Source organism: Uloborus diversus, chromosome 5, assembly GCF_026930045.1.
Source record: "Uloborus diversus isolate 005 chromosome 5, Udiv.v.3.1, whole genome shotgun sequence".
Taxonomy (NCBI): domain Eukaryota; kingdom Metazoa; phylum Arthropoda; class Arachnida; order Araneae; family Uloboridae; genus Uloborus; species Uloborus diversus.
This window is the reverse complement of record NC_072735.1, coordinates 147,168,537-147,312,715: the sequence shown is the minus strand read 5'-3', so window position 1 is coordinate 147,312,715 and position 144,179 is coordinate 147,168,537. Positions and strand designations below refer to the sequence as shown.

Sequence of the window (144,179 nt, the reverse complement as noted above, 5' to 3'; positions counted from 1 at the left end):
GTAAAGGTTTCGAAAGTTTCGCCTTATTCTTAATTTCCTTAACTTTTAATTTGTTTGATAAATCTATTGATTTTTTCTTCAGACGGTAAGTTACTTGATGCATGTTTTTAATTTTTCCGCAACCATACTTCTTTGTAAATTTGCTATATTTCTTTTGTTTTTCAGAGCTCTCTGTGTCAACAAATATTTACGTTTCTTTTTACAAAAATTACAACTTAATTTTTCACTCAATACAAAACCTTGACATTTACAGTGTCTTAAAGATGAACCATCAGCAAAATATTCAGTTCGTTTCATTACAGGCAACACAAATTTGAATTCCTCTGATGTACCCATCCCATTGCACACGATTCTAGCATCAACGTCAATAAAAAGTTTTCTGGCATCCGACACTGATTTAAGAACAGGATAATCTACTTTTACATCTTTGACTAAAATAGTAGCATTGATTTGTAAATTTTCTTCTACTTCAATAATGATCTTTTTATCGTCAATATTATTTTCCACATAATTTTCATTATATACAAAAACTACAATATTTGGAGATTTTTTAAATTTCATACAAACCCAATATTCGTTAGGCAAATTAATATGAACAATTTCATCTATAATAGATTTATACGTGGTTATTTCAGTTTCATCTGCGGAAAGATCAAGTTTTATTTTTTTCAAACAGGGAACATTTTTCTTAACTGCATAATTCCTGATGGACCTTTGCTTTGTTATTTTTTTTGTAAAGTATGTTGGCAGATTTGGGAAAATTGTCGGAATTGCCTCATCTTTCAAAAAAGGTCTTCCTCGAGGAATTAAAACTTCCTCACCATTTATAATATGCTTATAATGCGTTTCAAAAAAATGTTTTTCGAAATGCAGAGCACAAATTGAGCAATATTTATCAAAAACCTAATCTAACCTGGGAATTAACGAGTTCCACTTCTTTAGTTTTTCTTCATCTGCTGGAGCTTTAAAAAGCGAAACTTTTTCTTTGCATGTTTTGTATCCACTTTTGCACCCTGGTACGAAACAAGATGAAGCTTTACTTCTTCTAATATTAAACTTTGATGCCTCCATTAAAAGCCTTAAACGCTGTTTCATGAAATATTCACGAAATAAAGGTAAAAAAGAGAAACGCGGAACTAAATTGTAACAAAATCCCGCGTCTACTAATGTAAACACCGCGAAATTGAACGTACACCTCGACCGCACTGCCCTCTAGCGGTTTTCATACATTTTGTCTTCAAGAATCGAAGGGGAAAAAGCGCCGATCGGCACACTATTCTTTCTAGGCACTATACTTGTATATCATATGCTTGTATGTAAGTGTCTACTCGAGTACGTACGTGTATATACGTGTCTACCTGAGTATATAAGTGTTCGTATACATACGAGTAAAAGTAAGTATATACGTGTATAGTCGAATGTATATCTGCATATATAAAAAATACCCATATCGCAGATACCCATATAAGTATTCATTGATGCATTTATGTGAATACGTTTATGTACGCGCCTACACGAGTATATGCGTATACATACGTATATACTCGTATATTTAACCCTACTTACTGTAAAAACAATACATATTAAGTGAAATTAATATTTAATTTATATCTGCCTTATACTTAACTATTAAGTGACATTAGAAGAACAATATTCGTTAAGCCTAATATTATGACCACTTTACCCCATCTTACTGAAATTGTTCTAAAAAATTATCTAAAACATATTCAGCTAACTGCTAATGAGTAAGCGATGTAGGAAGCTTCCTGTGCCGTCAATCTGTTCATAATCCTAACAAACAAAATTTCCCAAAGAAGTTAAAAGAGGTGTTTAGATTTTTAAAATTTTCATATTTACACAAAATATTTTTTTACCAAATAAAATTTTGCCAGTTTTGAAATTTTGTATTCAAAAAGTAGTTTCTAACTCACCGAACCTAAAATAAAATTTTCACATTCATTCGAACATTTATTTCCAAGCTATAGTCATTTATTTGACTTATGACCGCTTTACCCCATTGACCACTTTCCCCCACCAGACCCTATATAATGTAACTCCGCCACCCTGTTCGATTTGAACAAGATTTCTGGCAAAATTCAACCACCCTCTCGACGAAAATATTAGCAACGTTTCATTTAAAAACTTGAGCTAGTTCTTTATTTATTTACGTTTATAACATTCTCTTGATAATACGAAATTGAATGAAATTTCTAATTTTATCCGTTTTCTAATTATCATTTTCTAACCATCATTTAAAAGCTTGAACAAACTATTAACTCTTTGAGGGACGGAGATTTCCTTTACTGCAATCATTAAAAAAAAAAGCGGCGTATTGCCGGTTTTTTTTATCGTTACTATTTTTTTGCAACGAATTGGTAAAATAAGCAATCTTAGGATCCGTTATGGATTTTTTTTTTTCTTTCCAATGGGGCTTCGTTAGAGGCTTTCGCCTTTTCGGTCCTAGTGCGAACCACCCATATGGCATCTAGTCTTTTAAATGCTATCATTAAGTCACGGATGTGACTGGCACAGGAAATTTTGATGCCGAGTTTCCACCAGATGGAGACACTTGAGCTCTCTTCGATGCGAAACTGCACTAGGGGTTTAATTTTGTCAAGCCTGAGAGATCTTTTACCTGTCGAGTAATGGAATGTATAATGAATGAAATTAAGCATCTATGTATTTTTATTTTAACAACATTTTGGGGAAAATGCAAATGATTGTTTTTCATAAATGTTTTTTTATAAGATCATGAATGATATAAACATTATTGGCGATTTTCCTCTGATGTTTTCAATTTGATGCTTTATTTAAAAGATCAAGAGGAGGCATCTCACCCACCTATCTCACCACCAAACACGAGTTCTGTTTATTCTGCTAATACAAAACAACTTCTGTACGAATCATTCTTTTTCAAATTAAAAAAATAATTGTAAACAACTACAGGGAAAATGGCAATATGCTCTGTTACAAATTATCGTGAAAATATTTGATTTTAACCTGGTTACTTTACTGTCTTTATTAGCAGTAAGCAAGTGTTAGACTCGAAAATTTCATAATTTGGAGTCAAACGTCAAATTTTGATCATTAAGGTAGTCTTCGTCCCGTTTGCGAAAATACAGCAGCATCAAATTAGATACTTTTCCAACAATATGTATGCATAAAGCTAGCCAATCTTTGGAAACAAAACTTATAGGTTTCTCATAGCCTCAGTTTGCAAATTTTTTGCTCCTCAGTCATCTGATGTTCCAAAGTCTAAAGACAATCTTTTGTAAAAACTCTAAGAATAATTGTGGTTAAAAATCCAGTAATGATTTAAATCTTCTAAAATTAATATAAAAATAACAATACTTCTGACTCTTTCATTTTCAAATTGGTATAACTTCCATTCTAGGAGCAATTTTGTAAGCATCCTGTATTCTCGAAAGCATATCATATTTTATAACGTAGGTATTGACTTCTTTTTTTTTCGTTCTTTTATGTGATGATAGAAAAAATATATTTTAGTGCATGAAATAGCAAGTAATTTTAACTTAAAGAAATTAAAATTTAAAAAAAGACTAATATAGAAGTGAAAAACACAAGAAAATTTACCTGGCATTCACCTTTTTTTAATTATTTGCTTGTAACGCAGTAAATAGCAGAAATGTTCACCTGATAATTTATAGTTAAATGCACATGTCCCTTTTTATTACGTTTAATGCTACCTTCGCAATTTACTAATGATGGATGCTTAGATGCTTACTAAATAATTCCTCAGTACAAAGGCGGTAAATAACAATCAGAAAATTTATTCCAATGAAGCAAATATAAATATGCTTTACTTGAAAAACGGAACAACATCGAAGAAAGATTTTATTCTTCAGTTAAAAATGACTAACGGCTCTTTTCTTGGGACCATAGACTCACAATTCAGTGTTAATATGGTCGAAATTGCAATTTCATTAACAGATCACAGTAAAATATTCGAGTAATTTTCAATTTCATTCTTCGCTTTATAAAATTTTCATACAGCGAAAAGTAATTTCGTTGCATCAACTTCAAATTTTATTGATTCACTTATTTTACCTTCAAACACAAATTCTTTTTGGGAATTTAATATGTTTCATGGTCATGTTTAAATATTGGGTGGAAAAACATCCGTAAAAAATCTAGTTTGTTTCTCAGAAAGGAGAAAGAAGTTTCTCAATGTTATCTTGAGCTAAAAATAAGACACAAATGCTCAAAAAAAAAAACGAACTTTTTTCAGGAATACAGTTCAAAAGTTGTAAGCTTCTGGGTGCATAAGTAATCTATTATTGTTAAAAATAAACTAAAAGTTTAAATTAGATTATTAATCAAAATATAAAATGAATCTGAAATGAATCATCCCAAAAATATAAAGAGCAAAAATAAATTAAATAATTAATGTTCATTTTTTCTCATCCTCAAACACACGAAATGTGCAGAATTTCTTCTTCGTTGCTGTCTGAACTTAATTTTTAAATGGGAAATCACATTAACACATAAAATTGCTCGTATTGTTAAGAAACAAAGGGGAACTACAACTTACCTAGTTTGTGTAAACTTAATTTTCTTCTGATTACAAATTTGTTCTAGAGATGTTTCCTATGAGTGTGTAGTAGAAAAATACTGTGTGTTAAAACAGAAAATAATTGGAATTTCAATTACTAATGCACTAGGAATGCAGAATGCACCCCACTCTGGCTGTCCTTCGAGCAGCATGTGTCTAGGAAATCAAGTCCAAACGGGAAAAGAGTAAAAACAAAAAAGAAAGAAAACCACGTCAATGAGACTGGGGGTACGGCGAAAGTGACAATAAATGTTTGTTTTCAATTACTTTGCCGATGGCAATCTGGTGGATCAAGGGAAAGGGGCCGAATTTCAAGGTCACAACCCAGCTGAGTTGAAAGCAGAAACGGAAATTCGTCATTTTCGGATGATAAGCACGCAACACAGCAAAAGAAAAGCGGCAAGAGAGAATTGCAGTTTCACGAGGTTCCCGTGTTCTGAATTGACTCGGATGCGGGAAAATTGCCGATTAATGGGAATATTTAAGGGGAAAATACCGGGTTTCATAAAAAAAATTTTATTTGAAAATTTTTTGTTGACGTGAGGTGCAACAACTAACAAAAAGCGGACAGTGCTCTTTCGGGAGGGGGGGCGGACCCCATGGACCCCCCTCCCCCTTGGCTATGTCCTTGCTGTTTCGAGTATCTTTGAATTACAGTTTGACAAGACAACTGTTGATGTGAAAATGTTCGTTCGGACTTAACTTGCTCTTCGGACTTTGACAACTGTAGGCAAGAAGGACTTTTATGAGTAGGAACTTCTAGCGATGAGCTTTGAGCTGCAGCCGCTGACGGATGCTGTATAATGTTGGATATTAGATCCATATTTGTTTATTGATGAATTGTTAAAGTTTTTGTAAAAGATTAAGCCTGGTCCTTTGTGGATTTCTTTGCGGGTTTTTTTTTTTTTTTTTTTTTTGAATATGATAAAATTGTATAAAATTTAAAGTTTAATATCATTACTGAATGAGAAGGGGGGATTTGATAGACATCGGTAAACGATATTCGACCGCGTTCTCATTCCCAATGTAATGTAATGTAAAATCGACTTGATTTGAATTAGGTTAACTTCTCAACTCTTTCGGCACGTGTAAAGTTTGTTTTAGGTTGGCATCCTTTAATGCCCAAACATACGTTCGGATAAATCTGCAACGGTCTACCTCTGACGTCACAAGAATGGGTGGAGCTACGTAACCTTCTGACGTCACATCGTTTCTTTTGCTAGTTTGATTTTCGCGTTGAATTTCTTTCTTTTTGCTTCTCGATCTTTATTTATTTTTTTTTCGCTTTTTATCTTTATTTTCTTTTTGTATTGTTATAAAACGAAAAGGGAGTTCATTTTTTTAAAAGCAAATACGGTTTTATTTCATATTTAATTAAAATAAATTAAGAATATTATTATTATTTTTTTAAGATTTTTATGCCGTTCTGGAAGATGTGATTATTTTATTCATTAAAATGAGAGGGGGAGAGGGATTATCAAAATTAGTTTATCAAGTTATTTTCCAAAATATGTTTTATTTTAGCTATTAAGTGAAGCATTTTGTGGAGAAATATAAGTTTTAAGTTTTTGTGAAATGAAACGGTAAACGAAAAAACAATGAAAAAAAAAGTACGACTATTATTATCAAGAAATAATTAAATACTTTTGCGCCAAGAAATAATTGGAAATATCTAACTTTTATCAGCACAAATAGATTGTTGAATACACGTGTTTCGGGATTTCCAGAAACCTCTTTTTCAATGTAAAGTTGTGAGCTTTTGCATGTAAAGACATCCAATAAAAATCTGTTTATTTAGACTAAAAATTGGATATTTCTTGTTAATATTATTATTAACTAGTGGTACCCGCACGGCTTTGCCCGTAGCAAAAAGTTAAAAGGTCATTTAGTTCGCCTGTGTATTTACAAATAATTGATGATGAATTTCTCGCAAGTTTGCTATTTTAATTTGCCTGTTACGGTTCCTCGTTATGATAATTTGGTAATTTAATCCTCCGTGTTGTGATAATTTGTTCGGAAAATTTTTCTTAAAATTAGAATAGAAAAAGAACAAACTCGGATTTTTGAAAAATCGCTTCGAGGTGCACACCCTCTTGCTACGTACTCATTTTGTGTCAAATTTCATAAAAATCGGCCGAACTGTTAAGGCGCTGTGCGCGTCACAGAGATCCAGACAGAGATCCCGATATCCAGACAGAGAGACTTTAAGCTTTATTATTAGTAAAGATTTTTAAAGATGTTATAAAAGATATAAATTTGGCGTTCCAAGATATAGGGTTAAGATGTAATGACTTTTCTTTCTAAAAATAGGGGGTGGCGATTGTCAAAATTAGTTTTATCAAGTTACTCAACCATTATATTTTTATTTTAGCAATTAAGTAAAAGTAATAGCTAAATGGGGTTAATTTAATAGCTAAGTTAATCTCGAACAATAGGTTTTAAAAGTCCGTAAAATAAAACGGCTGACGAAAAAACAATGAAAACGGAAGGGCAGGAGGGGGTGCATTATTATCATACAAAATCCAAATTATTTCTAATGAGGAATAAAAGGAAACAGAGGTATGGATTAAAACGGAAAATATACATTGATGAAGTTTAATGCATTTGTGCTCAGGTATCCTACCTCCTTTAAATGATTTCTTTTGACCAAGTTTCAGTTTTTTGTATTACTTTAAGGAATAAACTAGGATAATTTGAATAAGAGGCCCATGCTCTTTTCGCTACGCCGTAGACGCGGGTTCGATGCCAAGGATGGGCACGGTCAACTGGGCCTTTCATTTCTTCTATGGGTCGATAAAATGAATACCAAGCGTGCTTGGAATCTAAACACTAGGGGCTCCTTGTTTGGCTGACCGGCACGTCTGATTTTTGCACCCTAGTGCCAAATATTAGTTCATACTAAGTTTTGTAGATTTTTATTTCGAGGATATAAAGCTAGGAATATGTTTTTTAAATGAATAAAATTGTAAATGAAAATCAGCGTTACCTCCGTAGTCAAAAGATTAAATAACACTAGCCTACACTCCAGGGTGCCCCGTACCTACCGCTTACGCCTACAATCCAGGGTCCCCCTACCTACCGCTTACACATGATTTAATTGTTCGGATGGGACCCTGAAGACAGTTTAGTTTCTTGATCCAGACCATGAACCGGGCAATCCCTGATCCAGCACCCTCGGAGATATTGATATGGAATGGAAACTTGGAGGTCTTCGTAATCACGATTGATTAAACGTGAACCTGTCACCATTAGCGTACACGGAGGATCTCCTACCGACTGCATCGAACCCGCGACCCTGCAGTTGCGAGTCCAACGCTCTACCGATCAGGCCATCATGGCCACATGTTAAGAACATGCAAAGTTCCATGTATTGTTTACCTGGGATCGTGGTGACCTGATCGCCAAAGTGTTGTCGGATTCGCAACCGAAGGGTCTCGGGTTCAATGCCAGCCGGTCGTAGATATTTCGTGTTTGTTAAATAGTTGATATAATATTTAATTTATGTTGAAAGATAAATTGTCTTTGAAAAATTTCAAAAGAACGCATGCATGGACACCGGCAGAATTAATTGCAAAGGGGTGTAACCATATAGAATTCTGTAGCAAAAATAATAGGGCTTCCATACAGTCATAGAATGTGGCCAATTGGAAAATCATTCGATTCTAATAGCTATAAATCCATTATATGACCAATGTGTCCCTTTTCCCCTCCCCGAAAAAAAAAATGGTTTGAATTTTGAGATCTTTTATTCTCAAATTAGGTTTTCACAATCAGGAATTGCGGTAGGACCCTACTCGAAGGGTTTCTTGTTCCTACTAATGGAATTCACCGCAAAGTAATTTGAATTCAAGAAGTCAAAATTCAAATGAATGCCAGGGGCTGGATACTGGATGTTATGTGCTGGATTCTGTTTTTGCGTAAAAAGAATTGTTTAAAGTCGAAAAGGTCCAGGTCATTATTAAATAATTCGATTTCGATGTGCATAGACGCTACCATCCAAGGGAAGGGACATACTAGCGGAGGCCCGTGGACCAGAGTACATGGACGCCACCAACGAGGAGAATGGACACGCACATGGAGGCTCATGCACCAAAGAAGTTTGCATAATAAGCATAGAAAAATAAAATGAAAGGAAATCAACTATTGTCAAGTAAAAACAAAAAACAACCGTGATTGCTCAAAAAAAAAAGCATAAACTTTTTTTATTCGACATTTTTTCTAATTCAGCAATTGCGAATTTGCTTATTGTTCTCTTTTGACCGTTTTCGGCGTCCGTCCGTCCTTTGATTTCATTTCTGTCACCACCATTGGATTTTTGGAGGGACTCCACCTTGGCCACCCCCCCCCCATGCTGCTCCTCCAGCGAGCACCGTCCTTCGTACACATACGCCTGCACACACACACATGCCTGCAGATAGACTCACACATACACACACACACGGCTACCCCCCCATACACGCCTACATACACACACGCGTGATTGCGAAAAAAATAATTTCAATTCGGGTTGCCAAAATTCAAGTTAATTTTTATTTATTTAATTATTTATTGATTTTTCAATTTTTAAAAATTATGTGATTAATTATTTATTAATTTAACTTAAATCTTAAGTCTAAGACTTCTAACTAAGACTTCTAAGACGTATTTCTATTTAATTATTCAGTTTATAAGTTACATTTTTCTGATCACAGTATTTTTGTACTTTTATATTTGCCCTTCGCTGAAAATGCAGTAATTTTTACTAACTTCCTTATTTATAGTATTAATAACCATTGAAACATCTTTAAAAATATTTAAAAAATATTAAATCATTTTTGTTTTTATAATTGATGTAATTTTATTTTTTAAAATCGGGTGGGGGGGGCGGCACTTTCTTGCCGGATTCGAGTTGACATATGAGAAGGAATAATACTTATCGTGATGTATTTTGCAGTTAGTTCTTTAAGGTATTTTGCTATTTTTCAATATGTTTCCTAATCCAATTTAATTTTTATAAGTCAAGGGTTGTAAGAATGCCCCTAAAATTTATTTTTAAAAAATTTCTTATAAATAACTAGTAAAAAAATAGATACAAAAAATGTCATTTGAAAATTGTTTTTTGATTTTTTTCCAAAAGACGTGAGGTATAAGAACACCTCCTTGCACCCGTGCACATGCTCTTATTTCCTGCGGAAGTAATAGGTGTCATATCATTGTCGTATGATTTACAAAAGTAAAAGAAAAGGAAGGAAAAGAATAAGTTAAAAAAAAAAATAGCTGTATTCGTGCATGAAACGCAACGAAAATCCGCTTATTTCAGAGACCGCAGAAGAAAACGTAGCTCCACCCATTCTGATGACATCATAAGTCAACGTAGCTGTGACGTCAATGGTAGACCGTTGCAGATTTATCCGAACGTCCTAAAACGTATGCAAATGCGGCAAGTATAAATCGTGAACGATTCCATTGTACTCGACGTTAAATCCCGGTTATCACAAATTTGCCATTTCAACTGCGCTTGCGCACGGACTTAGCTTTTTGGGCTTTCTGTTTTAAGATTTCGTGTTGCTTGTTTATATTTAGACTGTGCTCGAGTCCCAACAAATTAATGAATGCGATTCGAGTATTTTCACAGCAACTTAGGGATACATTATATGAAACTATGGATATGAATAACTGAAAATCTTTATAAAGAAAAGAGAAAAATTACACCCCAATATTTATTGGTTAGGAAATATTTATTTAACGTAAACGTAAAACACGTTACGTACTTCAAAAATGATCGGAATATTACAAATATCCGTCTTTTTCGGATATTTTACGTTAGGCGTAAAAAGCTTAGTATTATACATTTGTATTTAGGTTGAGGGTTCGGCTTTATATTGGAAGTGATGCTGCAGATCGAGTACGCTCTTCTGAGGTTAAAAATTTGGCCCTGAAAAGGGCCTTTGATAGAAAAATCAGACTCCGAATCCATTAATAATTAAGACGCAAAACTCAATCTTTACCGAGGCGTAAAAACTAAATCAAAGAAAGCTTTGTAATTTCTAATTTTTATCTGTTCTTCTCATATTAACAAATTTAAATGTTTTTCATTAGTTTGAGCAAGAGTTTCGAAATCAGCTAAGTCCGCGCGCAAGCGCAGTTGAAATGGCAAATTTGTGATAACCGGGATTTAACGTCGAGTTTCCATTGTCAGCCTCGTGAGAGTTAGGTTCGGTAGGTGTTGGGGAGTTGCGAACTCCACCTCCGCTTATGACCAGGGTTTATTTTTATTAACCCTTTTTGTTAGTTTATTTATTTATTTTAGTTTCAATGGGCCAATAAATTTTTGGTAAGATTTTAAACAAGTTTCCAATGTTCATTTCTTCACATTGACATTAATTCTGCAACTTCCACTGTGTGGCATTATCTCTGCTTGTATAAGCAAGTAATATTGTTGACTGACTTACGGAACTTAGCCTTTTGGCTTTACGTTTAAACATCGTAAGTTATTAGATTTCATGTAAGTTTAACTTTTGCGCGAACTAAAAAATATAAAGAAATGTACATATTTTCTAAGGTATATTGAAAGACTATTAAAAGGGAACATTTAAACGGGATTAGAACAAAAATTTTGGACATTTGAAATTTTTTAAAATTGTTTGAAAATTGACTAATTTTTACCTTTTTTTCAAACTTTGTGGCCAATGCGCGATCTGAAGAAATAAATATTAATTTTTTAAATTATTTTTCCCATGTTTAGGACGGCAGTACACAACTTTTTTTTGCTATTAGAAGTCGCTTCTTGAAAACATCCTTTTTTCGACCAACCCTAGTGCTCACCCCTATGCGACCAACTAAATCGGTGCCAAATTTCAGGAAAATCGGTCGAACAATCTAGGCACTATATGTGTAACAGACATCCAGAACTACAAAGATCCAGACATACAGACTTTCACCTTTACTAGCTGCGTCGCCCAGCTTTGCACCGTCCAGCTCGAAAATAAAAGTTTTGTCAAGTGATGCGTGTTCAACAATTAGGCTTGAACAAAAAGAAAAAAAAAATCGGTAAAATTTTGCTGCAGATTGAGGAAAAATAACAAAGTAAACATTTTAAATCCCCCGATAATAGAAGAAGCCTTTAAAACAAAAGCCAGAATTTTATTTGTTCATATGAGGAAAAAAATGGCAACAGATCTTTTGTCTCAATGATTTTCTTCACGCTGCAAATTTCAATAAAAGTATTGTTACAGAAAGTTGAGATGAAGCACCGAATAGTAATTTAAATGGAGGAAAGCCTTAAACAAATAGGGATTTTATGATGAAGTTTTTAATTGATATTTCCGCTTATTATTATTGGAGGACTATGTTTAATAGCCAAACATAAAGACAGGAAAATTACGAATCTATCGATACCTGTTCAGAGTTCGTACTCAATTTCAGATATAAAATGAAGGAGTTTTGAAGGAGTTAAATGAGATTTTGAAGGAGTACTAATGGAGTGTATTAAATGACGTCACACTTTTTTCCAATATATTTGACCATAAGCACCCTTTATCACAAAGTGTCACACTTCACCCCAAACTTCTCTTGTCACGTCATATTTTTTACAAACATATTGTTACAATAACTGTGAGATGTCACTATTTGTCACCCTTTCTCTTCTCCTTGTCACAATTTCATGAGCCCGTCTCCTCCTCAAAGCATGACATCACTTGTGGATGACCCTTTTTACAATATCATAACTGCAACTAACTAAACAATTGTTTTTTTTTAACTTAATGTAGTACATTTACTTATGTAGTTTTAAATATTTAAATAATAATTAGACAACTTGACTTTTACTGCTGAGAGTGCGGTGGAGGAAAAAATAATCATAAAACTTGAAAAAATAGCCAAGCACCATTTAAGCATGTTTTACTTCACTTATGAAATGTCTTAGTCATCTAATAAAATTTTCACCTTCAACTTTTATGAATTAACTATGATCAATTCTTAAATCGAAAAAAATAAATGCACGAAATTATTACATTAAAATTGCCTTTGTGATGAAGTTAGTTGTCAATCGAAGTATTTTAAGTTTCTGTTATAGATGAAGATTATGTAGTCTTGAACTCTAAAAAAGGAGTTTTGAAGGAGTTAAAACCAAAATGAAGGAGTTTGAAGGACCCTTCAAAAAAATTTTTTAAATGAAGGAGTATTGGAGGAGTTTTGGTTCGTACGCACCTAAACGAACCCTGCTGGTTTGATGGTCAGTTTACTCGCGTTTGGAAGAAGTAACTCAGACATAGATACATAGATACACTCGGTTTTTAATTATACAAGATGTAGTGTAAGTAAAGATAAAGAAGATTATTATTTATTTTTTGAATTTTTAGCCAGTTGAAATTTTTCTTCGAGAGATAATACTTTTCCAATATTAAAATAATCTTCAACGATTTCCTGTTGATCAGTATAGGTTTGTGTTTGCTTTTTATTAGATCGTTGGTTTGAAATTTAGTTTGAACATAACTACATTTTATCTTGTTTCTTTCACTCGCTTTTTTTCCCAAAATTCTTTAGAGTTTTAGTTATGTAATTTCTCAATATATTATCTTGCCTAGTATAAAACTAAATAGTAAGACAGGAACAACAAACCACTACCAGAGACAACAACTTATTTGTTGTACAAGCAAGAAAAAGTTTTTGTCAAAATTCAGTACAGCTGAGATAATAAAAAAAAAAATTTAATATTGCGGAAAAGGATGGTTGGAATAAATAATTCATAGGACTAATACAATCGAAATTAACTTTCACAAAAGGGAAAGTGAGTGATCAAGGAAATGGAAAAAATAAAAACATGCTGTATATAAGCGCACAAAAGTGCGATTCATCTCACCATCTAGTAATGAAATTTTCATTTTGCTATCTTTCTGCTTTTATTTAATGATATTGTATTAGTTGGTGCTCTTGAATCCAAATTTTAAATCATTAGATTGATTTTGGTATTGTATCATGGAAAAAGAAATGTACATTTAAAATTAATATAGATATCTAATAAGCTAAATTGAAAACTCTTTAAAACTATTTATTATCTTCAGCTAATACCGAAAATACCGGTATTTTACCTCAGCAAATACCAATATAATGAAATTGCCAAAGAGCTAAAAATGAAATTGCCAAAGAGCTAAAAATACCAATACTTAGTATATTAGTATTGCACTAGTGACCACCCATGTACAACAGTTTCTAACTCTTCCATTTCTGGTGGAAATGACTTCAAAAAATTACAAAATGTACTTCAAAAGATTAATAATATATCCTCCAAGTTCACATATTCTGATTATTCCTTCCCTGTTGAAATAATTCATGAAAAACACTAAATATTCGGCCTCCTAAACCGGTTTCCCTCTTTAAATATAGAGCAAAATTTTGAAATCTTGAACGCTTTTAAAAAATGTCTGCCATGTTGAAATTTGACAGCGATCTATAATTTGGCTGCTTACTTTTAATTATGAAATGAAAAAAGCGATAGGTCACTGAAAAATTACTGTTTTTTTCTTCTGATGAGAAGTAGGGATACATCGGCATTTAAATATTTTTTAAGGCATTTTATGGACATTTTTTGTCAAGTTGATGTAGGTCACCAATGCTGATAGTTCATTTTTTGAACAATCGGTACCGATGCATGAGTGCAGCTCCACATTTTACTTAATTATAAATATTGTAATGATTGTTTTCTCCATTTACTTGCTTTTTTTCTACTAACTTAATCAGTCCCCAACAACAAAATTTTCCTAAGTATCACTCATACTGAACTAATGCTCTCAGATCGCCCAACATTCTTTTTTATTAAGCAGTGGGATGAAAAAAGGGTAATAAAATAATAACGTATGAAATTGAAAATAAAATTTTATTATACTTGGTAAAAAATAAAGTTTTATAATTCAGTGCAACTGGTTTCATTTGAAAAGATAAGGATATACAGAAATGTTTTTTTGCGAAACAAAATTGTTTTATTCAAGTTATTGACGTCCAGTTATTTTAAAACAAATGTATAATTTAAATGAACTTGAAATAAATATATTTTAATAAAATAAAATTCAATGTAACTGAAGAGGCAGTATTGTTTTCAAGTGAAGTTCAGTCAATTTTCCTCATGGTAATTTATTGGTGGTTTGGAATAATCAGTTAAATTCTTTAGAATCATAATGGATTTTCAATGTCCTTCATAATTCTTTTGCGTAGATGTTCTTTATAGCTCTGAATTGTTCCACTCCATTTGGTTACAGTCTGATTCTCACACACCCAAATCTCCTTTGCCACCTAATATTTTTAAAAAAAAAAAAATCTTATTTACACAAGCAATTCAGTCATTACATGAATAAAGTTAAAGAAGCGATAAAACAGAGTCCAGAAAAATTTAGGTTCAATCATAAATTTGACTACAAACAATTATGTTTTTAAATTTTTGGCAATTAAACTTTTAAGCCTTACTACAGAATATATTTGTGCACAGGAAAAAAGATAGTCGGCCCTACTTAATCAAATATTGCCGGTTCCAAGAAATATTCTTCAATTAATTAAGCAGGGAAATTTTCTTTACCTTTCTAAATTGAAAATATTTGTCTCAAAATGTAATAATAATAAATCAATAGCTACATAAAGAAAATAGTTAATGCAGTGTTCATACACTTAATGGTTAAAAAAAAGTCCCTGACTTTTCCAAGTTTTCCAGGTTACTTGCTTCATTCAAAATAAGTAACAAGTTTAAGTAACAATATTTTTGAAATAATTTAAAATTGTTTACAGTAGCAATGTGTAAGAACTGAGACTTTTCCACTCTTAGATTTAAATTTCAAAAAAATATCTTTTTTTTTTTTTTTTTTTTTTTTTTGACACTTTGTTCAAAATTTTTTTTATTTGTTTACTATTTATTGAAAACAAAGTACATTCAACTTATTTTAGCGTTTCTTTGATGCCACATGTCATGCATATTAGCATTTTGCTGTAATCGTACAGCAATCTTTTCTGCTTTTGGGCTTTACAATTCTTCATTTTATCTTCTTACTAGTAGGTAACACAAAACATATTGAGCAAAATACAAAGCTATTTTTCAGTATGAATATGATTAACTTGTTGCATCGAGGGGCATATATTATTAATTAAAAAACATCCATTAATCATAGGTCAATGCCAATAATCATCAGTTTTTTTCTTTTGCACATAAAGGATGCTTACATTAATACTGAAAATTTTCTTCTATGGAAAATAATTCATTTTTAAAAATTCATAATTAATTGCACATTTACTTTCAATAGTTCACAGGGATAAACATCCAATTATGTTTTTGTAAATTTATGTTTACTTCCATCTCAAACGACCAGATATGGCAACCAAGTAAAAAATTTAAGATAATAAGTAGATTTTTGAATTTGTAGCATAAATGTAGTTATAAATAATTAATAGTCCTTAAAAAACTACAATTAAGACAAAATAGTCAGTTTTTAGCACATAAGCTAAACCAATTAGAAAAAAAATGTTCTGGAGATAAAATTTTGCATTTTTCCAGGAAATAATTACAAATTATCCGGAAAAAAGGGGCACATTTTACGTTATCAATAGTTTGCATTGCAATAAACATCCAATGCCATTTTCGGAAACTTGGGCACTAAAAAAGTCTTGTGCACTGCCATCTTGGGAATGACCAAATATGGCGGCTAAGACAAAAATTAAGAAATAATTTCTCAAATTTGTAGAATGAAAACAGTTTAAAAATAAAAAATCTTCATGAAACTAGAATTCAATTGAAAAGTTTTCAGCACATTTGTGTCCAAGGCAATGAGGATTAGTATGAGTTTTAAGAACAAAATTTTCCATTTTTCAAGAAAATTAAATGTTTAAAATAAAATTTAAAAAAAAAAGAAAAAATCTACAGTACATTTTGCGTTATTTTCATTTGTTTGCAGTTAAAGAAAGCTTCTAATTCTGCTTTGTTTATGGAAACTTAGGCTTTTAAGCATCGTGTCTACTTCCATCTTATGAATGACCAAAAATGGTGACTACGTTTCACACGTAGCTGAAAAGACTTTTCGATAAAAACAATTTTCCCGATCCACCCAACCATCTGCATGCTTTTCTTCAGAAGCAGTAAATTGTCTTCTCCCCTGTTGAGTTTGGGCATAATTCCTGTTCACCCTAGGAGTTTTTTTCTTGGGAATTGTTCAGGGGCAAAAATGGCGTCCACGGAAGTTTCTTTTTTTGGGGTCGCCTTTTTTTTATTGCCAGAGTTATTTTGCCTCAAAACTTTTACAATATATTTCAGGAAGCATCGATAAAAACGAAGATTAGATCTCATTGTACAAAATTCCCTGAGAAAAAAATTGGGGCAAAACTAGAAATTTCCCTGACATTTTTAACTGTGTCATTTTCCCTGACAATTCCAGGTTTTCCCGGAGCATACGAACCCTATAATGGTAAAAAGTTCTTGAAACAAGTTAAAACAGCAGCAAAATAGTTTACTATTTAGGATATATATTACAAGCAGAGGAGTGTCCAAGGGGAGGGTTTTATGGGTTAACCCTCCCCTTGGACACTCCTCCTACTGAAAAAAAAAAAAAACGAATCATTAAATGATTTTCCAAAATGTACTTTAAGTTCTAATTTTACAGTTAATACACTGACACAGTAACAGGAAATATCCAACGTTGTTTAGCACAAATAAACAGATTACAGAATACACGTGTTTCGGGGTTTCAAGGAACCCCTTTTTCAATTTAAAGGTGTGAGTTTCTAGATGTAAAGACATTCAGTAAAAGCTAACCCAGCCGGCCAACAGCCCCGCGGCTGTTGGCCGGTTGTTTTGGTGCTAAGATTTTGCACCTGGGAGCGATAACTCCTATCTAAATTTTCCATGCTGAGGACGTGGTAGTAGTTTGAAATATGTAAGAAAAGATTCGTTTAGTCCGGCCAAAAGTGCGGTCTTCTTCTAAAATCAGCCTTGAGTGCTTTTGAAAATTGTTTTAAAATTGAAGTTGATTTTTGCCCATGATAGGCTGAATAGGGCCGTTTGAAGGCTGGTATTAGCCGAATCGGATGTCAGTCCAAAATGGAGGATATTACCTGAGGACAAGATGGCATCCAGGAGTCTGGCCGGGCTGGATGTTCCTTCGGGTGGGTTCTTCAACAGATGGAACGGATCCTAGTGTCTAAAATTGACAGGCCTACTGAGAAAAAGGTATGACTGCTGTCCCCTAGGAAAGGCTCTTCTTCTGCGCATCCTATATGCGGATTGGCGCCTTCATGTTTTGTGTGTGCCACCTTTTTAGAATGAATTATCCTGTGGTGTGACTTTCTTTTAAAGTTATTTTACCAGGACTTTTTTGTACAGTGAAGCATCATTTATGCATTTTTGAAGGGACTGTATGAAAAAAGCATACAAATGAAACTAGTATGTTGTAGTCATCACGAAACTTTCTTCTATATCTTTCTTATAATTCTGATCCTTCCCCATGCTTGACAAGGAAGCAATACTCCCCCCAAAAAAAAATCACATGCAAAAACTTGATGACCATACCAATGTCTGAATTATCACGAAATCGAAGCAAAGAGCGAAAGCCATTTGCGCCAAAATTGAACCAACGCCTGTTTACATATGGATTCACATTTATTCCAAATTTCATCCAGAACATAGCATTACTTCTTGCGATATGGCACTCACAAAATGGGAAGAAAAAGATTGTTCGATTGCGTCACCCCCCATTTAGCTGTTGACACCAAAATAAAATCATTTCTTATACCCTCTAAGTGCTACTTGTCGATAAATTTTTGTCTGATTCCGTCCATTATTTCTTGAGATACAGCAGTCACAATTGACGACAAAAAATGTTCTCTAGCTCCACACCTGTTTGAGCTATTGACACCAAAATTGAATCAGCAATTGTACCTGTTAAGGGTAACGTATGGACCAATTTTGTTTCATTCCACCAGTTACTTCCAGGGGAATAGCAGGCATGCATAACTAAAAAAACGTCCCATTGCTGCACCCCCCTTGGAGGAATACGCGCGAAAAATCAACGGGCACAAGTTCACATAGGAGCACATACGTGTACCAAATTTCGTTCGATTTCATGCGGTAGTTTTTGCTGTAGAGTGGCCACAAAAAACTGGTGACACACACATTTTCCAAAAATGGTCGAAATGGACTCAGCACACCTCAAAATGTTCGAATCAGTCAAAATTCAAAAATTTGCACGAATCCAATACTTTCTTCTATACATTGGATTTTGAAGAAAGTAAAAACATACAATTGGTATAGGTCAATGTGTATTAGCCTTTGCAGGGATCAATTTAAAAAACGGATAGTCGATAAAACGTATAAAAGGGGAACTTATGCATGGTGCTTCACTGAATTTTGGCATGAACTCAAGGTGGGACTAGATAGTCATTTTGATAATATTTAGAACTTTAGCGAGAAACTTGTTTTGAATTTTTCCTATGAATATTTTGGGGATTTTTTCTAATAAAGATTATTATGGGTATATGTATTGTGATATATACAATTCTTGTTTTCCCTCTGTTAAATGTTTAAATAAAACTGTTATGACTTTTAAAATGTATCTGTAATTCTTTTTCCCTGGACAGATCATTCCACAAATTTTCAGTGGGGCTTGCTTTCAACCTGCTTCAGTTCTTTGAACTTCAGGTTTTCAGTTAAGCCATAAGAATAGGTCCAACAGATGACATTAAGGAAGAAATGGAATCTGGAACACTCCGCCAAAATTTTTCAAAATGGTAGTTCCAGAAACTCCACTTCAAAATACACTTTTAATGTTAAATGGAGGGGAAGATTTGCATTTGTTAAGAGTCTTAAGATTTGTTTAGTTGGAAAAGTGAGAAAATTGGATATGTTTTGAATGACTGTTATAGATGAAGGTTTTAAACTTAAAACTAAAAATGAAAACTTCGAAGTAGTTAGCATAAAACGCAGGAATTCGAAGGGTCCTCAAAAACGTTTCCTAAATAAAGTTTATACTAAAAATATCTTTTTAAATTTTTTGGTTTAAAAAATGGCAATCATTCAAGTTTTAAGTACATATCTTGATTGTTTGCTTTTCCACAATTTAATTAGCAAAAAGTTTTTGGACAGGACATTTATGTTAATAGCGTTATATAGTGCTGTAGTGGAGATAAACAATTTGCGGGTGACTCGCCTCTTAGGGTTTGGGAAAAAACGCCAAAGAAAAACAAATAGTTCAAAACCAATTTACATTACATTTGCATTATTTTTACAATAAAAACTAAATTAATTTGAGGGACAGCACTCCTTAGTGTCCCCTTCATTTCTTAACTTTAAACAAAGTCATACACAATCATTTCATATAAAAAGTTGTCAGTTCACAAATGAAACTTAATGCTAGCCATGATCAACAATATCACTTGCTTTCTGCATTAAATTTAAAAACTAAGAATTAAATATATTTACCTGACTTATAAGTCTGAAGTCGTGGCTAACTAATACCATGCCACCTTGAAAATCATTGATAGCTTCCGCTAAAGCATCTATTGTCTCCATATCCAAGTGATTGGTAGGTTCATCAAGTAGCAATAAATGTGGAGCTTGCCATGCTAACCATGCAAATACAACCCGACATCGTTGACCATCAGATAGCTGCCTTATAGGACAAATCTGTTGAAAAACAGTTAGCAATGAATAATGAATATTTATCATGCAGTTTAGCTAATGCAGCTCATTAGTAAGTAAAAAAATGCAAAAAAAAATAATAAACCAATTAATTAATAATAATAATATAATTAAACAAACCGAATTACATTAGAAACATTTTTGATCACACTTGGCAAGAAAAAATTCAAAAGTATCAGCCAAACTAGTGTTTGCTTATTTTTTAGCCAAAATATAGATGAAATTTTTCAATTACTTTTTGAATAGCTTTATATAATTAAAAAAATATGCGTCTATATTTTGCGTAGTATTCATCATATGAGGCAGTGAGAAGCAAAGGGATGTAAGTGGACATTTTCAAGTTTTGAGTAAAACGCGTTTAAAGATAACATCCTAGGTAGGCTTTCACCGATTTTTTTTTTTCTAAATCATGCTGTATAGCAGCAACTACCAGGGCTACTAGTACCATCTCTTGCCCCAAGACAGAGGAGAGGTTCACCTACCATGTGTACTGGTTACCTCCAAATTTTTAATTTTGCCACTTACATCCCTTTGCTTCTCACTGCCTCATATATAAAAAAAATTATCAGTTAAATTCAAATTTTCAATTTCCTATTTTAAAGTCTGCTTCACGAAGCTGGATAAAGCAAGTTACCATTTAGGACAGGGATTTAAGTGTTTGTTAAACTTTAAAGTGAGATTCTGAATCTAGCGAAATTGATTTACAATTGAATTTGAACAAGTTTTAACATTTGCATTAGTACAAGGTTCTATAGTTTCAAAATAAAAAGTTAATAATACTTCAATTCTATTTTTAACAGGTGTTTATCTTGGAACTACTAAAGCCCAGAAAATGTGAAACATTCTCACCAAAGAACAATTTTTCAATATCTCTTTTACAAGACTTAGGAAGAATTAATCCAAGTATTTTTGATTTGTATGGTCTATAAAATAAATTGATAGCTTTTTATAGAAAAACTGTTTCATTGAAAATCTGCCAACAAAGCTCAAGATTAACTTAGATAAGCATTTTAAGGAAGTTTTTCAACTAGCAACATAATATCAACTATAACTGCAACAACAGCATCAGTGGAACATAGTTTCTCAGCCCTCAAAAGAATCCAGATGTATAAAAGCTCAACTTAGTAAATCGACTAAATAACCTTTCGGTACTATTTATTGAAAAAGAATTACTGGCATACTGTTTCACAAAACGAGCTGATGTGTCACATGACTTCCTTTTACACTAACTTAATGTTATTTCCCCATTATTGGCAATTTTAATGTGATTCAATAGTTAAATTTGTAAATATCACCAACAGTGGCCAAATTGAAACCAGATTTTTTTTTTTAAATCGCCAAGTTGGCGACAAAACTTATCAACCAAAAGCCTGGCGATATATTGCCAAGTGTCCGCCAAATTATAACCACTTGAGTTTGTATCAAAATTAACTATAATTTTCCCCCAAAAAGGTGTAAAAGACCCTTTTGAAACATCCGGATGGAATCAAAAGGGGATGTGCAAAACTAGACCCCACTAGGAGTCTACGTACCAAACTTCAACTTTCTGGGACATACCGTTCTTGAATTATGCGATGCACATACCTATATTCAGACGTCGGGAGAAAACTCGTTGTAATTTACTCTGGAATAAGCAAAATGGATATTTCATGGGTCTATACATTCTTAGGTGTATATGCACGTCTGGTCGGGTAGAGAAAAAAACCAACATTCATTCGGGGACGAGCAAAATGGAAACTACGGTCGATTTTTGAGTGAAAATTTTTTTGGGAATACAATACTTCCTTTTTCGTAAAAGGAAGTAAAAAAAAAGAAAGATTGCTAAAATGTAAAATTTGAATGTATTCATTTAATATTGTATGTGGGGTTTTTTTTCCTTTAAATTTTTGATTATAATTTTCAAAATATTAAAGTGAAAGTAGATTTATTTTTCAAAAACAATATTAAATGCTTAGTAAGTTTTCTCAAATTTGTTTTGAACCTTTTTATGTATCAGTAAAGCAAATGGTCAGGTTATTCTAGTCTATGGACCTGTAAATGAGCCATAACTGATAGAAGATGTCATGCCAGATGTCTTATAATAAATAACATATGAAATATTTATCCAGCAACATTACAATTTATTATTTTTTCAAGGTTAAATTTGCTATTTTTGTATAGGTAGCACAAGATACGGATTACTGAAATAACCTTTCGGACTCATACCGTTATGCTCCGCTATTTGCTCGTTGAGGGGCTGACATGGAGAAGACAGCAACAAAACTTAAATTTAACAGGGGAAGCAAAGAATACCAGGACAAGTATCATGGATTACATGCAAGTGCCATCTTTCCTCGCTGATAGAAACTAAATCGTTTTGCCAATTGGCTTACTGTTTACTTTGTGCCACTGGCTTAAGGGTTTACTGTTTTTCCGTGAAAAAACTAAAAACTTAATTTATGTTGACCTACTGTCTTCTCTATATCAGCCTCTCAAGTACTATGTCACCGATAAAAAAAAAGCTACTATACAAACTTCATTAGAAACTAGTAATTTTAGAAGCGTAGCTTTTTACACTTATGCATATACTTTTTCTTTTTTTGTAGTTCTTAAGTTTATATAATGGCATGCAATTTGATTACAAATTGATGAACAAAATTACTTAGAGCTTTTACTTTTATCATTGAATTATAAAATTTTATTTAGAAAATGTTCTACTGAATATGCATGGTAGAGGAATTTTCAATATTTTAGATATATATGCTAGAAATTATAAGTTCAGTTACCTGTTGCCTTCCAGTTAAACCAAATCTACCAATTATTTTTCTCATTTCTTCTTTTTCTTTGATATCAGGAAAACTATTCATCATGTATTCCAATGCAGATATATCAAGATTAAGTAATTCTTGTAAGTGCTAAACAAAAAAAATCAGAGTTATTTGTTTTTTTTACTTGCCACAAAACTCAATTTTGTAGATTTTACACACACACACATCATAATTTTATCTACATAACATACATTGATACATATCATACATAAGAATCAAAGTACGTGCAAGCAATCAAATGTAAGGGAAAAAAATTTTGATATGCACAGGGAGGTACAAACAAGATTTGAGAGGCTCTTTTAACACCGAGTGAAGGATTAATATACAACGAGCAATTATATCCATTATTTGCATGCATGCTTGCTAAAATGCTGTGAAATCTTGCTTTAGACTGCCTGTATTAGACAAATGTTAGCACCAGCTAGGTTAATGCAATTTAACACATTGACTGGTCAAGGGAATTTGATTTTCTTGTTTTGTCAACTGCATCACCTTGTTTTGTCAACAAGCATCACCTGTTGGCATTGTGCAAAGCACATTGATAACTCTCATGCGTCCGCTACCTTTCTTCTAAACTTCTTATCAGTTACTGAGGTCCACAGCCCTTTAATTTGTGATTTTCTTGTTTTGTCAACTGACCATTCAGAAGCATCACCTGTTAGCATTGTGCAACGAACATTAATAACTCTCATGCCCTCTGCTACCTTTTCCTAAACTTATCAGTTTCTAAGGTCCATAGCCCTTTAATCAAATTAAATATTTTAAGGTGAAATCAAAAAGTTCACATCAGATTCAGTGTGCTAATTGCACATATTTTGAAAGTAACAAAAATTGCACTTGCTACTGAATATACAGGAAAAAAAATAAACATGCAATAAATAAGTTTCCTAACAAATGCAATATGACCTGATTCAAAGATTGACAAATTTATAATTACAGAAAGGAAATATTAACTAGAAATGTTATGTATATGTTAAAGAACTGAAAATGATTGAAACAAAAACAAAGTTCAGCCAATGTTTCAGTATTTATGTTTTAGACATTTGATACTCCCAAAGAACACAGAATTTGGGATGAAATTTTCCAGTTTACTGATTTTAATTTAAAAAACAAAAAGAAATTTTATTTGTCGGCCTCATAACAAACCGCAGTAAATATAAAAAATGAGACAGATCCAATTCCCATAGTAGATGCAAAGATATCACATTTTTCAGACCAAAGGCATCAAAACTTTTAAAACAACAAATAAAAGAATTTAATCAAGCAAAATCATTCTAGAACTGCATTTTAATCTGTCTACATGATGAATATTATCAATAATTTATCAACATATTCACAGAAAATTTGGAGTAACGGAAAAATATGGAGATGGAGTGATAAAAGCATAATACAAAATTTCCGGTATTTAAGCATGAAAAATACTGAAATTCTGGTGTTTACCCAGAACACAACCAACCCTGAAAATGCTTAGCTAATTACAGCACTATGGATAGCCTTGTTCAAATCCAAGGGTGCCAATAAACATTACAACGACACATCAATGAACTTCTGGTTTTTAAAGTCGCCAAGAGCCAAGGCGTCCCCCATATCAGTTTTATCAACGGCCTCCCTCCCACAACCTTACCCACTAGTCTACACAAGTCCAATCAAGAGCGAAATTGCCTTTAAGATCAGGCCCCGAGTTTCCAACTAGACTGACATACCCCTCTCAGCGACCCTGCTGTCCTTGGAGAAACAATGCGAGAAATCACACTCTGACAAGCTATCTTTTCAAAGATTAAAGCAAAGTAGCACCATTGTTAGGATTGAGTTCATATAGAAACTCTTTGTAACACATCACAAAGAAATTTTAATGCTTTAAGAAAAAATATTCTTTAATTTTAACTATAAAAATAAACTGTCACTTACCTGATGATACCTAGCAATTCGTAAATGGGAATGTGTTCTAATAAGGCCATCAGTAGGTGCAACCTAAAAGTAACATAAACCTTTAAATAATGACTTTCTTTTAAAATAGCATACAAGTTACCGCTTGTTCAGAAGCAGCTAACAACACAGCTAAACAATATCCACAAACCAATCAAAAATTGAATACTAAATATTATTACATGGTAACAGGGATGTAAATAAATTTCACAGCTAGTAAAATGGTGAAGAATAACTTGTTAATCGTAATTCAAAGTGGCCCCATAGTACACATAAAAATGTATCTGTGATTGTGAGAGTTACTAGTGTTTTTTTTTTTAACCTTAACTCAAAAACTTGACATCTTGAATTTTTTTCTAGTCCCCGAGAGATTTGAGATGTCAAGATTTTGAAAACAAAATACACTAGTAACTCTAGTTTTATCTAAAGATTTTCCCCCCTTTTTTTTACCAAACATCAGAATGAATGAATACCGAAATATATTTACCTCAGTACAAAGAAGTTTTAATAATGTAGATTTTCCAGCACCATTTGGGCCCACAAGAGCAATTCTTGAATCCAGATCAATGCCAAATTCAAGGTTTTTATAAATTAAGGGCTGAAACAGAAAAGCATATGCAATGAGCCAATCAAAAAGGAAATAAAAGTACAATTTAAAGTGAAATGATATGAAGGTTTATTTCTTGTTAACTTTCTAAAAAAAACCTATTACTCCTTTTGATGTTTGCAACATAAAAGTCTATGTTTTTGTTAAAACAATAAATGGTAAAAGCAAGGATGTTTTCAGAAAAACGCTGATGTACATTGATAACTAAAAGGCTTGAAACATTCGAATTGATGTTATTTGAATAGTTCAGGGGAAAATAGTGCTAACTGCAACACTATTCAAGAAATTTTGTTTGCTTGCTTTCAAAATTGCTTTCAGGAGAAGTAACAAACCCATACAGAAAATTAAATGGATGCGAGAAGTATCGTCATTAGCTGGAAGTGTTTTTGCCGAGATAAATCAAAAATACAATTATAAAATAAACATTTAGTTTAAGAGCTTCTGGTTTTTAGTTCCCAAAAACCTTATCCCTGGCTTATAGGTTATAGCAAACCCAGTGAGAAAATACAATGGGAGATAAAAGCTTTGTCAAGGCAGAAGTTTTAAAGTTGTCAAATACTGAAGTTTAATTGAGAAGAAAATCCTGTAAACAAGAGCTGCCAACCTGGTAAGTTAAGCATAAGTATAATTTACTGCTAAAAAAAACTTCAACTGAAAATCAGTATAAACAGGGTTCATACTCTATTTAGATAAAAAAATTCCATGACTTTTCCAAGACTTTTCCATGACTTCAATGAAAATTTTCATGACCTTGTTATACGAAGAGAATAGCACTATTTAATCTCAAACTTGCTAATTTTTGGAAATGAGTATTAGCAAAATGTCTACATGAATGCCACAGCCTTATTGAAGCACTTACTCGTAATGAAAAAATATAAGTGTATAATTCAAAAACTAAACTATTCTTTTATTTGCCTTCATCATATAAATTTTAGTAAAGTAAAAATGCAGTGAAACGAATAGTGTGATGCTTAAGTGTCTAACACTTTTTTTTTTATATAAACAGGCAGAATGATATTGAATGGGACAAAGGTTGAAAGAGTCATCACTAAGTTTCAAAAAATTTGCTTCAAAAGTTGCCTTTTAGTGTCAACAGAGCATTTAATCATCCACATAACTTAACAGCATTTTTTTTCCTTAAAATAAAGCCACATAATTTAGTTCTTTATGTTTCTAAACCAGATCTTTTTTTGGAAAAAAAAAAGAAAAAAAAACATTTAATAATGAATCAATCTTCCCATTCAATAGTATACTTGTTTTGTTTACTTATTTGCACATTTCCGAATGCATATAAATTAATGGGTTCAGAAATTCCAGAACATGTTTGATTCCTGACATTGAGCGTAGTAGTGGGTTGCATGGATTAGTTTTGCGGGCTGTTTGTTGGGCAGTACTGTTTTAGAGTACTAAAATTCCTTTTTCTGTATTCTATCGCTTGACTAAAGATCTTTATTTTCTAAAACCTTCAACAATTCAGGTTGACTCTGATAAATTTAATAAATAAGTTCTTGCGAGTGATGGAATCGAACTCGAATGCAATTGAATTGCTTTTTTTGAGTGTGCAAGTTCGCAACTACAGAATATGAAACATAAGTATTGAAAATAAGTTTATTAAAAATAAGTGATGTCCAAGCAGTAAAATCACATCACAAAAAAAAAAAAAAAAAAAGGCAAGCGGCTGCAACAGAAGTGGATGCAATGATATTTCAAACTTGATTTCATTTTGGGATCTTTCAATTTTCCACTTTTAATAGCTTTTATGTACTTATACTGATAAATAACTCAAGATTTCTAATTACTGTTACTTTTTCTTGGTCCAGGACATTTTTCCATGACTTAAAATAAATTTCCATGACTTTCGATGAAAATTTCAATTTTCCATGACTTTTCCAGGTCTGAAATTCGCTTATTTTTTTCCATGACTTTCCAGGATTTCCATGACCCGTACGAACCCTGTATAAAGCTTTCTATGGAGAACTAAAACATTCTACACCACTTTTATTTAGTTAAGGAATACATCAGAACCTAAAAATTAACATTTTTCTCTTATATTACTAAACTGAAATTTAAATAATTTTTAATCAGCACTAGCGAGTTTACTTTTACATTTAAAGCATTTTCAGCTATTTTATGGTAGCAGGTTATCCCTTCATGAACAATATCCATTTCAACAACAGTTTGTGACATTGTCCTTACCGGGACATTAACTGAAAGTGCTTTAAATAAGACTTAATAAAGCCCAGGAATAATGTTTTGACATCAATATTGTAATATTGCACAGAAAAAGTAAATAAATCCAGATTATTTTGTTGACATAATATGAATCTTAGACTACAAATTTTACAGTTACAATAAAATGTTTCAGAGTGAATCAGTCACAGTATTTTTTACAAAATTATCTCGACTGAAAATCAGTCATCAGTAGCCAATAATTAAATACAGTTGAGATACAGAGAAAGCAAAATGTTGCATTAAATTATTTTAAAAATCATTACCCCATCCTCTTTGTACTTGAAAGACACGTTCTGGACCATAATCACAGGTGGTGGTATCGTACCACAATCTGGGAAATAGAACTGCACAATCTAAAGAAGAAAAAAAAAACTAACTGCCTAGGACTTTTTCTTACTTTAAAGCCAGCATTCATTTTCCAAAAGCATATGAATATGATATTGGGGGAAAGATGAAAAATCCTAGACAATTGGGATTAACATTTAAAATCATTTCACATTTCATTTCTTAAGTAAGAGAGACTAAACTTAATTTAAAGCCAACAAAATAACATACAAGTATAATTTTTAAAAAACTATAAAACAGAATATTCCAAGCAATTTAACATAATGAAAATTTGTTCCCCAGCATTGAATATCAAAATTTTATTGAATTGAAAGGCAAAGTATGAGCCAAAAATACCAAATTTGAAACACTACTCATAGATTGATAAAAATTCAAATTTCATACACACAAGTAATTAAGTTCAGGGGTTCACGTTTCATTCACAGATGAGTGGGTAGTTATTAATGAAGGTAGCACACACAAATGAATAAAAGTACTGAAATAATAATATTAACTATTTTTAAAAAATCAAGAATAAATCGACAAATATTGGATTTAAATCTTTTTCCTGCTACAATAAATGAAAATGCACAAGAACCTATATTTCTATGAGTTAGACAAACATGCACTATCAGAACATCAAATTTTTTTAAGTATCTATAATTTTTCTTTCATCTCTAAATTATTCAAGAAGTATCATTTTAATTCCTAAGTATTAAGAAGAAAAAAAGCTTGGAAATAAAACTCAAATTTGCAGTTTTTAAAGTCTAAAAAAAACATTCTATGAGACAAAATCCCTGGAGGCAGTGGTGTGCTTGAGTCACTTGGTTATTTTAATACAATCATCCAACCACTTTAAATTTTAACCTAGGATCTTTCCACTTTTTGTTTTCAGTAAGTTAAGCTTGTAACTAAACTTATCCTCCCTCCTCCTCCTTACCAGGGCCGCGGAGTCGGAAGGAAAATGACATACTGACTCTAGAACTTTAGAGTCTTGGACTCCGCCTACCTTAACCAAAAAACCAGTCCGACTCGAAACTTTGTGGCTATGTCAGATTGAGGACTGAGGGAAAATGACAGACTCCAAATTAAAGTCGTCCACTTCAAACTCTGGCTCCTTTACCCCAAAATCAGTTCAACTCCCTGCTTCTATACCACTCTCTAGAGTTTTTTCTTTTCTAAGTTAAATGAAAGGAAATGCTTTGTAAAAAGAATCGCAATACTGAAAAAGAATCTTATATTTCGTTAATCAGACCTAAAAGAGCTTCTAACAGCTTTCTAGTGACCAAGTTAAGTACTGAAAGGGAGGTTTTCGGAGCCTTGAAATGCAACAAATGTCTGGTTGCATTTTAAGAAACTTTTCTTAGGTATTAAACACATTTTTTTTTTGTGCTTGATTTTTGCAAAAAAAAAAAATGCTACCTTTACTTAGAAAGTAAAAAAGCTAATAATTTCATCTATGGTCAACAATCTGAACAAAGCATACAACATTTGAATTCATAATTGGAATTTATTCAAGTTTAACACGTTAGATTCAAAAGTACAGAGTGATCAGAAAATGAGTATGTACAGTGAATTCACGATAACTCGAATCTAAAGGGACCAACGAAAAACTTCGACTTATCCCTAGTTTTGGTTTTCGACATTTTAATATGAGAAACCATTGAATATTTTATTAAATATGTACAAATAACAGACATAATTACAGAACTTAAAGGGTTTTAAGCACAATATGCATAACTTAATCAAAAATATTCAGAGCAAAAAATCAAAAACAAGGCTTTGATTTCGACACTTTATTGGAACCACTTAATAGCGCTGATTCTGCTTCAGGAAAGGTGGACATCTTCATTTGTTTCAAATTCAGATTCGAGATTCTACCGCTTTAGAAGTTTTACTTTTTCTTTTAATATCATTGACAGAGTACTCTCTGGAACTTATCAGCAAATGATCAAACTAAAGAATGAAGGGGAACGCATTTTAACGTAGGTCAGCCTTTGAATAAAGGTGCAATCACTTGACCTGACAACTAGACAGCTTAAAAGCAAAGTCTTAGTCCAGCAACATGGCAAAGTGTAAACAGTACAGTGCAACAAAAGAAAACAAGCTAACTCATTTCCCCACGTGTAACTCCTTTATCGCACACTGGATCAACAGGCTTCTTGCTTTAGAGGTCTATTGTGCAGGAATTTGAAGTGAAGGTGAATTAATTTTCCTCTTATAGTCGCTTGTTTCTTTCTCTTTTTTTTTTCGTTCTTTTGAAATAAATTTCGAGTCATCTTTGAAAAAACTTAGAGTTAAAGGAGGTTAACTTTGAGATATTGAGAATAATTAGTATGGAATTAAAGACAAAGGGGTCGGGACTTGATAAAATCTTTGAGTTATAGGAATATTCATCAGCGTTTAAGTCAAGTTTAAAAATCCTTTAGCGAAAAAACTAAAATTGGGGGGAAAGTCTTTAGCAAAATGCTAAAATTCAGGCTTGACATCTTTGAAGAAATAAATGCACATTATGTGATATCTTTTAAAAATTTGAAATGAAAAATTCAGAATTGTTCTTGATATTGAGAAAGCAAACTTTTTTTTTTGAAAACCACCAATAATGTATTTATTGGGGGGATAAAATGCCCATTAAGACGAAATATTGTTCAACTTAATAACAGTTTATGCATGTTAGATATGATTTATAAATACGATTAAGTTCAATTTCGCTTCCTCTCTCTGATTGTACACTTCCCCCCCCCCCCCCCCATCTTTTCTTGTTATATTGGAGAAAAAAAGCGAAAATGCTTTGTTCCACTTTCGCAATTTAAATAGTATTTTCGCATTTTGCGAGAAATGCGACCGTAGCGGAAACCCTGGTATTCATGTTATAGCGAATTGACTGTATTTGAAAAATGAATAGTATTCTGAGCATGTGTGTCAATTTCTACCTATTTTCATACATTTATTCTGTGTATTATTTTTTTTTTTAAATGTAGACTCATTTTCTTATCACTCGGCACTTGTTTTATCTAGAAAAATATATCAGCGTCATATATATATACATTTAACAGCATAAAAGCAGGAAAAATATAGATAGAAACTAATCATTACCTTTTCAGATACAACTTTTTCTGTTAACCCTCCAGCAACCATTTTTGCCATAGTCTTTTCTTTACTTTGAGCCTGTCTGGCTAGTTTAGCACTACCATGGCCGAAACGAGCTATGTAATCCTAAAAAGTTTCTGAAGTTAAAATACTTTTGTTTGCTTTTTCTTTTACAAACTAACTCACAAATGACATAATTTTTATCTGTAAAAATCTTTTAAAAAATCATTGTTCATTATAGAACCTTATTAATTTTCACACAAGTTAAGAATTTCTTTTCCAAAAAGTGAGACATCAAAGTAAGTTAAAATACAATATGATAACTAATAAATTAAATTCTTAATGCATGAATTCATATGAAAAACAAAGTTTCTAAAAGGCAAACTAGACATGCTATAGCAGAGGATTGTTAACCTGGGTTTTGCAGAAGCCTAGGGTAATTTCTTTTTCACAAAGTGAGACAACAAAGTACGTTAAAATACAATATCATAACAAAAATTAAATTCTTAATGAATGGAATAAATTCGTATGAAAAACAAAGTTTTTAAAAGGCAAACTGGATATGCTATAGCAGAGGTTTGTTAACCTGGGCTCTGCAGAGCCCTAAGGAAACCTAGAACTTTGGCAGCAGAAAGTGCAGTTAAGACAGTCTGCAAGCGGAAACCATAGGTCAGCGCCACTTTAACAGATACACCAGTAAAAAATGTTTTGCAAGCCCAAGCTGGGAATCAAAAATTTGTGAAAAGGAAATTGTCTCTTAACAGAGAAGAAATCAACAGACACAAAGACAAAAAGAGCGCAAAAAAGTGCGTCCAAACAGTACGTCCTTCGGATGAAGATAATGAAGACTGGTTCTGCATAGAGTGCTCTAAACCGTACTTAGAATCCAAAAAACCAACTAAATGGCTTCAATGTTGTAATTGTGACCAATGGGGACATGACCGATGTGCTAAGTTTGATAAATTATATGCTTGTAAAAATTTTAATTTGTGTGGGCAATAATTATGATGGGGAGATAATATTTCCGGGCTTATTGGCCATGATCTAATTGGAGTAGAAATTCCAGACGTTTTGGCTTGCTTTGCTGCAGCCATCATCAGTGGTTTGAGTTTGGTGAGACAAGTCTCACCACTGATGATGGCTGCAGCAAAGCAAGCCGAAACGTCTGGAATTTCTACTCCAATTAGATCACGGCCAATAAGCCCGGAAATGTTATCTCCCCATATTGACGCCGGCCGTGAAAGCCTTAAACAGTAATAATTATAATGACTATAGTTTATCAGAATAAGTCATTAATGAAGTAAATCTGTAAAATCAAAAGGTTTTTGCTGTTAACGTGGTTAAGAATTTTTTAAATCTTAACAGAATAAACCACAAAATGTGTAAGATTCATTTTATTGCTTATATATATATCATGTAACAACTTACTCCATATAGTGTAACAACATGCCCAGTGGTGGGGTAAGTTGTTACAATGTACATACATTCAAAAGACTTGAAATATTTTGGCGTATTGGCTTCTAATCATTTTTTTAAAAATATGTTATGAATTTTAAACAATCCAGATGCATTTTAAAGTTTCACACATGTAAATACTTGAAATAGTTTAACGTAAAATAAATATTGAAAAAAATTTGTAACAAATAACTTCAGTCTCCCCTACTTACTATGAAGCCAGCCGCTGGTAACTTAAATATAAAATTTGAACAGTCACTTTTTACTGCCTGATAGATTCAAAAAATTTTAATAGCTACTTAAGAAAAGCAAAAAAAGACTTTTAATAAAATGAATATCTCAATTCTAAGAAAAATGAAATAAATATGAGCTCTCTTTTGTGTTTTCTATTAAATATACTACTAAATCATTATTTTTCACACATTATATTCTTATTTCTCCTCTATCATCAAATGAAAAATTTTGAAGATAGATGGCGGCATATTCGTCCATGTAGCAAGTTCGTCTTAATAACAGACATGAGAGTTTGCTACCTCTGCTATATACCAAACTTATGAACAAAGTTATTTCTGTATGAAAGTTGCAAAAAAAATCACCTTCTTAAATAATTATTATGCATTTTGAATATTGCATTACTTGCTATTACTATAAGTCACTAACTGCTTTTGCTTTTTGAAACAAAAATCGTATGTTCCGGTAAGGGGGCATAAAAAAATCATTAAGGCATGTGCAACAATTTTCGTCCCTGTTTTCTGTTTTTTTCAATAATTCTGAGAGTCAGAAAAATCAAAGTGCTTCTCGAATTTAATCAATGTAAACTCATACACATAGATCCTACTATAAACAAATGTTCACAGGGGGACCACATGGTAGAATTCACTCAAATTCGGCCTAATTTCATCATACTCTCAAAGTTTTTCCTTTTAAAAATTTTAAAATCAACTAGTCAGAAAATTCAATGTGCTTCTCGAATTCGATCAGTGTAAACTCACACACATAGATTCAACAGCAAACAAAATGTTTACTGAAGTACCACATAGTGGAATTCACTCAAATTCGGCCTTAGTTCATCATACTGTTGATATTATTTTAAACTGTTTATAATATAAACACGTCAAGTACCTTGAGAGAAATCAACTTTCAGTGTATTTAAAATCACGTAGCTACAGTAAACTCCCGATTACCCGAGAGCAGATTATCCGCGGCCTTTCACACCTTCAAAAAATGTAAGTGCAAAATTTATTTTTACACTCCTGTTGCTTTCTTCCCTCCCTTCCAATGACATTCAACTTTTTAAGGTCATTGAAACCCGACTAGTTCAAACCTGATTTTTTTAAATCTATTTACTGCTCTACATCCTTACTATTAACTCATTTTTAGACCAACTCTACTTACCGATTTTTAGATCTATTCTACTAGCCGATTTTTAGATCTACACTACTTACGTGGTTAAATGAGTGACTAAAACAGTCTTGAAAAAATTCCTTTCTCCTCCCCTTGGTGCGTTTGGTGTAACATAGCATACATTGGACGAGCACAACCGGTAGCGACCAGTTGGTTAATTACTTGACAGCAATGACGTCAGTGTTTGCTAACTGGTTGTTCACAAACCAATGCTTCACCGAATGCAAACAGTTGATCACCGGTTACTTGCGCAGACATGCCGCAGACAAATAACATGCAGGTGAAAAATACATGTAAAATAATTGGTCAAAAATGTCACGTGGTTCCATCAACCAATCAACCAGCTAGAGTTGCGGTCGACCGGTAGCTCTCAAGAACGCTGCGGTTAGCAATCGGTTACTCACCAGTCAACCGGTGACGTTAGTCGAACGCAAGCATAGATTGATCTGTTGCAGTAAATCTACTTGCACAATTTGTTCGCGTAAATGCATGATTCATTTGTAATAATGAGAGATCCTTTTTTTTAGCTTTTACCCACACTGTTATGTTAGCTATAGTTTAATGTGGGAGCGTTATTGATCTTTTTAAGCACTATTTGTATACACTAGCATGTTTTTTATCTAAATTGCAGGTTATACGCGAATTTGTTTGCCCGTGGTTACGGTGCCACCTTATTCTGCAGATAATTGGAAGTTTACTGTACTCATTTCTCCTACCACTAGGTTAAAATGTTTATAAACTAAAATAATTTATGCTGTTTAAATGTTTCCTTATTTACCAGCATGCTTTTGGTATTTTTGTATTATTGTTCATGTAACTCGGATGAACTCAATATTTTAACATGAATAATTATACAGTTTAAAAATGCATTTATTTTTGAATAAATTAAATACAAGTTTGACTTCACACATGGCAAACAAAATTGAGTTTATCAATGACTTAAATGCAGATTAATTTGTTCATTACTCAACCAATTGATTAAGAAAAAAAAATTTAGTCAAACATAAACATATTTAAGAGTGGTTAGTTGAGCTACAGCAAAGTTATATCTGCCACCAGCTCGGTTATTCACTATTCCAGGCTGATGAGTCTACAACAAGGACGAAATCGCAGTCTCTGGGATTTGATAACCGGGCTGTTGGTAAATTGCATGTATTTCTGCCTTAACCCCGGCTTAAGGGTGGTAATTTACTGCTAAATATTGTCTATATGTCAAGTTAAATTGTTAATGAATAATAAAGAAACCTGTGTGTTAGCATAATGCTAATGATCTTCAAAAAATTATTTTAAAGTGAAATTATAAGTCTCACAACAGGTTTTCAATTTGTCCTTTGCAGATATTTTGAAATGAATGAAAACTGCACTTGTTTTTGAATGAAATGGAAAAGAATTTAAGTAGCTGAATGCATGAATCTCTTAATCAATAGAATATATGAACTGATTATAGGATTCCCAATATTTCTTCATTTAAAGAAGGGAAATATAAACTAGAGATGTTATGTATACATAAAAAAGCTTAAATTGTAGGAATAAAAATAAGATTTTACCAGCGATTAAGTATTTAACTTTTTAGTATGTGACACTCTTAAAGAACATGGAATTTTACTTTAAATATCTCAATTTGATGATTTAAATAAAAAGAAACTTGATTAATTTCCCTCTTCTTAGCAATGAACAGAAAAACCGTCAAAAATGCGAAACATTTGATTCCCATAGTGGATGCAAAGAGATTGCAACTTTCAAATTGAAGGCATACAAAATATAAAAACGGCTAAAAAAAGAACTTAAGTAAAATTATTTTCATATTGCATTTTAAAGGTCTAAAATCGATAGAATGTTTATATTATCGACATAATTGAAGGCAAATTAAACCAGCTATTCAGCATTCAACTTTTGGACACTCAACGAAAACGGAATTTTGCTTGCAAATTTTAAATTATGGTCTTAATGAAATTAAAAAGATATTTCAGGTATTTACCTTCAAATGAAGCATAATTATGCATCTAGTTTCATTCTCATATCAGATGCAAAGAGATTGCATTTTTCTAAATAAAAGCATCAAAAGTATAAAATCCCCCCCCCCCAAAAAAAAAAAAGTTAGCATAATACAAGGAATGATTCTTATGAGTTTTAATATCTTCTCCCATGAGACAATACCTTGAGAATTTCTACAACAGCTAATTTTTCATCAACTTAGGAAAAACAGATAAAATCTCGACGTTGTGTCATCATTTAGGAAGAATCTACTCTTTACATGTTAATTATCTCAAATAAATAAGCAAATGAAGACAATTTTAAAATACTCAGTCTTATCTTGTATTGCTTCCAAAATATCAATGACTAGAAAATATAGAATGACTTGATGCACATCTTATAGGAATATTGTTAAAATAGAAACATCTACAGGTATCCTGTATGAAACAGTAATAATATTTTCCAAAGGGTATTGAAAATTTCAGTGTATACCTAATACATATATTTAATACAAATTTAAGTTATATTTTCTGATTTTTTCCAAAAAACACACAAAGACTTTTAGAGAATATTATAGCAGTTATTTACACTACCGAGAAAGAAATAATCAATTTGATTCAAAGAGAGAATAATTCTCAATTCATTAAAGGAAATTAATAAAAATCTGTCCTAGATAGCCAAATGCAATTCTTTATCAGTAGAAAAATTAGGCTAACATATGATTCTTTTTAAATGCTTAAATTTCTGACATTATTTTAACCCCAATCATCCGCTTACTTCAAACTTGTGAAACATAAATACAGTAGTTCAGTAAAGATTTTTTTCAATTGCAACAAAATATGCTTTTGCAGGGGCGGCAATTCAGCATTTCATTTGGGGGGTCGAGTTTCTTAAATATGAATTACCACAGTATGGAACCAAAACACATATTGGCTAACAGCAAGTATCATGATATGGGTTTAGAATTAATAAAGATAAGCATTCAAAAAAATTTAAACTTTTATGACAAAATTCGTAGTTTGATTTAGAATATGTTATCATACCAAGTGTTTTGGTACTACAGTTTTCACCTTGTAATAAAGTTTTGATGCTTGATTTTTAAAATACGGAAGAACAGGAAATCTTGTTACTAATCCAGCAATGCCCTTGCCCAGTGTCATGCCCTTTTTTCAGCTAAGTTTTTTTTTCCCCCATTGTGCTTTGAAAATAATTCTCTAAACTCCTGAAACACGAAAATTATTATTTCTCTACAAGCTGAACTGATTGGAATATTTGAAAAATAATTATAGTAACAAAGTTACGTATATGAAAACACACCTTTCACATCTTGCTCTTCAAAATCACTCAGGTAACTTTAAAAATTGTGATGATCTTTATTTTTCATCATTGACTAGTCTATTCTAGGCTAGGTCTCTAAACAATTCTTCTCGTCTCATGCTATAAATTTTACTCATAATTGAAACTATTTTTTGTTTTCAATCCAGCTAATATAGAGGAAAATATTTATCATCAAATCTTGTGTTAATTTCATTAGAAACTGAATCTATTATTTTATACAATATGTTAAATCAAGGTTTGATTTTACATCATCATGTGCATTTTAGTCACTTCTTCTAAATTCATTTGAATATTCTTTGCACCTTTTTAAAATTTTCTGGAGTAAGATTTTTTTTTTTTTTTGAAAAGGTCCACGCTTTGTTGAAACATACATCCACCTGAAATTTATTAATAGCCTCAATTGTAGCTTAAACTGAAACTTAAACAGTCCAAAAATTAAGGTTATGATCGGAAATGTTTCGATAGAGTAAAGCATTGTTCCAAAACTCTCCGCAATACAAACAAAACTTATAAAAATTCATATGAAAACATGTTAAAGGACATTATCTTCTTCATTATTGAAAGAATTTTTTTCCCAAAATCACTACTTTGAAATTATCGAGAACGGTTTTTATGGTTTAAAAGACCATCTCGTGTTGCCTCTTGAAGGCCCTATTGTGTTACCCTGAGATTGCATTGTTAAAGAACCCACAGAAAAGATATTTGTTGATGGTGAGATTTTTTTTCAAAAATAGTATGTATTTTTTAAGGCGTATCTATGGAAGTATACTATGCATTGAGCAGTTGAAATGTGTTTCTAGAAGAAGAAAGTGATGAACACTCATTTAATAGACACACTTAAAATGTAAGCGTAACAATGAATGTAAAATACCAAGGCATTTAGTGAAAATCATGCGGCCACACCACTGCACGGACCTCTCATCCGTCGCTACACAGAGCACACAAGAGTGAAATATTTAGCCGATATGAGGTTTACGTCTTTAGTTAAAATTAACCATGATTCTTCATCAGTTTTTTCTGTTCTGAAAAGGCCGGTAAAAGCTTGATGAATTTCTTATTATTTAAAAAAATGGAAAACACTTGCTCATGTCTGAAAATATGTCGAGTTTCTTTAACCATTACGGAGAAACAGCAAGATTCTTTTTTCCTGAATGTTGGTTTGCGATTTATGTAATTTGAATTTGCTCGTTTTTTATCATTCCTCTCAAAAAATTTGGGGGTGCGACCGCCCCCTCTCGACCCCCCTATTTGCCGCCCCTGTGCTTTTGTACACATTTTCTGCCATTTTTAGAAACTATAAATTCACAAGCATGATTATTGAACAGGGATTTTATTAGCATCGAATGTACGACAAATTTTTTTTAAATGTGTAATAATTAAGGCATAAAAGTATGCATTTTTACAGTCATACCACATTAAAATTAACTCACAGTGCCCTTTAAAATCATTTTGTCTCAGTCATAGCTCATATTTGAGAAACAAAAAACAAATAATAGAGCAGGGATAGCAAATGTAGTTCATCTTAGCAGTAATTTGTTTTAAACACGTTCGTATTAACAAGGTCTGACTGAATAATAATTCTCAAATATGCTCAAAAATAGAGTAAGGAGATTTTACATTGCCAACATTTTTTTTAATTTTTTTATTTTATTTTAAACCAATGATACCTTCGTACCTGCCATTTCTAGCTTAACCGGTGAAGGGTACCATGGTGGTTGAGGGGGAGGGAAAGAAACTGAAGGGAAAACTTGAAATACATATCGCATATACGCACATACCTATACTACATATATATACATATATATATATATATATATAAATACACATACATATACATACACACATACATACATATATATATACACATATACATAAAAAAACATATATATAAGGGGGAAAAGGCTTGAAAAAGTTAATAGGTTCAAAGTGCTATATTGGGGCCAAGTAATTAGGAATTAATGACAAAAAATATGAAAACTGTTTCGCGACATATATACTAAAACTTCTTTAAATAAAATTAGAACATACCTTCATGTGAGCAATTTGACTTTGTTCCCAATTGTATCGTTTCATTTGATTTTCTAAAAGCTCTAATCTTGTTCTCACAAATGTATCATAGTTACCCTAAAACATAAATTTACTTAAAAACATCATAATGTAAAATAATGAAGAAACTTGAACACTGAGAACATCAATTGCATTAACATAGAACAAAGTTGAACTACTTACACCAAAATAATTTAGCTTCTTTTTATTGATATGTATAATATTTGTACACACACCATTAAGGAAATCCTGAGAATGAGATATCACAACTAATATTCTTTTGTATCTGTAAGGGGAAAAAGGGGGTTAAAAAATTAGATAATGCTAAATTTTATCAGTTTTGCAATAAAATAGCAATTCTGGCCGGAAGAAAAATATCAAAAGTAAATTTCCAATTGAGCAAGACTAAGAATGTCATTGCAAGCAACAACTCAGCATTGTGTAATTTGTCTTTAAAACTGAAACAAATATTTTTTCTTTCTAAAGATATTACTTTAAAAAAGATCATTTGTTCACTGATTACCTGCTTTTTTTTCAATGTATCATAAAATAAGTCATGTGAGATAACTTTGAACCATGTGAGTTAAACTTTGCACTACATCATATCATTCAGTAGAGTCAGTGCTGTATAGAACAACCTCCAATTACTGCAACTGTTTGGTTGTAGCGACCAACACATGACCTCTCATTTTCAATTCCATGGATGCAATGTTATTTTAATGTCCCTGTTCAATATAATTTCATGTCCAAAACTAAGTTTTCACCTTTTTTAAATTTTGAAGACTATTTATTTGAAAAGTAACAATTCCATCCAAAGCAATTATTTGATGGTGAAATGGTCAAAGAAATGATAAGCATCACTCAAAACCAACAAACATTGATTTTTTTTTTTTTTTTTTTTTTGAAAAAATTGAAATCATCTACAGTGTCTTTAAAAAATGAGTAACTATACATTTTTTTTAATCTTAAACAAAGTAGAAGAAAACCATGACCTCAAATTTGAAAAATAACTTTTTTTTGTCAGTTATTTACAATATACATTAACAATAACTATCATTTTAAAGTTATGTGCAATTGATGGATAGTAGTGGAACAAAAAATAAATAACAACGGGGTGGGATACAACGGATATTGTGATGTTGCTGTGTTGATGCAGTCTGGAGCAAGTTGAATACTACTAGGAAGCTGAAGTCTGATTTTACGTTGTAATGTTCTACGCAATGTAATAAAAATAGAGACACATTTCCAGGTTTTCCAGGTGGGTAGACACCCTGATTTTATTGCATTGAAGAACAATTCAGATATCAAAATAATCTAAAAGATGTGATCAAGAAGAATAATAACTCCAAATAATTCTGTCCGGGTTTAGTTACCTTTTATAACGATATAACAAAATTACATGACTAATATTTGATAGTTTATTTGCAATACAAGCAATGAATGAATTTAATAACAAATTACTCTCTCACCTATAATACATATTTAACTTCAATTACAGGAGTAACCACCAAAAATGCTGAATATAATAAGAAACTTGAATGCAATAAATAACACATAGCTTAATTTTTAAACGAAAATATCACATCAGATTTTGCAATTTAAAAACTTCTATATACATACGTTTTTAGTTCATCTTCTAACCATACACAAGCTTCTAAATCTAAATGGTTCGTAGGTTCATCCAACAGAAGTAAATGTGGTCTAACGTACAATGCTCTTGCTAAAGCTATTCGCATTCTCCAACCACCTAATTTTAAATGAAAAAGTGAGTTTTATTTCCAAATTTCTATTCATTGAAGTATGTTAGAATAAAATACAGTAAACTCCCGATCATCCGGGAATCAATAAACAATTAGGAACATGTATTTTCACAGTAAAAGACAAATACCAATGCTTTTTTTTTTTTTTGAGCAATCACAATTGCTAATTGTTTTCATTTGACCGTCTGTGATGTTGTGGTTCCATTTTCAATCCCACCGTCCTCTGCAGGCGCGACTCCTCCCGGTAGTCGCTGCTCCTGGTCAGTGGCATCCATGTCCTAGACGCACGCTCATGCACACTCACATACACACGATTTTACCCTCACAGGCCAACATGCATACACACAGGTCTACGCACACACACAAGCCTACACATACACAACTATGCACACGTAACTGCCCAGGAGGAGGGTAAGGCTTGGGAGGACAGGAGCTGTTTCTAGACAACATCTCCAATGAGTAGGGTCCTGTTGCAGCTCGTGATTGTAAAAAACATAATTTGAATTCAAAATTTTAGAATTCAAATTTTTTTTTTCTTTTTGTGCTTTCTTCATTGTACATACACTTGATCTTTATTGATGTTAAGCTCTGTTGTGCAAAAATACAAACATTTTCACTGTACCATATCTTCACTGTTTGAAGCAAGTATTACATCAATATAGCAAAGTTTTTGAGGGAGGGCAATTTTTACCTTAATTGGCTCACATTTTAGCCTTTTTGCCGTTTAACCGAGATGGTTATTATCCCCAGCACTTGTGCCACCCAATTCTGTGAAGAATCGGGAGTTTATTGAAGCGAAATTCGAACAAACTATGCATTCCTTCAAAAAAAAGTAACTTGGAACAAAGAAAATAATAAATACAGTAAAAACAAATACAGTGAAACTTCTCTAGAGCGACCACCCTCCGTTCCCTGAAAAAACGGTCATTGACAGAGGTGGTCGCTCAAAGAATTTAATTGTGTCAGTTTAAACCCATAAGAATTTTGCCAACAATAGTACTGTAAATTTGCTTTTTTTTTCCATGTTTTCTGACACTATAAAAAATGTTTAAAATGGGTCATTCAAAAAGTGTCACTTTTCTGTCACATGCCTTTTACAGTAAAAACTTTGAAGGAACAATTCATTTAACAATAATTCTTAATTTCATCAAAAATATATCTATTTAAACCTGCCAACAAATTTTTTATAATATTTTTTATTTTAGTATATTTTTGGTTCACAACATGTGAATTCTCACCTCCGTGGCATGTCACACATCTTGTGTGACTGTTTATATTGCTTAATAACTTGTTTAATCAAAAGTATGTACTTATTTATTAATTATTCCTTTCACAAGTGTCTCAAACACTAATTGTTTAAGCATATTTAATTTTTTAACATTGTGTTTTAGTTTTAGAGGGCAAGGAGTCAAGTCACACAATTAATTCGCACCTCCGTTACCTAAACACAAAATGCCATTCCTCATTAACACGTGGCAGTAATGACATTTCATTTTCCATGACACCAGAGAGACCCCTTGTTTATTTTCAGCCACAGTTGAAGTTGTGAGATTTCTGTCGAAAAACAAGACAGATTTTTGCTTTAAAAACTTAGTGTGGTTTTTCTGACTTCATACCTCCATGAACTTGAATTTCAAGGATCATAAATTTATGTAAAAAAATAAGTGAACATGTTTTCATATGCTTAACATGTGCAGATTGTAGCAACGAAGAAAAAAACAATTCCCTGAAAAATGTATCTATTTAGGCTTATATTAATGGGAAATTCCTCACTTCCGTGAATCTCACTTCGGTGACAAACCTTATTAATGTCATTATTTCTGAGGTGAAAATAAATGATGGTGGGGAAATACCCCAATAATAGGCATTCCACCAAAATTATAAATTGCCAGTATATCCTCAAATTTACTTAATACTATTTTTTAACATACATTTGAAACCACAATATTATATTCCCACTAATCATTAAAACAGTTGATTGTTTGCACAATTAACAAAATTGCAACTTTGATATTAAATTGGCCTCAATCTTTAAATTTTAAAAGTTTTTTTTTTATTATTTTTTTATTTTTATGAACAAGGCATTTAAATTTTTTCATTTATGAGTAAAATAATTGGAACTTAGCTGGGCCAATGTTTATGGTTACTTCTAGTAGGTAACACTTTCATGTAAGAATTAAAAATAAAAAATAAAACAAAAGGTTTCGAAATTGAAAATATTTGCATTCAAAATTGATATTTTCTGGAGATTGACCCATATATTAAAATACTTGCATACTTTTTATACTTTTAACCCGCAAGATGCATTTTAATATAAGGTGTGGCACTTGGTTAAAGAAGTTTGGGCACTAGTAACATTTGTTAAGTCAAAAAAAAAAGAGTGAAACCAAAACACGTAAGGAATGATTGATCGCAAAACTTGCTGATCTTTAAAATATAAGAGTTTTCAAATATTGAAGAATAATTTCTGAAAAACCAAATAGAAAAAATTTGATTTTAAAGTCTGTTTTAATTAAAATAAAATTCAAATCATGACATATTTTTTTAAACAATTGACTCTTACCAGAAAAGTCTTTACACATCTTCTGTTGCATTGCTTTGGTGAAACCTAAACCATGTAATATATATGCTGCTTTGGCTTGTGCTTTATCTGCTCCAATTTCATCCAACCTTTCATATATATCCATTAACTGCTCTTGAGATTCTAAATTTTTAAAGTATGGGAAAGTTTTAGACCAGACAAGTTTTAAACAAATACAATCTCAGACAATTTTGTAACATACATACCTTCATCATCATAGTGGGCAAGTTCTTCGGAGAGTTTTTCTAACCTTGATCTTTCTTCATCAACATCCATAACAGCTTGAAGAGCCGATTTTTCACTAGCCTCCATCTCTCGAGTCAGATGATATATATCAATATGACTTTGAATTGGAACTTCTCGTCGTCCCAAAGCGGCAAGCAACGTAGACTTGCCTGTTTTTTGAAATGAATAAATTTTTATTCATCAATTACATTCTATGAACTTACAATAATAATAAAAGTAATAATGAAACTTACAAGTTGAGTTTTTCTTAATTGTCAATTACATATCACTTTATGAGTAGAACACAGTAAATTTTTGCATACACTATAAACTTATACTTGAGCACTGATTTTTTATCAATTTTATATCTTTGCAATCATTTATACTCAGAGCTGCCAACTGCTAAAAAAAATCTTAGTTTGTACGAATTACAGCTTTAAACTACGACATTACGAAAGCGGGTCCAAATATTCCGATTTTCTGTTTTTTTTTTTTTTTTAATTTATAATTCAAAATTACACAAAAAACAAAAAAAAAAAAAACATGAACAACATGAAAACTAGACCAGTAACTTCATCAAATTAAATTTCCGCACGTGTGCTGACGATCTCTGCAAAACAAGAATTGCTCTTCGAAAGTTGTATGGTGTAAAGATGGATCGGGTTTTAAATCGCGACGCTGAACAAATTATTGAATACATGAAATACACCGCCAGCTCCTGGCTATTGGACGGTAATTTACTGAATATACCATTCCATGCCTTGCCTACAATCCTAGAGTTGAACCGAACCATTGCTTCGGTCACTCGTCTCGTCTGCGCTAATTCTACATTAGCTACCAGTTTGTTTGGCACTCTTGGCTTCCTTAAGAGGTTTTTCCATCTCCAGCTCAGTCACTTTCCTATGCTGGGCTGATGAGTGCTAATAAGCACAAAACTGCAGTCCTTTGCTGGAAATGACTGAGCTGGCGGTGTATTTCATGTATTTCTGCCTTAGCCCTGGCTATTGGACGGTAATTTACTGAAATTATTGAATGTTTAGCAAAAGCGGAAAAACTGCCAACAATTCCGTGAAGAATATATACATTTTTATTCCGTATTAATATTTTCTGTATCATATTTGAAGTTAGTTGTCATTGTTTTTTAAAATGTTGACAATTCATCATAGTTTTAAATCTGCAACAGCAGCCACGCCTTTATCAGGGCTGCCAACCTTTTTCTGACACGAATGCATAGTAAAAATGAAAAAAATAAGTAGTTTCAATTTTTTACAGACATGTGATCCAAACAGGATAAAAAATACTGAAATTGCATGGCTGTGTGAACTAACACAACACTGTTAGTATATTGTTCTACACATGAAAGCTCTCCCATGTATTTTTGTGTCTATATAGCAGACTATTTTCATTAGATGCATGAAAATAACTGGAACAGGTTGAATTTAGCTTCCAATCCCCTTTCTTTTTTTCTGCATACAGTATTTTACTTTCTCAAAAAATACTGAATTCAGTAAAAACACTGAAAAATTACATGTCTGTTTTTTACAGTGCTTTTTCTACTTTTTTGCAAACAATAAGCATACAAAATCCTTGTATTTTCCAACATTTTCTTTGTCTTTTTTTTAGAAAATAAAAAGCTTTTAATGTGAAAAAACTTATGATAAACGCTTGAAACCATTCACATTTATATCTAATTCAAACTCTAATGAATAAGAGAAACCAAGCAGTTTTGTGTTATGTTTCAAAGCCAGGCTTGCATTAACCTTCACTTTCGGGATTTTTTTTTTTTTTTTTGGATGAAATTTAATTAAAATTTTAAAGAAACAAAGAAGGTGCATTGAAAAAAGTAAAGTAACGTACATTGAACGTGAAGTTAAAAGAAGCAGAGCATAGTGTTCTCCTAAAAATTTCAGGGGGAAACACTCATTGAATAATAACACTAATCATAATTACAATAAGAGGTAATTTGAACAGTTTTAAAATATACTTTACCTGATCCATTTAAGCCAATTAAACCATATCTTCTTCCACAATTTAGTTCTAACTTGGTATCTGCCAAAATTTCGACACCATGGAAATTGATTGAAAAATTTTCTATTTTTATATCTCTTGATCTGGGATGCACAGCTAGTACACCAGTACATGCTCGTGCTTCAGCATTTAATTTCATATCATTTTCAAGCTTTTTTACCAATTCTTCCTCAGCTAAAATGCAAAAGCAAAACTAATTATATAACAGGGTTTCACAAAACCTCCAGAGGTGAAAAAATTTTTGATTTTCAAAACATATTTGAAAAAAAAAATAAATCCAAGATTACATTAACTGCACTATTATAAAAGTCAATGTTTGTGTTTCATATTGCTACGGATGAACTTAGATAAAACTGTCAGGTTTCTGGAGAATCTCTTTTTAATCTACCGTTTTATAAGAGTAAAAGCAAGAAGAAAGCATGAAAGAAGGCAGAATGCATCTTAAAAATACAGCTAAAAAAAGTAAAAAAAATAATTAAATATCGAAAAATTAAAAATTAGAAAGTAGGGTTCTGATACGGGGAAAAATGAGTGTCGGTTGATCTGTTTCTCCATCAATTGCTTTTGAGTGAATAGTCCAATTCAAACAAACTTTTTTCGTTCGAAAGAGCTCAGCAAGGATACCTCATTCCCATATTATTTTTTTATTTGAAAAATTTGTCATTCCATTTTGGACGCTTCAAAAAACCTTAAAATTATCGCCTACTGGGAAAGTTAAGGCCAATATACATCCCATACTTAAGACAGATTTGCTTCAAAGAAACTATGTTGGAAAAAAGCTCTGGATGAAGAACATTATAAAAAAGATGTTTCATTTACCTATATAAAGGGCATTGTTTGAACAATTCAAAAAATTATTACATTAACAAGAAAAATAATTTTTTCGCACCAAAACATTTATGAAATTGTGCAGATTCTGAATATATTCTCAATTTCTGGTGTCAAGAAATAGAAAAAGTTATTAATAAAAATGGAAACACTACATCTCGTAAAATTAACAAGGAAGCAAGTTGAAGATAAATATAACTAAATCAAAATGAAATGAATTGAAAGCACATTTTTATTCCTTGAGTACAGTAGAACTCCAACTATATGAATTGCTGATCATCCGAATCACAATCAGAATTCATTGGGGTAAATTTTTCACCAAAACTAACTGTAATTTGTAAAACAATCTACACATGCTATTATTCTCCCCCTCACTAAGTTAGACAAAGTTTACAGTTCGTTAATTGATTAATATAGAAAGAACCCTTTTTAAAATGTTCTAATTATATGAATTTTTGATAATTTGAATGGGATCTCCGGTTCCAATTGATTTGGATAATTGGAGTTCAATTGTAAATTTTTTTTTTCATTTTTAGCAATGGGGAAATAAAAACCAGAGCCACTTTATTTTTACTCAAAACAAAGCAACAAACTTTTTTTTGATAAAAAATAACTTTTTGATGTGTTTTTGCTAGTGCTTTGTTTGTTTATTTTTTATGTATCTAATTCCTTTTAGGTGAGACGGACATTTTGTTTTTAAAAAATCAATTTTAAATGTTAAAAAGGTATGTTTGAAATAATTGAGTCGTAGCTAATGAAGGGAGGATTGACCAGATGCTAGAAAATTGATGCTAACAAACAGGAAAAGGCTTGTTTAGTTCTAGACAAATTCTTATTAAATAATGAGATTATATGACAGAAGATTATATAGAGGTGGCGCAGGAATCTCCATCATTTATCCCTCAGGAAATAATGTCAAGCTTAAAATACCCACTGGCCAAATCGCCTCAAACTTTACTAGCGAACTTGTTGCTATTAAAGAGCCTCTTGCTCATTGTCTTTCTTCCCCTACTCCTGAAGACCTAATAGAAGAAATCGTGATTTTTTCCGACTCAAAATCAGCACTTGAAGCCATACGTAACGGTATGACAAGACTGACACAAGAAATTAATTTTTTTCTCCACTCACTCAAGACAACCTGCATTCTCCAGTGGATCCCAGCTCATGTCGGAATCGAGGGAAATGAGTGTGCAGATGCCCTTGCAAAGGAGGCACGTGACCAAGACCAACCACTAACAGCCACCTTCAAAGACGTTAATGCTGTAGCCAGGCGAAGGATCTATAATCAGCTTTTCAGCAAGGCAACAATCCCTGACCTCCACTACCCAAGAAACCTCTCTTCTACAATAGCTAGGCTACGTACTGGACATTTCAAGGGCATGAAGATTCTACCAAATAATATTAAATCCTATCCCATCTGCAAGCACTGTCCCTATTCACAACTAACCCCAGACCATGTCTTTATTTGCCAGGCCATTATTCGCTCCCTCCTCCAACTTGGAGCACCACCACATGAAATCCTTTAGTCATCGGGCTCCAGAATTAGCGGATCTTGTTTTTAAGACTTTTGGAGCCATTTAATCCTTTCGCACTCTGCACTTCTTTGGAGACGACAACAACATATGACAGAAAATCAGAAAATAGTTAAGCTAATGTAAAAAAAAATGCACACACTCATAGTAATATAGAAATAATGGAGACAAAGTCCCAATTGAGTTTTAAATATATAATAATAACTATACCATACTTGCCAACCTCTGAAGAAAAAAAACATGAGATTCGACTAGAGGTATATATAGGTGATTCATCAGAAACATATTTCACAACAAAATTATTAAATTTTACTTTTAAATAACATGAATATTAAATTTAAAGCAAAATGTGGATTTTTTGCACATGTAAACTAATTGGTAACAGCAAGAAAAAAAAATACTGGAAAGGAAAAAGCAAATAACAAGTAAATTTGCTCAAAGTTTTGTACATTTCATAGTCTCTACCAAAAAAAAGTCGCAACAAAATATTAATATCCAAAAAATAAATCAATACGTTATGAAAATAAAATAAGTAGGTATAGGGTAGCATGTTTTAAAATAATTTCAAACTTTGAAAATAATTGAAATATTTTTAATGTACTGTCGAAACGTACAGTACGCGAAACACCAAAACACATACCCAAGATCACATTAATTACAATTCTTTAAAAAAAGAAACAGCTTTATTCTTACTAGGTGGCATGGTTAAGATGCAGCATAACACAAATACAATTGCAAGAATAGTGCTTTTAAAAGAATTTAAAACTACTCCTTGATCAAATACTAACTCTAAAAATAACCCCCAATAAAAGTTAAAATACACTAGTTATCACATGGCCAGAGTTTCCGCCTATATATATTTACAAAAGCACCAAGCCCAAATAACTCTCTGCTTAAAACTAACTAATATGAAATTTGCATTTCACACACATTAAAATAACACCAGCCTATGACAACATAATACCACAATTTGCACAAATTAAAAAGTTCTTATGTAATACATTAAAACATTAATTCACAGGGGTTGAATTCTACGACGAGGCATCAAACACTAAAAATCTCACACGCTGTACAAAAGGCACCAATTCGACCTTGCCTCAAAGATCTAGCGTAGGCTGCATGATTTGAGGATTTGCCCGCTGCCGGTAGCTCCGAACACCGATTCCTGCTACTATTTTCACGGGCCACAAGACTTACAATTTCCAACCATCCGATGCGTTCATTAGCTCCCAGGTCTGGTCCATGGGGCCTCTACTTCCGACACAGCGATGAATCTATTCTGGCAGAAGATTCTGATAGTTTCTTGGTTCACTTATGTGATGCCGAGACTTCACATCTTAGCGAGGAACATTTATCTGCACTTAATCTTCCAAAGGGCCATCTTTACATTCACTATTTGAATGAAACTCGAGAGGCTATTTCAGCCACGCACGCAAGGCGAGATGATATGCGTAAAAAAAAAAGGAAACTTTAGCTCTTTCGTACTGCCTTATATCCATTGCGTCATTTCCAACTGTTGCCACTACGCTTTTGGGCAGTACATTAAGATGCAAAAAGATTGAAATCTGCTGCAATTTTCGGCAAAGCACGTGTTTCGTTAAACATGCAATCTGGAATGCTACACAAAATAAATGTTTACTAAGTGAGTTATTAGTTGGAAAAATTATCTTCCCCTGATGATGATGGATGACTAGAAAAGGGCGCCATCTATTGAGAAGAAAGTGAAACTTTTTGATGATTGATTGAAAAAACTGCAAAAATGGAAGAAAATGGTAAAAAAAGGGAAATCAAGGGATGGGCAAAAAACAGGAATCTCCGTTAAAAGCAGTAGAGTTGGCAAGTATGCTATACATAAAACTGATAATTAGTGCAGTAAATTCATCATAAAATAAGGGATTATGTATTTAATGTTGAATCCAACTCAGATATAAACAAATGAATGTCAATGCTAAAAAAATAATAAATACCAGCTGATATATGCACTCCATTTGTTACAGGCTCATTTGTTTCTCCATTAGTTGTAGTATCTATACTTTCTTCAGCTTTGACACCGGGTTTCTTTTGAACTCTAGCTTTTGCAGCTTCTTTCTTTTTAGCATCACGTCTTTTTTTAGCATCAGATGGCATATTATTCTTGTAAAGCTGAAAAATATTAGGATAAAACTATAACCTTTGCTTGAACAAAACTGAAGACATGTCCAAACATTATCATCAAAAGATTGCAAAAGTAGATGAATCTTTTTTTTTTAATCAAAATAAATACTTGATAGCGGTGAAAATAAGTCTAGATCAAGTCCAGATCTTTGAGTTTGATATTTATTAAGAGGACTAATTTTTACCGCTATGGTTACAAATTGTTTGCTTTTACATTCATTCCTTTTTTCCCCCCAAGGGTTAACTCAAGCAGATTTTGCATCAAAAAACAAATCCTCTGCAAAATCCTTTTTTTTTAAAGAAAAACACCTGCAAAGATGAACTTAAATGGTCAAATCTCCCATCGCCTAAAACCTAAGTACAAGATTTCCAGATTACTAAGTCCTATCATTTAAGATTAATAAGAATTAAAAATTTCATAACAGTGTATGCTGTAAATATAATCTTTATAATAAGTGTATGAGTGCAAATTGACCATAATAATCATATCTTAATTACTGTATCCTAATTGCTGTTTTTTATGAATGCCAGTCGCATCATCTTATCTAGAAAATCACCAGTCATGCCAAAATTCTTTTTTCTTTTTTTGAAGCTGTGGAACCATTTATTTCTGAAAATTTGTATGGTTTACACAGAATTACACTGCATAGATCAGTCGTTTAAACATCCTCTATATTACCATACTAGGATTGGGAATACAACTTAAAATTGAGGGTCTGGGAGGCTAACTTTCACACAACTCTCACTGCCATTTTCCGTATTAAAAATGTTTATATTCATTATTCTCAGCAAAACTTAAAAATTTCTGAAACTTGTAAAGTAAGAAGAAAGCTAGAGATGAAATAAATTTTGCTACACATTTATATGCACATTGAAAGTGTTGATCAAAGGCACATAAGCGGCTTGTACATGTGGGGGACTGCCCCATCACTTTCAAGAGTTAAAAATCAATGATTTTTTGAAAAATGATTTTTTATAGGGTGGATAGATTAATTTCATAAAAGTTAACACGAAAAATTTGAAATAGGCGAACTTTTTTCATTCTTATTTTATAAGAATAGAACTTTAAAATGGAAGGGGAAAGACTACGGTAGCCATGAGTAATGTCATTTTCTCCATTATTGGTAATTTCAATGTGATTCAATAGCTTACTCTCTAAATATCACCAATAGTGGCCAAAAATAGACAAAAAAAATATCGCCAAATTTGTCGCTAAATTGGCGACCAAAAGACTGGCGATATATCGCCAAGTGTCCGCCAAATTATAACACCACTTGAGTTAACATCAAAATTAACAATGATTTCCCCCAAAAGGGGGCAAACGACCCCTTTAAAAACACCCGAATGCAACCAAAAGGGGAGGTGCACAACTAGACCCCACTAAAAGTCTACGTACCAAATTTCAACTTTCTAGGACATACTGTTCTTGAGTTATGCGACATACATACGCACATACAGACGTTGTGAGAAACCTTGTTGTAATTAACTCGGAAATCGTCAAAATGGAAATTCAGCGTGCCTACTGTCTATACGTTTTTAGGCAATTATCCGTGGGGGGTCGAGTCTGAAAAAAAACTCAACATTCATTCGAGGGTGAGCAAAATGGAAATTAAGGTCGATTTTTGAGTGAAAAGTTTTTGCAAATACAATACTTCCATCTTCATAAAAAAAAGGAAGTAAAAAAATTTTACTAAAAAAAAACCAGTGGGGACCACACCCCCTTACAATTTTTTTGATCCTCCACTTTTTCATGTACCAACCGCCTATGATATACAGGGCTGCCATTCAATTTTGGAAAAAAAATTCCCTGTGTTTTCCCTGTATGAAAATAAACATTACAAACGAGCGAGCACTGATTATTTGGAAAAGAACATTAATATCTTGATAATTTCACCACAGAATAAAAAAAACGAAACACAAATTTCTAAATAAATAAGGGAAAATAAATACGAATTCATAATAACTGAAATAATAGCATGGTGGTTGAATATATTCAACTTTTTATTCAAAAAAAAACTTCTCTTAAGCCATGGACCTAAAAGTGTATAAGTGACCCAGAACAATGATTATTGACGACTAATTTCATACATTCTAAATTATCATGAAATTCAAGATTCTATTTTTATGATAAATATTTTAATATTTACTTTTAAAAAAAAAACTTTCAAGCAAAATTACCATTTTTTATTTTATTTTATTTCTGAACTTTATTAATATTCTCATTATAATTATTACTATTCATTTAATTTTTGGTAGTTTATATATTTGGGAATTGATTTTTGTAACTTTAATTTAAGAAGGAAAAAAAATTCCCTGTATTTTCCAGGTTTTTGAGGAAATTTTCGAAACTCCCTGGTTTTTTTGTTGATTTTTGAATTCCCTGTGTTTTCCCTATTTCTTCAGGTTTCCCTGTGGCGTGGCAACCCTGATATAGCATACTTACATGAATTACAATGTTTCTTACATTTCTTTTTCTCCCACTAGCAAAGCAAAACTAATACAAAATGATAAATTATGATATAAAATTCAAATGACAGTATGCAATATCAAATTATATTTAAGTTCAATATATTTGAATATTAAATTTTAAAAAGCATCTACTTCAATTTTTAGAAGAATGAGCTTAATTAAACAGAATGGTTAGTTTGCTTTGGTGCACATAGCCTTCCTTCTTTAAACATTGGATACTTAATGAGTTTGTTCAGGTGGTTATGTCTGTTTGTTGACACACACGAGAAAATAGTTTTTCATCTCATTAGAATGTTTGCACTAACATATTTTTCAACATGACACATTGTGTTACTTATTTACATATGTTCCACGTATTTCTCAAACCTGATATTTTTTTAAACAAATTTTAACAAATTCAAGGATTAATTTGTTAAGCATTCAGACAAAAAAATAATAACCAAAAAAAAAAAAGGTAAAAATGGAACACAATGTACCTGAGTCATTAAAGACTTTTAGGAAAATAAACAACTGAAAAGCTGTTTTCAGACTTTAAAAATAATGAAGAATTTAAGAACTCATCACATGGGTTTACTTCCAATTGAAAATTAATATTTTCTTTCACCGAAATTTAATAGGCATTAAAAGAAAAATCTATTCGGACTGTAAAAAAATCCTTTTACTTAACCTAAATATGAGGTAACAAGTTTGAATAATAGTTCTTAGGGTTAATTTTACATCAGTGATATTTTATGAATTTAATTAAATTCATTAAAATAATATGCTGAAACAGCGAAAAATTTTGAACAATTATTTTAATACAGCAGAAATATATTGCTCATTTTGTTAAGAAAAAACCATGTTTGATACAGATAAAACGCTGAACACGTAACTAATGTCAAAATTATTATTTGAAAATAAGAATGGAAAGATAAAATGTTCAGATGAGAAATGATAGAAATAAATAATCACATAAAATTTTAAATGCTATGAAAAAAATTACTCATTGAATACGAAAGAAATTAATTACCAATTAATATGATGCACGAAACACGCTGCCGCGGAAGTTACAATTTTGGAAGGAAAGGAAAGGACATCAACACCGACGAAGAAAATTGATGCCACTCTTTTGTTACCGCCAAGCACAATGCGGAAAAATGTGCGTTCGATAAGCTCAACCGGTAGACCGGTGACTAACCATTTAACCGCAGCGTTCTTGAGCCACCGGTTAACTGGTTCTGTCGATGTTGTTCAATTATGGTTGCGTTCGACGAAACTCACCGGTCGACCGGTAAGTAACTGGTTACTAACCAAAGCGTTCTATGATCAACCGGTTACCACAGCGGTTACCATTCTAAGCAGTTGATTGGTTGATGGGAGAACGTGATCATTAGCTGTCACGTGATTAACTAACCGGTCGCTCTCGGTCGTGCTCGTCGAACGCACCCAAAGAGACTCACCGGTTGATCTACTGGTCAACCGCAACTTAAGCTGGTTCATTGGTTGATGGAACCACATGACATTTTTGACCAATTATAAGTATTTTTCAGGGCCGTGGTAGCCCGATCGGTAGAGTGTCGGATTCGGTGCCGGAGGGTCCTGAGTTCGAACCTCGATGGTCGAAGACCCCACCGTCGTCATTAAAGGGCGACGTTAAATATGCTCGTGGTCTCAATGTCCTCCAAGTGAAACGATACCTCTGGGGGTGGTAGTACCAGGTAGCTTTTAGCTCTTGGACTAGTTCTAAATTCTCATTAACTGTTCGATCCGGTGATGGTGCTGCCATCTATCGGTATATAAAATAATAGAGGCAAGGCACTTAGTATGTAGTCCTCCACATAAATACAATTGTAGTCAGTTGTGACTATGAATAGAAATAGGAAGTATTTTTCACCTGCGTGTTATTCGTCTGCACAAGTAACCGGTGATCAACCGAAATCGTTCATGAACAACCAGTTAGTAACCACTGACGTCATTAATGTCACGTGATTAACTAAACGGTTTCTACCGGTCGTGCATGTCGAACGTAAGCATAAAGAAAAGAGATGGAAAATTTGTTCATCTTTTTTCTGCTATATTAACAACGAAAAAAAGTCTATTGATCACATTAAAAGAATAAATAGTTAAATAAAAGTCAAAGAGATTATCTAACACATGAGAAGACTTCTCTCTCTCTCTCTCTTTTTTTTAATAAATGTGATGAAGCATGCCCATGTGTGAAACGAAGCCTTAAAATGATATTTGTGCCATATTTCAAAGAAAAATGGCAGTGCCGGGAAAGGCTTACACCGATGCCAACATTTAAAGGCCTTGTGCAGATTGTTTGTGTTGAAATTGAGATTGCAAGCGAGGATTTGGAAAGCTTGTGAAATCAATTGATTACGTTTATAGAAATTATTTAGTAACTTGTGAAAAAAATCAACTATTGCAACTTTCCTACCTCTATTTTATTTAAAACTCGCGTTCTTTAGTACCTCTAAACACTCTTGACTTTCAAGATCGAAACTTTTGATTTCAAAATAATGGTTTTTGGTTAATGTTTCAAAATGATGTTTATATTTTACCATATGTCTTAGCACAAAGTTCGTAGTGCTATATTTTTTTCCAAAAAAATATAGCGCTTCATATTTTTATTTTTGTATTGAGTTTTTCTACAAATGTTTGGAAGTTTATTCGATGACGAAAGGCCGGCTGGTGTGATGACTAACGTACACACTTTGGCTGCTCCTAGACCTCCAAATCGTCGTCTTCCCTGTGGTTTGAGTGGTATAGAAAATCAAGGAGCGACCTGCTACTTAAACTCCTTGTTACAAACACTTCTATATACACCAGAATTTAGAGGTAACATGCTCCATACAAACAGGGCGTTTGCTATTTTAATTGAATTAAAGGGGGTCATAATTAAAAAAAAAATGAAAGTATGAACTTGTGTAATTCAAGTGCACTTATTTTTAGGACTTTATGAGATTTTTTTTTTTTTTTAATAATTAATTTTCTGCAATTTTCTTTGTGTTCATTCAAAATGTCAAACAGTGAATGTTCCATAAAATAATCCTTTTTTCAGAAAATAATAATAAGCTATTGAATGTACAGTGGAACCTCAATAACTTTACAGCCCAAGGAAACTTGAAAATATGGATTTCAGCGCAGGGAGCATATATAGAAATTTATTTTTAGAGGGGCCAAAGAATAATGTTTTGAGAACTCTCGAAGTTTATGCTTGAAAATATTGAAATCCTTGTCACCATGAGTAGTTTAAAAATTTTAGAGGGACCATGGCCCCTTCGGCACCCTTGTTAAATACGGCCTTGCTTAAGAGAATGTCAACCTACTGAGGTATCATTATTTTAATTTTGAAAGAGTTTCTGTATCAGTTACTTATTAGTGCTCAACATTCACATGGTGAGCTCCAAGCGTAACAGAGGGGACATCAGATACAGATTTTGCTTTTAAAAAAACAGATAAAATTTTCTAAGACAAAAAAATTTTGGGGCAAGAAAGTTTTGACGAAACTCATGTACAATGTTGGCATGTTTGTAAATAAAGTTTTACTCATATGAGATAGAACTGGAGGAAATTCAGGTCAAATATTAGGGATTTTTTAGAAAAAAATCATTAAAATAATTCAATCTTCAAAATAAATCAAAATCTCGAAGACTGAAAAATAATAGTAAGACACAATTAAATTCTAGATTACATAGCAAAAGCAGTTCATTTCTGCATTCATTCTACAGTTGGATGATATAAAAAGCAACTGGGTATCAAGTTTCTTTAAAAAAAATAATCGACAATTTTTTTAATCAACCAAACTTGCTGCCGATTTCACAGTTCAAATTGAAGAGAAATTTAATAAAATAAAAATTGTGGTTAATACAGTAATCAATACATGGGTAAGTGGACTCAAACATCATGTACTTACATAATAAAATATCAAAGCTCATTATTGTAAAGTGATGAGATTAGCCTCCAAAAATTTTCCTTAAAAATACGTAAAACAGTAGGCTAAATTTTTAAAAATCAAGAAAATAATAAGTAGATAAATTTAAGGGGCTTTTTTTTTTTTTTTGATCAGATTGGGCAGACCTGCCCACCCATGTGGACCCTAAGTGGCATCCAAGTCCTGATGAAGAAAAAAGGGTAATAAGCTGTTAGAATGAAAATGTCAGTTTCTCTGCTCAAATCCCCTAGAGCAAAATAGATTCATTTGTTCCACTGTCCTTGGATTATCTGAACTCTAACGAAAGATAACTGAAGGGGAGAGAAAAAAAATTTTAAGGCAACTTATTAGCAGAATAAAAAATAAGGATCTTGTAAGGAGATGGTAGTAACATTTAAGGATCCTTATTTTCTTTTCTTGAAAAGCAGTGAATTAATAGGGAGCACATGAACCCAAATGTGATCTAACACCGAGGAAACTGGTTTAAACAAGATGTTACTGCTCATTTATACATTCACAGAATCCCTTACGAACATTGTCAGCAAATGAGATTGTATTTAAACTCTTTAATATTTTGCATTAAGTAAACTTATTTTTAAAAATTTAGCAGAGGGGGAAAAATTAATTTCTGGAAGACTTTTTAATTTTAAAAAATAAAAATATTTGTTTAATGAAGAAAATCACTGCACACATATGCTCAGAAACAATGAACATTCATGTGTATAATAAAACTGTAAGAAAAATCACTTTTTTTTTTTTTTGAACATTTATTGCTGTTTTAAAAAGCAACATTTTAAAAGTGAAAAATCAAAATCAGAAGTATTTTTATTCATCTCAAATTTTAAACATAACTATTCATGTCTATCAAAAACAGCCATTCAATCCAGAAACTTCTATAAATTTCCTTCAAAATAATATCAAACACAAGGGTGTGGTTTCAGTCGCCGTGGAATGACACATTATAAAAATTAATTCTAGTAAATGAATTTTCTCTTTTTTTCTTGTAAAGTGCAAATTAAAATTACTTATATTATTTCAATATCTCATAAGGAATAAATCCACAATTTTTCAAAAGAGATAAAAGCTTCGTGTCAGTTAGGTCTGTTGAAGATGAAAGGCCATGAGAAAGATATCCTGCTCAATGCTCACACTTGTTTGGAAAACATGTCATGTTGCCTTCTTTCTCTAGACGACTCTCCTAGGTACATTTATCCTTAAAATTGCACTAATAGCGCAAATTGGTGGCTGACTCGTCTGAATAAAAAATGGAATTCACTAAAAGAGCTTTCCAGAAAATGACTGACTAAGAAACCAAAGCGTTAAATTCTGAGAAAAAAGTCAATATGAAAGAATGTTATGAGCAGAAATTGAACTAGAGTAACCATTGGGTGTCAACTTACAGGGGTTCCTGTATTTGTGTCAAGTAAGAGAGGTTTTCGCCCATTGAAATTAGCATTGCGCCTACCATAAGAAAAATGTTGAGATACCGAAGTTTCACTGTATAGTCAAATACCATTCTTCCAGAAATGTAACTAAATGAGCTAAGTGAATCCTGTTAATAAAAGTGCATTTTTATGTATTCTTGCATAAAAAAGAAGAGTCTGGAATGCTACAATAAAAATTTTGGCAGAGTTAGGATAATTGCAGTAACTTCCAATTATTACATCCACCCATATTCCACCATTTTTGGGGGGGGGGGGGAAGAAATGTAAGGTTTTTTCATTTAAATGTTGTTTTTGATCTTGAGTGACTAACAATCAGATTTTTACAAGAGAAAAAATTTGGGGTAGTAAGAATCAGTATATGTGCATAGGGGTGCCCACAAGGGGGAGAATTATGGCGCAAGTAGTGCCATCAAAATTTTGAGGGGGGGAGATTTTAAAAATTGCTTTTTATTTATTTATTTAATAATTGATTTATTTTTAATTAAAAATAGTATAGAAATTTTCTAATAAAATAATAATAATAATTAAAAATAATTAAATACATAAATAAATGAAAAATGTTTAAAAGAATAAATAAATAAAAAATATATTAAAAAGAAAAAATAAATAAAAGTTATTTTTAAAAAATAAATAAATAAAATACAAGATAAAAACAAAAGGGGGGGGGAGAGTTGGGGAAAATTTGGGGGGGGATGGGCACCTCTGTATGTGCACCCGTTACATCTTGTCTTTGACTAAACTCTATTAAACAAAACTCTAAGGACCTTAAAGTTTCTCTTTGGAAACTTGCAATACTATGTGCAGGGGCGGATACAGACTTTCATTTTAGGGGGGAGGGGGGTCGTGCTGAAGAATACCCTTGCTTGAGTGTCAATAAAAAGCACCAAATCGGCCAGGAATAAGGCACTTAATAGGACACAAATGTTACAAATTATTTTCATGAGCATTGAAAAGAAGTAGTATTTCAAATAATCTCTCAAAAATATTCATGAATTTAAATGATAACTAAAATGGTATACATTTCATTCATAAAGTGTTTGAACACTGTCAATGGAGACTAGTTTCGACGGTTTACGGGGAAGTAGGGGTCATGACCCTCCCTTTATATCTGCCACAGGCTATGTGAAAGAAACCAACAATGGCAGAAATAAATACCTTTGTGCAGAAAAGTATAGTTAAAAATAGTTTTATTGTACAAAACTTGCAGATTACTGCATACACGGGTTTTGGCATAACAAAGAAAGAATTTTCAATGCAAAAGAAATGATCTAATGGAGGAAAACACATCTAACAAAAGCTTTTGTCGAATGCCTTTTCATGTATTGAAAAAAGCATCCCTTGTAACATCGAAACACGTGTATGCAGTAATAAGCAAGTTTTGTGCAACTATTGATAATTTGACTTTGTTATTTTTAATTTTACAATAGCAGCTTTAGTACTTAGTAACAGAAAATCAAAGTGTTATTTTATTTCTCCCTTCATCTTTCTATTTTTGCTACTGTACTTTATTTTTTAAACTAAGTATTTATATTAAGCTTTTATGCATTATGCAAATGTGACGACCAGCAACAGACTCTGGGCCCAGCTAGGCTGGTCCTAGTCAATTAATTAGTCCCCAATGAAGATCAATGGCCCTCTTAATGCTATCCACCTCCTTGCTCATTACCACCTCTTCTGGTAAGCTATTCCAAGTGCCCACGATCCTATTAAAGTAGTAGTTTTTCCTGATTTCCAAGTTAGCCTGAGATTTAAATAGCTTAAAACAATGACCCCTCGTCCTGCTTTCCCCTTAAAAATTTAATCCATTTACATCTTTCATTTTGATAAATTTAAATAACTGAATCATGTCCCCTCTGACTCTCTTCGCTCCAGGCTATACATGTTAAGCCTATTAAGTTGGTATCATAATCTAAATCTGAAAGTCCCCTTACTAATCTAGTTACCCTTCTTTGAACCCTTTCCAATACAAAAATATCTTTCTTCAGATAAGGCAACCAAAACTGAACAGCGTACTCCAAATGAGGTCTTACTAAACTCTTATATAAAGGCAGAAGAACCTTCTTAGATTTGTTTGAAATCGATCTATTGATAAACCCAAACATTTTGTTGGTTTTGTTACTAGTAATGCTGCACTGTTGACTAAACTTGAAGTCCTGATTTATTAAGATACCCAGATCCATAACATTTTCTGCCTGATTAATGACTGAATGCTGTAAACGATATCTCGTACACTTATTTCCGTGACCTAAGTTTAGCACTTGACATTTTCCTACATTAACTGCCATACCCCATTTATTTGCCAACTTATTAATATGATCTAAATCCTCTTGAAGCTCTTTTACTTGTTCTTCATTTTCTACAATCCCCATAACTTTTACATCATCAGCAAAACAGTTCATGCTTCTAGAAATATTTTCAATGATGTCGTTCATAAAGATAATAAACAAAAGAGGTCCTAAAACTGATCCCTGAGGAGCCCCGCTTAAAACATCACTCCATTTCGAATGATTTCCTCTCACAACTACTCTTTGCTTCCTACCAGTGAGCCAATTTCTAACCCAAAGTAAAGTTTTTCCTCCTATTCCTATGTCAGCTAGTTTGCTGAGAAGAGCAACATGCGGTACCTTGTCAAATGCTTTTTGAAAATCAATATAAACAACATCCACACATTTTTTGTTATCTAAAGCTAAGGTAACCTTGTTGTAGAAAAGCAATTAAAAATTAGTAGCACATGATTTACCTTTCCTAAAACCATACTGCAAACTAGTGGTGCGACATCGATGTTTCAGAACATCGATGTTAGAAATTAAAACATCAATGGTATTGATACATCGACCAAAAAACATCGATGTTTCCGAACATCGATGTTTTAAAACATCGATCTTTTTGTCAATATTTAACATACATTTTTTAATACACTACACTACAAACTTACATAGATGATAATCTCTAATATGTTTCTTAATGGATCAGGGGATTCGTTTGGCATTGCGTCTAATTTAAGCAATACAAAAGAATACGAACCCCACGAATATATTGAAACTACTGAACTGCAAATCATAAATACATTTTAATAGGAATAATTTCGCAACATCTTGGTACTATAATAAGACAAAAAATGATAATAAGACATGCAACAATTAATACAAACTATAGTTAAATCTGCAAAAAAATATATCATAGCACTTACAGTCAGTTGTGTGATGAGAAAGAGTTGTGCAAATTATATTAAACGTACAAAATTAGTTCTGACAATTATTATTAAGAGCAACGAATGTTTTGTACTGTTAGTGCTATATAATTAAACACAAATTGTGAGTAATTCAGGGATGGTTTGGTGGGGGTAGACGCAGTGGAGGATACAAGTGAGGGGGGTCAAAGGGGACATAACACCACCCCCCAAACCCGCAACAGTATTTGAATGTTTGCTCAAAAAAATAAAAAACTTGATCGAAACCATAAGAAGTGTATACAAGGAGGAGGGGGGATCATGGAGGTCATGACTCCCTCCTTCCATCAAAATCTGCGACAATACTTTGTCATCGGTTTCAAGGTTCATTGCATTTGAGTAGTGAAAATGACTGCTTGAAAAGAAAAAAAAGCCGGACCGATGCCATAATAAGAAACAGTAAATAGTTCTCGATTTTTTTTTTTGGGGGGGGGGGGGGTTGGTATTAACTGTCACTTTTCTATTTATACCATATGTATTTAAAATATGTAGATTGGTGTTTATAGTGCATTTCTCTTTTCGTTGACTATTCCACCAGGCAGAGAAAAAACTCGTTCCGATCAAACAAAAGTTGCCATCACTGTCAAATTCGACACAACTTTTAACAGTTCTGAATTTTTACAGTTATAATATTCACCGTAGTAATATATAGGATTCTCCTTAAGTTTAAGAATTGGAGCCTTAGAATCGACTGTAGGTTCTGGCAACAGACTACCAGTGTTGAGTTCTTTCAATAGCTTTGACCTCTTCCTCACCCTCCAGTTATCTTTTACCATCTTGTAGTGATCCTTTCGAAAATCATCCTTTACACAGAAAAATCGATGTGCGCAAATAAATGAAATTTTTGGAGCAATTCCATAAGTAAACTTAATTACCTAGCGAGAAAATTGGAGCAAATTTTACTATAATTTTCAATTATAACACAAAAACATCAACATTGAAAAAACATCGAAACCAAAACATCAATGTTCCGAAAACATCGAAAGTAAAACATCGACATTGATGTCGCACCCCTACTGCAAACTAGTCAACAGGCTATTAGTCTCTAATAAATTCATGATCTTAATTTTGATCGAAGTTTTGAAAATTTTACAAATCACTGAAGTCAGACTTACAGGTCTATAATTCCCAGCACTACTTTTAGACCCCTTCGGCGTTATGTTAGCCAGCTTCCAGGCCTCTGGCACTGTCCCCGAGTTATAAGAAGCATTGAAAATATTTAAAATAACGTTCACTAATTCTTCTGTACATTCAACTAAAATTTTTGGATAAATATTATCTGGCCCGGGAGCTTTAGTTGCTTTAATCTTTTTCAAATGAAATAGAACCTTCTCCCTGAAAAACACAAAATCCTCAAGCTGTATAATAGCTTGTGTCTTGTTAGTGTCAACTGTTGAGATATAATTATCATTAAACACACTGGAAAGAAAGTTATTTAAGACATTTGAAATATCCTTATCGTTTTGGATTAAATTTCCATACTCATCAACCAATGGCCCTATTTGACTGTTTCGAGCTTTCCCAGAATTAGTGTAAACAAAAAACCTTTTAGGGTTCCCATCAATGTTATCTGCTAGCCTTTGCTCCAATTCCCTTTTCTGAATCTGTACCAAATACTTAAAATTTCGCCTTGTTTTACCATACAACAAGGCCTCTCCTGACCAGTTTCTTTAAACTGACGAAAAGTGGCTTGCTTATTGCTTCTTTAGTCTCCCTGGAGAATCACATGGGCCAAATTTTTGTACTAACACCTTTTCTCCTAAATAGAACATAATCCCCAACCGTTTTAGCAAGTTTTTCCTTGAATTTCGTCCACTGCTGATCTACGTAGCTATTTTCCAATCCTGAAAAAAAAAACTCTTTCAAGCTCTGCTTAGGTGCAACAAAATTAGTGTTTCTGAAATTGGGCACTGCTATAAAATCCTATCCAATATTCTGTTTGTGAGACTAAAACCATTTGTGGATTCAGAAATTGGTAGTTATCAATGTGGGTTTAGAAGTGGAAAATCTACAGTAGACCGAATTTTCTGTCTACGTCAAATTATTGAAAAATCAATTGAGTTTAATATTGACACTCATCACTTGTTTATAGACTTTAAGTCTGCATTTGACAGTGTGGATGGAAAACATTTAATGGATGCAATGTATGAATTCAAGATCCCAAGCAAATTAATTAGACTTGTAATGTGCACTATGAACAACACTAAATGCAAGGTAAAATTCAAGGGTGTCCTCTCTGAGGATTTAAATGTTAATAATGGTGTTCGACAGGGCGACTCATTGTCTTGCCTTCTTTTTAATATTGCTTTGGAAAAAGCTATCCGTGACTCAAATATCAACACTAGGGGCACCATCTTTTACAAATCAGTTCAGATCTTAGCCTATGCTGATGATATTGATATAGTTGCTAGGACTGTACCAGCCTTGAAAGAGGCTTTTTCATCTTTGGAGATAGCTGCTGGTCGAATAGGACTAAAAATAAACGACTCCAAGACCAAGTATATGCCTGTACAAAAAATTCCGCCAAATGACAGGAACACATGTTTAGAAATTGGTACTCATTCATTTGAAATCGTTAGCAGTTTTACGTACCTTGGGTCCTGTGTTAACAACAAAAATGACACAATCTCAGAAATACAGAACCGAATAACGTTGGCAAACAAGGCCTTTTTTGGACTACGCCCCATCTTCAGATCGTCTTTGATTTCAAGAAAAACAAAGATCTTGGTTTATAAGACTCTTATTAGGCCAGTTCTAAGTTATGCTTCTGAAACATGGCCTTTGACTAAAACCGGAGAGCACAAGATATTAATTTTTGAGAGAAAGGTTTTAATAAGCATTTTTGGAGGCATCAATGAGAACGGTGTCTGGAGACGACGATTCAATTTTGAAATTTACAGATTGTTTAGAGAACCTGACATAATAAAATGCATAAAAATTAGGAGAATGAACTGGGCGGCCCATGTCTCTTGAATGAACGAAGAAAACCCAGTAAAAAAAGTTTTTGCTGCAAAACCTGTGACAATTCGAGGAAGGGGACGACCAAAAATGAGATGGTTGGATTCTGTTGAATCTGACTTCGATATTCTCAAAGTTAAAAATTGGAAAACCCAGGCAAAAAGTAGGACGTCTTGGAAGATTCTCCAAAGGAAGGCCTTGGCCCACCCTGGGCTGTCGAGCCAACTATGATGATGATGATGATGAAATTGGGCACAAACCTAAAATTATCATCTTTGTACACTTCAAATTTAATCCGGAACCTAATGCTGTTATGATCACTACCTCCAATATGATTGCCTAATTATTCAAATTTATAGATGTAAATCTTAAGATTTTTTGATATTTTAAAAGCAGATGCTTAATTGTATTTTTGTTTTTTTAGAAGGAATATTTAGCCTCACAGATGCAGAACTTGGAGTGGGAAACAAAGAAAGGGGAGGTAAAGTTCGAAAAATCCCTGTTTCTCTTCAGAAATTATTTGCTAGATTGTTATTAGTTGATCAGCAAGCTGCCTCAACTTTGGATCTCACTGAAAGTTTTGGATGGCAAAACAATGAGGTAATTAACTCTTTTAAAAAGATCAATGAGAATAATTTTACTGATTAAAAGTGTTTCATGGAATTATTGACCTCAAAGTTACAGGTTTAGATATTAAAAACATAAAACTGTTTCAAATTTCTTAATTACTATCTGTGTTTTTGAGTTTGTTTTATCTGATTGGTTCTGCCTATAAAATCTGATACAGTATTATAGATAGTTTTGTGTACTATCTATAAAGATGTACAGCAAAAGGATGGAAATTACATCCAAGTTTAAGGAGGGTTTTGATCTCTCCAACCAGGGACTTCTCTGTCGTGAGACATGGATGCTCCTGTGATCCCCACCCCCAAGGCATGATTACTGAATAGGCCATCTAGGCCCTGGTATATGGGCCCCCAAATGACTGAAATTACTTTAGTCTATGGCTAAAGTAGAGATATCTACCTTAGATTAGCATATTTTATGTTTAATTTAGTAGAAAATAAATAAATTTATTTTAAGGGGAACATGCCAACATTTCACTTAGTTTGCAAAAATTTGCTTCCCTTGTTTGAGCTTTCAATCGTTTTGCATCTTGTAAATATTTTTATATTTTTGGATATTGGAAGTTATTTTGACATTATGCTACATCAGATTGGCTTGTTTTATTTTTTATTTAAATAACTAAAATATTAATAACTCTTGTTTTGTTCAATTGAAAACTTATTTAGTTTTGCTAACTTAATTTAAATTATTATTAGCTTATTTTTGGTAATTACTTTTTTTTTTAAACATTAAATTTAAGAAATTGAGCACATAACATTAAAACGTAGCGTTTGTATTTGAAACATAAAGTTGTATTATATAATTTTATAAAGTTGAATTTATGTACATCAGTTTATCATTTAAGTCATGATACCTGCTGAAGTGGGGTATTTTTTTTTTTCTCTTAAAAATTCAAAGCACTCATAGCCTTGTAATTGTGTGTGTGTGTGTTTTTTAAAGCTAATTTTGTTGATTCTTGAAAATATACTTTGAAAATGAAAATTGCAAAACGAAGCTTAATGTGATCTGCTCTGCTCCTCTTTATGACCGAGCTTTTTCAGACATTTTTAGAAAAACTTTCAATATAGTAGATCTTTTGTCAAAAAGTCTCTTTTAGAAAACGTAGTTTGTTTTCCTATACTTTTTATATTGATGCCTATTATTTATATGTTTACATTGAATGAAATGTGCATGCAATATTTATGGTATGAATTTAGAGTAGTACCTTGAATAATATTTTTTCACTCTTGAAAAGTAATTAAGTCTTTTTCTCCCTAAAGGGTATGAACCCTGTTACCAATAAACAAATTTCCTACTCATCAGAATGAAACCTTCCGGAATTGAGTAATTTTCCTGTAGACACAAAGTCAAATGAACCCCATTTCATCAAATAATTCCTCCATATAATCCAATAAGACTGGATCAACTTTTGCAAATGTTTTTATTACAGAAATTTTTGAATAAATTAAATTTAAATAATAACAATTTTCAAATTAATCTTATAGGAATGTGTTCCTGACCAAGAAATAATGTTGAAAAAGATTTGAAAAACTATGTTTGAAAGCTAAAAATAATGACAAAATGTTTGAAAATATCAATAAAAATCTACCAAAGTGTAAGCTGTTTTTCATTACTAACATGTGCTGGAGTTGCAAATAGATACGTTAAGACACTCATTTAAGATGATTAAACATGGGTAGGGGGGTCCACCACTGTGTAAAAGCACTTTTTATAATTTTTAGTCCTAAAATCTACAAAATACTAAAATTTGCTAGAACTATTCTCCATGCTTTGTGAATTTCTAAAATTTTACTCTACCACATTTCTTGTAACAGTACTTATGTCTTTCTACTAAAATGTCTCTTCTTTGTGTTCAGGAACTCCAGCAACATGATGTGCAAGAGCTTAATCGAATCCTATTTAGTGCTATTGATTCCTCACTTGTCGGGACTACGGGTAAAGATCTGATTTCAAAACTCTACCATGGAACAACTGTAACTGAGGTAAGCAAAAGTTTTACTTGTCCAAAGTCTGGATTTTTTTTTATGTCCGTCCTGTTCAATTGTGGATCTAGGGTAATGACATGATCTAGGGCATGACCCCTTAATCCAACTAAAGATAGCTTAAAATTGCCTTTTGGGCATTTTTAATCCAAAAAATTACAAAAGAAAGAAGAACCCCTCTTTGTGTCTGAATTGTCATGTTTACAAAGAAAATGTAATGAATTAGGTTGAAAATTCTATCTGTCATGACACGTTTCCCCTAAATACATGGAATTTTCGTATAATAATGTTAACGTGCCTGATGTTGCACTCCCCTTTCCAGTTTGTGTGCTTATATTTGATAAATGACCCCTCCCAAACCAGATGATTCATACTTGATAGCAGTGACAAACTCAGCGGGTAGGCTGATAGGACTTTTCACTTTTCAATCCTGAGTCCCCCATACCTACCACTGTTTGTGGCTCAACCAGTTGGTTGAGACCCTGAAGACAGCTCTGATTTTTTGAGCCAGACCAGAAACCGAGTAATCCCTGGTCCAGCACCCTCAAAGGTATTATTTCACTTAGAGGACTTTGTGACCTCAAGCATATTTAACGTCCCCCAGTCACCATTAATGAAGATGGTGGATCTTCGACCAGCGAGGTTCAAACCCGGGACCCTCTGGTTGCAAGTCTGATGCCTTACCGATCAGGCCACCACTACTGGGCTGGTAGAACTGCAGCCTGCTCTAAAATTTTCAAACCTTTTTTTTTTTTTTTTTTAATGCACAGTTGAACTTGGTTATAACGAATCTCCAAGGTTCAGTTGAAGGCAAAGTAAGTTGAAGAAAGAAAAAGTACTTTGAAAATCAAAGGACAGAAAGGGTTAAAGCATGTTCCTTAACCTTCGGGGTAAGACATGCTTAGTATTCATATTATCAAGTACTTTTTCCCGTAATTAATAACATTTTACATGGAGTGATTTTTGATGAAGCATATTTATATCCCTGGACATGATTTGTTAACTTTCTTAAAAAACCTTGAAAAGTACTGGAAATAAAAAATTTCAAGTATACTTAAAAACCTCGAAAAATATTCTTTAGTCTTTGCATTTGTGATTTAATTTTAAAAAGTTATATTTTAAAAAAAATTGGAGTTTTTTTTTCTGATTTTATTTGTATATTCCGAAAATCCTTTTTTTTCCCCAGAAAAATTTGATTATGTCGAGAACTTTTTTCTTTGAAAAAAACAAGCTTCAAATTTAGTACATTGAAGGATCTGACTATTGTAAGACTTTCACATAAATGAATTTGTACAATTAATAACACGTTTAATTAAAAGCATATTTTTAGAAACTTGCTAACATTGAGCTTGTGCTTTGCCGAAAATTGCATACAGTGTTTGAGATTTCAATCCTTTTGCATCTCCTAAATTTTTCATTATTTTAAAAGTTGGAAGCTATTTTAATACATTCTATCTTTATTCTACTTATTTTATTTCCTATTTTAACAGTTTATTTATATATTTCTTAAAATTTTGATTTAAGTTGTTAAATAATTCACCATCACAGTGATCATTGCCTTTATTTGCCGAATCTTCAGCTTCAAATATTAGCAGTCTTGAATTGCAAGTGGCTAAAAAATAGTGGCACATTAAAGATTTAAAAATCAGGGCTTGTATAAAGCAAACAAGCATTGGTAAAGTATTTCGTCATATGTTTCCTAATAGCTCAATCATACCAAAGTTTTAAAATTAATTCTGAAATCATTTCTGACTTTAACTTTCTGATGGTATTACATTTTGCATTAGTCTTGAATTTTTCAATATCTCTCGACTCTGGTTCTTGTGGGGCCCTGGGCCATTTGTTTTTGCGGGGTCATCATTTCATAAACAAAACATAATGGTAAAATGTTTACTGATTATATTAATTACAAATAAAATGTATGGTCTCGTATTAATGCACGTTAAAATATTTTAATCACTTTAATTACCCGTTTAAAATTACCAAAACATTTTTTCTCATTAAAATCTTACGTAGAACGCATCATTCTATATGCATCTCTCAGTGAAGTCAACACCTCTAGGCATTTGTAAGGGACCTAGATCTCAGGCCCTGGACAGTTGTTCGAATTGTCCAGCCCTGTATTACGCTTTTATTGTTATTTTAGGTCAGTGTTAGTCAATATGATCCTTACTGTCCTTTATTAAAGACTGATTTTTAAACTTTTATAGAGTGGTGTAAAAGGTTTTGTCTAAAGCTAGAACTTTTGCATGAACTGAAACCTATTCAACACTTAATTTTATTATAGAAAAAAAAGTTTATGCTTTCAAATAGCTATAACTACATTTGGGACAAATCTATCCTGACAACATTCTCAAGGTTAAGCAAATTCTAATCACAGCATTAGGAGGCTGCTGTGTTAAAGTGCCCTTACTATTGTCCTTGAAAATGCTCATTTTATCCTTCAAAAGTGTCTGAATAGTCCTTGAAAAAAAAATTCTAATTTTGTGTACAAACCACGCTAGATATGCCAAATTATAACCAGGCAGCTCATTTTCATTATAATGTTTTTCATCACTTAAAATTACATAGGCTCTGAGTCATACCCCTCCCACCCTTAAAACAGTATATTTATACAACAAAAATATGAATATGATAAGATGATGTTATGATAAGATGATGTAAGTGTTTAAAGTTGAATATTCATTTTTTTTTTTTTTTAATTTTCTTAGATTGTGTGCCAGAACTGTGGAAAAATAAGTGAAAAAGAGGTAAGTGTTGTTCTGATTTCATTTGAAGCGTCATTTAAACTTGTTTCCAATCAAATTTTTTGCTCTAAAACTTATTTACACTCCTTCCTCCCTCTTGTCACAACCTCACTATTTCATAAGCCCCTCTACAGCACCCACCCTTTCCATCATTTATGATGGACAACACAATATATTAATTTACGATATAAATAAATTTTAACATATATCAATCTTAAGGGTTTTTAATAATTATATTATTTAATAATAAATGAATAGCATAAATAAGATTAATAAATCTAATTTATGTATTGCAAATATATTAGTTTCAATAATAAGTATTGAAATTTTCAGAAAAATTTTAAGAATAAATATCGGATATGTATCATGATACATGTGAACAGACCTTTTCGATAAAAAAACCTACATGCACCTCAGATCCCCAAAAAAACAAAACCAAGGCTAAAAACCCTGACTATTTTGAAGGACCAAATCTTAGAAATTGCAGCCAAAATCCCATTATTTGGCCCTGAATTTAGCCCCTGTTATTATTGTCCTATTGTGTATATTTTTTTAATACTTTTTCTTTCTATGTGTTTTATGAATTTTGTGTCAATCTTGTTAAAAGCTATTAAATGGTATTAATGAGGTGCAAAATGTGATTAAAAGAATACTTCATGAAATATTTTTACTCTTTTTTATTCTTTAGGAAGACTTTTTAGACTTAAATGTAATTGTACAAAGTTTTGCCAGTCTGCAAGATAGTTTAAATGCAACCTTCCTCCAAACAGAAATAATGAAAGGCAAAAATCAGTATCGTTGCAGTATTTGTTGCAATTTAGTTGATGCTAAAAAGGTAACTTCTTTATGTGAACATAATAAAAATATTACATATATGTTTATTTTCTTATTATATTTCCTGAGCAAATATGTTTATTACTTGTTTTTCATTGAAATTTTGACATGCATTAATGTCCTTTTGTATTAAATTGACTCTAATTTATGAGTTCTTTCCTTACTTCCCCCCTTTTGTATATGCAGAAAGTATGGCATACTGCTATGCATGCTTAAATAAGCTTAAATAATCCAGTTTAGTAGCTACACTTTGGCAGCAGCAATGCCTAAATCATTAATTACGAAAAGCACAAAAATATGAAGTTTTATATTGTAAAGTTTGCAGATTTTTTTCTATGCAAGATAATTCACATACAGTAGAGTCTCGAAAGTTTGAGGTTCCGCTTAATTCGAGGTGCTTCATTTATAGTTCAAATTAATTTTTTTTTTTTGTAGCTAAAAAACTGATTTTCATTAAAATTTGAAAACAGAATTTTTTGTTACTGTAAAACTTATTAATTCAGTGTAAAAATAAAAATGCATAATTAAGGTAGGTACATTGAATGAATTGTTTCAACAACACTAGCCCTAAGTGGTACGAAATATTCAACATCTACAAGATAAGTCTTAAGAAATGCCGTGGAGATAATAACCTGATACGTAAAATGTTAACTTGCCGTTTGGAAGATTCGATTGCAATAGAAACAAGTGCACAACTTGATGCCACATGAGTTGCATATACGAATATTAAACCATATTGTGTTTACCAAAATACATAAGAATGCATGTTCATATATATAGACATCATGGAAAGCTCATCAAAATGAATTCAGGCACAGTCAAAATACATGTTTTAATTGCCTACAAATTTTTACACGTAAATACGTGCGGACAATGTGAAAATCTAAAGCCAAAATTTGTTCAGACATAATTAAAATGGAAATTTAAATTGAAGTCTGAGTGATAATTTTTTCCTGAAGAGCATACTTCCTTTTGACTCAAGAAGGTAATTCTCTTCCTTATGTTGTCTAAATAGTGTAAATTTTTAATCTGGAAGAATTTTCCGGATAACCTGAGTTTTCAGTAATCCGAGGTGACCTGAGCCCCGATTACCTCGAATTTTCGAGTCTCTACTCTACTTTGAAAAGAAAATGAAAGTAATAATTTAAAAAATGTACATTTTCAATATCTTTATTGTTGACATCTATTTTTTTTTTTATTTAGCATATTTAGTACATTAGTTGCAAAAGCTCTATGTGCTTCTCATGAGTTTTCAAAACTAATGACTTCCAAACAAAAGTTTTTCCCCCAATACCCTTGATCATTCTTTTACTCTACCTTCCTGTCATTCCCCAATAAAATGTGTTAAATTACATACATAATGTTAAAGTTTTTAGAGGTGGCAATAGCTTTGATTCCCAGTTGCAGTTTATTTTCTTTTTCTAACTTAAAATATGCAATACATTCATTTTGGCCTACAATATATTTTGGTTTGTGGTATTGGAAAGTGGAGAAATAAAATAATTTCTATACATTAGTTCTGAAGGCATTTTGAAAGTATTCTAGCAGTCTAAGAGCACAATGCTAATCATATTGCATGTTAACTAATGTAATTTCATAAGTTTCAGAAATTTCTGTTCATTAGCTTTTGTTCTTTTTCAGGGTTTAAAAATTCAGTGTCTTCCTCCAATTTTAACACTATCTTTATTAAGGTTTACTTATGATACTGTTAAAAATGACAGATTCAAGGTAATATGTATTTCAATATTTTTATAATATTTTAAAATTTTTATTGTCTTAAAATGGATGTTTTTTATTGTGCTTTAGGGATTTCACTAGATTGCAGTAGCATTGTTGTGTTATTCTTCATAAGCATTCAAAAGCAACAAACATGTTTGAGCTATCAACAGAACTTTCCAATGTCTGAGTGTAAAAATGGAAAAAAAAATCAATGATGCTAACATTTTCAGAATTATTCAATGGAAAAGGAAACTTACTGTCTGAACTCTGAAAATTTATATATCGTCACCTCAGAGCAACAATAAGATATCTAATCCCAGAAATAACACTAAGTTATGTGTGTATATTCCTTATACAAATCCACAGTTTATGTCAGATCTTTGCCAAATTTGATACAGAGGTCCTTTGATGCACAGGAATTCACATAGGAAGTTTTTGCCTGAAAAAAATCTGTTATACGGAGTTGACGTTTAAACTTTGAATCATAAATTTGCTCTTTTCTACATGTTGAGGGGGAAATTTTACCCTATTTTTTTTCTTTTATTTAAGCTTGATTGTTGAACATACGTCACATGACACACTTTTATTTTCACATTAGACCATGCAATGCTTGGCAAAGCATTTAGTCATGCATTTTATTTATTTTTTTTTTTTTTTTTTCTGTAGGCAAGAAAATAATAAAGAGAGTTTTCAATGGGAAAATTAGCATTTTATTTCTGTACGCGATTTTTGTTTACAGTAAATTACAAAATTTGAAGATAGCTTTTTCATTGCACTTTAATGGTAGAGTTGGGAATTGTTGCATACAAAATTTCAACTTTAAGAATCTTTCGTAATGTTTGTTTTCCAGCACTTTTATATTTACTTTTTTGATCTAAATCTAACATTCGAAAAACTATACTCTGAGCTTGGTAAATGATCTGTAAGCAGTGGCGGATGGGGCCGGCGGGCAGCCGGGCAAATGCCCGGTGGGCCGCCTTGGTTTGGGCTGCATTAAATCTTTCAATTGAATAGTACAAAAAAAAAAAAAAAATTCTTCCTTAAAAAAACTAGTGAAAAAAATCTGTCGCCTAGAAGATGTGAAATCAAACCACTTTGCGACACTGGAAAATCTAAAATTGGTTCACTCATTTTTGTAAACGGATTTCAAATCTTCGTAAAAATCTTAGGAAGACCCTTGCCTTCTTTAAAAAAAAAAAAAAAAAAACTGTCGACTGGTACATGATGAAAGCCTTCTTTTTCTTCCCTTGTGGACCGGCCGACCACGCACTCGGCGCCAGACTAAGCAATCGATTAGCACCCCACCTCATTAGCCCTTTCATTGATGATAGCCGATAACCATTTCACGGCCATCTGTGTACAGGGTACGGGACAGGGACCAGTACAGGAACACTACTTGGGACGGGACGGCAAAAGGACTTTTCCGAACGGAAACAGCTGTTTTTCATTCGAAGATGCAAAGAGAGAGGTATTTTTCCGAGAGTGAAGCCTAAGGCTGAAGGGTCGGGATTGTTTCCTGGAATTCTTTTCCGTAATTTTTGCTTTAGGGTAACTGAGGATTATACCACACCTATCACTTCCTTTTTTATGGCTTTGTGAATAAAAGGGATTCGCGCGTTGTAACTTGTAGGCACTGGCAATCTATTTATTTTTTCTCCAGTTTCGAGGCAACAGGACTGAAGAATGATGGAGTCATTTGCAACACGTTTTAGCTGTCATTAAAAATCCTTTTAAAGTTATAATGAAATTGAAATTCATTTTGATGATTTAAACAAAGGATTTTTAGAGCAAGTTTGGTTCGTAAAAAAATTTACTTATTTCTAAAACTTTTACTTTAGTTATCCGTTACCGCTTTTAATTTGTAAAAATGTTTTGGAGACTTTGTTATTTATACTATCATTTCCAGGGCCGGATTTACATTTTAGTTGAAAGCTATTGCTTATAACGAAAAGTTGTGTATTGTCGTTCCTAAAAAAAATGGAAATATACTTGAAAAAAATCAATTTCATTTTCAAATGCTTGAAATTTTGCAAAAATGTGGCTACAAGCCTTGAATTTTAAAATTTCTAACAAATTGGAGTTGATAAGGGGGAGGAGTGCCAAAATATGTTAAATTCAGTGTGTGCTTCAATGTATGTTCGTCAAAGTATGCTTCAATTTTATTTCTTACTAAGAGTATAAATTATGAATTGTTCAAATGGGCAGTATATTACTCTCTTGCTACCTATTCTCTAAGTGTTGTACCCTATTTCTTTTAAAGCAATTTGTAGATAGGTTGCAGAGATGATCAAAAACTAGCTGTATCGAAAGTCCATGAGCGCAAGTAACAATGCATTATCCTTTCTCCTCCCTCGCTCTATTTCTCTGTCGACTGCCTCATCGATATGTCGACCCCTAAAAAAATTTTACTGTGTTTTATCTCAACTTGCAAGAGTACATAATTTTAAAAAGTTTTGTTTGCCTACTTTTCCCCCGAATATTTTTAATTCCAATCTTCCTTTCTATGGCTTCAAACTGCAGAATTTTACTATATATTTTTTTTTTTCAAAATTCCCTCTGGGGGAACCCCTAAATTGGGAGCCCTGCATCATTCTCTCGATTCTATTCCCCTTCTTAAGGGAAATCCAAAAAGGCAGGCAAACACACATTAAAAAAACACAAAAAAAAGAAAGAAAAAAAGAAAGGAAGGAAGAAAGAAAATAATGCATAACTTTATGTGTCTCAGGAGAAAAGACAAATATAGAGCAAAAAAAGTAATAATAGTCATTAAAAAAAAACACTTTAGCATTTCCTTTTTCGCCACCGACAAAGTGGTCCGGATTACAAAAAGGGCCCCATACCTGAAATAACTTAAGGCCCCGTCAAGTCTAAATCCGGCCCTGATCATAAATGTTTTAGAAATAGTAACAAAACTGGCTTTATATGCTAGTCTATGTAATTATTCTTTTTAATATGGGATCTTCCAAACCACTCCTCTTGTTAATATTACCAAAGATCGTCTACAAACTGAGTTAAAAAAAAACTTGTAAAGGTTTCCAGGGGAGGGTCCCCCACCTCTCCTTTTAGCCAGCATCGTTCAAGATTGGCCGATTTTGATAAATAAGGTGTCATTCGTTTCGTAATTAAGACCCGGGTAACATAGGCTATATTTTTGCAGACTTCAGCAATATGAAAATTTGATTTAAACTTATACATCCTAATTTTAACCAATTTCATTCCTTTCTCTTTTTAGCACGGGTTTCAAATAAATATAACAAAATCTGTAACCATTCTACGGAAAAAAAACATTATTAGGTAAAGAACAATTTAGGTGTTGATTATTATTATATTCTTATTAAGTAAGAGCAAATCTTTTGTAAACTAAGTTGTCTACCAGTTTAAGGTAATAACACTAATTTAATTTATCTTTCATGTGTTTCAAACTAAGATGCTTGCTTGCAGGTATATAGTGCTCAAGCTATTGTATTATTCGTTTTCACCCGACTACGGCAAAGTCAAAAGAAAGGGTTATGATTTTAGCAGTCTATGTATGTTTGTATTTACGGTTGTTTCACCGCAGCGTCAAAACTATTCATCCTATTTTGTTTTTTACTTGTAACCCGGCTAAAATAGGCTACATTTGAAACTTACAGTCCTGATTCTTTTAAAAATATCTTCGAAATTGAAGATTAGTCCAATCAATAGGTAGAAAAAAACGGGCTTGGCTTGCAAAAAATGGGGTCAAAGATTTTTTTTTTTTAAATTTGTATATACTAGTGCCAATATGAAAAAACCAAGTTATCCGGTAGTGCGGTAGTCCGTAGTCGTGCGGTATAGTAGAACTATAGTTGAGAACACACGACAACGGCATTTGAATTGAATTATAATGTTATTAATGTGAAAGTGACAGAGGATTTCAATAGAACTAAATAAATAGGAATATCTAACCTATCAAGTTACTGGTTTTACTCAATAGGACGATGATATTAGACAGCACCTACCTTGTTTCTTATCTTTTAGGGGGGGTTTTTTTGCCGTAGTCGGGTTTCAGTTTTTTAATCTTTTATTTTTTAGAGCTACAATTTCCGAGGGAGTGCTCCAAACCTCTTCTCCCCTACCGTTATAAAAGACAAGTAGAATGCATCTTTAAGAGTGCAAATTAGAAAAATTTCTTGTTGCGGGCCCTAGAATCACTCCTCCACGTCACATCACAAAAAGAGCGCATTGAACTCCGTTTTTAGCACTACAATTGCAGAAAAAAATCCGCCGGACAACCCCCGAACCACCCTCCTCTGAACATTTTTGGACATAATGTTTGCGTTTTGAACGTTTCAATTTCGAAAAACGGGCGTGGGGAGGGAGTCGCACCCGAGCGCATGCATTTCTAAGATTACAAATCAAGAAAAATTTCCTGGGATATGGACCGTCAAATCTCTCCTCACTCTAACATCATCAAAAAGATCGCCTAAAACTGCATTAGAGCTACAAGTTCGAAAAATAGACAGGTGAGCGACACCGAACCTCTTCAATCCTAACATTACCAAAGATCGTCTAAAATGCGTTTTCAAAACTAAAAATTTCGAAAATTTCCGGGGCGGAGTTAATACTATGCTTAAGGTTTGTTCATATCGGCTTCCTTTTAAATCAGAAATCTCATACAGCTGCCACAGAACAAACAGTACTTAGAGAAATACCACTTTGAGACGACGATTATGCATACATTTGTTGAGAAAAGGGCTGTAACTTTCTCAATAATTTTTACTCTTATGATAAACTTGTGTCGCCTAGTAAAAATTCCTTAAAAAATGCTCTGCTGTGAGCAATAAGATGCTTTACTGTGTGTCTGTAAATTCATCGATCGGCCGATAAGATAACTTTGTTGCATAACTGTCCCGGACCTTCTAAGGCCCTAACAGCTGCCTGTAATAATAGTCTGTAGGGGACAATGAACACGTAAAGGCAGGGGTGGCGTAGAACCGTGACTGCCAATTTTAATTTAGGGATGAACAAAGTAAAAAAGAAAGAAAACCTTCTCAATATTTAAAAAAATTAAATAGAAGTAACAAAATACCAAGTGGAATTCCCATGACAAAAAATATTTTCTCAACAAAATTTTGAAAGAAAATGCAACCCTTGAATATTAAACCTTTAAATATTATTTAGGAACATCCACGGTTCTTTATTATAATTTACCTAACTAAAGGCAGCTGAAATTTTTCGAGACATTCTGACAAATTAAAAAAAAAAATCAACCAAAAAAGTATTCAGTACATAGTAAAACCCTGTGACAAGTTTTAATTTAATACAATGAATGAATAGCTGGATAATAATGGCGGTTTCATAGGGGCCGCCGAAGCATGTTTTAAATAGAAAAAAAGTTAAAATGCGGTAAGGGAGATTTAAAGCATTGCAACGTAATGAATACTAAGTGTTTGAATGTATAAGACGAAAGTAAAATAAAACTTTATTAAGATATTCTAGCTGGAGGATATTTAAAGTAAAATTAAGTTGGAAGAAGATCTGGTGTCCCTGAAAAGTACCACATCAGTCCAAAATGTTTAAAAATATTTTAACGAATCTCAAACTCTTTATTTTCAAACAACTTCAAACATCAGGTTGGAAATTGAAAATTTCACTTTGAAAAAAACCAAAGAACTAAAATGATCTCGGAAAAGATATACTGGGGGAGGTTTTTCCATAACATTTGTATCAATAATTTAATAAAAAGATAGAGACTTAGCAAAGAATGCGGAAGGGAGAGACATCCTTTAGCCTTACCCTTCATTTTACACCTCCAAGGTAGATTAGAAACGTGTTTAAAACTTCTATTTTGAAAGAGTGCAGGGGAAGTTTCTAAATCGGAACCCAGTCCCATCTCATATCGCCTATCGTTATCAAAGATGGCCTACAATTCGTATTTAGGACTTCAAATTCGAAAAGCTTCCAGGAGAGTGATCACCCAAATCCTGCAGAAGTGCCTCCACCCCATCTTTAAGGATCATTTAAAATTTACTTTTTAGGACTACAATTAAGAAATTTTTCAGAGGTCATCGAATCTCTCCTCCCTCTTGTATCACCAAAGGTAGTGTGAAATTTCTTTTTTAGGACTTCAATCCCGAAAAGATTTCTGAGAAGAGCCCCTGAACCCTTGGTAACATCAGCAAATATCATCTACGACTGCGTTTTAGAATTCAAATTTCGAAAAATTACCGAATGAATGTCCTCGAACAGCTTCACCCACTAACATTACCGAAGATCGTCAAAAACTGCATTTTAAAAGCTAACTTAGAAAATTTTTTGTTCCCTACACGCTCGCCAGCATCACTAAAGGTCCTCTCAAATTTCGTTTTATGGGATTCAATTCCAAAATATGTCCCGAAAATTCCTCGCCCTCACGTCATTGAAAGTCGATGAAATAACGTTTTTTAAGCTTCAGTTTCCCAGAATTGTCGGTCCCCTTTACGTTATCACAGAAGACCTACAATCCCTTTCTTTAGATTTCAATTACAAAAAAATTCTTGGAGAGCACCTTCGAGCCTCTTCTCTCCCAAACATTACCTAAGATCACCTAGAATGCATTTTTTAAGACAACTAATTGAAAAAAAATTCCCGGAGGGGAGGGGAGGACACCGGATCTTTGCTCTCATTAACATTGTCAAAGATAGTTTAAAGACGTTCATCAAAATTATACGTTCTCTTTTCACGCGATATCGCGTGAAAAGTTCCTCATCAATCGTTATTGCACATAAGACCTTCAGATACTGACTTTAGGAGAGGGGGGGTAGGCAATTGATAGGTAACAAACTTTTTGAAGAACTTCAATTTCAAAAACCATAGCTCTCCCCCCAGAGATCGTCAATTGTCACCTAAATTGGCGCTTTGGGAACTTCAATTGAGAAATTTTGCCCTGAAAGAATTCCTGAACGCCTCCCCCCCCCCTAGTGTTTCAAAACAATGCTTACGCATACGTTTTAGAGCTCTGATTTTGAAAAAGTTTTGTTGGAATTCTCCAAATACCCCCTCCCGCAAACATCGCCCAAAATCATTTAAAAAGTCTAACAATGTGTTTTTGAAGCTATAATTTTGAAAATTTTCCGGGGGAGTGCCCCCGAACCTCCCATCATCAGCAAGAATATTAATTTTTACTATGCAGGTGTTCTTATTATTGATTCTTTTTCTCCACATTCGTAAACGCAGTTCTCCTAATTTGAATACTCAAATTCTAATGGTGACTCCCTACTAAAACTAGAAGATGTATCCGCTCTATCTTTTATATCTGAAAAAATAAATAAATAAGGACGGTGGGAGCGTCTCCTCTTCAAGGAGCAAGTCTTAAGGGGACCGGCTGGCCTGTAAATGCCAGGGCCGGTTCATGTTGCCCCATCCGCCACTGTCTGTAAGGGAAATGTTTGAAGAAAAAATTAAGCTATGCCGATTCCCTTCTTGCTTTTGAGGGCAGTCTAGCAAACAATCCATTACAAGAGCACTCCAAGCATAAATGGCTTGATTTTGCAACCGGGACACATGTGTCCAGTTAATAATTTAAAGAAATGACATAATCAGTATGTTCCAGATTGCTTTCTCTGCAGTAATATGAAAATCATAAATTTATTTGCCTTTAAGAAATGTATTTTCACATACAATTAATATTTGTGTAGCAGCAAAAATATTGCAGCTATAACTGGGTTCAAAAGCACAAATAGGAAGGTTTTTACAAACATAATTATTTCAGTCTGGATTTTTCCATAAGTGTTTAAGTGATTATTTTGTGTGTTTATTTTTGTGTGTAAAACAGGTTTTTTCCCCCCTTGTAGGAGACTGCAAAGTTTATCTTCCCATTTGAAATTGACATGGCTCCTTACTGCAAAGAGGTAAATACTTTTATAAATTATTGGGAAACTATTGGGGACAAACAAGCCTGACAGATAGAGTCACATTATAGCTACTGCCGCAGTGTGGAAGAACTGTATTATATGATGCTTTTTAAACCTAAAATATTCAGCTTGAAAGATAATTTGAACTTTACTTAAAGGTTGAAATTTCACTTTATAACTAGAATAATTAAGTCAAAGATAAGATTATTTTATGGTTGGCTGTCATAAATGGGTACTGTAATACTTTATTTCTTCCAAGTAGTGGATATTTACTGTTGATATTATTTAAAAAAAAAAAATAGAATAGAGATATACATTTAAATACTTAAAACTTTTTTGTGTACGAGGGGAGACCGAAAAGAAACTGGACTAATGGTGTGATGCCAATCCTAGATGTAGTAGAGTATTCTCCAGCTAGATGGCTCAAGTCGAGACCTTCACAAACCAATTGTGCAAGTGGCGTCAGTTTAGTTGATAACATCTGATCGTAGTGTTGGTTTTCTCAGGTGTTGTTGCTTTCCGCCTGTGAACTTATCATTGCATATTTAAAAGAACAAACTGTAAGCTTGAAATTTTGCTTCCTGCTTGAAAAGTCGGCAACGGAATAGTTTACCAAATGCTTCAACAAACTTTCAAGAACAATGCTATGAGCCGTACACAAGTTTTCGAGTGGTTTGGGCGCTATGAATGTTGTAGATCATGCTCGTTCTGAGCGCCCTTCAACGTCTCAAAATGATGAAAACGTTGAAAAATTCCGCCAAAAAATTGACGAGAGTCGACGTTTTAGGATTGACGAAACTTTAGAAGAAACCAGTGAGTTGGAGCTCGTGCGGGCGATCAGAAGAATGGTTCCACCATGATAATACTCTCATACACACAACCTTCATTTTTAACCGCTACTTGGCCTCTCAAGGGTGGCCAGTTGTTCCTCGACTCCCATATTCGCCAGACCTAGCCTGTGATCTTGTGCTGTTCTCGAGGATGAAAAAAATTCTGAAAGTGAAGCGTTTTGATGATGTAGAGGCTGTAAAAACTGCTTCTCAACGTGCACTGGACATGGTCAAAGTTAAAGAGTTCCAGGGTAGCTTCTAACAGTGGGAAAAAAGAATTAACAAGTGTATTGCATCTAAGGGTGAACACTTTGAAGGAGACTAAACAAATTTTGGGACAAAAAAGTAATGTATAAATGTTTTAGAACAAACATCCGGTTATTTTTGGGTCCCCCCTCGTAAGATGTATTGTTTCAAAAAGGAGATCCTTCAGTGGCATCAGAACTACTTAGCCAGGGAGCCCAATGGGCTACCCCAGGGAGTCTTTTGGATTTACTCGAGCATGGCAGATGAACATAGGGGGTGAGGGATACCTTACCTCCTGTTGAGCAACTCCACCATACATAAAAGCCCTGTATGTAGTGCCCTGCAACTAGGACAGCCCATCAGATTTGTTGAAAGAAATCTCCAACAAAAATAGGGAACCATGTCAGATGAATGTAAGATGGATTAATTACTAGCTAAAAAGTGCACATTTTCAAAATCTGACAATTCGAGCTTAACATAAGGGAATAGAAGGGTTGGGAAAAAGAAAAAAAAAACGTTGCCTTGACATTTTCAAGTGTGGTTAAATTTCCTTTTATTTCGAAGGTAATAATGTAAGAATCATGAAAAAATATGATCTGCCGATTTCCACAAGCCAAAGTAATAACCAGAGGCGGATCTAGAGGGGGGCCATGGGGGCCATGGCCCCTCCCAAAGCCTTGTGATTGTAGGAATTTTTTTAAGAAAAAAAAAAAATTACGAGAAGATAACAAAATTTAACACACGTGTTTTACTGAAAAAGAAGCATAGGCCTTAACTGGGAGATAAATTATATTCCTACCCTCAAAACAAAACGTTTATTGCCAAAAATTTTCTCCATCTTTTACATTATTTCTCGATTCCAACTACAGACACTTGGACGATCTCTAAATGCTGCTGTTCTCAGAGTATACCTATTGTTCATAAGACCAAAGAGAGCCTAAATTTTTGTTTTTATGGCTTTAATTTCGAAATTAGGGAGAGCACCCGCTTTTCCCATGCCCTTTCACAAATGCCTTGATGTGTAGCAAAAAATTGAATTTTAAGTCTTTTATTTGGAAAAAATGTGAACGGAAACTAGCATATCCAGACCTTATCAGTTAATTTGCTTAAAAGCAACTTAAATGAAATTTTTTTAGCTTCAATTACAAACGATCTTTGATAGGACCCCCTCCCTCCCTAGTTTATACCGTGATGATAGCTTTAAAAGGAGGTTTTTGGAGGAGCTCACGAATTTTCCATCCCTTTCTAAAATATGTATAAATATAGTTAAAAATCGAATTTTTAGAGACTCATATGCAAAATATTTACAGGAAGGAAGGATTCTAAGCACCTTCACTCTTCCTTAAATGTAAGCAAACATTACCTAAACGTGCATTCTTGGGATGGACAGCTGAAGAGCTATAAGAGCATTCATAATGACAGAATATTTTGGTTTCTGAGCTTTATTTTCAAAAACTATTTTGGGGCCAGCATCTGAAACCTGACCTTTCTCGGTACATCATCAAAAATAGACAAAATGCGTTTTTAGTTTCCTAATTTTCAAAACTTACTCGGCAATTTAAATTTTGAAGCATTTTCAAGGGAGATTCCTAAATCCATTACCTCATCTAATGTCTCGATACACCGAAAATTGAGTTTTTAAAACTTCATTTTAATAAAATTTCTGGGAAGTTCCGAGTTAGTTCAAAAATTTTGGATGGCCCCTCCCAAAACAATCGGCTGGATCCGCCACTGGTAATAACAAAAAGTTCCGTCTTAAACTAAACAAGTCTACTTTCCCGTATAACAACTTTGATTTTCTAGTATCTAATCAATGTTCCATAGACTGCAAATTATGCTGTTGCACCTTAGCTCAGCATTTTTTTTCCGTATCATGTTATTGCAAGCTTAAAGTACGCATTTTTACTAGTGCTTAAACTTTTTTTTTTTAATTTAATTTAGCATTTAAGGCTAGCATTGAAACATCCATACATTTTTATTAGAGTAGGTCTAGCTTAGCTCAAATCAGTATTCACGAGTTGGATATGGCCTTCTTCTAATTTTGACCCAACTTGTCTCATTTGCCAAATGCTACAGATAATTTCATTCTAGCCCATGTAGAGAAATAAGTAAACAAGTTTGTTTGGCTTCATGTGTGACCCATTGACTTTGATTTAGCAATATTATAATATGAGACTTAGTACATTTGAAGTTGAAACACTTCATTCAGCTGGGGTCAGTGGATGAGTGGTTTGAATTCACTGAACTAGTTCTAGTATAAATGGAATTACTTAAGCTTGCCAACCTGTTCCCATTCTTAAAACAATAATATTTTTCTGCATTAGGTACCATATATTTTTTTTATGAAATGAGTGTAGCAATTCCACTGCATCATGTAATGTTTTGCTTGTGTATTAATATTTAATTAAGATATTGTTTAATCAGAGTGTATTCATTAATGAAGTAGTTACTAATTCCATGTTTCCTTTTTCAGGAGCTGAAACCTGAAGAGAGCTTTTATGACTTGTTTTCCATTTTAATACATAGGTAACAAAAGTTCTTGTATTTGTTTTAAGAATAATAGACACATATTTCAGAATTAGAAATGTTTCGTTTTCCAAAAACACTTTGTTATTCGAAAAAAGTGGGGGGGGGGGGTATTTTTTAAGAATCTTCCCTTTTATGAATTAAAAAAATGAGAATATAATGAAAAAAATTTCATAATACACATATAATTTTAATTGCAATTTTTTCTCTTGAATGCTTTGTATTTGGTAACTTTGAAGCTAATTTTGCTGAAAACATGCATCGATCACATGAAAAATTCCTTAATATTTCCAATAGAACATTCAGTATTTTTACAATTTACAATCCCCAGTGAAGATCAATGGCCCTCTTAAAGCTATCTACTCCCTTGCTTATTACCACCTCTTCTGGTAAACTGTTCCAAGGTTCCACTACCCTGCTAAAATAATAATTTTTCCTAACATCCATGTTAGCCTGAGATTTAAATAGCTTAAAACAATGACCCCTTGTCCTGTTTTCAGTGCTAAACTTCAGCACCGTAACATCTTTCATTTTAATAAATTTAAACAACTGAATCATGTCTCCTCGGTCTCTTCTTTGCTCAAGACTGTACATTTTTAGCCTTCTAAGCCTGGAATCATAGTCTAAGTGAGAAAGTCCATTTATTAGTCTTGTAGCTCGCCTTTGAACCCTTTCCAATACATTAATGTCTTTCTTAAGATAAGGAGACCAAAACTGAACAGCATACTCCAAATGAGGTCTTACCAAACTTCTATATAAGGGCAGAAGAACTTCTTTAGATTTGTTTGAAATAGATCTATTGATAAACCCAAGCATCTTATTGGCCTTGTTACTAGCAATGCTGCACTGTTGGCTAAACTTTAAATCCTGACTTATTAAGACCCCCAGATCAGTAACTTTGTCTGCCTGACTAATGACTGAACCTTGCAAATAATAACTTGTACACTTATTTCCATGCCCTAAATGTAGCACTTGACATTTCCCAACATTAACAGCCATACCCCATTTATCAGCCCACTCCGTAATATGATCTAGATCCTCTTGCAGCTGTTTTACTTGTTCTTCATTTTCTACAGTCCCCATAACTTTGACATCATCAGCAAAACAATTCATGTTCCCAGAAATATTTTTGTGAATATCGTCCATAAAAACAATGAACAAAACAGGCCCTAACACTGATCTTTGAGGAACCCCGCTTAAAACCTCACTCCAATTAGAATAATTTCCCCTTACAACTACCCTTTGTTTCCTTCCGGTCAGCCAGTTTTTTACCCAAATGAAAGTTTTCCCTTCTATTCCTATATCAGCTAATTTGCTAAGTAGAGCAACATGCGGTACCTTATCGAAAGCTTTTTGAAAATCAATGTAAACAACATCTACAGGCTTCTTATTGTCCAAAGCCGTGGTAACTTTGTCATAGAAATGTAATAAATTAGTTGCACAAGATTTACCTTTCCTGAAACCATACTGAAAACTAGTCAATAGATTATTAGTCTCTAGAAAATTTACTATCTTAATTTTCATCAATGTTTCAAAAATTTTGCAAACCACCGAAGTTAGACTCACAGGTCTATAATTTCCCGCACTCCCTTTAGACCCTTTCTTGAAGAGCGGTGTAATGTTAGCCAGCTTCCAGTCCTCTGGCACTGTCCCCGAATAATAAGAAGCATTGAAAATGTTTGCGATTACATCTGCTAATTCCTCTGCACATTCAACTAAAATTTTTGGATAAATATTATCTGGTCCCGGAGCCTTAGTCTCTTTAATTTTTTTCAAATGAAGTAAAACGTCATCCCTGGAAAATACAAAGTGCTCAAGCTGTACTATAGCTTGTGTCTTGTTGGTGTCAACTGTTGAGATACAGTTATCGTTAAAAACACTCGAAAAAAAGTTATTAAGAACATTAGCAATATCACTATCGTCCTGAATTAAAATTCCGTGCTCATCAACCAGTGGCCCAATATGACTATTTCGAACTTTCCCCGAATTAGCGTATGCAAAAAACCTCTTGGGATTCCTGTTTATGTTATCTGCCAGTGTTTGCTCCAACTCTCTTTTCTGAATCCGACTTTTATTAACTCTGAATTTTAACTTTGAGTTGAGCTATTTCAAACAATTTATCTTAATACTCTTAGTACTGCTGAAGTGTTGGCAAAGCTTTTTCAAAGTCAATGAAGGCAAAATCAAGGGTCAATTCATATTTCTTGTTGCATCCAGTTAATTCCCCTGTTTTTGTGACTGTGTACAGAGATGAGATACTAATTTCCGAAATCCCCTGGAGGGTGACTGGTGACCGAACCAAAGCACATGATATGACATGATATCCCGAAGTCCCCTGCACCTACCGTTTGCATGGTTCATCTGTTTTAGATATCGGGAAGGTCCCCCGACAAATGGGACTTCAGGCACAAACTAGGTCACACTGACAGATAGAAAAACAATTTGATGTGAGGGAAATAACGTTGTATGTGAAAAATGTACATGTACGCAAGCACACTTGAGTAGGAATTTTCCCAATTAATGACTTATTAATTCTATTGACAATGGAATTCAAAGGCAACTTATTTGTGTGTATTCTCAGTGAATTGTATAGCTCTGCATAAGTCAAGGCGTCATTCCATGCTATGATCATATGGTAATCAGTTGCCCTTTTATCTGTCTTCTATATTGGTTTTAGTTGAACAAATGTATCGTAATTATGTTTGCCCTAAAAATTAAGCCTTTACACTTTCCATTAAAGACCCTCTAGACACTACCAGGACTACATATACAGTCGGACCTCGATATAAGGTCACCTCTCGGGACTTCACGAAACTGACCTTATAACGGATCCATGTATATACATTAATTATTTTTCAAATTTAATACATTTAAAAATATCAGTAATTAGATTATAATAGTTTAATAGATTTGAACCAATTAAAACTTTTGGAAGCAATAAGACATTTTGAAATGATTTTTTAGAACTTTCATTTAGAGTAAAGCTACATACAAATATGCCCAAGCAGAGAACTGATGAGCAACTTACCTAACTTAAAATTATCATAAATACAGGACTGATAAGATTTTTCTTTCATTTAAACACAATGGTTTCTAATTATTTTCTGAAAATTTTCTTCGGCTTCTCATGACTGGTAAAAAAGTGCAATATGTACACGCTGAGTGCCCTCATTACTACTGCTTCATATTTTAGCATCACTGTCGTAATACTCACTTTCTAATGCATTTAAAGAAATCAGACAGAAGTGACCTTATAAGCGATTAATGTGTTATGACCTGACCACATATCCGAAAAGACATAACACAGAATTCCTATTCAGTGAGCCGAGACTTTAGAAAAGTGACCTTATAAGCGGGGTGACCTTATATCGAGGTCTGACTGTATATCTGTGAGTGTTTAAATCGATCATAATATCAGTCAACTTCATCAGAAAACACTTGTTACAAGAGGTAGTGGGAAATACCAAAAACATACTCCACCAACAGGGGTGGATACAGGATTTCATTTTGGGGGGGGAGGAGGGGAGGAATCATGCTCAAGAAGAATAAAATTTGCTGAAATTTCAGTATAATCTTACGTACGACAATTTTCTAGAACCTTAGTGTCTTTAGTTGTCAAGAAAAAGCACAAAATTGGCCATTAGTTGGTTGAAAACTTAATTTTGACTATTATAAATTAATGCTTCTAATAGGATTAATTAAACTTAATAATGATTTAACACATTAAAGTGACTGAGGTAAGTTGTATTATAACCTGTTTTAAATCACTATTCGTACCAGTCAACACAATAAATAAATACTGCGAAAATCTAATAAAAATTAAATGTTTTATGAATATGATGAATTTAGATATTGATCAAAATTAAATATTAGCATAATACTTGACACATCCATCTTGTATGCAAAAAAATACTATTAAAACTTCACTTCATATAATAGTAAAAAGTTTGGCAAAAATATTCTTTAAAATTAAATATTTTACTAATAGAATTCGGACATAGATGAATACTCACAGATTCTTTTCAACTGTAGAAAAATCAGAGGCAAATGAAGACATCGCAGTCTCTGAGTCTCATACAAGAACTCCGGATATGTTTCCATCGGTTTTAGGTCCTTCAGTTTTTTTTTTTTTTTTTTTTTTTCCAACTTTTCTAAAAAGACACAATGTTTTGCCACCCGAACGCTTCATTTTTTTTTTTTTTTTTTTTGTTACAGGTAGTCTTTTTTCTAACAAACCTGGCTTTTTTCAGAGCAGTTTCCATCTAAAACAATGGGACGGGAACCCTCGTATAACTAGGTTTTTTGCTAACACTATACTAAAATTTTACATTTTTTACCGACACTAAGTTCAAAACACTGATTTAAACTATTAACAGTTCATTTAAACAGCTCATTTACAAATAAACTCAGAACAGACAGAAACCAAACTATCTAAAAATCACAACAGAAAGGAATCCGACGGCAGACACTTTATTTTCATTTCACTGGCAATAAACGCAGCTCTGTAAAGAAGAGACTGTCTCTAGTAAAGCCATTTCACTGTCTACACATAAATAGAAAAGTGACATGTAATACCCCCCAAAAAAGGGAATTCAAAAATTATTTATAACTTTTCTTGTAGTTTCTGTCAGGTTTTCTTCTCTTTCTTTTTCAAGCATTTTCATTACTCAAATGCAATGAACCTTATAATAGATTACAAAGTATTGTAGCAGATTGGGGAGGAGGGTTCACTACTCCCATGACCCCCCCCCCCCCAGTATCTATTCCTTTATGTAATGCCATAAAAAATTGAATTCAAAAAGATATATACCTTTTCTTATAGCTTTAAAATATTTTTTTCCCCAAGCAAACTTTCAAATATTACCTCGGGTTTGTCCCCTCCCCCCTTGTATCAGCCACTGCACACCAAAAAGTTAGTGCATTCTAACTTCTTCATTGACATAGCCATTTTTTAACTTTATGCAACTTTTTCAATTCAAATTTTAAATCTGTTGCCTGCCACTGCAATTCTGAGGCTTTGGATTCCAGAAAATGAGCTTAAATTAACTTATATTGTCCCATTACATTGATATAGGTTTTTTTTTATCTTGACCTTTTTTCTTTTCTTTCTTTTTTTTTTTTTCGATTTGCAGTCAACCCTCAATATCTGGAATATTCCTTTATCTGGAAGTTTTTATGGGGGCCCAGACTCTTGAGAAGGTTGTAGGAATTTCCCATAACTTGAAGGTTTTAGCCGCCTTTTCCTTGGGACTTCCAGCTGTGAAGAGTTAACTGTATTTAATACTCACCACAATAATAAATCATCTTCTATAATCCAGCTACAGTTTCTTGTGTTTCTTTCCTTTAGCTGTGTTTCTTGATGCTTATACATATTGCTGTAGTTTTAAAAAGGTTGATGCCATTGCTTGAAATGTTTATTTATTTTCTTATTGTAAAAGTAATGCAAATGTAATGTAAATTGGTTTTAAACCACTTTTTCTTTTTGCGAGTCCCCCAGAACCCCAAAGTGAGTTCTCCCAAACATATTTTCCCAACTACATCACTGCTTGTGCATCAAAATTTTTTGCTACATGATAAGAACGATTCTGGTATTTCAACTAGTTGGTACTTGTTTTCTGGCCATTTGCCTACTTTAAATTTTTTCAGTCAATTGTCAATGTACCATATATTTGTTTAAATGTATGCTTCATGTTTTTAGTGGCTGTAGTTCCGCTGGTCATTACCACGCATACATTCGAGATGTTGATTTCCTTGGAAAGTGGACTTCACAGGTTAGTGTGTGAAGTTGTTGATTATTTGTATGTATCAGCAATTAAAATAACTGTACATGTCAGTCCTTGTAGTACAGGGTTCGACATGCTAAACTCTCATTTTTGGAGAGAGTGCTGTGTGAGTTATGATGAGGATACGGCGGTGGAACTAGTATCGACAGATAGCAGTATATGAGCCATTTGCTGTAGTAGCAGCAGCAATGGCATGGTGCAATAAGCATCCTCATGCATTATGGAGGAGCATATTTGAACTGGTGGGTTTTTTTTTTTTTTTTTTATTGTTATTCAACAAGAATTTTGTATTATGATCCTGTTCAGCTAAAAAAGCTACTCACATTGTGAAGATCTGAATTTCTGTTACTTTCCTATCAGAAAATCGTTGGCTAGCTGCATGTTTAAGTGTTAAACATTTTATAGATTCCTTGATGGATGCTCTCACCAGTGCCACATATTTCAGCATTGTAATGGTCTCAGGTCAGCCAGGCTTTTTTTTTTTTCTGCATTATACTGTGGCTCTAAAATTTGATAGTTCTCCCTGAATAGTAATCCAAAAACCACCATTTCGAATATGCTCCTGCACAACACATGATGATGCTTACCGCGCCATGCAATTGCTACTACTGCAAATGGCAGAATACCACTTCCACCACTGTATTCCCACCACAATGCACACAGCACTCTCTCAAAATATGGGAGGTTAATGTGCCCCTAACCCTAGTGTACCTCAGTTTTAATGTGCATGTTTTTTTTTTCTTTTTAAACATTTAGAAGTTCTTCCCCTCCCCCCTTCAATTTATTCTGCCTTATTGTTTTGTTGACTACAAGTTCATATTGATTCCATTTTACATCACTGAGGTATTGTAACTATGTTGGAAGATTTTTTTTATTATGATATTAGATAGAATAATGATAATAAAGTGAATATCCCAATATATGTTTTCAAAACATACGGAGCAAAACACCATCGACTTATTTTATTATACGAGAAGTAAGAATATACTGCTTGGAGCTAATTTGACGAAACTTCCAGCAGATTTTTATAGGACTCATTTCAGCTCCTCTATCATTTATTTCCTCTTCAGTCACATGGTAATTTTTTTCAAAACACATTTTGAACGATTCTGTGCTACAAAATGTTTTTTTTTTCTTTTATTTTTCACTTTGAGACATGTATATTAAAAGATTTAAAATTATCTTTCACTTGAAAATCAAAAAAATCTTATTTGTAACCTAAAGTTTTACATTAAAAAACGTGCTTTAAAAACATATTGACTAGCATTATAGTTGGGGCAAATCTAACCTGGCAACATCATAATGCTATGATTAGGATCTGCGTAGCCTTCACAGTGCTGCCAGGTTAGGTTTTCTGCATTTATAGTATACTTCTTTTCAAAATGTGTTATTTTTCTATTATCAGTTTTTCTTTCTTTCTTTGAGTGAGTGAGTCTCATTTTGTTCTTCTTTACAATTGTTGATTATTGTCCACTACTTCACTTCTACACTTCTGTTAAGGACAAAATTTGCAGTGGCCACTGGCCACAGGGAGGTTAAATGAAAAAAAGAATGGAGATTAAAAAATAATCTGACCATCACCATCCATTTGCCCTCTCAAAAATTAAATAAGTGACCTAAAAGTGTACAAGAGGCATTCTGTAATTGGTAAAGAATTTTCCACCAAAACCAAGATGCAGCCTTTATGAACTAATTAATTAAAAACATATTGGTTGCATTAGGTAATGCATTTAGGAGTATTAAAAATATCCTTTATAACTTTGAGCAAAGAAAGAAAAAAATTGCTACTAATGAAATGAAGTTGTAACTCCCGGCCAAGAGCAACTAAAGAATTTAATGAACATGTTCCTGCTCCTGGGCGGTGTTATCCATGTCCCCCACAATCGACTTTATTAATACCTGATCCCAAAACAGTATCCAGCCTCTAGCATTTAATTGAATTTTGGCTTCCTAAATTCAAACTGTTTTTTGCGATTATGATTATGATCAGAGTCATTTGTAGAAACAAGAAACCAAGGACTAGGATCCTACTGCGGTTCGGGATTGTGTAAAACGTATAAGCGTTGCCCAAATGAAAAGTGGACAAGTTGAATAAAAATATTACTTTTAATGTAAATCAAAAGAAATCACCATGGGCGTTGAAGCACAGGTCCCAGCGTTGCAGCCACAGGCCTTTGCAGTAGAAAGATCGGGGCTGATTCCTGAGGAAGTCTTGCTTGACTTCCTTCACTTCATCGTCCGAATAGAAACGTTTCCCCTGTAATGCTCTCTTAAATGGCCCAAAGATGCGGAAGGCACATTGTGACAAGTCCGGACTATAAGGTGCTCCAAATCTTTAGGGTCGTCTGGGTTTCCTAGGAGTCCCTTTGTGGGTGATAGTGTGAACCATTCCTTTACTCAGGTAGAGTTCGTCACTAATTTCATTGGTTTCTTGATTTTTGGGTTAGCTCGGATCATTTCATTAATGAAGGCAATGGAATCATTGGTGATTGAGATGTTTGCTTGGCCCAGTCTTGGCAGATCTAATGTCGTTTGCCACCCTTAACCGTACTACAGTGCTTTCCAATTTGGACTCATCCATGGATAGCACGACTTTCCTTTTCTACAATTTTCTCTACTGCAAACAGGTTTAACCGCTGAAAAGTATTTGAGATGCATACCTCATACCACCCTTCATATAATTGTTCAGTGGCACTGGAATTGAATCATTCATTCTGCTGTTATTGCACTTGTCCACTTTTCATTTTTGCAACCCTTATAATTTAAATTCAAGGCGTAAAAATTCAAATTAATGCCACGGGCTGGATGTTGTGTGCTGGATACTGGATATTTTAAAATTACCTTTGCTTTAAATAGGAAACTATCCTGAACAAATGTATTGATTATTTTATTTTACTTATTTTATTATTGTTTAAATCAATAGATACTACTTACTTTTATTGTATGATTTTGCATAATCTGCACATATACATAATCGAATTATTTTCTCTCAGGATGAAGATAGTGCTGCTGGCAGCAAGGATTCCATGGATGGTATCAATGACCCTGTTTCATTAGTAAAGGCTATTTTAAGTCAACAAGAAGATAATTGCATACCATTAGAGGGTCTCTATGGGGTAAGCTTTTTAAGTGTTCATTAGTTAGTGTACCCCAAATTTCACTGTTAAATAGGTAAACTTATTTATAAAACCTACTCAATTATACTTCCAAACTGAGATCAGGATTCCCGATGATCTCAAACTTGTGGCATCGTAATTGAAGAATTTAGAGAAAAGCTATGTTATCTGACAAATAATTGAATGCATGAAAAGTAGTCTTTAAAGTGCTCAGCCTGCTTTTCCTCTTTGCTTTGCACGATCATGGATTTTTTAGTATAATGTTGCAGTGATGGTGCAAAGAAGGTGTTTTTTTAAAGTTAGGAATTTTTAGCTATTAATTTTGCTCCAGTATCAGTGATTCTTTCTAACCTAACTTAATTTTGTATGGATATTTTTTACCACTAAAAATGGCTGTATTAAAAGTGACAGCTTAAAAAGATAAATGTTATATGGGGTATTGCAATTTCATCCACTAAACTGTACTTCTAAATAATCTTCATTGCTGATTTTTCCCCTTGCAGGAAATAACTAAATGGAGTGGCCTGTCATGGAATAAAAAATTTAAAAGTGGACATGGTCTTCTTGTAAAGGTTAGTAATTTCATTTATGGATACCGTTCAAGAGTTATGTTTTAATGAGCTAACCAAGTCAACCATCTAACTTTAAATTAAAGATTTTTCTTGTGCACATAAGTTACCGTATGTACTCGCGTATAGGTCGAGAAATTTGTTACAAAAAATGAGGTTTAAAGTAAGGGGGTCGACTTATATGCAAGGTTGAATTTCCGAAAAGTTTCCCCAATTTTTTTTTCATACGAAAAAATGCTTAAAGACGTGAACATTTTCCCCATTTTAGTCCATTGCTTTTAAGTAGATGCTAAAGAAGTAAAACTTAAACATTCTGCTATAATTTTACATTTACTGTGAAATAAAGAATAAATAATTACAGTAAACGGTCGACTACGCGAAAAATGTGGGGATCGGCGTATTCACGAATTTTCCCGATAGTCTCTAAATAATGACCTTTTTAAAAAAAAATAATGTAATATAGCTACAGCATAACATTTTATTGATATAAAATCAAAATAAAAGCAACGAATTTAAAAAATCGTATCTGCAAAAACAAACCCTTTACAAAAACCGCAATCTCAAAAGTGAACCCTTTCGGTGCAAAAGAATAAAAATCAGACTTTTTTTAACATAAAAATGTTCATTACATTTTATCTTCCTTCTTTTTATTACGTTTAAATTCAAAATTAGCGGCAAAACACTCCCTTTTGTTTCCAAAAGTAGGGACTTGACTTATACATGGGTTTTCGATTTTTTCATGATTTTTCTCTCAAAAGTAGGAGGGTCAAGAGCCACTCTATTGCAAATCAGGCTGTCGGATCTGAAAAGTTGCACAATTTTAAGACTGAAATTGGGGAAAAGAAATTTCTTATATGATCCATGTCTGATTTTTATAAGTCCATTAAGTGTAACTACTGTTGTACAAAAGAAGAAGAAATGGGTGGTCAATGGTCATGTGACAAGCCCCGCCTAGTTTGAAATCGAATGGCTGATATGAGAATTATTTCATAGATATTTATTGATGGTCCTTTCCTTGAGGTAGTTTAATCTATGTAAACGACATGAAATTCTCTTCTTTTTGACTGACAGTGTGTGTAGGTTGAATTTGACTTAAATTGTTTTAGTTACGATGCTTATTTTTGTTTTGAACAAAATTAATGGTTTTTTTTCTTGTGTATATAGTTTATTTACATTTTACTTTTCTTATTTAAAATTGATATGCGATTGTAAGTTTGTATATTTTTCTTGTAGCTACTTTGTATACTACATCAAATTCCTTGAACTGAAATTCTTTTTTTTTTAGTTCCTTCAAAAAAATTGTGATGTATTTCTATTTAACTCTTCCACGAGTATGGTTTACTTAATAAAGGATTCTTTTAACTTTGAATCATCTGGGGAAAGCTCAAGTGCCAATGGATATGACCGAGAAACTGTCCTCCCTAATAGTCCCAAAGAAACAAAGAAAAATACTGTGATTAATTCATTAAAGCTGAGCTTTTTTGATAAAAAAAGGTAATGATTTTCATCTACCAAATAGGATGAATGTGGTTTACTTTATCAGAAAAGTATTAAATAATGGTCATTTTTGCTTAATATATATCAAAAGGTTGCCTCTCACTGTGTTTGTATATAGTTTTCACAAATGGGAGGTAGTCTTTCTTTAAATCTCAGCATTACTCTGCCTGGTTATGTTACTTCAATTGCAAGTTTTTTCCCTTATAAAATGTTTTTTTTTTTTTTTTGCTTCATTTAATTATTTTTATTAAATTTCCACAGCAATTCCCCCCCCCCCGCCCCTTTTCTTGTAACTTTTTTTGGGGGGAGGGGGCTTCTTCTATTCAGTTAATGAAATTATTATTTTCAATTATTTTTTTTTTCTAGGGCACAAATTAGTGAAATTGCTGTTAGTCAATACTGGTTTGACTTTAATGACTCTAAAGTTACTCCTATTCATCTAAAGGATATTATAAAACAATATTCTGGACAAGAAAGTGCCTATATGTTATTTTATCGCCAAAGATCTCTCTCTAGACCCTTAGGAGGTAATAACATTTGTGTTTCAGTTTTAGTATTAAAATAAAAAAAATAATAATTCTTTTCCTTTTCCTAGTTTTATTCTGCTTATATTGAAATAGCTTTTATGAGAAAAATTTAGAATTACAAAGTAGTTATGATTATTACTGTGTATTGCTTCCTCCCACCCCTCTTTCCTCCCAGTGTAAATCTGTAAAGTGTGTTTGTCAGTTTTTTCACAATCATTTCTCTTTTTTTTTTTTTTTTTTTTTTTTTTTTGTGCATTGACTTTTAACTGAAAGTGATAACTAAGATTTAAACTTGCAAAGAATAAAAATTACTATGATTAGTTTGAAAAGTTGAGTTATTGTCAATATGTGGTTCTTTGTAATTTATTTTACTGAAACCCAAAGTGCTGTAGTCATTCATGAGCAGGACGTCTTTTGAATAAAGTGAAATGAGTCAAATAAACAAAGATGTAAAACTGTAATCACTAGTTAATTGTTTTGAGCTGAGCTTTCAGATACTTCTTCTATGATTGGCATGTCCTTTTGGTTTGAAAAAACATTTCACAACCTATAAATGTAAAATGACAACATTTTTTTATTTATTTATTTATTTTTTTTTTTTTTTTTTTTTTTTTACATCAGTGTTAAAAACTGATATGAGCAGAATTTTAGCATTGTTGCAATTTTGCATTTGCTACAATTGGCCCCGATTTTTCTGTCAATTGTAAGTGACTCACTTGAATAAGTAGGAATTCATGCTGTAATTGTTAAAACATCATATTTCTGTACTCAAAAGTTAACTCTAGCTGTCACTCAATGTTGCTCTTTAAAATTTTTGTTTCTACTCTTTCTGTAGCTAATGATGCTTACATAAGCAGAAGTTGTAGGTGTCTGGATATTCCTGATGAAAATATTTTGTCTTGATTTTTATCTTTTTGTCTTGTTCTTCCTGACTTTTTTTATTATTATAACTTTTATTTATTGATTTATTTAATACTTACTTTATTTTCCTTTCTCAACTAGAATGCAGTAGTTTCAATTCTGTGTCAAATATATATATATATATATATATATATTTTTTTTTTTTTTTTTAAACCAAAAAGACAATTTTAATCTGAATTTGTTCAATGTCAGCTTCAATTTTTGATTCTCCCAAAATTCATTCCATCTGTTTGGATGACAACTTTAAATATTTTGCCTTACAATTTTCAACTGCTTTCTTGAATAACTTGCAGCTTTTGACTAGCAATACTCCTCTCTTCCCCCCCCCCCCCCTGTCTTCTCTCCGTGTTGCTACCATTAAATCCCTGTATGAGAGTTTAGGTTTTTTGGTGCAGAAAACAACTAGTCATGCAAGTTCACAGTTTAAGCCCCCTTTTTGTTTTCACTTTAGTTTTTAAGCCATCCAGTATTAGAATGAACTACAAATAAATTAAAAATCAATCTGTAACATGTGTGGCACTGGAAAATTAGTTTCTTACGAGTCTCTCAATAACTTTCATTCTGCAAAATTATGATTTGTTTTGTAGATTTTAGACTAACTTTCAAAAATTAACTCTTTTTTTTTTGAGCAAAATCTAGAGTGCTTTAATTAAATTTGTATAAGGTATAATTTTTATTCATATTTATGACTTATCATTTTCGATTTGCTAGTTATATAATCAGGGCACAAAGAATTCATTCACAATTCAACGAAAAAATTATTAAATTTTGTCAACAAAATGCATATTTGTATTGATATCTTTTAATATTTTCCCCCTGTTCATTAAGCTATGGGTAATCCGAAGTATATGATGCCAGAAAGGCTAGTAAAATTAACTGAAGAAGATAATGAAGATTTAAAGAGACAAAGGTTGGTGCTAAATTTAGCATTCAAAATATTTTGCCAGAGCTCATGTGTATAATTATCATGTTATGACATATGAAGGGTTAAAATCTGAAACGTTTTAAACATTTCATCATTGTTTGGATATGTCTTTCTTCATTTTTTTCTTAACTTTAAGTGAAAATTAATATTTTAACAGAGATATCATTCCATAATGAATTATTATTATTTATCCAAGCACCGTTGAATGTTTCTAAATGTCCGGAGCCTGGAACAATTTTGAAATTCTTATTAATTTTTTAAATTTTGATCATTTTTCCTCAACTACTATTGTTTAAAAATATTGACTACTTTTCTTTCTTTATTAATAGTTGTTTATGTTTTCTTTATTACAAAAAATGTTTTTTCGTAGTTGTATGCTTAGTTTTCGAATTGGAATCTGAAGTTTTAAAAGCAGGTTTTAAAAAATAAGAAATATCTGAATGAACCAAGGCTTATTGTACTATAAAAATATGGCTAAAATCGAAAATGTCAAAAAACAAATAATGGTTTCCCTACTCCTTTCCTTCATAAAACTTTGGATGGGAAAAAGTCAGATTTTAAGGACCTTTTTTTTTTAATTTTGTTCAGAGCACCTCAAAAATTAACACTTTTATGAAAATTTAAGGTGTGTATAAATCCAAAACTGGAAGGTGAATTTTCTTTGAACAAACTTAGTTGAAAAAAGCTTTTGATAAAGAACAGGTATAAAGGATATTTTTCTAAATTAGCTGTTTTAAGAGTACTTTTTGAACATTCTAAAATTTTTTACCATTATCTATGGGAGAAGTTCAAGCCCTTTTGTCTGTGAGACTAACAAGATGAAAAATTATTTTTTGTGCCAAAAAATTGCAGATATTTTGAATATGTTTTTTGTTTCAAAAAATATATAAAATGTTATTACTAAAATTCGAAATGTATTTTCTAGTAAACTTGACACATAGGTAAATTTTGAAAACTTATTCACTAAATCAATTCAATTAATTCAAAGCACAGAAAGATACAAAAGTTTTTTTATATCTTTATATATAAATGATCATTGATATTTTCAAAATAAATTTTTGAATTCCTTTTGTTAATTTTTGTTTTTGACAACCACTTAGGCTTCTTTGTAAAACATTGTATAGCAATTTCTCTTTTTATTCAATTATTTATTTTTAACTTGATCAAATGGGAAATTTTATTTCGGAAGAGTTTTTTGTTGGAATTCACTGTTATAAGTTAATTTTTCCTATGCTTTCTCACTTACATATTGGAGAAAGAATTTGATTTCAAACTATTCCTGTAAAAAAATATTAATAGCTGGAATTTACTGATACATGATGATGTTTTTTATATCAAATGAACTATTTTAAGCTATATTGGATTGATATGGAGCCTAATGATATCAAACGAGAAAATAGGCTCATTTGATTTGGGACAAACTTCTTGTTTCTTTCCAAATTCTTTAATGCATTTTCAATCCATGCTTTAAAATTTAAAAACGTTGCAATTGCAATAGATTACTGAATTATTTTCCATTAAACAACAATTATATAAATGTATCTCTCTCACTAATTTTGACTGTCAGCTAAACAAAAAATATGTAATGATGAATTATATTTCAAATCCATATAAATTATTAGTCTAATCTAATCTATAGAACTTTGATCAAATTATACATTTTTTGTATCACTGTTGTACAAATGGATTTTTTATTCTTGTTTTGCAGGGAAGAATATGAAACAGCTATCAATACCATTACTATTCAAGTGCACTTAGGAAATAACTATAAATCTTCTAATGGTGTCCTAGAGCCTAAACCGGGAGAAATTCACTACTTGGATATGGCTATCGATAAAAGGAAGCAACTGTCTGAATTACGTGATTGTGTCTCTAAGGTGGATATATTACTATCTTAAAATATTTCTTTTTTCCTGTAAAATACATGTTATTACTTTAAGTAAGTAAAAAAATATAAGAAACTAAAAAATTGTCCATAATCACCTAGATTGAAATGGGAAATTGTTTTCTAATTGAATTGGCACATACTAAAACAGTATTTCTCTAATGGTGGTCTAGATCATTGGTGGTTTCTAGGGAAAAAAGTTTGCCGAATCATATTTATTACACAGATCTATAAGCCTTAAAAACATTATTGTACATTTTGAATGCGAATAATAATTCATTCAACTTTGAAAACTGAGCATTTTCTTACTGTAAGGTGTGGTAACATGACTTCCTTATTTCAAAACGCAAAAATAAGTGTATTATGAATCAGAATGTTTGATTTTTTGAAATAATGTAAGCACGCATCTAAAGTTTTCTTTTATGCAGAGTTGAACATCACCACATTAGATAGGTAGCATCCACTTATTGTCCATTCACTGAATAGGGCAATTTCTGATGTTTCTCATGACTCCTACTAGCATAGTAGCGAGTGTGTCGACAATTTTTGCCTGTATTTTGACCTTCAGGTCTTGTAGAGTCCTTGGACGGGTTTTTATAGGCACAAGATTATAAAAGAACAAACAAAAAGTCGCTAAGAGCCAAATCCGGGGGTCGGACTGAGCTCATGCAATCCCCCTTTATTGAACTTTAAATACTGTTCCCTTAAAAACTGCCATTGATTCCCTTGAAGTGTGAACCGCTGATAGTCCTGTTAAAATCAAATCTCCCCTAAGTCTAATTCATCAATTTGGGCGTAAAAATAAGGACTTCTTCAGTGTATGTGCAAGCAGGGGCAAAACCTACCTTATGTAATTTTCTAAATTGCGTAAAACAAAACTTTCAATATAGATCTATATTGTTTTTAAAAAATAAAACATTGATTCATAAAATTTGTTTTATTGCATTTTGAAATTTGGAAGTTATGTTGCCTGTTACTGTACCCTGTATTAAGAGATGTTCCATAGAAAACTAATTTGCCCCCTACATTCTCCACAACTTTTTTTTTTTTGTATAAACTTCTTGACACTATAAAATTACATAAATTATGAAATGATTTTAGATTTTTTGAATTTAAGGTCCTTAGAGCCTCAGATTGCAGTTAAGTCAGCTGTCACGTTTGTTACATTAAATACAGCTATGCCAAAATAAATACCAACATTTTTCTACATTTTATTTGAACACCTGATTCATTCGCGTCATGCTCAAAAGTGCAGTTAGGAAGCAAAATCCCATTCATAACCGTTCTTTTCTATGTTAAATAAAAAATAATTTAAATATGTTTTTCTTGGATACGTCAAGTTATGCGTTTGTTAAATAACTTTTAATTCTGTTCTAGCTATGTGCTGGGTTTTATTCTAGTCAAGAATGTGTTCTTCATACAGCACGTGAAGTGCCTGCAGGGTTACATATATATGATGAATTAACAGAGTGTAAGACTTTCATATTGTTATTTTTAAATTGATGTCACATAACTCTTGTGTCAAGTTAATGTTTTCATAATTAAAAAATATTTGATTTGTTAAAGTTCTAGTTTAGAATCTAGTTTTAAGTTTTTTTACTTGTTGATTTCATTTTGCCATTGACTGGCATTAGCTCCTTTTATTCACTTTGTAATTGGTAGATAATAAGTCATGTTTTCTCTTTTCATTGTGTGAAGAATTCACGAAAGCTTAATATTTTAGGAACTAAAACTGTCTCTAATGATAAGTAACTTCTGTTATTCTTGCATGTACAAAGTACGTATGTGTGTGTGTTTTTTTGGGGGGGTTGGATTAGATTGGATGTTCTTGTACTTGTTATTATTTCTGTATATTTTTAGAATATTATTTAACTAACTTTAAACATTTAGATGCAGTGATTTTGAATTCTTATTCTTTCAATCATATCTTACTTAAGAATTTCTTATAGCGAAAATATTTAAAGTTATTCGTTTAGAATAGCTATTTCATTTTTATTTTTTGTGCTTCAAAACAAAACATTTTTTTTTAATACAGCTATTTTAACTGTATCTTTTATTCAATGTTACGTTTGCTTTTGTATGTTGCATAGATAGTTTTAAGTTTGATGATTGCTTCATGTATTATGGTATACCTTTTAAAACGTTACAGATTATTTTTTCAGTATTTGTTAGTGTTCTTTTCACATTTCCAATGAATAAAAAAAATTTGAAAATTTTGACTGAAATTCATCGAAAATTCTGACTTTTAGAAATGCAGGACAATTAACTGTAGAGCATGAATGTTTGAAAAGAAAAAAAACTGCAACAAAGTGAAACAAAAGCCAGTATTTAACCTCGGCTGCATATTTTTTTTTTTTTTTTTTTTTTTTTTTTTTTTGTGAATGATTTGTGATTACTCCTGATTTATTCAATGATTGAATGATCTTTGTTTTCAGCTCAAGATTTTCAGCCAATAAAAGACTTAAATATCCTTGATGGGTCAAAAATATTTATTTGGGATGGCAAACAGGTAATAAATTCAAAATTCATTTTAAAAGTTATTGTTTAGTTGTTGCTTTAAAGTGAATTTATTAAGTCCATGCCCATATTTTAAATATTTCATTTGTAACTCATCCAGAAGTTCTTAAAAGTATGCCTAAGTTTTGTTGTGAAATTATTGGACCCTTTGTAAAATCAAATTATAGTAATCCATGGCTTTGAAGAAACATTTACTAAATTAATTTATCTCTTTTGCATAGATTGATGGTGAAAGTTTCTCAGTTGGTGTTGCTCATGAACCAGTATTGTTAAATGTAACAATGAATTTGCCGAGTGGAGAAGCAACTGAATTATCAAAAGGTTTCCCTAAAACTACAACAATTGGCGAATTTAAAATGCTGGTTGGCAGTTTATTGCCTGTACCAGTGGAAGAACTGAGATTTAGCAGAGTAGATTTGCAAGGTAAATGTAGCAAAATTATTTATGTAATATGTTCCTGTATCTTTTATATAAGTTTTAAATGTTGCTTTGTTTTTCTAACTTTTTTGAGCAGTCACGTATTGTTTACTATCCCCATTTGACCAAAGTTGATGTGGCACTGATTTTTCAGATTGCCATGACAATGAGAATAAGCTAGCTCGTCATTTTGCTTTAATTTTTTAAATTATTACTTTTCAATGAAATATACATACATGTACAACAAAGTGGCTACTTTTTCCTGGAATGGCACATTAAATAAAATTTTTTCAAGGGTTTGAATTACCATTTCTCAAAAAATGAAAGATGTTTCCTTTACTTTATAGCCTTAGCTTTCAGAACTTACAATTTGTTTTGTCATTGCTATATTAAAAGAGTAAAAATGTTAGCTTTTTCATATAGTAAATAACAAAAAGGTTGACTTTGGATGTCCAGCACATGACACATGCGAATAAATTAAATTTTAAGTAGCAAAATCATTTAATAGAACACGTAACTGTGTCAGGAGTACCTTTGCATCTAATGTAAAGAATTAAAAATGTGCTTACTCCTGCTTAATTAAAATACAGTGAAATATCCGTTACAATGAACTCCAAGGGCTTCATAAAATATTTCATTGTAACGAAATCATTTTAAAACTTACTTTATTTTTATAAAAGAGTTAATTTTGCAAATCTACACATTTTTATTATTAAATCTGCAATATTTATTATTTATTCTGAAAAAACACAGGGAAAATATTAAACACAGACCTTTTATTCACTGGTGGTTGTCACAAAAAGTGTTATTATTTTTGTACGAGAGATTTAGTCCCATAGGACATTTTAGAAGATTCTAATTGATGACTTCATTCACTTATACTGATCACTAAAAAAGTTGAAATCCTGCTGACCCCTTTGCGAATTTGCTGGGTGGGGCTCAGGTTTGGTGCACAGAAATTAACTGCGCATGGCTAGACAATGACTTTTTTTGTCCCACATCAGCTTATTTTTCAGCATGAGAAGATCTCCACCTTGAATGGATTTGTTTTGCAAGTACAAATGGAGTTTTCATGTTATGGCTTGTGACAGTGGTTTTTTAATTTCTGAAAAAAAGTATTAAGTAAAATATATTCAAACTGATATTGAGAAAAACATTTTGTTGTAACAAATTTTTGAAAAAAAATTTGTTTTGTTAAAATAAGATTTTTTTTACAATATCTTTATGGGTTTTAAAACGGGACCGTACGTTTTGTTCGTTGTAATGGATATTTCATTGTATTGGTATTTGTTGTAGCGGGATTCACTGTATTAAGATGTAAAACAAAACGTTCGTGACATTTTTGAGTCTTGGACATTGACAGTGGAATGGCCCTAAAGCATTTACAATAAAATCCAAAATTAAAAATTAAATACTATGAGCTAATGGAAATTACAAAATATTTTTATCTCCTTCTCCGACAGGTGAAGATGCCAATTTGTCCCCTCTTACAGAGAATCATGATGGGCGTACATTAGCAGAATTGTCTTTCATTGATGGAGATAACATCATTATTGACAGTATAAAATGTGAAAATATGGTTGTTAAAGTGAATCAGAGGCTTACAGTTTGTGTACAGAATTGTTGCAAGGTAATTGTCATATTGCAAAACTTATAAACTTTGAAGAGGACTTTAGTTTGGGTAACAATTGCTCAAAATATTTATGAAATGAATTTTTAGAAGTAAGCAATATCAACTGACACCGACAACTTTTTAATTTAATAAATAATGATGTAATTTTTTTTTTTTTTTAAGTACTTGAAAGTAACAAAAGTACTTATGTTTCGTAATTTGAATAAATAAATTCAATACTTAACTGATATTCAGAATAAACTGTGAGGTAGTTCTTGATTATGTATTATCCACTTTATGGGGCCTTAAAAAGGTTAGAACTGCTGGTCTAGACCAATGCTAAAGCTCTGTGCCTTTTTAATTTTATTCTTTTATCCATTTGCATACTATAATACTAGTTTTAGAATTTTGGGATTACAGTAGGCGCCGCTTAAAGTGATCACTTTGGGACAAATATAATTTGATAACAATAACCGAAAAGAATCCAGGAGACACAAAATAATGATTTTTTTCCAATTAAAGTGCATTTATTTTGGCAACTTCAAATTAAAATCATTTTCTATTATATCTCGCCAACATAATAACTTCTTTCAACTTTACTTTAAAAAGTGCTGAATTATATTTGTTTTTAGTGCATGTAAATTTAAGATAGTTTAATGGTTATGTAATATTAAGTGCTGAATTAATATTAGTTTTATTTCTTATTTCCTTCCTTTAACAACGAAATCCATTACAGTTTCAAAGTTAAATCATTTATACCGCACTAAGACATTTTTTATTTTAGTCTGGTGGCATGGATTTTAGCACCAAATAGAAATCAGATAGCTGTGGATTTACCTGGTGGTTTATTGACAAAATATTTGAGTTCATATTATATTTTTCATTTTGTTGATGTCAGCTGATGTTTTGTCAACTGAAGAGAATTTACTTACTTTTTAATCTTAAACATGATTAACTTGTGCATACAAACTTTGCGCCCGAAAAAAATCCCCCCCCTTCCCCCTTCAAAACATTAATGCATGTCAAAAATAAATAGTAACTGCTAATTTATCATCTGCGAATTAATTTTTTAAAAAAATGAGCGGCCAGTGTTTTTTTCCCCCGGTTTGCTTATTATTGCATATTATGGCGAAAAAGATAAAAAAATTCACAACACTTTTTTAAATTATAAATTATTAAATTAACATAATGGAAATATCTGAATTATAAAAAGTTAAAGCTAAATTATGCAATTTTAATCACATAGTAATAGGTGAAGTAAAATATGACCGTTTTCCCTGACATTCGTAAACCAGTTTCAAAGCACATTAAGCTTTTCTATCTTTTCCAGCATGGTTTTAATTGTTGTTTAAATTTTAATTTAACATCGCTTTGTTTTCAATCTTGTTACAATTCTTGAATAGTTTACAAAGTAATGACAACAATGGAGGTCCTACATCAATTCCTGCAACATGTCCAGCGACTGAATTTTTTTAGGTGCAAAAGAAAGTTTTCTTAAGGGGAGTCTGTGGTCACTGGGGGCGAACTTTCTGTATCTTCATTCCTAGAAAAATTTTGAACTGCTATTGAAAATCACAAATGCTATTTTTGCTCATGCCTTCTTTTTAACTTCCTTATTCCTTTTAGAATCCCCTATATTCTGATGAAACGTCCATTCAACTGATAGAGCTTGCACTTGACTTGAGCAATGTAAGCATTTATTATTTTTACCTTATTGTTTTAATAATGACTTTAATTGTGAAATTGTTTTTGTTCATGTAAAATTTGTATGTATGCTGTGATGTACTTTTTTCGCAACTGCTGTGCAATTTTTTTTTATTTTCAGTAGATCCTGAGAATTTTAACCCTTTTGAAGGAGAATTACAGCAGGTTATAAAAGAAATGAGGAACACTATTTGTTACATAATTTTATTTCATATTGAGCAAAATGAAATGTGTTCTAAAATCCAAATCAAAATATGGTATTTGGGTGTACATGACTCCCAAAATCAGCCTGCTAAAGGTGATGTTTTGCAGCAGCAACAAATGTATTAAGAAGCAATCAGTTATGACAAGACCTTAGTTGAATATATGGTTTATACAAGGACTTTTTAGAGGAAGTGCTAAATGTTATCTGATTAATAAACACGAACCCTCTGACCATAAGTTGTGATATCGCAAAACATGAGCTTTATACGAAAAAGGGGAAACCCAATTAGATATATCTTTCTGTACAGGATGCCATTTGATGTCCACATATAAACACATGCCAACGTGCATACACACAGGTCTGCGCACACACACAAGCCTACACTTACACAACTAGACACACATAACCGCCCAAGAGGAGGGACAGGAACCCTTTCTAGAAACAAGCGAGTGGGGTAGTAACCAATGAGTAGAGTCCTGTCGCAACTCGTGATTGCAAAAAACATAATTTGAATTCAAAATTTCAGAATTCCAATTACTTTTAAAAAGTTGAAAGGTTTTTCATTTTTTTTCTTTTTCTTGTTCAAGAACAAGTCACCAAGTTATTTGTTTTAGTGGTCGGGGTGACCTGGTGAGGATTTGTCGGACCCTGTGGATAAGATAACTAAATTTATCTGAAGATCTGTCCAATAAATAATTTTCTACAATATTTCTTTTGATACTTTTTAGCTCTGTATAATATATTTGAATTTTTAATGGTTATTTATCGTTTTGTTTTTACTTTTAGAGTGTTGAAGAATTGAGAGAATTAGCTGTATCTAAACTAAATCTACCAAATGATCAAAGTTACATTTTGAGGAAGTTTATAAAAAGTCAGAACAAGCGACCTCCCTGTAAGATTGTTCTCCAATTATAGATTTGATTTATTATTAATTTATATTTGTATTTTTGTGTAGAAAATTTTATTAGTAACAGTTGAATAATACTCGAAATATTATTTGATAGTAATAATTTTGCATTACGGACTATAACGAAAATGAATAATAAGAAAACATCTTTTGAACTTATCTTTTTTTTTCCCAATTTTTTTAAATGCAAACCAATTTTTAAATACAAAATTTTGTGTTCTGCAATTCCTGTTTCCAATTAAAAAAATAGTTTTAAAACTGAATTAAGTACAAAACTGAAAAAAAAATTGTATATGTATAAGGAATAAAAATTAAAGATGCATTCATTATCTATTCTTATAGGAAGGTACATCATTTTTGTTCCTAATAGAAAAAATTGTTTTAGTACCAAATTTTTTTTTAAAAGTTGAAGATATTATTGAACTAGCAATAAAAACTAGACCAGTAGTAAAATGATTTCACTATCACTATTAAAGAGTACAGATTTTATGAGAAAAAATTTAAATAACTCTTAGAACAAAAATATCTATTAAACTAAGATAATTTGTTTCTAATAACTTAATGCAGCCTATCAGATTTAAAATGAAGTAATTTCTTTTACAGTGCATGAACTTCAAACCTTAAAAGAAGCTGGTGTTTCAGATGCATCATATGTGACAATAGAAGAAGGTGTACCACCTACTCTTGAACAAGTTAGTGACAGTAAAAATTCTATGCTAACACTTTTTTTTACGCAGTTATTTCACCATGCTCTACAGTGAGCACTACACAGCACAAACAGCCCAAGTCAGAATAAAAGTTAAACGCAGAGAGAGTATTTTAACATCCAGGGCACCTGGTGGGAATTGAACCCACAGCCTCTGGGATATGAAGCAAGTGCTTCCACTCTGCTACGGGAGAGGCCTATGGGCTTTGAAATGGAGTTTTGAATAGGTTAAAGCCAGGGCCATTCTAAGACATAACGGTTCCCGAGGCAAAATTCTGTGGCATCTCCCCCACGCAAAAGAAAGTTTATAATTTCAATGTGAAGTATGGGAACATTTTAATTTTAATTACATTATTTCCCCCAATGCATCATGACATCTTTTCAAGACGGGCGAGTAGGCAACTACCAAGGGCAGCAATTTTACTTTTTATACATTTTTTTTTAATGTTTTTATTCTTGAAAAAAAATTAAAGCTTTATTCTCTACGATGTCAGCATCCATTTTCTTAAACTTAATGTGATATTTATTCCTGTTAATCTCATCAAATTCAAATAACTTCCAAGCATAACAATAAATCAATTTTCCCTAAACCAGTGTTTCTTCCTGTGATTCCAATGACTAGCTGAAATAATACACAATGTCTGCATTTCTGCCAAAAGTCTTACTTTTTATTTATTTATTTAAGAGCTGTTTTTACAAGATTTGGGTTTTCTAAGTAGATTTAGTTCTCTTTTAAGGAAAAAAAAGGAGGGGTGGTGATTTTAGATTAGCCTATAGGCAGAATGGAGCTAAATTCGGCTCTGATCACAAAATGCAACAATGAATCTATCGTATTATCTGGCATGCCGCAAAATTTGGGGGTCACCAGATTTTCAATAACATTTGTCTGGTCCTTTAGGCATGCCGGAAAAATCGAGGTTAGGAAAAAAATTAATACTAGAAAAAATATATGTTCAGCTTAAAAATGAATATAAGTTCTATACACATCTTATTAGTATTAATAAACAGTTTAACTTTGTAAAAATATTTACTAACAATGTCATTTGTTACTTTAACAAGAAAAATATTGTTTAATAATGAATAGTTTTATAAAAATTAAATTAAAACTAAGAGCAAACATTTAAGCAGAAAGTTACCGCCCCTAAACCTGTGCTAAAGGATTTACTATAGCTGTCCAATAATTAAAAATTAAACTTACCTCTCTAAAAGGAACCTAAAATAATTTATTTAAAAAAATTATGAACAAATCGCAGTAACGATGATTGATTCTGAATTAATTACATTATTGGCATATAATTAAATCCATTAATAATGACCTACCATAAATAACAAGCACATATTATATGCAATACAATTTTTTTATTTATTTATTTATTTATTTATTTTTTTTTTTTTTTTTTTTTTTTGTGAAAGAAAGTTACTTTTGAGATTTATTTTCTTCCTTAGAGTGGTTTGCTTTCTGATTGGAACTGGATGAGGAAATTTACTTTTGTTTTGTTGCCAAATAAACCTCAAATTATCCGGCATCTCAGAAAAATCGAATTCTCCAGCATGCTAATCAACCTCGCTTTTTTCCGGCACGGGGGAAATACAGTATTTTTGATATTATGTCTCAAAAACTGTTTAAAAAGGAATGTTATTAAAAAGGCAAAATAGTTGGGCAGTTAATGCTGACAACGTGGCACAATGTCTTTCTTAGCACCCAGGGAGATCACTCTGTTCAGCCCACCTTCCACCCCTTATGGATGGCCCTGGCTGAATTGCTAAAATGAACGTTTTTCATACAGAACTATGATTACACTGATAAACAAAATGAAAGTTTCGGCAGATATCTTGGTATTCAACACTTGAAGACTATTGAGACATGTTGATTAAAAAAATGCAAACGGTTTGTCTCTATCATCACCATTTTTGAGATATCTGGCTTTAACCATTTATACGTGTTTAACATTGTTTCAAGGCAAACAACTTGCAGACAAGTTACAGTAGAGCACATATTAGTACTAATTAACATAAACTATATAGCATCATCTAGTTTAAGGTATAATAAACATATAAAATACATAGGTATAACATAAAGTTCCTTAATTTCAAATTAATTTGGTTTGTGCTGATCATTTGGCATGTTGCACTGAAGTATCCAACCATTATTCAGCCAATGTAGCTGCTTTCCATCGACCCTGACAGGGTGACTCCATCACCGAGATGTCCTGATGAAAATGTTCGCCATGTTCATCACTGACAGAACCTAGGTTCTCTGGAAAGAAGTCGAGATGTGAGTCAATGAGATGAATCTTGAGACATGTTGTAACCCATCAAGCTGTACACGCTAATGCACTTCTGCACAATATTTACTAATTCAGGGGATTTATTATTTCCAAGAAAATTGTCCACAACAGACTTGCCAATCATGTATCTTTTTGAGCACTGTTGAGCATGGGTGCCCATATGCAAAATTTTTAGGGGGGGTCTCAGATATTTTCCCCATGGTTTAGCAGGATATTTACCCCTTGGAAACCTATTTCAGTATAGATTAGAGTTATTAAAATCAGACATTTTTAAAAACTTATTCATTAATGGCTGGAAAAGAAATGTTTTTATATTTTTGCAAAGAAAAACGTACTAAAAACAAGGAAGTTCTAATATGTGGGAGGGGGGGGGCCTTGAGCCCCTACTTCCCCCCCCCCCCATATGGGCGCCCATGCTGCTGAGTAATAAGACTGGATGTCCTGGTGCCCTGGATGTTAAAGAGACTGTCTGCATTGATCTTCCTTATTTGTGGACCTATGAACAGGGCCGTCCGAAGCTCTGACGGCGCCCGGGGCGAAAGTTTCTTGGCGCCCCCCCCCCCCCCACACACACAGAAAAATCAAGTTAGCTATAACATCAGTTCATAATACATGCTTGAATTTCTTACATATTAATGAACAGAACAATGCATAATCTTATATCTTTAAACGAGTAATTCTTGTGGGTATGTATTTATATATATTTATATTTCGTATCTGGACAACGGCTCTAACGATTTGGATTTAATTTTAGTTTTGCATTCTAAGTTCATCTACATCAGGGTTTTTTCTGTAAAAACGCGATTTCTTACAAAAAACTAGTTTTTAAAAATGAAGTCTGCTTAAGTTAAGCCTTGAAACAGAAGGCAGACGATTTGCAACCATAGCAATGAAAAGAAGTCGTTTGAAAATTTCAAACTTGCTTAGGGTTGCCAGGCTTGGCTGATTATTAGCCACTTTGGAAAATTTTTTACACTTCAAATAGCTTTATATATTTTTTGAATTGGGATAAAATCGTGAATCGCAACATAGTATGGAAGGATGAGGTTAAGAACGGAATTTACCATTGTAAAATTGACTCCAAGTTTAAATTCTTATAATTAATGACGAAAATTTCATGGTGGAAACAAAAATGTAAAAGATAGTTTAAAACGAAATGTTGATTTAATTTCATTCCAAATCTTTTTTATTTGGTATTTTTGTGTTATAAATAGGTTGCGGTACATTTTCAATCCTAGCAATTTTTTCTCACATTTACTGTCACCATCTTTGGTCTAAGAAACTACTTTTTTTTTTGGCGATACCGTACGTTAAATGTTTATATGCAACCAGCTCAGAGTTTCCCTAGGTGGATGTCTGTGGGAGAGAGGAACTCAATATTCAGCAGTAGGCTTCTATAATGACTGAAAAAAATATAATTATGATGAAGTGTTTATATGTATCTCTTACATCTCTCGTTTCTCGTAAGCAGATGCAACAATTGGCGAGAACAGAAATATTTCGTTAACATTTTGCTTTTCAAGCATATTTAAAAAAGGACTTTGAACCTTAGACAAACACGATTTTACGAAAGAAAAAAAAATCTTTTAAAGTCGAGCGATGCTCGATCATCCAGGTACTACAAATTAAAAGGCAAGCAATGAACATGTTTCTAATATTTGTGAAACATTAATGCCCCAAAAACTTTTTGAAAAATGGAAAGGTTAAAAATCAAAATATTTAATCTAGTAAAATGTTATCGCACTTGATAAAAAAACTAACAATCAAAACTGAATTGGTTATTCATATTGATCAAACTAAGAACACAAATAAATAAGTTGCTGATTATAAATAGAAAATGTATTTATCGAAGTAAATTACATCAAAATTAGATTTTGATCTGGACTCATCCAGATTCTTTTCAAGAGTTTTTTGTGGTTTTACTTCTACAACTTAATACCAACTTTCTTATGTGTTATAAACAAAGATGTTATTCTTTTGCATCAAATATTTGTAAGTTTTAGGGAGAAGCCCACAAATACTCAACAACATCGAAAACCGCTCAGAATTGCGTTTTGGAGGTCTAATTTCGAAAAAATCACTCAATATTACAAAATATGGCCTTACAAATTGCGTTTTAAGACTTAAGTTTAAGGAAATGATATATTCGTGCAAGGGTCCCCATGCCGCCTTTCTTTAATATCACAAAAAATGGGCTTTTTAAACAATACTTACATAAAATTTAAGTGGAATTGCCCCTGAATGTAAAACATGGCTTAAAGTTTATGAACCATAATTTTAAACAATTTTCCTGGGAAATGCTCCTGATTCTCCCGTCCATAAAATCTTCAAAGTTCATCTAAAAGTGCGTTTTTGAAACTTCGATTTCAAAAACTTGCAGGGGAAGAAGGAATTGATTTCAATCTATTTAAACAAATAATCGATCGGAAACAGTTTCTGAGCTCCCTCCCTAACGTCAATAAACATGGAAGGCTAAAATTGCGTTTTCAAAACTAGAAGTTTCAAACTTCTGACTGGATACCTTTTGACCTTTTTTCCTATCAGATCAAAAAAAAAAAAAACCTCTGTTTTTTGAATGTGCCGCCTTAAAACTTTTTCTGGTTACAACACTGCAAGCAGGGTCAAAATTCAATCAAATTTGGAGCGAACTAGACAAAGGAGAAGTGCTATATGAAAAATTATCATATAAGCTTTGTGCTACAATATGATTAAAGTGAAAAACAACGTAAATAAGGCACAAATATTGGTAGTAGATACAGCATATAGCTATTGTAGCCTTGAAATAGCTATATGCTGTATCTACTACCAATATTTGTGCTTTATTTACGTTGTTTTTCACTTTAATCAAAGAAGAAGTGCCTTTTGTTTGATTCTAAACAGTTATATTCTCAGAAATTTTATCTGCTTCAATGATACAAAGGAAACTAATGTTTTGGAGACTTAGAAAGAGGAATATTTTCGTGCCCTGGGAAAAAAAAATAGAGAATCATTTCAATGATTCTGTATTTTGTGTTCTTGACTGTGTATCTATGATACATGAAATGAGGGGGGGGGGCGCAAGGCGCCCCTAATTTTATGCATTTTATACGCTGAGGGTCGCCTTGCTGCGCCCCTCATTTCCTATGAATGTCGTCGTGTTCCATTGGAATGAGGGGAACTTTGCGGCGCCCCCTCATTTCGTGGCACCTGGGGCAATTGCCCCGCTCGCCCTCATCTTAGGATGGCCCTGCCTATGAACACACTTTCTTTCACTTTTGCCTGACTCAACTCTGGAAACTTGTTAGATAGGCACTGAAAAGCATCTGAATAGTTGTCTAGTGCCTTCACAAAGTGCTTCATGCTCCCCAGCTTTATATGAAGTGGATGCATAATAATGGAAATGTGAAATAGGACTAAAAAATTTTAAATAACATTGTAGCTTATATATTTTTATTGGGGTATTAAAATTACGGGGGGCCCTGAACAGTACTCACAATCAGTGGGAAGATTCGACGTTGCATTAAAAAAAAAAACAATGAGAAAAAAAACCCCAATGAAAAGGGGATTAAAAAATATATGTTTTTGTTAATATCTTGAAAACCTGGCGTGATAGAGCAAAATAGTTTTTAGATCCATAATCAGCATGAAAAACTGCATTATGAAAATTAAACATCATGCCAGATATCTATAGCTTGTTCATCAGTGTTTTTGTTTATTCTAGATCCTAAACATGATCACTCCAAGGGAACCTGATTTTTGCTCAAATAAAAATAGTGTAAATAATAAAACAATATGAAAAATAATTCATATTAAAATGTAGTCTGCTCAAGTAAGCCTTTCACGCGATTTCATTATTGGCAAATGATCGGAAAAACCTCTATTTGTTAACAAGTAAAACGTTCGTAAATAAATAAGCAATACTTTCGAATTGATTTTCAGTTTTCACTATTTTGATAATTGAAAAATTGACAGTCGTCAACTGTTTGGGTGCATAATTTTAATTTGGTAACACTGCTGTTTTCCTATGCAAATAGATGTTTCCCAACTCCTTGTTTTCTTATGCAAAAGAAAAATATTCCTCTTGCACTCTTGCAGGCATTAATACCAAAAACTTGACACTAATCAATTAAAATCTCCAATTTCCCAGTTATTGAAATCTTCCCGCTTTTGAAAATAACAGAATTTTGTGGTAGCGATTATATATAGGATCCAAAAACTCATAAAATGTATAGAAATAGAAGAAAGTTTCATGATGGCCATAACATACTAGCTTGGAAAGATAACAAGCACTGGCCAGCAAATAGCATAATAACTATATCCATAGCAAGATAAGCAAATTTTGCTATATTTTTCTTCCCACAGAAATTGCAGGATAAGCTATCAACATTTGCTTTAGCTTTTTATTGTTCTGGTTTCATCATATGTTATACCAATTTTTCTCCTCTTCTTTTCGTGTTATTTAGTTTAATTATGTTTATGTTGCAGATAACCATCCTGTTCAATGTGGGTGTAGGCATAGGAGATACTCCAGATTTTGAAGTCACTGTGAACAAGAGCTGCACAGTACATGAGTGTCTGAGGCAAATGCTTTCTATTGCAGGACTCACTGGTATTGTTTTATTCCTTTTTTAAGTAATTTTGATCTTAATTAGTAGATGAATAAAAAAGAGGAAAAATATAAAAATTAGAATTAGATATTTATTGACTCTGTAGCCCAAAATACGTAAAATATCGTCGCCTCAGGGCAAAAGTGAGACATCTAATCCCAGGAATAACAGAAAAATATCCTACTGTTGCCTTGAGGCCACGATATTCTCATACAAATTTCAAATTTTTAGCTTTGAATATTAATCTAAATTATATTTTACTACTTTTATGATCAAAAAGAATATTTTATTATCATAATCTGTATATATAAAGCAGACTATGTTTCTTTGTTTGTGCTCGATGCCCAGGAGGCCCCATAGCTTTTTTGAGCTAAAATTTCACATATTTCATCTAATGGAGAAGGGGTGAAGGGCCACACCTTTACCATTTTATGTCATCAGGTCATTTTTCTGTACAAGAAGAAGTTGGTTCAAATTGTCTCAATCAATTAGAACGGGAGGTATAAGCACTTCAAGTTTATCCAACATTCAAGGCTCAACTTGATTTACATTACCTTTACTTTAAATAAGAAGTACAGAAATTTTATTCGCCGAGATCATGTTCGAGTATAGCTAGCTACTTGTTGACTTGGGCTCACTTTTCATTTTTTAATTTATTGCGCGTGTTAATGCAATAAAAATTACGATTTTTTTTCTTTCTTTTTTTGCTGACCATACGTTTGAAAACCATTTTCGAAAGTCTTCCCACATTATTTTTTTTTCCTTTTCTCAAACAATCACTTTTATTTTTCATATTTTGTTTACTTTTTTCAACATTTAGGAAAGATTGTCATTACTATAAAGATATTTCATTTAAATTATTTCTTTTTCCCAAATTGCGAAAGGAGTGTTACTATATTTATTTTAGGTTAAATAATTCTGCAAATTTTAATCGAATAGAAGCTATGATTTTCTTTTTCATTTTGTTGTATTTGCAATGCATATTTTATTTTAAAATTTTTTTGTTATAGGCGGTGGAATGATCATTTTATATAAATTGTATTGCAAATTTTAGTTAAATTCTTTTTTCAATAGGGTGGGAGAGTAGGATTATACTTTTGTTCTAGATATAATGTGTTTCTAATTACGTCCTTTGTCTGCAAAGGAAGAAGAGAGAGAGACTTTCATCAAAACATTTTTGTTAAAAAGCTCAGATTGCTAATCAATTAAGGTTCTCTTTTGCTCACTAATTAGCTGGGTTATGGAGCACGGTCACTTGGTGAGTTATGTAATAAGCAATGAAGTTTGGATTATTTTATGTTTCAAAGCAACTGTTGATGTAATTTGATGTTTAGGCAAATTATTTAAAATTGCAGAGAAACTTTTATAAGTTTTTAAAAGGATGTGTATTGTGTATGCATTTTAGTTAGAAAAATGATTATTTTGCATCAGAGGGAGAATTTTTTTTTATTCAAGGAATTTACTTTAAATTATTAGCAAGACATCACCATGAAGGTACGTCTAGTTATTAGTAGTTGGCACTCAATTTCACGAAATTTTTAGAGGCCATGAAAAAAGCTTGCTTAAATAAGAGTTCCTGGTATCAAAAAGCATCCAAAACTAGGTCCTATATATTATATACATATTTATATGATAAGCTGTATAAAAAAAAATTTAGAGGCGAAAATTTTAATGAATGCTATAATTAAATTAGCGCATGCAATTGAAATACTAGCTTACTCAACCTAATGAATAATGCACAATGAAATAGTCCTAATTTTAGTTTGCCCAGATACAAGATTTTTGAGAATACAGGATTCCATTTTTTCTGCTGGAATTCTTATGGAAGATTGACCTTACTTGGGATTTAAAAAACGACTTGAGACACATGGCTGATAGTTTGGGGAACACAGCTTTTATTACATGCAATATACCAGACAGCCTGGTTATCATATCCAGAAAGTGTAGTTTCATTCTTATTAGAACTCATAAGTCTGAATTAGTGAATAACCGAGCTGCGGAAGCAGATGTCATCACATTGAAGCTGAGAGCAGTGGCGGATGGGGCCGGCGGGCAACCGGGCAAATGCCCGGTGGGCCGCCTCGGTTTGGGCCGCATTAAATCTTTCAATTGAATAGTACAAAAAAAAAAAAAAAATTTTTTTTTTTCTTCCTTAAAAAAACTAGTGAAAAAAATCTGCCGCCTAGAAGATGTGAAATCAAACCACTTTGCAACACTGGAAAATCTAAAATTGGTTCACTCATTTTTGTAAACGGATTTCAAATCTTCGTAAAAATCTTAGGAAGACCCTTGTCTTCTTTAAAAAAAAAAACTGTCGACTGGTACATGATGAAAGCCTTCTTTTTCTTCCCTTGTGGACCGGCCAACCACGCACTCGGCGCCAGACTAAGCAATCGATTAGCACCCCACCTCATTAGCCCTTTCATTGATGATAGCCGATAACCATTTCACAGCCATCTGTGTACAGGGTACGGGACAGGGACCAGTACAGGAACACTACTTGGGACGGGACGGCAAAAGGACTTTTCCGAACGGAAACAGCTGTTTTTCATTCGAAGATGCAAAGAGATAGGTATTTTTCCGAGAGTGAAGCCTAAGGCTGAAGGGTCGGGATTGTTTCCTGGAATTCTTTTCCGTAATTTTTGCTTTAGGGTAACTGAGGATTGTACCACACCTACCACTTCCTTTTTTATGGCTTTGTGAATAAAAGGGATTCGCGCGTTGAAACTTGTAGGCACTGCCAATCTATTTATTTTTTCTCCAGTTTCGAGGCAACAGGACTGAAGAATGATGGAGTCATTTACAACACGTTTTAGCTGTCATTAAAAATCCAAAGTTATAATGAAATTGAAATTCATTTTGATGATTCAAACAAAGGATTTTGAGAGCAAGTTTGGTTCGTAAAAAAATTTACTTATTTCTAAAACTTTTACTTTAGTTATCCGTTACCGCTTTTAATTTTTAAAAATGTTTTGGAGACTTTGTTATTTATACTATCATTTCCAGGGCCGGATTTACATTTTAGTTGAAAGCTATTGCTTATAACGAAAAGTTGTGTATTGTCGTTCCTAAAAAAAATGGAAATATACTTGAAAAAAATCAATTTCATTTTCAAATGCTTGAAATTTTGCAAAAATGTGGCTACAAGCCTTGAATTTTAAAATTTCTAACAAATTGGAGTTGATAAGGGGGAGGAGTGCCAAAATATGTTAAATTCAGTGTGTGCTTCAATGTATGTTCGTCAAAGTATGCTTCAATTTTATTTCTTACTAAGAGTATAAATTATGAATTGTTCAAATGGGCAGTATATTACTCTCTTGCTACCTATTCTCTAAGTGTTGTACCCTATTTCTTTTAAAGCAATTTGTAGATAGGTTGCAGAGATGATTAAAAACTAGCTGTATCGAAAGTCCATGAGCGCAAGTAACAATGCATTATCCTTTCTCCTCCCTCGCTCTATTTCTCTGTCGACTGCCTCATCGATATGTCGACCCCTAAAAAAATTTTACTGTGTTTTATCTCAACTTGCAAGAGTACATAATTTAAAAAAGTTTTGTTTGCCTACTTTTCCCCCGAATTTTTTTGATTCCAATCTTCCTTTCTATGGCTTCAAACTGCAGAATTTTACTATATATATATTTTTTTTTTTCAAAATTCCCTCTGGGGGAACCCCTAAATTGGGAGCCCTGCATCATTCTCTCGATGCTATTCCCCTTCTTAAGGGAAATCCAAAAAGGCAGGCAAAGACAAAAAAAGAAAGGAAGGAAGAAAGAAAATAATGCATAACTTTATGTGTCTCAGGGGAAAAGACAAATATAGAGCAAAAAAAGTAATAATAGTCATTAAAAAAAAAAAAACACTTTAGCATTTCCTTTTTCGCCACCGACAAAGTGGTCCGGATTACAAAAAGGGCCCCATACCTGAAATAACTTAAGGCCCCCGTCAAGTCTAAATCCGGCCCTGATCATAAATGTTTTAGAAATAGTAACAAAACTGGCTTTATATGCTAGTCTATGTAATTATTCTTTTTAATATGGGATCTTCCAAACCACTCCTCCTGTTAATATTACCAAAGATCGTCTACAAACTGAGTTTAAAAAAAAAACTTGTAAAAGTTTCCAGGGGAGGGTCCCCCACCTCTCCTTTTCGCCAGCATCGTTCAAGATTGGCCGATTTTGATAAATAAGGTGTCATTCGTTTCGTAATTAAGACCCGGGTAACATAGGCTATATTTTTGCAGACTTCAGCAATAGGAAAATTTGATTTAAACTTATACATCCTAATTTTAACCAATTTCATTCCTTTCTCTTTTTAGCACGGGTTTCAAATAAATATAACAAAATCTGTAACCATTCTACGGAAAAAACATTATTAGGTAAAGAACAATTTAGGTGTTGATTATTATTATATTCTTATTAAGTAAGAGCAATCTTTTGTAAACTAAGTTGTCTACCAGTTTAAGGTAATAACACTAATTTAATTTATCTTTCATGTGTTTCAAACTAAGATGCTTGCTTGCAGGTATATAGTGCTCAAGCTATTGTATTATTCATTTTCACCCGACTACGGCAAAGTCAAAAGAAAGGGTTATGATTTTAGCAGTCTATGTATGTTTGTATTTACGGTTGTTTCACCGCAGCGTCAAAACTATTCATCCTATTTTGTTTTTTAATTGTAACCCGGCTAAAATAGGCTACATTTGAAACTTACAGTCCTGATTCTTTTAAAAATATCTTCGAAATTGAAGATTAGTCCAGTCAATAGGTAGAAAAAAACGGGCTTGGCTTACAAAAAATGGGGTTCAAAGATTTTTTTTTTTTAAATTTGCATATACTAGTGCCAATATAAAAAAACCAAGTTATCCGGTAGTGCGGTAGTCCGTAGTCGTGCGGTATAGTAGAACTATAGTTGAGAACGCACGACAACGGCATTTGAATTGAATTATAATGTTATTAATGTGAAAGTGACAGAGGATTTCAATAGAACTAAATAAATAGGAATATCTAACCTATCAAGTTACTGGTTTTACTCAATAGGACGATGATATTAGACAGCACCTACCTTGTTTCTTATCTTTTAGGGTTTTTTTTTTTTTTTTTTTGCCGTAGTCGGGTTTCAGTTTTTTAATCTTTTATTTTTTAGAGCTACAATTTCCGAGGGAGTGCTCCAAACCTCTTCTCCCCTACCGTTATAAAAGACAAGTAGAATGCATCTTTAAGAGTGCAAATTAGAAAAATTTCTTGTTGCGGGCCCTAGAATCACTCCTCCACGTCACATCACAAAAAGAGCGCATTGAACTCCGTTTTTAGCACTACAATTGCAGAAAAAAATCCGCCGGACAACCCCCGAACCACCCTCCTCTGAACATTTTTGGACATAATGTTTGCGTTTTGAACGTTTCAATTTCGAAAAACGGGCGTGGGGAGGGAGTCGCACCCGAGCGCATAATATTACGAAAGACAGTTAGAATGCATTTCTAAGATTACAAATCAAGAAAAATTTCCTGGGATATGGACCGTCAAATCTCTCCTCACTCTAACATCATCAAAAAGATCGTCTAAAACTGCATTAGAGCTACAAGTTCGAAAAATAGACAGGTGAGCGATACCGAACCTCTTCAATCCTAACATTACCAAAGATCGTCTAAAATGCGTTTTCAAAACTAAAAATTTCGAAAAATTTCCGGGGCGGAGTTAATACTATGCTTAAGGTTTGTTCATATCGGCTTCCTTTTAAATCAGAAATCCCATACAGCTGCCACAGAACAAACAGTACTTAGAGAAATACCACTTTGAGACGACGATTATGCATACATTTGTTGAGAAAAGGGCTGTAACCTTCTCAATAATTTTTACTCTTATGATAAACTTGTGTCGCCTAGTAAAAATTCCTTAAAAAATGCTCTGCTGTGAGCAATAAGATGCTTTACTGTGTGTCTGTAAATTCATCGATCGGCCGATAAGATAACTTTGTTGCATAACTGTCCCGGACCTTCTAAGGCCCTAACAGCTGCCTGTAATAATAGTCTGTAGGGGACAATGAACCCGTAAAGGCAGGGGTGGCGTAGAACCGTGGCTGCCAATTTTAATTTAGGGATGAACAAAGTAAAAAAGAACGAAAACCTTCTCAATATTTAAAAAAATTAAGTAGAAATAACAAAATACCAAGTGGAATTCCCGTGACAAAAAATATTTTCTCAACAAAATTTTGAAAGAAAATGCAACCCTTGAATATTAAACCTTTAAATATTATTTAGGAACATCCACGGTTCTTGATTATAATTTACCTAACTAAAGGCAGCTGAAATTTTTCGAGACATTCTGACAAATTTAAAAAAAATCAACCAAAAAAGTATTCAGTACATAGTAAAACCCTGTGACAAGTTTTAATTTAATACAATGAATGAATAGCTGGATAATAATGGCGGTTTCATAGGGGCCGCCGAAGCATGTTTTAAATAGAAAAAAAGTTAAAATGCAGTAAGGGAGATTTAAAGCATTGCAACGTAATGAATACTAAGTGTTTGAATGTATAAGACGAAAGTAAAATAAAACTTTATTAAGATATTCTAGCTGGAGGATATTTAAAGTAAAATTAAGTTGGAAGAAGATCTGGTGTCCCTGAAAAGTACCACATCAGTCCAAAATGTTAAAAAATATTTTAACGAATCTCAAACTCTTTATTTTCAAACAACTTCAAACATCAGGTTGGAAATTGAAAATTTCACTATGAAAAAAACCAAAGAACTAAAATGATCTCGGAAAAGATATACTGGGGGAGGTTTTTCCATAACATTTGTATCAATAATTTAATAAAAAGATAGAGACTTAGCAAAGAATGCGGAAGGGAGAGACATCCTTTAGCCTTACCCTTCATTTTACACCTCCAAGGTAGATTAGAAACGTGTTTAAAACTTCTATTTTGAAAGAGTGCAGGGGAAGTTTCTAAATCGGAACCCAGTCCCATCTCATATCGCCTATCGTTATCAAAGATGGCCTACAATTCGTATTTAGGACTTCAAATTCGAAAAGCTTCCAGGAGAGTGATCACCCAAATCCTGCAGACATGCCTCCACCCCATCTTTAAGGATCATTTAAAATTTACTTTTTAGGACTACAATTAAGAAATTTTTCAGAGGTCATCGAATCTCTCCTCCCTCTTGTATCACCAAAGGTAGTGTGAAATTTCTTTTTTAGGACTTCAATCCCGAAAAGATTTCTGAGAAGAGCCCCTGAACCCTTGGTAACATCAGCAAATATCATCTACGACTGCGTTTTAGAATTCAAATTTCGAAAAATTACGGAATGAATGTCCCCGAACAGCTTCACCCACTAACATTACCGAAGATCGTCAAAAACTGCGTTTTAAAAGCTAACTTAGAAAATTTTTTGTTCCCTACACGCTCGCCAGCATCACTAAAGGTCCTCTCTAATTTCATTTTATGGGATTCAATTCCAAAATATGTCCCGAAAATTCCTCGCCCTCACGTCATTGAAAGTCGATGAAATAACGTTTTTTAAGCTTCAGTTTCCCAGAATTGTCAGTCCCCTTTACGTTATCAAAGAAGACCTACAATCCCTTTCTTTAGATTTCAATTACGAAAAAATTCTTGGAGAGCACCTTCGAGCCTCTTCTCTCCCAAACATTACCTAAGATCACCTAGAATGCATTTTTTAAGACAACTAATTGAAAAAAAATTCCTGGAGGGGAGGGGAGGACACCGGATCTTTGCTCTCATTAACATTGTCAAAGATAGTTTAAAGACGTTCATCAAAATTATACGTTCTCTTTTCTCGCGATATCGCGTGAAAAGTTCCTCATCAATCGTTATTGCACATAAGACCTTCAGATACTGACTTTAGGAGAGGGGGGGTAGGCAATTGATAGGTAACAAACTTTTTGAAGAACTTCAATTTCAAAAACCATAGCTCTCCCCCCAGAGATCGTCAATTGTCACCTAAATTGGCGCTTTGGGAACTTCAATTGAGAAATTTTGCCCTGAAAGAATTCCTGAACGCCTCCCCCCCCCCCTAGAGTTTCAAAACAATGCTTACGCATACGTTTTAGAGCTCTGATTTTGAAAAAGTTTTGGGGGAATTCTCCAAATACCCCCTCCCGCAAACATCGCCCAAAATCATTTAAAAAGTCTAACAATGTGTTTTTGAAGCTATAATTTTGAAAATTTTCTGGGGGAGTGCCCCCGAACCTCCCATCATCAGCAAGAATATTAATTTTTACTATGCAGGTGTTCTTATTATTGATTCTTTTTCTCCACATTCGTAAACGCAGTTCTCCTAATTTGAATACTCAAATTTTAATGGTGACTTCCTACTAAAACTAGAAGATGTATCCGCTCTATCTTTTATATCTGAAAAAATAAATAAATAAGGACGGTGGGAGCATCTCCTCTTCAAGGAGCAAGTCTTAAGGGGACCGACTGGCCTGTAAATGCCAGGGCCGGTTCATGTTGCCCCATCCGCCACTGGCTGAGAGTGCCAACAAACTGGTAGATAAAGTAACTTTATCTCACCAGCAAGTGTCCACAACATGGTGCAGTCCTACTCAAGAATTGAAGGCAAAACTTCGGTATCTAGCAATAAGTTACCGCACCTAAACCAGGACTGAGACCGAACTACATGCAATATACCAGACTGATGAAATAAATTTTCTTTATCTAGCAGTTTGTTGGCGCTCTCAGCTTCAATGTGAGGACGTCTGCCTCCAGTTCGGTCTAAACTAATCCAGACTGATGGGTTCTAATACGAGCAAAATTGCAGTCTCTGGATGTGATAACTAGGCTGTCTGGTATATTGCATGTGGTTCTGATTTATGGACAGTAGTTTACTGCTAAACAGATTTAATTGTTTTTTTATTTCAATCTATGCATGCCTTGATCATCAACCACACTTGCATAGCAATAAATACTTTGCTCTAGCTTGGAACGTAAGTAATTGAAACCCCATCATGTAGGCGATTCCTGGCATTTAAAAAAAACTAATTGGTGTGGAGAATCTATGGAGCAGCTGTCTCTGTTGGAAGGTGTTACCCTCGAAGATGAAGGTATACAACATGGGGAGAATTTGCTTGTTATAGAAGGACGAATGCCTCCAAAAGGATTCCTAAACTTCTCTATTCACCTTTTCCCTACTCTTGAAATGATTCCTAACATATGTAGTATGAATGGACTTTATAACTCTATAGAAGGTAAGTTTTTTTTTTTCTTATTTTTCATTGCTAAAAAATAATTATTTTATTCGACAACAGAATTTTGTATTTTACTGATTATTTCAATTATGATTTGTGTTTTATTTCATGCCAGATTCTTTAAAGCTATTATTATTGTTGTTCTATATTTTCATGTTTTATTATTTTCAAGATCTTATCCAAAATTTTGGTGAAAATGTCACTAAAGATGACTCAAATCGCAGCGCTAAGCTGGGTGAAGTTGAGCTCTCCAGTGAATCGACTGTTGCTGACCTTAAGAAATACGTCCTCACTCTTCCTTCATTGTCTACCATTTCTCTTCCTAATATAAGATTTTTGAGGTTACGTTTGCTTGATAATGGAAGGCCAGGGAAAATTTTAAGAGGCCTTTCCAATACTCTAAGGTAATTTCTTCACTAAACCAAAAAAAAAATCAGCCTACTTAGATTCAGTTTTTATAAGTTGTAATTATTTAGATTTCTTTTTGTTTATTTATATTCATTTTCAGGAAGTTGAAAATGCAATCTCAGAGATCTCTAGCTGCTCAAATTTTATTCAAAGAAGAGGATCTGATGTAAGTTGATTGTTTTAAATGTCTCTTAATTGAGGGGCGGTTAGATTTCCAATGCCTTTTTTTTTCCCCTACAGCTAAAGGTTGAGTACTTTATTAACATCCCTAATATGTAAATTCCTTTCAGAAATATGTTGTCAGTCTTAGTGTCCCACATTCATATGCAAGAGTTTCTGTAAAATACTGCAAAATTTGGATTAGGAAGAAGAAGCATCGCAAATCAATTTAAATGATGTAAAAACTTTCATTTGAAAAAAAAAAAAAAATTTTTATTAGATCCACGGACAATATTTATGATATTTATGTGAAAATAGAGCCTGGTGAAAGGAGGTTAAAGTAAAAAGTTAAGCCCCCCCCCCCCCCCGCCCCCCCAAAAAAATGGCATAGGGACCCAGTGTAGAAAATGAAGAACAAGCAAATCAGCTGCAAGAGGATCTAGATCATATTACAGAGTGGGCTGATAAATGAGGTATGGCTGTTAATGTTGGGAAATGTCAAGTGCTACATTTAGGGCATAGAAATAAGGGTACAAGTTATTATTTGCAAGGTTCAGTCATTAGTCAGGCTGAAAAAGTTACTGATCTGGGCGTCTTAATAAGTCAGGATTTAAAGTTCAGCCAACAGTGTAGCATAGCTAGTAACAAAGCCAATAAGATGCTTGGGTTTATCAATAGATCTATTTCAAACAAATCTAAAGAAATTCTTCTGCCCTTATATAGAAGTTTGGTAAGACCTCATTTGGAGTATGCTGTTCAGTTTTGGTCTCCTTATCTTAAGAAAGATATTAATGTATTGGAAAGGGTTCAAAGGTGGGCTACAAGGCTAATAAATGGACTTTCTCATTTAGACTATGATTCCAGGCTTAGAAGGCTTAAAATGTACAGTCTTGAGCAAAGAAGAAACCGAGGGGACATGATTCAGTTGTTTAAATTTATTAAAATGAAAGATGTTACGGGGCTGAAGTTTTGCACTGAAAACAGGACAAGGGGTCATTGTTTTAATCTATTTAAATGTCAGGCTAACATGGATATAGGAAAAATTATTATTTTAGCAGGGTAGTGGAACCTTGGAATAGCTTACCGGAAGAGGTGGTAATGAGCACGGGAGTAGATAGTTTTAAGAGGGCCATTGATCTTAACTGGGGATTGTAAATTGACTAGGACCAGTCTAGCTGGGCCCAGAGCCTGCTGCTGGTCGTCACTTTTGTATTTGTATTTGTATTTATAAATCTTGTTGACAGCCCTGACTCTAATGTAGTCAAACTCTATTGGAGGGTATAAAGCGTATACCTTCTGAGTTCAGAAAATAGCATATATCCTGTTTTTTAATGATTTCAATATCTTATATTTTATCTTAATGATTATTTTAAATAGCGTAAAAAATATGCTTCAAGCAATATCTGTTAGACACAAATTGCTATTATTCTATTTTAATTCTCAGCATTTATTTTTCATTACATGCTATAAGTTCATTGTAGTTTATGGACGGATTTGCATCACGCCCTGCTATGTGGATGTATTTCCAGAAATATAAAGATTCTTACTCTCTTTTTCTTACGCGTTAATTAAGTTGCTTATCTTCCTTGTAAAGTTCCAACATAGACCCTCTTATTTTTAAATTTATGTACAGTAAACCTTCTGCTATTTAACAATTACAGCATTGAATGTCATATGAAAATTTTGGGTAAATTCCTTTATCATTCCTGTGTTTCTAATTAAATACTCCTAATTTTATTTTCTTGCTGAGCTGGAATCTAGTTTGTCCTTTTCGTAAATTCTGGCACTAAAAATATCTTCAAAATGTGGTTTTCTATAAAGTAATTGGTTTTGATTTAATTTGTATGTTTTTAAAGGCAAACAGAACTTTTACTAAATGTGTGCCAACGAATACCTGATTCAAAATCATATGCTCCGCCCGTTGAACTTGCATGGGATTCTAGTAAATCAGCCAGTCCAAAATCCTTAAAACAGGCAATTGCTGAAGGTTTAGCTTGTCCAGTTGAGAGGCTTGTCATAGCAAAACGATTTCCAGAAAGATGTCAATGGCTTATTATTGATGATGGAACAAATTCTGTATGTATAACTTTTTTTCTCCAGTTAAAGTTATTTTACTGACATTATATTTTGATAAAATTTGCTTTAATTCTCTTTCAAATATGTATATACATCTGTATGTTAACTTAATATAGCTCCAGCCATCAGCCGATTTACAAACCTTGATCAAGTTTATTCCAAACGCATATTCAACATCCTGGTTTGAAATAAAAATTAACCACTCTATTGAGGAAGGATCAAGGCAATGTATGGGAATTCAGTCGATTTTCGAAATGCTTGCCAAAAATGCATGTTAATGAAATGGATCTAGTCATTGCTCAGAATGCATTCTTTGCCTCTCCAAAATATATCTTTTTAAGTTTGTTAACAGACAAAAAAGCGCATATCACAGAGCTAGGCATCTGTAGAGCCAAAAAGGCAAGAGAGACTTCTGATAAACACTGTTTGTGCATGTTCATCCCAACTTTGAGGCTGCCAATTTTACTGATTTGATTGATTAGAAAAATTGCAAAGAGGCGTCTGCACCAGCGTCTTGCAACGTCTATTCAGATAATCCCCAAAACATGTCCCTCATTCGAGTCTAATTAAGTAAATGGATGTTTATTAAATTTTGCCAGAAACAGCCTGTCGAGCTCATTGTCAAGTTGGTTTCTAAGACAAATAATCAAGTATGTGGCCAAGGGAAAAGAAACGAGCTCATTTCTATTGTCTTAAAAATCACATCATAATATGCCTGCATTTCACCACAAGAAAAAATTGCACATTGCAGTAATATTTCCTGATATCTTTATAACCAGGGACAGATACAGAACTCCATTTTAGAAGGAGTCATGCTGAAAACTTTCCTCTGGGACCTGTGATGTCCTCCTGGGTTGTGATGTTCTGTTGATGTCCCCTGGAACCAACTTTATTTATACCCAACCCTCTCGACTTCGCACAATCCTCTAGACAGAAACACATCCAGCCCCTGGTATTAATTTGAATTTTGAAGCCTTGATTTCAAATTATGTTTTTCGCAATTATGATTGAGATAGGACTTTGTAGAAACAAGAAACCCAACAAGTAGGGTCCTGTCCAAGATTCGAAAATATTGAAAATATCCGATATTTTGATATATATCGGATATTTTGATATGTATCTGATATTTTCAATCAGCATAAACTAGCCTTCAAAATAGTAAATACATCCTCAAATCATTCTTTATTTTCTTAAATTATTATAATATATGAACTTAAAATTAAAATCTCTTTCATTGTTTACATCTAATATTTCATTTTACATTTTAATAAATTTTAACGGAGTTAATTTAGCATCAGCTGTCTTACTCATTTTTCTTCTGTTAGCTACTTTTGCAGTTACAGTGAAATCCCGTTACAAGGAATACCAATACAACAAAATTTCCATTTCAACGAAATAAAATTTCGGTCTTAATTTAATTTCTAGTAGGTTATTTGAATTCCATTATAACAAAATTCCCGTTACAACGAACAAAATTTGCGGTCCCTTGAGTTCGTTGTAATAAGATTTCATTTTATATGCTTTAGAAATAAAACATACGCATTAGTTGGTGCACAGTCATATGACATTTTCTTTAGATCGGACCAATGTTAATATTTAATTAGGCACTTTTAATGTGAATTAAAATTGTTTCATTCTCATAATTTTATGAATATAAAATACGAGTAGAAAAGGAATATTAGATTACTTTGTTATGTTAATGATGTATTAATACATCATTTTGTACATAACTTTTCGGTTACTTTTAATAACAAATGAACAATATTACTATGATTAATATGATTTTTATATCAAAAATATGGTAGTTGAAAAAATAAATATTGAAAATATTAAAATATCATGATAGTTTCAAAATAAATATTGGATATTTATTGTCATATATATCATGATATACGTATATTGGCAAACCCTGATCCTGTCACAATTTGTGATTGCAAAAAGCATTTTATTTAAACTCAAGATGTCTAAATTCAAATAAATGCCAGGGTCTGGATGCTAGATGTGTGCTGAATACTGATGACATAGTTTTGAATTTCCTCCTTTTTGTCTTTTGGACAATCACATCGTGTTATTGAAAAGAGCCTAAAGAAACCTGTTGCTGGTTTACACATTTGTTAGTATAATTCTTGTTAAAAAATTGTTTTACAAAAAATAATTAAGTATTTTGAATGGAATGCTTTGCTCATGAGTTTTTGTGTACTCAAATTTTTTTCTCTTTGAAGAAAAGTAATAAGAAGAAGAGATGGGGAACTGTCAAGTCAAATCTTAGACATTCACCTTATTTTTTGAGAGATGGAGATACAATAGGAGTCAAAGTAGGTTGTTTTTTGAATAAGCTTTTTTTCCCCCCTCTTGTTTTTTAGAATGTGCTAAAATTTTACTTTTGATATGAATGGTTTTTGCTTAAAGACAATTGATATAACTCATCCAATAAAATATTCACAGTGAAAATTTTGAATCTGAAAGTGGAGGCATATATCTGAACGTAAAAGGAGCAATAAACAAGTAGTGTAATATGTGCCAAAAGTACCTGAAGAGTCAAACCATGTAACAAACACGCTGTGCTGTGCCATACCATTTTGGGTTTTGATGAAATTTAGTTGGTAATTATTTACCCATGTTTTGAACTCCAAACCAGCTAGTAAATTTATTTAAATTAGTAATAAGATTGTAGTAGGTATTGTAAAGCTCAAAAAATGAACTTTTATCTATGCAGAAAAAGAAATAATTCATATGTGAAGCCTAGCAAGAAATTTTAAGGGGTTAAATCGTAGTTCAAGAAGTGCTGTTTTCACCATTTCAAGCATAAAAAAATGATTTAATGCTTACAATAGGAAGCCCTTTTTTTTTTGAGAGAGAGAGAGAGAGCAATTTCATTGCTTATTGTTCTCATTTGACTGTTTTGATGTCCTATGATTTTATTTTCCCCCTGCATCCCTCTGCAGCACCACCGTCAACCGTAATTAAGTAGTAAATAAAGCTCTGGTACCATTAAAAACTTCTAAGTTTGATGGATGGGAGGGGATCTTCTTTTCTTTTTTAGAAATTATAATTCATGATTAATGCATAGAAAAAATATTCAAAAATTAAAATTGTTAATTATTGCATTGATTAAACATAAGTAATAAACAATGGCAAAAAGCACAGAAGATTTCAAAATTAACCACAATAATGTAACCCCCTCCCCTTTTTTTTTTTACCTGGAAGAGCAAAAGTCTGAGGTCTAGTCCAATTTTTTCCACAGACTGGTGCCAGTCGTCTGGACCACACTGGACTACATTGTTATTATGCTTTTATTGTTATCATTTTTGAATGGATCTCCTCATTTGTAACATTGCAGTATATTTTGCACCTGTTTACGTTGTGAAAATAAAATGTTTCCATGTTTCTAAGAAAAATACCCTAAAAACTAATTAAAAACTTCTTAATATGGATTTATTTTTAAAAGTTTCTGTTTTCATGCATTTATACATACTCATGTCAGTGGAAGCAAAAATATGTGATTGCATATGTATCTGCATTTGCATTTAATCTGGGTTCCAATAATAATAACAGTGACTAATCATTCGTTTGACAGTCCATTTCATGCGAGGGCAGACCGATTGCAGGTAGCCATGGACCGAGGAACCCTCAAAATGCTCCAATATCTTAATTGGTCCCTGATCCTGTGCTCCTTAGATTATCAAGCATGACCTATGATTGCATTTTTGATGCTTCAATTTTGAAACTTTCCCAGGGGAGTGCCCTGACCCCTCCCGCCTTTCCCAAATACCAATTCCAAAAAGACTAAAATCTCGTTTTTAGGACTTCAATTTCTTCGGGTGAGCACCCGAACCCTTCTCTCCATAAAAATGCCAAAGATGGTCTAAAATTGTGTTTTCAAAGCTACAATTTCAAAAAATTTACGGGGGAGAACCCCCGTACCCCCCCCCCCCCCCTTCCCAAAAAAAAAAGCATTCATAAGTACATTGTGATCATAACTAAGTTTTTATTCTTAAGTTTCTTTCTTTGCATGTGTTCTGTACAGCACATATTCCTCCAGATTCTCCATTATATTCAGATTTCTCACCAAATCCTTAGTAATTCCAATATTTTTTTGAACTTGCATGTTTTCTTCGCCAAAGCCTAGTTTCATGTTTTTCATTTTTAACTTGATTTTTTAAACATGATTTAGCTTTGTGAACCTCTGATATTCTTACTGGAAATAGAGCTTCCATACTTCCATACGTACATTTTTATCATTTTATTTAGTGTAAATTATTATTTTTTGCTTTTAATTTTTATGGGGAAGTAGGCTACAAATCCCCCCCCCCCTGTCGGGAATTTCCTAGCGCCACCACTGAACGCATTTCCAAAATGGCGCCAGGTTTTCAAGATGGCGTCGTGTTGAAGATTGTTCATTTTCACAAGTCAGAACAAAAATGCTCCCTCTAAAATGCAGTACAACCTATAAATTTTATTTTGTAATACATATGAACAAAAAAAAAGGCGCCCTTGCATCAAAAATAGTCTAGACATATTGGAAGGAATAAACTGTGGAGACCATTTTTTTTTCTTTTTTTTTTTTTTTTTGTTCAAATCATTGTGTTTTCTTCTCTTTTTTTTTTTTTTTTTTTTTTTTTTTTTTTTTTAAGAAAGGAAAACCTGTACATGGAAGAGGGAAATTAAACCTCTATAAATGCTTTCCAAGTAAAGCAGAAAATGTTATCCTTATTTTTTGGTGGAAGTGGCAAATGAAGATGATCGGAAAAATTTTCAGGTTAAAGGGAGGGGGTGGAATATTCAGGATTTTTAAATGATTTCTCTTTCCACAAAAAAAAGGGGGGCTATAATCGATAGGGGGTTACTTTCGGGATTTTACGGTAGGTAGTTCACAATGCTTATCTTTATTTGCTAATTTTGGAGTAACAAAAATTAAATTAAACAGACAGAAATCATAGGATTCAAATTCAAAATTGAACATTAATTAATATAAAGACCAAGGTTTTTTTAAATAGCATAATTATATATAATATATTAAGTTTAATTTTTGATTTGCAGAAGTTGAATATCTGAACCACCATCTAGACAGCTTTTATTTTTAGTTTTGGGGGCTGTATAGTTGGACAATCTGCATTCGTATTGGTAAATTGTAGCAAATGGACGACCGTTCTTTGGTTTCCAATGAGTGATTGATATTTTTTGCTTTCCAGACAAAGCCAATAATGAAGCAGATAAGCAAAGACCAATAAAAAAATGTAAAATCTTAGGAGCGTTAGTTATCAAGCATCTCTTCATTCTATATGTTAATGTTTTTTCTCCCCCCCCCTTCTACAGTCAAGTAGAAAGCACGTACAGAAAATTATTTTAGTGAAAAAATTCATTGGGCTTGATATTGAATTATAGATAAAAAATGAAAACATTCTCCTCAATTTCATTATAAATATTGTTTTTTTAAAAATGCAATCCATTTTGAGAAAAACAGAGTTTAAGATTACAGTCAAACCTTGTTAAAGTAAAATTCATGGAACCGTGATGATTAGTTCATGTTAACTGGATTTTATTTTACCTGGTAAATTATTAAGTAATTTTTAATTCACGGGAGCAAATAAGTATTTCATGTAAAGTAATACTTAATGTAAAGCAATTTTGCATTAACGACGTTCAATTGTGTGAGGTTTATTTTAATAATTTCTTAATATTTTATGCTTAAATTTTGTTTATCTTTTTCCAGTTACTTGATGTTAATATGGAATGTTTATGTAATCACCATTTTAAATAACTATAACCTTTATCAGGATCGTTTAAGTGACCCTGACGACGCTGATGACTTTATGACACCTGATGACATTGAAGGTCAAGAAATTCTGAAAGTTGCTGCTGAAAATAAGAGGTTAAAGTAAGATATATTAAGTGACACGTTTTTGAATTAATTACATGAAGACCATAATTAGTATACATAATTGTGTAAAGATTCTCAATCAAATGCTGCAGAGTTAGAAAGCCTAAATCAGTTACATAGGTACGTAAAAAATGGTTCTTTCCTCTTGAAATTGCAAACAGAGTAAGTTTTAGAATCATTATTTTGTTTTATGCTTGTTCTGTAAGTGTAACTTTTCTTCATGATTAGTATGATTTTTTTAAAGGCTTATTTGGCTGTCTCATGAAATGGTCAAAATATTCAAAAGCACTTCAAAAATTACTTTGTACAAAGCATAGATACTTTGTTATAAGCAAATACATAGCAGAATCAACAAAAAATATACACAGCAGGGTTTCCGCTATGGTTGCTTTTTTGGCAAAATGCGAAAATACTATCTCACTTATGAGAATCAAGCAAGGCATTTTCGCTTTTTTGCATCAATACCTAATAATAGTATAAAAAAACATGCATGAGAGAGAAAATATGCATGGTGATTTGAACTAAATCTTATTACAAATCTTACCTAAGATGTTTAAATGACTAAACAATATTTAGTCTTACTGGGCATTATATCCCCCAATAAATACAGTAGAACCTCTCAATAAAGGACACTAAGGGGACCAGATATTTTGTCCCTTAAATAGAGGTGTCCCTTATTCGGAGGTGTATGAATTGATGCATGCTGCGTACTTAGTAGTATAACATCACAATAAACATTGACTTATGATTAAATACTGAAAATGTTTCATATATGCTAAACAAAATTTACAATTATTCAAATTTTTAAGTTTATATTATTTTATTAATTAAAATTTAATAAAAATTTTTGTAATGACATAGTTTTGTGGCATACAGAAATAATTTTGAAGTGTAATTCATTACGTATATTGCTTTATGTTATGTAATTCACTATGTAATACTATGTGAATTACAATTAATGTTCAAATTTAACGTTTTATCTTTCCTAAAAATAAAGCTGAAAGTCTCTCTGTCTGGATTTCTGGATCTCTGTGACGCGCATAGCACCTAGACCGTTCCGCCGATTTTCATGAAATTTGGCAAAGTTAGTTTGTAGCATGAGGGTGTGCACCTCGAAGCGATTTTTCGAAAATTCGAGGTGGTTCTTTTTCTATTCCAATTTTAAGAACAAAATAATCATAAGATAGACGAGTAAATTACGAAATTATCATAACGTGAAACCGTAACATGGGTACAAGTCAATTGGCGAGAAAATTCACCATACATTATTTGTAAATATACAGGCGAACCAAAAGACCTTTTAATTTCTCTATTACGGGCAAAGCCGTGACGGTACCACTAGTCGTATACAAAACTAATTAGTTGCTTTGCACTCTCCGTCGGCCCTGAATAAGTTGTTGAGAAGGTAAATCATGCATGTTCATTTCAGCAAGTTTTTTTTTTTTTTAAATATATTACTTGTTTCGTTCACAATATGTTTATGTCAAACTTACCTCAATTAGTTTTTAGAGAAAAAGTAAAACTTGAATTACAGAAAAATTCACTATTTCTAATGCACATATACATTATTTTGGCTTTGCAACTGTCCCTTAAACAGAGTGTCCCTTAAATAGAGGTGTCCCTTATTCGGAGGTGTCCCTTAATGGAGGTTCTACTGTACATTATTAGGAAGAGGAGACTCGTATCATTTGAAAATCAAGCTTTTGTCCTCTCAATGATAAGTACAATTTTAAATGTTTATGTCAAATTGAAAAAGGAAAATAGCTGCTGTGTATTTATTTCTTTAAAGATGTCATGGCTAAATTTTGAATTTAGTTATTAATGTTATCAATTGAAATAGAAACACATTGAGGTATTAAAAAAAAAGTGTCAACATATTCATCGATCTTCAATATTTTAGCATTCTGCTAAAGCTAATTTTCCAATTTTAGCGTTTTTGCTAAAATTCTTTAAAATTCAACTTAAACCCTGATACACAGTTGAAACTTATTAACACAAAATTCACAGAACCATGATAATTATGTCATGTTATCCAGATTTCATCTTTTTCGGTTAATTTTTAAATGATTGTTAACTTATGGAACCTAAAATGGATGTAAAAAAGCAATGCTTCACTTTAAGCAATTTCATGTTAACAAGATTTGATTGTATATGATTAGTTGGTGGAAATTATTAAAATTCATAAACAAAATTCAAACATGTTAAACATGATTTGTACTATTTTTGTGATAATAAATGAGAATATGTTGAAAAAAAAACTTGCATCCTTTATGGGCAGCCCCTAACTGCAAAGTTTTACTGTTTAATACTGAGCGGTTGTTTATGAAGTTGCTATTTACTCATTGGGGGTTTACAGATCTACTACTGTCTGACCATCGATTACATGGAAAGGCTAATATCCGGTTTACAGGCGGAAATGAACATATCTATTAGTTTATGGGGCTGTTAATTGGTTTGTTTCAGATGAGCACTTTTGCATCTCTATTATTTAGCCTTAGTTTTGTAAAAATAAAAATTTGCTCACGGTAACGTTTTTTAAATCTAAAGTATATTCAATCTATATTTTCACGGCAAAAGTTAGTTGGTTTATTTATTCACAACAAATTTTTGACCTTACCATTTTGCTTTTACATTCCTGAACGAAATAAAAATATTTTATTTTTGTTGTTTCCATGGTAACTACTTTTGTTTCCACTTATTTCATTTCTGAGAATGCTATAAATGAATAAGGCACTAGTGACATTACAAAACGCGTGTATCAATATCCCATCGCTATTTTCCCATCTTCCCTGCTAAATTCATTCAGATGGAATCGTCTTTACTTGGCATATTGCCAAATTACATACAATCCTTGGTCAAACAGGTTGTTTTGAGAATCAGAATAGTGAAATTTAACAATTAATTTCCTTTCAGAAGACAAGAAGAAAAGAGTCCATCCAGATACGGAGAATGGATGCTTGGGGGAAGCGACAGGGAATTGCCTCGACATGCCAAGAAATCCGAAGTTGGAATAAAAATACACGTGGAGGATTTCACATGTTCTTGATTTGTGATTGAAGAAAAATGACAAAATTTTTAAAAACATTTGACAAGGTTGTCAAAAGTCCAGTTATAACCGCATGAAGTCCACGAACTGCATTTTTATACAGGTGTTACAGATACGATTGTTTTTCTCAATAGCTTTTCAAGGAAATGGTTATTTATTTATAGACATTCGCTCTCTGTGCGGTTCTTTCTTCTCTTGTGGTTGAGTGACAGGAGAAAGCAGCTTCTTACAACTTTAGTTTTTATGCCAATGATTTCAATGTGTGTTTTTACCGGATGATTGTGCTATATAGTGTTTAAAAGACATTTCCATGTGTACATAGAATGCTGTTGGGAATTATTCTTATACATCCTCAAAAAAGAAATTATGTTATAAATATTCTTGAGCTTTGCCATGTGTTTTTTGATTAAGAACAAATAGAAAGTTCTTAGAAATTAAAAAATCTACATTATTTTTGTGAGAAATGTGTACTCAATAATAACATTTACTACAAATTTTTGTCTTACATATATTTTTTATGTATGTGTTAGAATTTTTTATTTATGAGATCCCAAACAATACTTTCATAAAATTAAAATTAGTTATTAAATTCCAGTTAAAATTACTTTTGAAAATCTAATTTTGAATAAGCGTTAAAAAATTAATTCAGATTAAAATGTAAATTTGTATACTCAATGCATTCCAGCGTGTTGGTGCTATTATAGACAATTGAACATGATGTTGAGCAACAATATATTTCTTGCAACCAAAAAATATGAATATATTTTATTGATAGCTATGTATTATTTATTTCTTTGAGCAGTGTCTTCTGATTGTACTGGCTGTTTCTGTAGAACGAATGTGCAATTTGCTAATTGTTTCTTTAAGCAGACTTATGCTTATGTGAAAATAAAGTATTTAATGACATAGTGTTGCATTCTTGTGTTTCGACAAATATATTCTTCATCAAAAGCTAAATCTGAAAACTTAGTAAAAACTGCAGATAGAAATGTAAAATGGTTTGACTGTGTATTTTATTTTGTTTACTGAATTTGTGTAAAATTTGATTTTTTTTTTTTTTTTAATGTTTTTTCCTCATAATTGCTCTTGCTTTTACTTTAGCTTCAACATAGAACAGTAAGAGTTAATCGTTCATTTTACTAACAATTGCAGTTCTGAATAATAGCAGATTTTTATTTTATATTATTTTTCAATTTATAATATTATTACTGTTTTAATATTATGCAGTGTAAAATTCTGAATGAAAACAGTAAGCGTTAAGGAATACCCTATGTGTTGGAATTATAAGAGGGAACAATTCTGGTGTGCTAAGCACAAAAGTGGTATCTGGATTTTTTATCAAAATTGAGTTACGTCACCAGGTGGTTCTTAGTCACATATTTCACATAATTACATTTTATGGTCATTTATTTGTCAATGGGAAATATTTTTAAAACAATTCTAAAAAAATTTCATCTGAATCAAATGCATGGAGGAGAAAAGTTTTAAACGGCAATTTTTTCTCATTTTAAACTTTGACTACAGATACGACTTTTGCCCTTAGCACGGCAGAATAAGACTTTTTTTTTGTTTTTAATTAGTGTACATTGAAAAAATTTAAATTTATCTGGGAAAATATTAATGAGCGTTGCCATTTGGTTTCGGTATGAGTAGATAGATAGCCTTCTTGACACAGTAGCCATGCGCAGAGTTAAGGGGGCTAAGCCCCCCCCCCCCCCCCCGACAGCTCATTTGCCCCCCTCAAAGAAAATAAATTGTGTTTTTAGGACTGCTATTTGAAAAATTTCTGGGCGAAAGTATCAGAACAGATATTCTACCTCTTCAAGATTGCAGTTTTAAAATTTTAAAAGAACATATCTCTATGCCTCCCTCCCCCCTCCTAAACCATTGCTTAACACCTTCAAAGATATCCCAACGTTTCAAAGCTTAAATTTCGGAATTTTCCCTAGAGATAGGTTGATTTTCTATTCCTTCCCTTCAACAAATTCTCCACAGAGCTTGAAATTTAATTTTCTGCAATATTATTGGAAGAGATAACTGTTCTTCTTAAATTTGTAGCCTAAAATTGAATTCAGTTTTGGACTTACGTTTTTATGCTTCGAAAATCAGTAAATTTCCGGGAGGAGCCTCTCTCAAATCACCAAAGATAGTTTAATGTAAAATTCAATTTTGAAAAAAAAGGGGGGGGGGGGGACTTGAGCTCTCTCCTTTCTGTAACATTGCCTAAAATTGCAATTTTCGACATCAATTTTGCCCGATTTCATGCCGAATCTCCTCTCTTCCTGGCCTTTTAACTCCACCTAAATTTGACTAAAACAATGTTTTAGAGACTTCCGATTTCAAAAATTTTCCGGGGAACATCCATCGATTTCCCCTTTTCTCCATCCTCCCTCTGACATCCTGAAGAAAGTCTAAAACTGCGTTTTAATTGTAACTTTTGGTATTTTTCCTTCCTTTAAAATAATAAATTGCACAAAAGAATTTTTTAGTATTCGCAATTCCAATAAACTGTAGAAGGTCTGCAGTCTCTGACCAATGGCTGCTAAATGAGGTAAAACAAAGATCCGCACATGTACATCTATCTTGTCCGCGCCTAATTGCAATGTTTTACCTCTTTGACTGATTTCCTAAATCACCGCAAGGTGTCTTTTCCAAGCTCTGGAATGCAAATTAAACTTATCTTATGTTTTATAAATTTACCCTATTTCTTTTATGAAATATTGATATAAAACTTGAAGGAGATGGGCAAAGGCATCAGTTTCATTTTTTTAATTTTTTGCCCCACCTTGGAAAAGTCAAAGATACGACACTATGTTAGCAACAAAAAACGATTTTAATCTATATAAAACTTGAAGGAAGATGGGCAAAGGCATCAGTTTCTTTTTTTAAACTCTTTGCCCCACCTTGGAAAAGTCAAAAGATACGACACTATGTTAGCAACAAAAAACGATTTTAATCTTACTACCGAACTTGCCACACACATACGTTTGTGTGTTCTTTTCATCTTTTAATTTTGGCGCTATTTTTTGACTAGGCCTGACATTTCATCAAAATTTAATTGGGGGTTAATTAGGAAAATAGTACATTCTCAGTACATATTAAGGAAAAATGCAACAAAATACATACACAAATGTATATTAACATTACAATTCTGTAATCCTTGGGGTGGGGGGTAATAACTCCCCTTGATCCCCAAGTGACGACTCTGGGGCTTAGCCCCCCCCCCCCCCTGACTCAAAAGTCTAACTCCGCCCATGACAATAGTGACATCTACTACATAGAAAGGGCAAAATTTCCAGAGAATTTCAACTGCGGCACGTTTACTAGATAGTACAAATTAATTTATTATATTAATTGCTCTCTCTCTCTCTTACATGATCTATATATATATAAAGCAGGCGGTGTTTCTTTGTTTCATTCTTTGTCTATTTGTACCCGATGGCCAGAAGATCGCATAGCACCTACAGCCATAAAACTTTACACAAAATTTGAACGTACCGCGGAGGTGTGAACTTCGAAGGCCAAATTCTAAATTTTGTGTTGTTTTCTTCAGAACTAAATGTTTTATGTGATTTTTAGCACTTTTTACCTCACAGACACCCAACCAATCGCGCCAGACAAATCTTTTTTGTACTATAGTGTAGGGAATTTAATTTTAAATATAATGACCGAAAAATTTTTGAAGATAGACCAATTTTTGCATTTTTTATGAATTTTTGAAAAAAAATTTCCTTTTGCGTTTTTTCCTGGGTTGTATTTTTTTAAACTCATCCCGCAAAAAGTATGAGAGATTGCTTTCTGAAAATTAAGTATGTAATAGTCCAAACATTTCACCCTCTTCAGAAAAAAAAAATTTCAAAAATACGCAATAGCTTTTTTTTTTACATTTAATTAATATCATCATTATTTTAAATTTAGAGCAACACGTCGTATCTTCAAGCATCCGTCGATAGGTCGAAAAAACATTCTTCCTTTATGCTGCTGACGTCACAACCTGAATTTCGATTCGATATTGAGGAATCAAATCGAAATCGCTGCAATGCCTTTTTTTTTGGGGAGGGGGGCGGTAGCGCTCACTTTTCTTTTACTTTTTTTTAAAATCAGGCGATTTTATTCCCTTCTTTTTTAATCCCTCCCTTCCCCCGCTTTATGTTTTGCTGTGTCTTTACATATTTGTGTGCATTTAATTCAATTAAAATAATTAAGTTTTTTTTTTTTTTTGCAAACGCTACTTATTGCACACTACGAGGAACAAGGAGAGAGCTTTTTTTTGCCCTATTTCATTAAATGAATAAAGGCGCACAGTTTTTTTTAATGATCTTTGTTTGGATTAGGGAATGGGCGGGGAGATTTAAAAAAATTAGAGATAGATCGTATAGGTAGATAACCGCCGAAGCGAAGGCGGCAATTTTGGCGTAAAAAGATCAATGACACAAAACGCAACTGGAAATAAATATAGAAAATATTTTATTCAAATTAATATCGGAAAAGATGGATATAGATTACTTTATAACGCTGCCAAATTTATTTAAACAGATTGGCGTAAATTGGGGGGGGGGGGGGGGGGCGCGTGGTTTTTTTATTATTATTATTATTATTATTATTTGACGGATTTCCTTTAAATTCTTATTAGCACGGGCACCGCAGTGCGGGTACTGCTAGAAAAGATAAAATGAACTGAAATCTCACAATCTGGTTTCTATTCGAAGAAGATGCTGGTGTTCTACTTTAATGGGGTCAAATCATGATGACTTGGTTATTTTTCTTACCTCAGACTTGGCAGCAGCATTTTTTCTATAATATTGTTCACAGGCAGAAACATATACACTTAAGTGTTCAAAGTTGAAAATATTATTATGCTTTGGCAAACATTTGAAAAAAAAAAAAACGAAACTCAACACATGTTACTTAAGAACATCAGTGAACCTTAAATAATAGCCGTTCGGGAATTTCTAACTGAACAGTATCCCCAATGGATTGGTTGTATGGGCCCCATCCCTTGCCCCCCCTAGATCCCCAGACCTGACGCCAGTGGACTTCTTTGTTTGGGGATTCTTAAAACAAGAAGTTTACAAAACAGAAGTAGCAAGTTTGCAAGGATTGAGCGACCGGCTTGCTGAAGCAGTAGGAAACTAAGGAATGAAATTTCTTTAAGAGCAACGGTTGTTTCCGTTCGCAAAAGGGCAAGAGCGTGTATCAGGTGTGGCGGTGACCAATTTCAGCAGCTATTGCAAATTTTGAAGGTTTATTAAATGTACTAATTGAAGTTGGTGTAACATTTTTTGTTCTTGATTTTCCCTTTGTGAAAAGCACGGGAAAGTAATGCTTCTTTTATTTCTACGAATCGTTATCTCGTGTGTTTTTTCTTTTTATTAAACTGTTAAAACTATTATTTTTATATAAAAATATCATTTTCTTAAACAAAGAAAGCAACATGCTATCGTGAAACAGAAAATTCAAAACAGAAAAGTGCGACTCTTCGCTGGTTTTCTTTTTTTTAACGAATGCAGATTTTTACACTGTTTCAAACAAAAGCCTGAATTTCAGCTGAACATGAAGCCCAATATGATTTGTTGTTGTATCATCTGAAAGCTAATGGAATGGGCCAGTTTTTGGTTGATTTGCCCAATTGTAGCTCTTACGGTTGTTTTTGAAAATGTCGATTAAAAATGTTGGCACCATTTTAATTCTGAGTGTGTCCAATATTTCAAAGCTTGTAGCTCTCGGTAAAAAGCGACTATCTTAATGCGAAAGGTATCATTTTGTAGGATTTAGTCTGCTCTTTCCAAATATGTACTTATTTTCCTTGTATGTCCTACAAGAATTTCAGAAATCGGCCGTTTTCTCAGAATTTTGTTTTTTTACTCATTTTCCTTAAATTTACCAAAACTCGGTTACGGTTAAGGATTGGACACGATAATGGGTAGTTCTATGCTCCACTTGGGCTCATCTATCACCCCCTTTCGTATGGCAGATTCGATCGAACTCACCCTGTATAAATGAATTTATACATTTTTTTTTTTTTTTTTTTGCGCGCGCGCCTTTAAACCTGTTCGACTTTTTTTTTCCTCCCCGCCCTCAAACTTTAGCACCTTTTTTTTCGTGCCCTCAAATCTGTACGCCTTCTGATTTTCTTAACTTTTTTTTACTTCCTTTTATAAAAAAGCAAGTACAGTAAGCGTCGCTTAATGTGATCACGGTTAATGTTATCATTCGCTTAATGTTATCAGAATCACGAAGTCCCGGAACACTTGTATGTTAACACACTTGAAAAAAGTCGGATATTGTAATCAGCGTCTTCGTTTATTGTTATCACTTTTTCATAAACTTGAATTTTTTTCCCAGTTTTTCTTCCTCAATTAACAGAAATACATAGGCAAACCCTGATGAGACTACTTTCTGTGTAGCATTTTGTGGCTTTCAATAGCAGTTCAAAATTTTTCTAGGAATGAAGCTACAGAAAGTTCGCCCCCCAGTGACCACAGACTTCCCCTAAGAAAACTTTCTTATGCACCTAAAAAAACTCAGTCGCTGGACATGTTGCATGCATTGATGTAGGACCTCCATTGTTGCCATTACTTTGTGAACTATTAAATAATTGTGTCGAGATTGAAAACAAAGCGAAGATAAACTAAAATTTAAACAACAGGCAAAACCATGCTGGAAAAGATAGAAAAGCAGAATGTGCTTTGAAACTGGTTTACGAATGTCAGGGAAAACGATCATATTTTACTTCACCTATTACTATGTGATAAAAAATTGCATTATTTAGCTTTAACTTTTTATAATTCAGATATTTCCATTCTGGTAATTTAATAATTTATAATTTAAAACTGCGTTCAGTTGGGTCATTGTGATTTTAATTTGAGGTTGCCAAAATAAATGCACCTTAATTGGAAAAAAATCATTATTTTGTGTTTCCTGGATTCTTTTCGGTTATTGTTATCAGTCGGTTATTGTTATCAAATTGTATTTGTCCCAAAGTGATCACATTAAGTGGCGCCTACTGTATTGTATTCGCGAAAAAAATTTCACTCAAAAATCGGCCTTAATTTCCATTTTGCTCACCCCTGAATGAATGTTGAGTTTATTTTTCAACCCAACCACACGTGGATAAGTGCCTAAGAACGTATAGACACGCGAAATATCCATTTTGACGATTCCCGAGTTAATTACAACCAGTTTTCTCGTGACGTCTGTATGTACGTATGTATGTGCGTATGTATGTCGCGTAACTCAAGAACGGAATGTCCTAGAAAGTTGAAATTTGGTACTTAGATTCCTAGTGGTGTCTAGTTGTGTACTCCCTTTTTGGTTGCATTCGGATGCTCCAAAGGGATCTTTTTCCCCTTTTTTTTTGGGGGGGGGAATCATTGTTAATTTCGATGTAAGCTCAAGTGGTGTTATAATTTGGCGGACACTTATCGATTTATCGCAGTCTTTTGGTCGCCAAGTTTTGTCGGCAACTTGGCGACAAATTTAGCGGTTTTTTTTTTTTAATCTGGTTTTAATTTACCACTGTTGGTGATATTTAGAGAGTAAACTATTGAATCACATTAAAACTGCCAGCAATGAGAAAATGACATTAAATTGGAGTAAAAAGGAGTCATGTGATGCACACATCAGCTTGTTTTTTTTTTTTTTCCTTCCTTCCCTCTCGAACTTTTTTTAAATTTTATTTGCGTCCTCGGACATGGGTGCTTTTTTTGTGTGGGGTTGAATTCCTCTTGGGGGACCCAGTCCGCCCCTGTGAGGCAGATGGATTTCGGAATCTCCCTCGGAAATATTTTTAAATGAAGAAATGTCAGGATTTGGATGCTGACCCCAAAGCTTTTTGAAAATGAAACTTAGAAACCGAAATATTCTGCTGTTATATGTTGAGAAATTAGGAAAGGAGGCAAGTGCTCTTCTGCAGTCCTGCCTAAAAAGGCACCTTTTGGTAATGTTTGCTGACATTAAAGGGAGAGTGATAGTGCTTGGAATCTCCCCTTCCTGAACAAATTTTGTTGTCGCTGTTGCTGTGCTTCTTTTATTATTTAATAAATCTGTTTTTCAGAGACCAATTCCTGAATTTTTGGCTCCAAATTCCAAAACATAACAACTTAATCGTGCTCTCGATCTGTAGAATTGAACAAAATAACGAGCCATATACGCGAATCAGCTTCGCAGGCAGATGTAGCCACGGGACGTTGGTTGGGCACCACTGAAATACATGACTCTTGATTTTGATATTTTGAGCTTGGAAATTTTTTAATTTCTTATTCAAAGTTTCGCTCTGATTATTATTTTGTAATTAATGCTCCAGCATCATTGCTAGGAGAGACTAGTTGAATTTTAATTTTTCATTTTTTGAAACTTGGAAACGTTTGTTTTTTTTTTTTTTTTTTAAATTGTCAATTTTGCTATGTGACTCTTATTTTTTTCATTTCATAATTTCTACTTTTTCATTTCTTTGCAAATTATATTTCATGAATCTTAGGTTTATCTACCTTTTTTTTTTTTTTTTTTTGAGAAATCAGAAATTGCTCATTATCTTTACTTTACCATAGTTCATGATCCTTTGATTTTTCAGATTGCCATGACGACCAGAATAAACTTTTTGTTGACTAATTTTCGTCGTCATAGTTGCAAATCGTCTCAAAAGCAGGAGTAACTATTGCCTTCTTCTGACCCCCCTTAAAGACAGTCCTGCGACCAGGGTTCGATTCTTGGATGGGAATTATTCCAACACTAGAAAGTCGCCCGTCTAGGTATGACGGGTAAAAATTGCTTCCACATTTTAATGAAGCAATTACCTGTTTGGTGATATTTTGATATTTGAAATTTTAACTCTAAACTCCAATGGATTAGTCCTAAACTCCAGTAGATAGCGTTCATAGTTGACCGCTTTTTCGTTTCTTCATTCCCCTGAAATGACACAGTCTTATCAGTAAAACAGTTAAGTTACTGGATCCAGTTCAGCCTTGTCACAATAAAGCATTTCCCTGCATGTTAAACATTACCAAAACATATTCGCAACTCCAATAAACTATAGGGAGCGCTGCAGCCACTGTCAAATGGCGGATGAAAAAGGTAAAACAAACAAATGCCGTACTTATAACTTACTTGGACGCTTATTGCATGACAGTAATTTTTCATCGTGTTTGCGGGAAGCTTTTCTTTTCTATTCTTCTGAAATTACATTATACCACAAACTGTCTGAAGACTGTAATTTACCCCAAAGAAAACACGTGGAATGGAATGTTTTACCTTTTTCTTTAGGATTGTTAATTACCGCAAGGTAGCGTATTCGAGCTCTGGAGTTGCGAATTATCAAATTATGCCGTGGCGCG

General features: G+C 32.7%; 2 protein-coding genes across 3 annotated transcripts; one reads left to right on the top strand and one right to left on the bottom strand.

The window, feature by feature from the left end:
• Positions 1 to 14,407: 14,407 nt before the first annotated feature.
• LOC129223415 (ATP-binding cassette sub-family F member 2-like) lies at positions 14,408 to 54,104 on the bottom strand. 2 transcript variants are annotated; one of them, XM_054858012.1, is made up of 15 exons: positions 54,006 to 54,104; positions 50,341 to 50,515; positions 45,975 to 46,187; positions 43,967 to 44,155; positions 43,743 to 43,883; positions 41,040 to 41,166; positions 39,603 to 39,705; positions 39,402 to 39,497; positions 31,209 to 31,328; positions 28,052 to 28,141; positions 25,437 to 25,547; positions 24,932 to 24,994; positions 22,982 to 23,110; positions 19,998 to 20,201; positions 14,408 to 14,839 (listed from the first exon to the last, which is right to left on the bottom strand). In XM_054858012.1, exons 2-15 carry the CDS (start codon positions 50,498 to 50,500, stop codon positions 14,720 to 14,722), a joined length of 1,866 nt encoding a protein of 621 aa, XP_054713987.1. In that variant the 5' UTR covers positions 50,501 to 50,515; positions 54,006 to 54,104; the 3' UTR covers positions 14,408 to 14,719. The 2 variants fall into 2 exon arrangements, with proteins under 2 accessions (XP_054713987.1, XP_054713988.1); XM_054858013.1 differs by having other exon boundaries at positions 50,341 to 50,509; positions 54,006 to 54,076.
• Positions 54,105 to 55,305: 1,201 nt separating this feature from the next.
• LOC129221910 (ubiquitin carboxyl-terminal hydrolase 40-like) lies at positions 55,306 to 135,750 on the top strand. The gene is made up of 30 exons (XM_054856286.1): positions 55,306 to 55,816; positions 64,969 to 65,144; positions 67,028 to 67,153; positions 69,865 to 69,903; positions 70,589 to 70,735; positions 72,376 to 72,462; positions 80,247 to 80,303; positions 83,856 to 83,908; positions 89,607 to 89,679; positions 92,685 to 92,807; positions 93,311 to 93,379; positions 94,662 to 94,870; positions 95,240 to 95,400; positions 97,150 to 97,231; positions 98,955 to 99,123; positions 100,509 to 100,602; positions 101,567 to 101,640; positions 101,870 to 102,071; positions 103,529 to 103,695; positions 105,304 to 105,366; positions 106,373 to 106,478; positions 107,097 to 107,185; positions 113,952 to 114,075; positions 123,044 to 123,277; positions 123,450 to 123,681; positions 123,786 to 123,851; positions 125,701 to 125,920; positions 128,143 to 128,235; positions 131,698 to 131,798; positions 134,715 to 135,750. The coding sequence occupies exons 1-30, from the start codon at positions 55,633 to 55,635 to the stop codon at positions 134,845 to 134,847; spliced, it is 3,753 nt and encodes a 1,250-aa protein (XP_054712261.1). The 5' UTR covers positions 55,306 to 55,632; the 3' UTR covers positions 134,848 to 135,750.
• The last annotated feature ends 8,429 nt before the right edge of the window (positions 135,751 to 144,179 follow it).

Coding starts and splice junctions, on each gene's coding strand:
- LOC129223415 (XM_054858012.1), bottom strand. CDS start 50,500: ATGCCATCTGATGCTAAAAAAAGACGTGATGCTAAAAAGAAAGAAGCT. Junction 39,498..39,602: donor AGAAGCTAAATTATTTTGGT/GTAAGTAGTTCA, acceptor TTTATGTTTTAG/GGTAACTATGATACATTTGT. Junction 25,548..28,051: donor TCAAGTACAAAGAGGATGGG/GTAATGATTTTT, acceptor TTTCTGTTTCAG/CCCTTAATTTATAAAAACCT.
- LOC129221910 (XM_054856286.1), top strand. CDS start 55,633: ATGTTTGGAAGTTTATTCGATGACGAAAGGCCGGCTGGTGTGATGACT. Junction 123,682..123,785: donor GGCCTTTCCAATACTCTAAG/GTAATTTCTTCA, acceptor ATTCATTTTCAG/GAAGTTGAAAATGCAATCTC. Junction 125,921..128,142: donor TTGATGATGGAACAAATTCT/GTATGTATAACT, acceptor TTCTCTTTGAAG/AAAAGTAATAAGAAGAAGAG.